The sequence below is a fragment of the Pan paniscus genome, chromosome 2 (assembly GCF_029289425.2).
Source record: "Pan paniscus chromosome 2, NHGRI_mPanPan1-v2.0_pri, whole genome shotgun sequence".
Classification (NCBI taxonomy): domain Eukaryota; kingdom Metazoa; phylum Chordata; class Mammalia; order Primates; family Hominidae; genus Pan; species Pan paniscus.
In genome coordinates this window covers 159,361,808-159,505,986 of record NC_085926.1, presented here as the reverse complement: position 1 = coordinate 159,505,986, position 144,179 = coordinate 159,361,808, and the positions used below count along the sequence as shown (strand labels likewise).

The 144,179-nt window shown below is 36.9% G+C and overlaps 1 protein-coding gene across 1 annotated transcript; it reads right to left on the bottom strand.

The window, feature by feature from the left end:
* Positions 1 to 71,015: 71,015 nt before the first annotated feature.
* Positions 71,016 to 134,389, bottom strand: OTOL1 (otolin 1). The gene is made up of 5 exons (XM_055110636.1): positions 133,613 to 134,389; positions 79,964 to 80,335; positions 77,879 to 77,968; positions 74,754 to 74,816; positions 71,016 to 74,101 (listed from the first exon to the last, which is right to left on the bottom strand). Exons 2-5 carry the CDS (start codon positions 80,325 to 80,327, stop codon positions 73,194 to 73,196), a joined length of 1,425 nt encoding a protein of 474 aa, XP_054966611.1. The 5' UTR covers positions 80,328 to 80,335; positions 133,613 to 134,389; the 3' UTR covers positions 71,016 to 73,193.
* Positions 134,390 to 144,179: the final 9,790 nt, after the last annotated feature.

Here is a 144,179-nt window from a genome sequence, read left to right as displayed (position 1 = left end):
CTCATATTTCAGGTAAATATATTCTAATTTTCAAAAGTTCTGGACTTAGAATTGGTCATTAAAATTTGACTTGTGACTCACACACAACGCAGGATGTCAGGGCTCCTAGACAATAACATATAAACGCAGTGTTTGCTATCAGAAACACGTACAGTGCAGAGAATGATTACACTGCTTCACCAGTTAAACTATACTCTCTGCCTTAGCCCCCCCGTTTCACCCTTTTAGCAGTATTTATCAGAGTAATCCTCATCCAGTTTCATTATGTCCTCGTTAGTATTGTCTGTAATCTCCTTGCTGCCAAATCAAGGGTAGAGATTCTTTTTGTTTTACGATCCCTGTGGGCAAATGTCATTCTTGGCTGAACACATCGAGTGCCCATAAGGTTCTAATAGTTGAAGTACTTAAAACACCTGCTATCCATCAAGGTTTATGATGTGGTTACCATAGCTACCAAAACCCCATGCATTCATGATCACACGGGATCCCTCCTGTAAAAAGAGAGAGAGAAACAGAGAGAGAGAGAAAGAGAGAGATCTGCTAGGAAATTATTCACATGAATTTAGATCTAATTAAACAATTAAAATCCATCAAGAAATTACTTCAAAACATAAGCAAAGCACAACACACCACACCCAGGGCAGTTAAGATGAGCTGAGGCTAAATCAAGGCCATACTTGCCTAAAATAGATGGACAGAAATGAGTCTATATCACTTATCCTTTCTGCTGCATCGTGTCAGCAGTTGGCAAGGTATACAATTTTCAAGACTTCCTTGGAGATTGCCTTTGGAAAAAAAAAGTACTGGAGTACATAACTTTTAATCAAAAGTTACTGTGGAAGCCTTTTTTACTTTCCACAAAGAAAGTTCGCTTTTAAATAACAATACGAGTTGTTATTTATACCAATCCTTTCATCCAAGAGTCACATAATGCTATATAAATGTATTAATCCTCACAACCTTCCTGTAAAGCACAGAGGTAGCAGACTCCCCAGATGCGCATATTGAATTTTTAAAAAGCAGTTTAGTTGAATCAATAGTCTATTCAGAAAGGAAGGTTAAAAAGGCAGGCCTTGCACTGTGTCTTAATAATCAAAAGTCCACTAGGAATTTATTAGACTGTGACCAAAAAAAAAGAAAGAAAAAAACCCCTAAAGCTTTTACACATTGCGTATTTGGCTTATATTAAATCCTATCTTCTGTACTTTCAATGACATTGGAAGATAAAGGGTAATTTAATATTACTAATTTCAGCATGTTGCTATGTGAGTTTACAAATACAAACTGAACATTATCCAACCTTAAAATAACTCTCCTATAGGAAAACTGCAAAGAATCTGTGATTTCACTATGTTATTTTTTTAAAAACAAAAAAATTATAAAAATTTATGTTGACTATTAGAAACATCAGAAAATATTCTGATATGTATTTGGGCAATATGTATCAGGAATCTTTAAAATGTTTATACTATTTATCCCTGTAATTTCACTTCTGAGGATTATTCTTATTTTAAGAAAGAATGTAAAATTCAAATAGAGATGTATTATAAGTTTTATAGAATTAGATATAAACAGTAAATTGGAAATATTTACAATACTTTACTAAACAAAAAGATTAAGTATTATCAATCTGACCCTTTGTACATTTATGACTTACTATATATCAACTATGTTCCAGGCACAAAAAATACAAAGACAAATAAGTCATATTTTTCTAAACATGATTCCTGCTTTATAGTGGGTTGCAGTCTAATGCAGAAAAAAAATACATGTAAATATATATGAGTGTAAGTACCCTGAGAAGGGATGTGCATGGTACAGTAGAGAGTCACAAGGGAAAGAGTGTTCAACTTTACAATGGGGAGATGAAAGTCAGGAAAGTTTTTATAAGGTTAACTTTTCATCTAAGTCTTACAATTTGAATACTGTTAGGCAAACAGATTGAAGATCACTACTATCAGTGAATAGGAGGAACAGAGAAGTGGGAGCCAGTACTCAAGGTAACAATATCATAGGACTGAATTGAGGTAGCAGCTCTGGAGAGGAGAGGAGGCAGCCATGGGTGGTACAAGAGAGGTTGTCTTTCAGGACTTTTTGACATGCTAACCGAGGTGAAGGAGTTAGAATGAAGGAGTGAAGCGGTTTCGCAAAACTCTGATTTTGGAAAGAGGAGAATGAAAGACGGAATCCAATAGAAGCAAAGCAGAGAGAAGAAAGAATAGTGGCATTCAGACATAAAGAGTTGGAACTCTCTGAGCAGCATCTAAGTGATCATAGCCAATGGAGAGCTGGGTCTGAAGGGTGTACTTGTGAGTAATGGACACACGAATTGTGGTAGGAGTCACAGGAGAGGATGAGAGTGCAAAGATTGAAAAGAGGAGCAAGGACTGAGTCCTAGAAGACACCAGCACACTAAGGAGTAGGCAGAGAAAGTGTAGCCCTCCAAAAACTGGTTACACAGAGAGGTCAAGGTAAAACTGCAAAGAGGCCAGTGGATTGAGTGCCCCAGCTGTCAGTGGCACCAATTTCCAGAGCTCATTGTGCTACAGATTGTTGGAGGCAGAAGTCTAAATAGAATGGTTTCAAAAGTGAAAGAATGACCTCTTTCAAGAAGGAGGAGAAAGAGCAAGAATTAGAATGAGACATATGCTTAGAAAATATGTTTAAAATGAGAGATTGAGATTGAAGTGATTGAGAGGAAAAGATTAAGGCTATAAAAGAGAAAGGAGAAAAGAGGATAAATACTAAAATGAGGCAGCAGCCTTTCCTAAGCTTTTGACAAATTAAATATTTTTGTGGGGAAAAATAATCTACATGACATTTTAGAGTGTTTCTTTGTTTGTCTGTGACGGAGTCTCGCTCTGTCGCCCAGGGAGGAGTGCAGTGGCGCGATCTCGGCTCACTGCAACCTCTGCCTCCCGGGTTCAAGCTATTCTCCTGCCTCAGCCTCCCGAGTAGCTGGGACTACAGGTGCCCGCAACCACACCCGGCTATTTGTGTGTGTGTGTATTTTTAGTAAAGACGGGGTTTTAGCGTGTTAGCCAGGATGGTCTCCATCTCCTGACCTGGTGATCTGCCCGCCTCGGCCTCCCAAAGTGCCAGGATTACAGGTGTGAGTCACAGCACGTGGCCCATTTTAGAGTTTTTAATAAGACAATAAGGTACTTAACATAAGTAAAAAAAGAGAAGGATATAAAATTGAATGTATTTTAGTATGTCGGCTTTGTAAAACAAAACTATTTGCTAAAGGAAAGATTGAAGGGAAATATATAAAATGGCTAATGATGGGTAATTTTGAGGAAAGCAATTTTTATCTAACACTTTTCAATTTTGTTTAAATTTCCAAAATAAGCATGAATTAATTCTGTAAAAATGGGTACAAAAATACAGTTAGATGGAAGAAATACTATGTAACTGACCTCTGTAAGTGTAAAAAGGTTCTTTTTAATGCCCAAAAGAAAGATGTTGCATTGTCACAAGTGATGATACTTAAAACTACCTTGGAAATGTTTACCTTTTATTCAGGGTGATATTATACAATGTGAATGAAAAACTCCACACTCTGGGAAATAATAATAAGAACTTCTGTTGTTGGAAAAGAAAAATTTGGACAGTGTAACATTTACAAAATAAAAATGCTATTAACTGTAAACTTTATCTGAAATAAAATGTAATACTCATGAACACGATAAATTAAAAAACTATATTGGTTTTGGGCATTTTTTCTAGAGACTTTTTAAAAATCTGCCAATACATTCATACAGTTGACATTTGGCAAACCAAGAAAATTAGAAGTCATTGATCCAGCCATATCATTACATATTGATCAGCATGTTCTATACCAGAGGTTTCTTTAAAAAAAAAAAAAAGAAAGAAAATAATTCTTTGACAGAAACATAGCCAAACCAAATAGTCATTTCCCAGAAGACTCTCTTGTTGAGCCTATAAATAGAAAAATCGTCCCCAACAAAATGTAGCTGAAACAAGGTTTCTTTATATGTGATAGAGCCAATTGCAGCTCTGTTGCACTACTGAGTTATAAAAATATATTTCATTTTTATTATTTAGCTCTACAGCACAATGGGAACTTGAAACTACAATCAGCATCATTTAATTTTTCTTGAGAACATTTGAAACTGGAATAAGAAAAGCACATTCAACTTAATATTTCACCATTTGTTTGGACTGTTTTCATTTTTCTTTAGGGAAGAAAAAAAGAAAAGTTATATATTTGAATAATTGCAGCAATATCTCTAAAAGTGAAATCATGGAAACAAAGCTGTTTATCATTCTGTTCAATGATTTAAGTTATGAAGCTTTCTTGGTATATAGAGGCATGCCTTTTTCTATTAAGTGCTGGACTTGCATGTATGTTCCTAATCAATTTGACCATGTATTAGGTCCTAAGTGGGAAAAAAATTAAAGAAATATACATATGTTTACTGTATGACTGCTGCAGGTAAAAGAACAGCTGAGGTTGAAACCGAATTAATTAGAATAGATTTAGTTTAAACATAAAGCAAGACTACAGAACATTTGTTTACAACCAGAATACTATTTAAATTTATCTTACTACTTACAGAAATCCTCCACAAAAAAATGCCCCTGACCTATTGCATTTCAATAAATGTTACAGTACAAATTTATTAAGAATTTCAATTCCACGGTGGAGAAGTTCTGAGCTTCTTCAAATTGACATTAAAAAATATGAGAAAATCCTCCTCTTAGGACCTAGAAAGGATTTCAACTCACAGTGGAAAAGCCTGTAAATAAATGAATAATAAAGTCTGTTGTTGAATCCAGTACCCCATGTAATACTGCTTAATATAAAAAGTGGTTTCTCTATGCAATCAATAAGAAACATAAATCTTTTCAAATTGAGTGCCAGAAGTTTGCCCACATCCAAGAAATAAAAGGAAATTTATATCTTAATAACTAAATTGTCTTTTATTCTTCAAAAAATATAGTAGGTTTGTAATATATAGAAAATAATCCTAGATATGATTATTTGGAACATGTATTGGATGGGGAGAAAAGAAAAACTGGTTTAAATAAATGAACAGGCCAATAATTGTTTTTTCTTACTTAAATTAAAACCTGGTATTGTCATCAACTAAATTTTTTTGGAAGCATGATCAAGCTAGGCCTCCAGAGCAAAAATTTTTTCCTGACATACATTTTCTTAGCAAACCAAAACCAATTTTAAAGTTTGCTTTTTCAAGGAAATGTTTAACTTCAAATATCTCTGATGATAGATATTTGAATCAGGCACATTTTAGATAATGGAAGAATACCTTCTCTCTCTGATTCCTCATTATACCTTCAGAAACTAGCTGACACTAATTCTAAATGTCTCTCTACTTCTAAAAGGCTCATGCCTTTATTTGTCCTTAAACACCACATTGATGCTTACCTTAATATAGCATTTTTTGCATGATTTTTCTTTCACCTCACCTTATTCTCTACAGACACCATTAAGAGTGGCGTGTTCTCACTTATAAGTGGGAGCTAAATAATGAGAACACATGGACACAAAGGGAAACAGCAGACACTGGGGCCTACTTGGGAGCGGAGGCTAGGAGGAAAGTGAGCGTCAGAAAAAATACCTATCAGTCAAACACAGGTGACCAAATCATCTGTACACCAAACCCCCATGACACAAGTTTACCTATATAACAGACCTGCACATGTACCCCTGAACCTAAACTAAAAGTTAAAAAAAAAAAAAGAAGCAAACTAAGTTTGCTTTCCTTTATAAAATTTTCAAGGCAACATTCATTCTCACTTCTCCTGACCTCCTCCAGCAATAATTTTTACCACATATAGTGAGCAATATATTATACTGTCTTATACTCTTCTCTAATTGAAAAGTGGGAATTTTGTCTCCTTATAAGAGTTTTAGTCTTTTGAAAGCAAACCTTCTCTTATATGTATCTTTTAGAGGTGTATGTTTTGATGCTGCCTTTTGCAAAATGAAGCATTAAAAAATAAATGATTACAATGTACTTTAAAATACTTGCTTTTTTTATTTTAAAGGAGGCACATACTTATAAGAGATTTAGGAAACTTTTCAAAATTTAAAGGAGGAAAATATCCTGTAATCTTATCACACTGAGTGAACTACATTTTTAAAAAATTGTTTATCTTTTCAAACTCCTTTCCTATATATTTTCAATGTGACAATATTATATTTGCAGCTTGTTTATTTTTCACTAGATAATAGATCACAGACAAGAACACAGATTCATGTGATAGCACTTCGTTGTATAAATATGCTATTTAATGAACTCCTTCTTGGTGGATAGACTGTTTCCTATTTAGAAAAGCAAGATGTTTCCATGGGACTTTTACACATTTGTCCACTTATTTTCTTAGAATGAATCCCAAAAGTAAGCATTAAAAATGACAGTGTATAAATGTCTCATAAAGTACTTGGTATACAGTAAGAGCTCAGTAAAGTTTAGCTGGAGTCATACAGCTGAAATTGTTGAACCCAAGTAATTTTATATTTTATTAATTGTTTTAAATTACCATCTATAAAATTTAACCAATTCATACGTGCCATCAGTGTACAAAGACTATTTCCTCACAACTCTGCCAACCTTCTTAATACTTGATAAGTGTAAATATTACTACGGCTCACCAGTATTTTTCAATTCTCTTTCCCTTTAACATACAGGGAGAATCACGTTTCTCCAATCTCTTGAAGTTAGCTGTAGCCAGATGACCTGCTTTGGCCAATATCTAAAAGCAAATATGACTTTGTCACTTCAGATCAAAGCATTTCAGAGATGATGCACAACTCTACCCCACTCTCCCCTGCCACACCATCTAAGGAAGCCACATCTTCCAGATGATACTTCTACAAGATGATGGATTCATTACGTTTCAGCATAAAGAACAGTTGCCCCAAAGAGTTTTCCAGATCTGCAGAGAACGTCAACCCAAGAAAAAAAATTGTACTGGGCCTGTAAAATTTAGGGATTATTTGTTGCCTCAGTATAATCTAACCTATCGTCAATGATAGCATTGTCTAGAAGGTGAGAAGTTTTACCACCTGACTACTTTAATTACTAACAATGTTGCACATCCTTTTATATCAGTGTAAGGTGGGGACGGGGACTGCCTATATATGTTTTATAGGAAAGTGCATGATTTTTAGCCATTAACTTTTAGCAATTGTATATTAACCCATTTCTCACCTCTTCCAAGACCCTCAGGAATTTTGTGAAACTTGAGAACAGATAAAATATCAGGGATATCTGAGGCATCTATGACTGCTCAAAAATATAAGCACAAAATGCTACATTTTCATCTTGACATAACTATTTGAATGACACATAAGAATGCATGCATCTAGGGTGATGGTTAAGAGCAAAAGGAGAGCTATTACAGCTTTATCATCTGGTCTTCCGCTAAGTCTCCCAGTGAGTCCCTCTGGTTCACTTCCAATCCAATCAGCAGCTAAGGGACACTTTTAAAAACATGTATCTGACTGTCATGTGTCCGCAGAGTATCCAGGAGGCTGGATGGAGATTGTCCTCTTAGGCTACTAGGATTCTTAGTGTTGGGGGACCCAAGTGCAGCAGGTGAGCAGTTGGAAGTCATCACAGAGAGGCAAGGTCCACGAAAAAACTATTTCTCAGAGAAATGAGTGGGCAACCAGAGACAACAGCTCCCCTTGGGACTGAATGTAGCTGGAAGGTAGGACAGGAGACTGAAGAAGCAAGAGTCCAGGAAGTACCTACCTAAAAGGGATTGCCCATAACTTAAGAACTGAATGCAGCCTGGAGCAGCACCTACAGGAAGAGATGCTTTGATGTCAGCCTTGACCTGGGTTTCTAGCTGAGCTCCTCCATTCCCAAGGAAGCCACTTTCCTCATCTGTCAACTCAGGTGATTACATGAGGAGTCAAAGGATGGCATTTGCAAAAAATCCTGATATGATCCATAAATGCTTTTAAACTACAAAAATCATGCATGTATATTCTCTATAGCATTTAGGACATCATGTATTATCTAATGGCTACTCAATAATAGTTAAAACAAATTTTTCATAAGCTGAAAACTAAGAGACCTTACAGATTTTGAACTTCAATTATCTTATTTTACAGGTTAGAACACTGAAATGCCAAAGGAGAATAGCATGATCCCCATAAGAATGGAGCCATCACAAATCACCCACAACACTGCAAAGGAAATGTTCCAACAGCAAGCTCTGATGTTAGTATGAGCGAATTACATAATGAGCTCAAAATGCTGTGTTTGTTAGACCATCCTTGAATACTTAAATACAATTGTACAGTTTACTGTTTTCTGAAATGAAAGCAAGAATAAAAAACTCAAACTTACTTTTGTTCTCTAGCCAGCAAGCCTTCCATGTGATTACAGAATTACTGGGCAGACTACACCGAATCATCTTATTTCAGAAGAGATGATTAATCACAAACAGCAAGAGTTAAGCCAATTACAAGTACTTCCCCCTAAGGTGATTGCCTTACCATAACTACAGATAAAATCCACCAGCTTCAGGCGCATTTTATGAGGCCAGTTCTCATCTAGGTGTGACAGAGTGAATCTTTGAACATCATCATTAAAATCAATGGGAGCTGTAACAGAGGCAGAAGTGTGGAATTGGGTGCACTAGCTCTGAAACTGCTGATGTTCATTTAAGCCCACTGCTCATTTTGCAAGCAAAAAGATTTATCCTATCTGACAGAGCAATCCAAAGAATCTCTCCAGTCCATACTATTCAGCACTAAGCTGAAAATTACAAAAAGCTGATAACTGCATGTTAAATTATGTTTTCCTGCACTTGTCTACTACCTTCTACATGAGAGTCACTTGTCTTAGCCATGTTGGGGAATAGGGATTCATTATCAAGAAATAACCCCAGTGTATCCTGAATACAGGTCCCTACAGAAGTAGAAAGCACTTTCTTGATTACAGAAAGAGCAGATAAACACATAGATTAGATTGTTTCTGAATTGCCCACTCTGAACTGCCCCAGCAGCTAAAGAAGATACCACAGTCAGTCCGAAACAGCAAGCTGCTTGCTGTTCTGTTCCTGTCTATTGGGGAATCACATTGCAGGGTTAAGATTAGCCAAGAGGTGGACAGAGAATGTATTGAAGACCAGAGAAGCAGAGAAATAACAAACCATCTGGAAATAATTTTGTGTCATTTCAAAACAATGCATTTTAAAATTCTAAGGTTTTTTTTTAATTGTGAATACTATGAATAATAGTATTAATGTTTTCAGAGCTTGAGTCCTCTAAAGCAGTGATTCTCAAATGACCAGTGATGAAGAAACAGTTTTGTTGTTATTTTTCCAATCCATCAGGACAGATATCATTGTAAATTCGGTACAAAATACTAAAAAAATTATGTAAAATAGAGACATATAAAATACAAGCCCCAATTTTTGTTTCATTATTAGATTCAAGAAACATAAAATTGCTCAACCAAACTGCTACAAACATTTCCAAACTGATTCTTACTGCACACCAGTGCTGGCTACTGAGGGTCACCCTTTGAATAGGACAGCTCTAAAGGACTTCATTGGGCTTTGGCCCAGAATGATTACAGCAAGGTTTTTTTTTTTAATATTTTATTAGCCTGATTTCCCTACTAGTAGGATTTAAATCCCAAATCATTAACTTTAGTTTTATTTTTCCCAGAATATACTCGAACAGCAAAGTATATTTGCTAAACATGCTTGGTGCCTCATTTATCTAGTAATTCTCTCCTTCATTCTACAAACATTTATAGAACAGTTCTTTGATGGTTCAAAGTTCTATCTTCAAAATTCTAGAAATTGAGCCCAGAAAACACAGGGTTTAGAAAGGCTTCTAACCATACTATCATTTTAAAGTTTGTTTTTGCAAGAGAAGAACCAAGTAAAATCCTAAAAATAGTCTCTATTTTTAAGTCCAATATATTGTCTAAAGTCTAAAATGCAAGCACTAACACACTGGCTTTTTATACCTGATTAACGTAAGAATAAAATATAGAGGAAAAAGCTAAACTGTACCCCTACAAAACCAGATATGCTCCAGATAATTTTATTTCTACCATCAATTTATCTTCAACATAGATCATTTAAATAACTTATTTTTCCTTTAAACTTTTTAATTGTGGCCAGCTTTAACCTCCATTGAAATAGCTACCCTGGCTTCTTTTACCCTACAGATAAATCCAACCATAATCATTCCTACATCAATTGATAATGCATTTTTCCCAAAAATGCTAATGACCTCATTAATGTCCCATTCATGATTTGCATTACTTCATTTAACTTAAAACAAGCTCAGAAATATTTTTCTTTGTTGAAGTTACATATACATAGCATATATTTCATCAAGTTTAGTCACAGTTAAGTCTAATGAGATGCACGAGATTTATAAGAAGTGAAATGTGATGATCAAATCAAGGCAAATTTGCTACTTCTCTAAAGGTCCAGTAAGTCATTCAGCCTTTTGAAATGAATCTAAGCAGAAATCTTGTATGTTAAAATTTTCAGTCATGTAGATCTGGAATTTCAGAGTGTCTGCAACAAATAGGCCTAGAGAATGCTTGTTTCCCTTTCACAGGGAAAGCAGAAACTTTATATGTTCATTTATTTTTTTCTTCACACCAACACTTTATGAAAATATCTTTACCATCTCCAAACCCAAAAACATCCTTTGTATTGCATACTACCACAAACTATATCTGCCAAAATATACACACCCTCTATGTTTTTTTGTTATAAATTAAAAATTAAAAGATAGATGGGGTCACAAATTTCTCTCTGTTTTCTCTTTCGACATTGTAGTTCCATTTTTAATTTTCTTATTATGCATGGGCTAATGAGGAATATTTCCTACTGTTTCTCCAGATCTAATTAATCTACATCATCTTTTTATTTACTGATTTTTATTAATTGGACTTTTCCTGGCATCTTCTGTTGAGAAAACTTGACACAGCTCAGGTCAAAATTAAAATTCAAGATTTAGTACCACTTTTACTGAAACAAACGAATAATACCTGTGGCTGATTATATTAGTTCATCCTCACGTTGCTGCAAAGATACTACCTGACTGGGCAATTTCTAAAGGAAACAGGTTTAATGGACTCACAGTTCCACATGGCTGGGGAGGCCCTGCAATCATGGCAGAAGACAAAGGAAAAATAAAGACACGTCTTACACAGCAGCAGGCATGAGAGCTTGTGCAGGGGAAATCCCGTTTATAAAACCATCAGATCTCGTGAGACTTACTCACTATCACAAGAACAGCACTGGAAAGACCCGCCCCCATGATTAAATTACCTCCTACTGGATCCCTCCCACAACACGTGGGAATTATTACAATCCAAGGTGAGATTTTGATCGGGACACAGAGTCAAACCATATCACTGATATTTATTAGAGAATAACTGAATGCTTCCCAAAAAACCTAAACTGTATTCAGGTAGAGAGCTGCTCCTAGAATAAAATGATATTATTGACAATAATTATGATTGCTTATATGAGACAGATATTCTTTCAAGACAGTTGTGTTTCAAGGGGGATATTTTTTCTCGTGTTTTATGACTCAGAATTTTGTGTCTATTAACACTTATGTTGTAGTCATTTGTCTTTGTCTCCTTGTATTCAGCCATGTGTTAGCAGACATCCTTTTTATTGTATACTATATAGTGAATTTTAGGAAAATAAAAACACATAGTAAACATTTCTTACAGAAAAAAAAAAACTAAATTTGCTCTTATGGTTAGCTTAGAGCAGACAATCTCAAGTGTGTTTATTCCGATAGTGCTATGTGATTCTTAGCCACTTGCACAAACCATCATCATATCTCCAATGGGGAGTTCTCCTTATGCCAAGGTAGTAAAGTTTACAGGAATTCTAGGGCACTCATTTTTTCTTCCCTTCATTGAAAAAATACACCAAATCAGTTTTTTGTCTCATAAGTTAATAGCTATTTGAGATGGCATGGCATGGCATGGCATTGGAAATAATACTGATCTTTCAATGTGACCATAGACACATTGCCTGCTTTGAAAAGTTAGTAAATAAATTTGCTATCCCTCCAGGATCCAACATATACTTTAAAACAGTTACATTTTATATACTTTGTTTATAAATTCAAGGAAGCAACATATACAAATACATTCCTTTATCTATGATAAAGAAATAAATACCCCTATCTGAATATTTAGCATAGCAAAGCCAAAATATCAGGGCTACCAGCAATCAGAGATCTTTTCCTCATTGGCTATTATCTTTTGCAATAAAATGTCTTATTATGATTTTCATATTCCCTTCACATTTTCAGGAAAAAATGTTTGACATCATATTTTCTCCTGTTCTTAATTTTACATATAAAAATGCAAATCCTTCAGAGAAATCAAGAACATTATTCCAGAATGTCAAGAAGTATGTCACCACCATATCTCTGGCCTTATTTTTGTGGTCTCTGTCTGTACCCAATAGGCCACCAGGCACTTTCCACAGCTACTCTTTTAGCTTTTTGAAGGTGTTCATCAGAGCATCATCTATACAGTCCACATGGACCCACAAAACTCTTCCCATGTGCAGAGCAAAATTATATTCCAGGGCCTTAGAAATATATTCAGGAGCCTAGAATTACTTTCTAAGCTTCACCAGTGTGATCACAGACTGAGAAAATACCAATTCTCCCCAGGCAAAATCCTAATCCTCTTTTCGAGGAAATCCTATTCATTTTTATATCAATCCTTAAATTGTCAACTCTAAAACCACTGTCATGTCCTAATGCAACCTAGCAGTCGTTCTGATGTGAAAATTAGCCATGATGCAAATAAACAATTAAGAAGTAAATAAAACTAGAAATAAAAATGGAAAATTAAGCAGAGCATGATTTAATTAGCTTTACGCTTCTTTGGGTCATTGGTGTTCACTATTATTTCATGAACATCTGGAATATTAAAATAAAAGTTATAGTGTACATGAAAGCATTTTATACATTGTAAAATCATCACCTGGGGTTTTGTAAAGTGCCTTGGACTTACTTGAACTAATAAATTTGTGGTTTATAAAAGAAGGGAAAAGTAAAACTAAGATTTCTTTTATCTTTTACATATTACAGTCAAAAGCTGCAATAAAGCATCTATTCCTAGTCATCACAGAGCCTCATTTTTAAGTTAACCACCATTTTGTTTAAACACAAAAATAGGAGTATCTAGAGTACCATTTTGACAATCTACTTTGAGATCAAAGTATGAGGAAGCTCAGACCAGCCTTAGGAGCCAGTCCAAGATTTCACTGTTATATAATAGATCCAATATAAATTTTACTTGCTAAGCTTAATATTAATTTCTGGGCCTATTTCAGATAAAAATTATCAAAGGTATTGAGTGAAAAAGGCATTGTCAAAAGTATTGGGTTAAAAAAGGCCACCAAAATTCAACTGTCATGCAGGTGGGAAGTAATTTTCCTGATAGCAATATAACCATAACAAGGCAACAATTTTTTCTATGGAATATTTACATATTTTTTAACATTGCAGATATTGGTCACATGATTTTTTCCTTCTCAGAGATACTTGTTGCTGTTTTATATAACTCAAGAACCCAAAAATGTATTATTCTAGTGAATGAAGTACAGGTTTACAATGTGAGTTTTAGAAACTAAGATATTTTTTATATCACTGAAGTTTTGTGGAGTAACTTAAAAATTCTTTTTAGGATACTCAACAAATGCACTTTATTTGCCAATCATCAGATTTGTTGTACATCAAAGAACATGACTGGATATATGGAATATTAGAAGCCAAGTATGAATTCGCAAGCCATCGTTAATACAATTTTACTATTCTTGCTCCTCTGTTCTTACATGGTTATCAGATAAAGAGCAGAAGTAAGCAGACCCCATTCAGCCACAGTTTCATTTTAGTTCACTATAATTCTTACAAGGCCCAGTTCTATTTAATTGCTACTTCTAATTATAAAGTAAACCCTGGGTTGACTCTTATTTTCCCTATTACCAAGGCTCTGTCTAAAATTGTTTTTTTTCCCTCTTTTAAGTGCAATTTACCTTTAAACTTTCATTTTTAAATTAAAAAAAATAATGCCCTGGAAACCTCTTTAAGATTGCATATATGACATACTGTAGTCAAGCTCAAATGCTATCTATATAGCTACCTCACTTTTTCTACAATGGGGAGCTTACTCAGAAGATCACTATTTGTCTTCACTGATTAACCAAATGCCAATGGCCCAGCAGCTTTCTTTAACATTTGAAGAACAAGGAAGTTCATGTATCACAAGAATGCTAAGATAACCAAATCTTGAACAAGTGAGACATCCAGGGCTGCTGCTTCTTCTCAAACATGCTGGTGTGTGCAATACTGTGCCCTAGTCTCAGAAAATTAGCAGATTTACAAATGTTAATAAAATGAAGGTGGATGGAGATGTGAAGGAACAGTCTTATTACCTAGTTTGGTATCTCTCCGCTGCTACATTCATAAAATGAATACCAATGCTTCAGTAGATGTGGAGAACAGATCAGCCTACCTCCCACCCATGTACCAAAGGTCCCTGCGGGGATACTTGCATTTGGAGGCTATAGGAAAATCCACTTTAGAATTCCACAGAATTGAATTTAAATCCTGTCTCTGAGATGAAACTTCTCTCATCCTCAGTAAAATGTCACTAGTGTGTCTACTTTACAGTGTTGTGAGGATTAAATGAAATAAAGCATCTACAAGCACTTAACACATGGCAAATGTTTGATTTTATATATATATTTCAAAGTGCAAAAGACTCAGCTTACTTCCAGGAGATAGCTATGATGTAGGTCTACAGGAGCGCACAGCAGGACACTTGAGCCTTATAGGATAACTTGGCTTGTCCTATCTGCAAGAACTCTCACCACAGAAGTGTAGAGAACTTAATTGGAAGAAAGCAAAATCAAGCAATTAATATTTTCTGTAATAGACATTTCATAATCATAGTGTTGCATAAAAATCTGTAGCGAACATTTCAGCGAAAGAGCTACAACACTCCCAGCATCTCTCAAAATTTTACAAAACAATTAGCTGCCTTGCAGAAGCTATCTGCTGGCATTATAGCTCTGGAAAACTGATTCAACCTTCAAGCTCTGAGTTCATGGGTCTTTGAGGCTGCCCAAAAGATACCCATAAAGTCCAGACCTATCACCTAGAAGCCACACATTGCTTCCAGGCACATAGAGAGGAAAGCCTCAGCATCCCTTTTCATGCCACCTGCCATTTCGGCTCTCCTCAGTAATTCCTAATGGCTCTTCCTTCTCCGAGGCAGACATGAAAACAGATTGGAACAGACTCCAAAACTCAGGCTGCCTTTCCTGCTACTCACCTTATGGCTGCATGGGCAATACTGACAGCACACAGAGCCAGGCCCACTGTGGACCCTTAGTAAGTGTTTGTTGAATGAATATGCATCACGGTGGTCATTGGGACCAGACCCAACCAGTTGTGAATCATGGCCTAGCCCTTTACCTTCTTGGAATTCTGTCAAAAAGAGACTCTAATCCAATTAGGGAATCAATACCCAGAAAATATCAGAGCTGTTACAGCCATGCTTTTTTGTTCTTATTATTCTGTGACATTTTAATACCTTCAAATGACATAAAAACAATAGTAATATAATGAAGCAACCTAAAATTAATGAACAGATTGATGTGACTTAATAAATGATACACAGACTCAGAAAGTAACATAAAATAAATTCGGAAAGTTACTCGTGTTTTTTTTTTTTTCAAACCATAAACTAACATAAAGGAGACAGAAAGACCTTTAGAAAGGATAAGTACATTTAATATAATTTTGAAATTCTTCTTTCTGAGACACTTATTTTTAAAATAATAAAGTTTAAATTAAATATAACAACATCAAAACAACTTGCAAAGTTAGTGTCTTAATTGGGGCAAAATCAAATTTAGTTATCTTGGACCCTGATGGGCTCCTCCGTCTCTCCCTGTAGGGAGCACAGAATGAAATGATGCATGCCAAATCAATCTCCCTAATTGCTTTGGTCACTATCACATGCAATTTGGACACATCTTGCTAAATAACATCCAAAGGCCAAAAAAGATAGGACATTGAGAGTAATCCAGCTCCATGGCTTCCCTCATGCTAGTGTGATTTGAAGGACAATGGTCTGTTTCGTCAACTCTGAAGGTGTGGAAGTACCACAATGTAGGAAAATATTCACAAACGTCCAGAATGTCAGAGCTGGGAGTGACCTTGGAATATTACTAATCCTATCTTCATTCTGTAGACAAGGAAAGTATTCAGTTTGACTCCCTTTCTGTGCACCTGTAACAAGAAATTTTTATCTTTGTAGCAGTAATCATTGACCTGCTATGGTATCTATATGTAACATAGATAGTGTAAATTGATGAGATATGCATATATCTATATGCTGCATATTATAGTATCATCGACACATCTTTTCTGTCCTTTTCTCGGCCTCTCCCTGACTCACACACATAATCAACCATTGTTTGAAATTTTTGACCATTTTATTCATGTATGTGGTTCTGAACTTGTCAGGAACTCAATTTGACTTCATTGAATTAAATTACAGAAGAAGGTTCAAATAATCCCCATATTTTGAATTCACAGCAGTCTCAGTGATTCTTTCGAATTCTGCTTGGACTCTTCATTTGGTCTGTGTCCAGGCCCTAATTTTGGGGATGTGGATCTTGTAGCGCTGCCTGGAGAGCATGTATAGGAATTTTCGCTGCCTCCACCGGGCTGGCTCAGTAGCATCTGCAGAGCAACACTGCCATCTGCTGTGAAAACCTTCAAAGCAACTAAGAAAAATCTGCCAAACACTGATTTGTATTTGCGATGCCTTTGTTCTTCAAAACGCAAATCAAACTGCAATTAATCAACGTTTATTAAAATTAATTCTAACACATTCATTAACTTTTAAGGGAATTACAAGGCACGTGGCATCACTGAATGTCTACATGAAGTGTTCTCTCCAGGAGACAGAACAACACTAATAGGATGGGAGGCTCTGAATCGAGGGACCCCAGATGCTAAAGCGCTAGGTTGCTTACACACACAAAAAAAAATTCTTAACGTGCCTTTTAGTGAGGTGTGTAGAAGCCTTAGACTGAAACCACACATTACCTGTCAAATGTGCTTATCCTACCGCAGTCTACAAATCGTGTTGCCCCAACCTTTCCCAGAAAAGACATTCTGACCAAGACTCATAATTTAAGTGATCTGAGATGTCATTGAAGAATGTGTCCTCAGAGAGCAGGAAGTCAGAGTGTTGATGAGTTATGTCTCTATGCCACCTTAATCTTATCTATTGAAAAACTCATAAAGATACGTTTCAACGTCCTCAAGGAGTTAACCTCCATAGTATCCTCAATACCTTATAAAACAAGAACCAAACTTCAGGATTTCTCCCTCCTACATAAGGAAATCTATTTTTGTAGACCTACAGAAAGATTTTTATTTCTCTTTCTTTTAGGAAGTAAAATATTCAAAGATCTGAACTTAAAAGAATAAACTGCTGGAGGTGGACAGAGCAGGAATAGGAAGAACAAGGTGGCTTTTCATTGGTTTGGGTTTTTTGATTTGGCTTTTGCAGGCATCAGAAGTTATACAACAGCGCCACTCTAGGGCTTTATGTGGAATAACAGGCAGCGTTCGCCAGTGTTATTTTCTTCTTGGGCCCTGACTTTTTACAGAATATTATGCAAAAAGTTAACCTGGCACAAAATGTAGCAGCATTTTTGTTTTCACCTGTTTCATTTCGTTTTGAAGGTGCAAAGAGTCTTAAAACTTTATGCTGAGATATCAGAACTTACTATTTTATGAGTCAGAAGATGCTGACTAATCTTTTAGATGGCTTGAGTCAACTACTAATTTTGTGTGTTCTCTTGGGCAAATTCCAGTAGCCTCCCTGGGTCTCACTTTCCCATCTGTAAAATGAATGGGTTGGTCTATAAATCTGCACCATTCAATATGGTGGCCAGTTGTCACAAGTTGCTATTTAAAATTAAATTTAGTTTAATTAAAAGTAAATAAGATTAAAAATTCACTTCCTCAGTTATATTAGCCAAATTTCAAATGCTCAATAGCCCCATGTAGCTAGTGGCTACTGAACTGGAGAGCACAGATGCAGAATGTTTGCATCATAGCAGAAAGTTCTATTAGCACTGACATAGCTAAAATTTATGTTTCTTACCAAACTGAATTTACATGCTTATACCAAAAACATTTTAGGAACCAATTTAATCAAGGTGAACCATACAAACAGCAACCATTTGAAAAGCAAAATAGAAGAGAAAGAAAGGGACAGAGAAAGAAAATGAGGTCCGGATTCCAGGCTTCCTGCCACATTCATTACTGCTATCTGATAAGCCACTCGTGTTTTAATTCCAGTCTTCAAACCAACTCATCTGCAAAATGAGGAGAAATCAAGTGCCTGCATCCATAGTCAGCATTACAAACAAGGGAGGACCTAATGTGCAGCATAAATTTTCAAAGGTGACATCTCAGGAAAGAATTTGCTGACAATTCTGTGTTCGCTTGTGGAGCACAGCCCACACAGCAGGCTGCCTGGTTTTCTTAAGGACATTTAGGTGATTTTCTACCATTATACATAGAAGGTGCTTCTAACACATCAGTTATGGCTTGGATATTACAGTAACTCCAGCACAACCTGACCTGTCGCAGTGGACCTTGGCCACACTCCAGAGAGCAATGTGCTTGGGAACTGGCAGCACGCTGCAGAGGTCTTGCTGATGGTGTGTGCATATCCTGTGATTGGAACCACAGCACGACACCTGGGCTGCACACGGCTGCACCACAAAACCACTCTGCTGGTTCTAAAGCCACAAATGTTTGGCTCCTTCCAGCACATGCCTCTGCCAAGGATCTGGCCAGCAGTCAAATCTGCGGCAGTTAGCTTTCTCCAATGTTCCCTTCTGTAAGAGCAGGAGGTGTGGGAAGGGGGCAATCATGACAGTGACATCATTAAAATCTGGGGCTCATTCCTCAGTATTCGATACTCTGAGGGAAGCCTGATGCAGATGTCTAGATCATTTCTAGTTCCCTGTTGAAAATGTCATAAGGGCTCCCATGGCTTTGAGCATGATGGCCTTAAAAGGGTATGTTGAAGTCAATATTATTTACTTTCTCCATGTCATCAAGCCATCATCTGTAAGGTGATACAGAATGCAGAGGAGATCAACAAGGTGTTGTCCCCCTCGCCCTTTCCCCAGGAAATCCCTCTTAACCTTTCCGGATTACAGCCAGGCTGAGCACAATGTTTCCTGCAACCCAGCAGGGCTGGATTTGGCAAGTGTGACTAATGGGACCTGGCCAGGAGTCAGGTGAGGTGAGTGGAGCAGGGGCAGGTGGGAGGGTAGAAGATGTGCATTAAGGACCCTTGAGGCACAACATCAATAACATCGGGTAGAACAACCCTGTGAGGAAGAACCAAAGGGAGTAGGGGAGAGAGAGCCTTTTTCTGAGCAAAAGGAGCTGGCAAATTGTATTTGCATACACAACGAGAACACAGACATGACCAGACTCCGTGCATAATAGCTGCCTTACACTGGGATCTGCTCTGGGTGGAATGTGCCCGTCAGTCTCCTTAGACACACAAACACAGCAGAGAGTGATTGGGTCTATCTGCATTGTCTCAGACACAAAAGACAACGATAACCATTTAGACCTTTAAAACTCCTTTCCTTCTGACATTTTCTTTTTGGCATAGCTGAAAAAAAACAAACCACGGAATCTGACAGCAAGTTGTTTGGAGATTTGATGCTCATCCCTTGTGTTACCCAGATATTCTAAATTATCCTCATAGCAAAAATGACAAGAGTATCCTGTTCCCTGTAGAAGAGATGGGGAGAGTAGAGAATTGCAAAGGAAAACTACATAAATGAACTCAGCAGACTGTTAGGGTTCACAGGGCCAGGGAAAGGATGAATGCATTCCTTAAGGTTGGAGATCTAGTGGATGGGAACTCCTGTTCCATCCAGAGCTGTGCTTTCTTCACAGCCACAAGCTGATCCGCCTTTTCTTGCCCCACAAAGGAAGGGACATGACCATAGTATAGGATAGATAGAAACACAGCTGTGTCACAGATTCTGAAGCAAAGGCTATCCACAGCATTTTTTCATATCCTGTCATCAAGGACTCAGTGTTTCAGTTTTTAAAAAACAAACAAAATAAAAAGGTGGAGTGTGAGTTAGGAGAATGCATACAGAGACAAACACACACAAAATTATACACACTCTTAATGACAAGAATGATGCCCTGCCTCAGAGGCAATATAAGTATGGGGATTAAAGCAGTGCAAGTCATGGCCAAGGATCAAGAGATAAAGGCCTAATGACCACATTTGTCCAGACCACAAATGAATTTCCCTGCCATGCTTGGGCCTTGACATGGTGGGCAACACAGACATCGCACTGCTGAAAGGTCATAAAAATAGCCTTTGCCCATGGCTCTGTTTTCTAATTCAGTGAGAGGGAGATAATACAGGGATGTTTCAAAAGGCTTCATCACTCACTTCTACAACTACTTTTGACAGAAAATTCTCCTGCAGCCCACCAGATCATTGAACTCGATGAGATTAAAACAGAACAGATAAACATTGATTTTATATAGCCATCAATCACCTGCTTTTCCTGCTCTTTTTTTTTTTTTTTTTTTGGTTGCTATGGCCATCATATTCCTTTCTTCAGCTCTCTTCCTGTTTTCCTTTCAAAAATGCTAAAATTGCATTAGAAAACACCCTTAACACTATTCTCTTCAAGGAAAAAACAAGTCAGTCTTATGCTATTAAAAAGTACCTGCTGGAATTAGAAGATTGGGAGGGAAATAGTCTTTTGTTTCTAACACCATCTCCTTTGTCTCTAGGTCTGCCCCTACTCAGTTGAGTATCCGCCTAGAATAAATACCATTATTAGGGGATGATATTCAGCTACATGTTATCTCCACCAAAAATCATCTAAAGTTGAGTTAAGCGTGAGAAGATGGATAATGTGGGGCAAGACGATTTAGTGCAGGAGGGATTCAAATGCAGTATTCAAGCAGACATCTTTCAACCTCTCTGGTTTAAATTGATTAGCAGTATGAGAAGGGCATTTTAAACAATGGGATTGGGGAAAGTCGGTCCTGATTCCTTAAACACACAGAGAGTCTGGGTTTGGGATGATGTACCAACAGTGAACACCTTATTATTTACCAAAAGTAAACAATAATAAAAGTATTCCTCACCCTGGCTTCTATCAGATTCACTCATAAGGAGAAAACTTTCAAATAAAGATCCCTGGCTTCTCCCCTAGATCACTGAATGAGATGGCTCAAGACCTCCATTACAGAACCCTGTTCTAGATGGTAAAAAGAAAAGGGCATTTATCTTCCTCAAATAAATCTCTAGGCTTGTGACAGTGACAATCTGGAATTGTTACTATTCAAGTAAAGATCATTTTGGCAAAATGCTATGTTTCTCTTCAAAATATATTTAGGTGCTAATCTGACATTTTTCTGCCTGTCCCCTTTTTATACTCTTCTTTATCCAAGTGTAACACACACTCTTTGATGTAGTCCTTTCAAGTCAATCTTCATCTCTCAGCTGTTTATCCCTTCATTTTCCTTAGGCAGATAATCAGAGTACCTGTCAATCCTCCAGGCGGGAAATCATTCTGAAGAAACACTGAAAATAGAGGTGTTGTCTACTCTCCTGAGGAATGTGAAGAACAAAGGTTAAACAATGCCTCCCCCGCCGTCAAAGTGTCCTGTACTCATCTATCTCCAGTACAAGTACTGTGGCTTTGAATGGCATTTGTGGGGACTTAAATTGTGGAGTAGCACTGCCCTTGATATAGCAAATCCAGAGGCCTTTTTTTTTTTTAACCACAGGGAATCTGTGCTTGTTCACATCTTTAAAGCTCTCCTCTTCGATATGCAGGTGAATAATTGGGATTAATGTAATCTTCTTCATCAGAATACGTACCAGCAGAGATTTACACATCTGTTTCATTCTACAAATAATGTTATTTACGTGCACGTCTTTTTATTTCTGCAGCTCGTTTCTTTATGAATAAATGTGGTGGGCAGGACTGGAGTGGGTGGTTGAAAGGGTACAGAAAAGCTGAGAAGTACTTAATGGAACGTATTACTTTCCGATTTGAGATGTCCTTTGTGGGTTTAAAATCTGACTTTACATCTGCAGGGAGGATACAGGTGCATTAACTGTGCCTGTGCAAACCGCTGAACCTTGGCTTTTCTTCCTGCTGGATCTTCCCGAGGAGCTAAAGTAGGGCAGCAGCCCAGTAGGAATAGTGTAAATTCCCCTCCATTGCAAGTGGCTGCTATACCCTTGCCATTTTCCTCTGCTTTTGGGGGCCATGTAAAGACAAAGCATCCTGTCACTGCCAGTTGTTTCATCCCACAATATGGGGCCACGTATTCTATGGGGGCCCAGTCATTTGTCTGGATGCATCCGCAGAGGAGGCAGCTGTGCATTGTCTGCAACTAACTAGAGAATCGGAGTGGGAAAATTCAGCTGGGAGCTCGCTGTGAAACTGCCAAGAACCTTCTTGAGCTCATTATTTGGGTAAGAACCAGAGTGAAGTGAATAAAGACCGAGGAAAACGCAGCCTATGTCTTTATGGTGCCTTGCCTGTACCTTGTCCTCCATAGGTGGCATGCTTTAAAAATTGACACCGCAGTACCATTTCTCTCTTCTTCTTTTAGAATTAGGTTACAAGGGTTTTTATTGTTGTTTTTTTTCCTCCTGAATAGAGGTTGTTCAGAGAACTTACATTAAAGCAATATTCTCCATTCTTTTCTTGAGTTTACTGGTCTTGTTCTAATAAAAATTATTTCGTGTAAATATTATAATAATAGTTGTGTTAATAACACAAAACATAAATCCAGCACTTTCAAATGGTAATCTGTTTCTTCACCCATTTCTTAGCAAAGATAATTTTCCCAATCAGTGTTATGGAACCATATTAGTCTCTTCTCACGCTACTAATGATAATTAAATGAAAATAAAGCTAGATTTCTCTCTTTCCCTTTGACAGACTTGTTTATGTCTCAATGAACATTTGGGTAATCACACAATTATTGATCCCATACTATGAGCCAAGCATGATAGTAGACAACAAAAATTTGCCATATTGATGTTCGTAACTATATAAGACAAGAATAATCACTCCAACTCCATAGATGAAAAAATAGAAGCTCCTAGAATTTTAATTAATTGTTTAAGGTCTCAGAGCTTAAGTGGTGGTTCTGGAAATTGAGCTTAAGTGGTGGTTCTGGAAATTAAGCCCAGGACATCTTATCACAATGTATGTAGTACATCTACTACACAATAAAATATTGCTGAAATAGGAACAAGAAACCCTTAGGAAGTTTTTTCCTAATGTACACCCACCTAGATTTTCTTTTCCTATTCATCTCACAGAGATGGGCAGACTGAAAATAAATGACTAGCTGTCTCAAATATTCTTCACTCAAAAAATTCAGAGAAAAGATAAATAGATCAATATTTCCCAAAAAAAGAATATACTCTCTGCCATCAAGAAAAAGTGTGTGTGTGTATTACATAGTCACATGATGATATGCACTGATTATATTCTTCCCCTCTGTGTCCCTGAGGTGCCCAACCAAGAACCATCCAGGCACTGTTATTTTCCATTCCTTTCCTTAAATTCCAGTGGAAGAGCAAAAACTTATTGCAAAGTGCTAGAAGTGGGTAGATTGCACACAATTCAACCCTAAGAGTCTGTCTAATCAATGTACTGGCCTGCATTTTTCACATTTTATGGGACAGCAGGGAAAATTGTTGAGAAGAGCCAATTTGCAGCTGTGTTCTTAATTACGCCTTCTATGTGAAAGGAGGCGAATTTTTCAGCAAGAGACTGCAGCTGCATTCATAAGGCAGGAAGACCCAGTGTTTATAGCAGATAATTGAATGCCATAGAGGTCCCAGATCCCAAGGTGGACTAAGCAGCCACCTCTCTGTGTGGCCCGGTCAAACTACTTGACTCCTTTGTGCCTCAGTCAAGCCTGCTGCCAACGTGTATTCAAACAGCAGGAACTGACTGCAAAACAGATGCTATCTGTGGGTAAAACTGTCTGCGGTAATTATATTTCCCCAAGTCACTGTCACTTGCAAAATAGTAGAGTTCAAAAGTTTCTTCCTGCATTGAGTATCTTTGAGCTGTTAGCACTGCTGAGTCAGAATTGTCTCTTTCACACATGGGCAGTTTACTCTGGGCCATCTTGGAAGGAAGAGTATAAAATCCTGATGTATCTATATTGATTAGTACCAGGTGTAGTGAGAAAGAATAGCAGTCCACCAACCTAGGTGTGCAAGAAATGTAATTTTATTTTTCTATAACTGAGCTCAATTGCTGTTAAAATTCCTGATTCCCCAAAGAAGAGAGAATAGAGTTCAGAGATCATCCCCATTTTCCTTGTGATTGCATTTAATTAGCAGACTATATATATTGTTTGCAACAAGGCAGTGGAATAGTCATTGTGTCTGAGTCATCATCTATACTCTCTGGCGTCCCCTGAGACATTGTCCTCCCTATCATGTATATGATGGTCACTGTTGAGTTGTCCCTTGTTCCCTTATGCATTGCTCTGTGCGTCAGTTATTGCCATTCCCTCTCTGAAGTAAGATAATAATGTTACTATTATAGGCATTTCAGTGGGGCTGTCTGAGGCTATTCACCTCTCCCGGGCTTCTGTTGGGAACAAGAAAATTATTCCATGCCTCATCATCCTAAGGCACGAGGGAAAACTCTTCTCAGGGCTCCCCAATCCCATCTGAACTTCTGTTCTCTACTCTACCCTGGGTTTAAGGAGGGATGGCAAAGGGCACAGAGCTCATCTTTCATAAACACACTGAATCTAATCTCTTTTTACTTACTCTCCAATTCTCTGACTCTCTCTTTAATTCAGGAAAACTTCATCCGGGCTTAGGAGGAAGAAAACTTTCAACTGGATTTCTTTTTACACTCAGAGCACTTTCAGAGCCTGAGGTCTCTCTGTTTCTGCTATAACGTTTCTAACAGAGGTAATGGGTGGTTCCTAGTTCAGATAAGAAGAAACAAGGAACAACAGAAACCATATGAGTTAATATTTCAAACACTCTCATTTCAGTGTCAAGTTTATTGGTTTTACCCTGAGTGTATTCTTGGAGAGTTTGTGTATTTCTTTCCTTTCTCAATCCCGCCAAGTGAAAAGATTCATGTTGATGTCTGCCTGATTTCCATCCATCCAACCACTGGAAAGGCACACTAATTATGTAAATATTGACATTGTTCCATACTGGTTAGTAAATAGCAGTTGTTCAAGACCACAAGTATTACCACTGCTATTCTGTCAGCCCCTGAACCTCCTAATGACTAAAACCTGGCACATTGCAGGGCTACAGGATTCTTCCCCCACACTATATCCAGCATCCACTCTTATCAGCCCGTCCCTGTGCCTTACTAGTTGTTGAACATTCTGAATGTCACTCCTGGCTATGTTCTTGAGACTTAGAGGGAGAAAAATATAGGTGAGAGCTCCTGAGATACTCCCGGCACTTGAAAGTGCATACCCATCCTTCAGAAAGGGTTGCCTGGGCCCATGAGCTACTGCTGAGCTTCCAGAAAGGAAGCACTAATGATAAAACTCGAGACTCCCATTTAGATATTGTGTTTAATCCTAATTTAAAAGACACTGGAGGTGATATGTAGAACAACCTAAGTTTATCTTGAGCTCCCACTGGCTACTGGTTCTACAGATTTGAGCAAAAGCTTAATCTCCTTGTGTCCTAATCTCTGTAAGGGGTGGTAATAACTCATGTATCTTAGGAATCAAATGTATAAATATCAAAAGGATGTAATAGCTGCCTACCTGCCTTCCTTCCTAACTGCCTTCCTTCCTTCTTTTCTTCCTGAATATTTCAATTAAAAAACAACTAGGTGGGCCACAACAGGGGTGCAGTGGGAGACAAGAGGGGTGGAACAGGGATAGGCACAGCTCTATTCATCTACTCAGAGGGTCAGAGACTAAGTGGTTAGGTAGGCAATCATGTGGCCTGGCAGAGGGTGGATGAATGCTCCAGTAGGTGAATGCAGAGGCCCACTAAGAGGTTTGGAGCCTAAGTGGAGTAAGAAATATATTTATACAGCTGCAGTGAGTCGGGGGAGCAATTATATATATAGGAGGATTGACCAAATAAAAAACACACATTGAGAATAATGAAAGCCAACTTTTTCACTGTTGGAGAAAAGAGTTACGAATGTAGAAAGAGGCAAAGCTAGAACATACGTTGTAAAGATAGATTAGAATTGGAAGTGTTAGTATAATTCAGTTTCCAATTATATTGATAGATACAAAAGTAAATATACTTGTAAATACGTGTATATATATTCTCTCTCACACACAAATACACATTTCATGGCTCCACACATTGAGAAGGTCTGTGAGCAGGGACACTTCAAAAGCAATGAGTATACCTGGCACCGGGTCTTGGTTTCTAAATATCATTCTCCACTAAAAGGAAACAGTAACCCTTGGAGAAATAGCTGAAGCAGTGAAAGTACGAGATAATTCTGAAATCCTATGTCAAAAAATACAAAAGGGCTAAAAATGACAGAGATGTTAAAAGAACAAAGAAGCCAACTTGAAGGAGTTTCACTGGCCAAATCTGGGTCAGTTTGAGTTTGACATCAAAATACATAATGATATAAATAGATTATAACCCATTAAATAACAGGAATCCAGGAGACTCTACTAATGTTAAGTAAATAAATAATTAATTAATAAGGGGAAGCTTTTTATTACAATAGAATATCAACTAATAAACATAGAAGAAATAATAGAATTAGAAAAATCATTATTTAACAACTGTTAAACATCAATGAATGCTAAACTACTTGGTGAAATTTAATAAGGAATGGGATATTTACAAAGTCTCACAGTACCACAAAATATATAGTAATTATAAAGAAAAAAACAGCAACTCTTCAGTGGATAAACTGGACAAACATCACTTCAGTGGTGTTTTGGGAATGATTAAACTTAACATCATTAATATAGGAGCAAACAGAAGTTTTGTCACACTTGACAGGATCCAATGAAAATAACACAGAGGTACTTCTGCAATATTTCTACCAAAAATACATAAACTGAATTTTTTCATAAATATCAGAAAAGTCCAAATGAGGGATAGTCTTAAAAACAGCCTGCATGTAATCTTGCAAAGTATCAAGGTCAGGGACAAACTGAGGATTCCAGATGAAAGGAGGCAAAAAATCATGACAACTAAATGTAATACAGGGTTCTAAACTAGATCCTCTGTCATAAAGGACATTATTAGGACAATTGGCAAAACCGTGAATGGGGTCAGAGGATCAGATGGGAGTAATATATCAATGTCAATTTCCTGACTTTGATGATTGTATCATGGTTGTGTAGTAGAATATCCTTTTTTTAGGGAATACAAACTAAAGTGTATTAGAATGGTGAAGCATTGTGTCAGCAACTTACTCTAAAAAGGTTCAGGGAAAAAAAAAGTTCTTTGATTGTTGCAGATTTTATTATAAGCTTAAAATTGTTTTAAAAGATTTTTAAAGTAAAAGAGAAGAGAAAGGCGAAAATACAATATATGTAGCTTAGAGAAATTCCCTTTGCATAGAAAAAGGATTGGAAGAAACTACAGCTTGCTGAAGCATGTAGGAATGCAGCATGTATGGCCAAACACATGTGTGTGATGAGTCATCTGTCTCATTGCCCTGTCAGGATGAAAGAACCTCTTAAGAATATTGCCTTACCCAAACACACATTTTAAAGAAAAAGATCTGAGGAACAGAGGACCAAAAAATAGTTGTTTATAGTGCTTATAGGATGCACCATTGTATTATTTTAAATGGTTCTAATGGACTTGACCAGCATTGTGTAATAGAAACCAAAAGCATGGAAAAGTATCTTTAGTCCAGGTGTGGTGGCTCCTGCCTGTAATTCCAGCACTTTGGGAGGCCAAGACGGGTAGATCACTGGAGGTCAGGAGTTTGAGACCAGCCTGGCCAACATGGTGAAACCCTGTCTCTACTAAAAATACAAAAATAAAAATAAAAATAATTAACTGGGCATGGTGGTACACACCTGTAATGCCAGCTACTTGGGAGGCTGAGGCAAGAGAATCACTTGAACCTAGGAAGCAGAGGTTGCAGTGAGCCAAGATCACGCCATTGCACTCCAGCCTGGGCAACAGAATGAGATTCTGTTTAAAAAACAAACAACAAAAAGAGTATATTTAATAGAATATTAAAGTGTGCTCTAATAATGGCTCAAAGCATTACCACTGTTAGTTCTTGACCAGAAACAAAATCAGTTAAAATTATTTTAATATCTCTCGTTCTTTTAGCCAAATAAAAGCAGCAAAACTAGTTATAATGGAGTTAATTGTCTTTTCATTGAAGTACTGGCCATGGCAATCTTGACTTCTACTTACTTATAGAACCCTTATATCTGAAAAATTCCTTAATTACACACGTAGCTTATGCAAGGCAAAATCCAGCTGAATCTTCACATCTATTGCCACAGAAAGAACTTCAAATTACTTTCCATGGCTGAATAGGAAAACTGCCTGAAAATGCTGACCAAAAAGTTTCTTTGCTAATGGTAAAGAAATTGAAACAGATCCAGTAACGTTGTCAAGGAGACGAGAAAATAAATTAACAAAACAAAGTATAGTACAGTGGTTAAGAGCACAAAGCCTAGAGCCAGACTCCCTGCCTACAAATCTTAGCTCTACCACTGTAGAGTTGTGTGATCTTCGGGACATTACTTAACCTCTCTGTGCTTCAGGCTTCCCAACTGTAAAATGAGGATAATAACAGTGTCTACTCCATAGAGCTTTTGCAAGATTTAATGGGTTGTTTTATAGCAAGTGATTTAGATAGTAATTAGCTCATGGTAAGTGATCAGTGAGTGCCAGTTATTATTTAAATTTTTATTATTTATCACTTTTGTATACAGTAGAGCTGTTGATCCCAAAACAGAATCCTAAAGCTATTTCTCTAGGGACAGCACATAAACTACCACTCTACCTTCTGATGTATTTTTCTTAGTCTTTTGAAAATGCTAAATCCTGCTAACCCAAAATAATTATTTTCCATACAAATATTAAAAATGAATTCTAATTTGGGAGGAATGCAGGAGAAACTAAAACCAACATATTTTAAATTTTTATGCAGAAAAAGCAGTTAAATAATTAATTCAGAAAACTCAAATAAGATTCTTGTAAATACTTTTTATAAAGAAATCTTGTATTCATTTTCCATTGTATCTTTATACCAACCCTGTAAGACGGGGTAGGCAGATCAAGTAATAGCATTTTTTTTTAAGCTGAAGAAACCGAGGTAAAAAAAAAAAAAAAAAAAACGGTTAAGTGAATTTCCCACAACTACAAGGAACAGATGTAATCCAGTATTATCTGTAATTTGAATCAGAATCTAAATCCAAATCAAAGCACCGTGAATTGGAAAATTTATGTCATAAAGATTTGGTGGTTAACGCACAACTTAGCATGGTTTAAGTTTGTTTCTAGACCACTGTTGGTTCAAGAGACATTTTTTTTCTTAACATAGGCTTTATCCAATCCTAGATATAATACTATCTTTAGAAAGACACCAACCAAAGTTTGCATTAAAGAGTTATTCAGATTCTTCCACGCTTCATAGCCAAGTATCCCAACAGATCCAGTAAAACCAAAGTTTACTCAAAGCAGGTCAATTTCATTGCTCCAAATGATTTGACTAGTTGTATCAAAGCAAGGAAACCAAGTTAGTTTACTGAAAAAGTTATACCAATAGTCAGACCAAACTGATCAACTTATGTTGTGTGTTCCTAGCTAATCTGGCTATCATCTGACTAGTTTGATGAATAAAGCCACTAAAAATGGATGATTCTATTTGTATGTGAAGAAAAATAGCAATAGTCTTAAGTTTCTCAGAATACTTTAACATTGATCTCAGACACTTGGGGGAACAATCATGTAAAATCAGATATGCTCTCCCACAACTATAAAACCTGAATAGAACATTGAGAGAGACTGAAAAGAATGAAAGAAGCTTTACTGTTTATATTAACAAAAGACTTCTCTATTAGCAAGGTTGCCCCTACTTTTTTATAACTAAGAATGATTCTTAATATAAATAAGGTCATATATGGTGGCTCATGCCTATAATTCCAGTGCTTTGGAAGGCTGAGGCAGGAGGATCACTTGAGACCAGGAGTTTGCAACCAGCTTGGACATCATAGTGAGACCCCATTTCTACAAAAAAATTAAAACTTTGCCAAGCATGGTGGTGAGAGCCTATAATCCTAGCTACTTCAGAGACGGAGACAGGAGCATCACTTCAGCCCAAGAGTTAGAGGTTCCAGTGAGTTAGGATCATGCCACTGCACTAACCTGGGCAATAGAGTGAGATCCTCTCTGGGAAAAAAAGAAAATGATAAATGGGTTTCTTCTATGTCAAAGTAGAAACAGAACAGAAGACCAAAAATCATAAAGAAAAAAATGTGTTTTTGATTATATAAAAATTAAAATAATTTCTAGAAAAAACATTAGAAATAGTATTAGGAGAAATATTCAGAAAAAAATACTTGCAACCCATATAATACATTAAGGGTTATCTATGAGGTTCAAGGAATTTCTACCAATTTATAAGAAAAGGATAACTTAGTAAAAAAAATACAATTGGGCGAACATTAGGAATAGTTAAATAGAGGAAATTCACATGACCTTTAAACACTGGAAAAGATGTGCAATTTCACTAGCCATCAAGTACATGCAAATTAAAACTAAGTTGAGGTACTATTTTTCATCTGTCACACCAGAAAAAATTAAGAAAATATTAATATCTAATGCCTGTGTATGACATTTTAGTGGAAGTATGAATTGCGATATCAATTTTGGAAAGTGATTTGGAAATGTTAATTAACATTATAAACATACACTTCCTTTGCTCTGGAAATTTCACCTCTATAAAAATAATAGCACCAATGAGTAGGTAGATCGATAGATAGAGAGATAGAGGATTAGTTTTGTATTGCTGTCACAAATTACCAAAAATTTAGTTGCTTAGAACAATACAAATTTATTAGAACAAGACAAATACAATTCTGCAGGTCAGAAGTCCTAAAATCAAGATGTCAGCAAAAACTGCATTCCTTCTGGAGGTTCCCTTCCAATTTCCAGAGTGTGTTTCTTTACCTTTTCCAGTTCTGGAGACTACCTGCATTCCCCGGCTCATGACCAGTTCCTTCTGTCAATATGACCTCTGCTTCTGTCTTGACAGCTACCTCCTACATTCCTCTTATGAGAACCCCTGTGATTACCCTGAGCCTACTGAATAGTCTCTCCATCTCAAGGCCTTAACTTAGTCATGTCTGCAAAGTTCATTTTGCCATATAAAATATAATAAGGTTTAAAGGTTCCAAGGATTAGGATATGAATATCTTTGTGAGGCCTTTATTCTCCCTACTATATTTATATACCCACGCCCACATACACACACACACATTTACTATTCAAAAAGTGTATTGGGGCATTCAGCTTTCCATTACAAAGATATTAAAGTTAGATCCCCACCATATACCGTCACTTAAATTCTGAAGATATTGAATACTGGAATGAGAAAACAAAACTCTAAATGTGTTAGGGAAAAAAAGGAGAAATATCTTAATAAGCAAAAGAAACCACCATCAGAGTGAACAGGCAACCTACAGAATGGGAGAAAATTTTTTTGCAACCTACTCATCTGACAAAGGGCTAATATCCAGAATCTACAATGAACTCAAACAAATTTACAAGAAAAAAACAAACAACCCCATCAAAAAGTGGGCAAAGGATATGAACAGACACTTCTCAAAAGAAGACATTTATGCAGCCAAAATACACATGAAAAAATGCTCACCATCACTGGCCATCAGAGAAATGCAAATCAAAACCACAATGAGATACCATCTCACACCAGTTAGAATGGCAATCATTAAAAAGTCAGGAAACAACAGGTGCTGGACAGGATGTGGAGAAATAGGAACAATTTTACACTGTTGGTGGGACTGTAAACTAGTTCAACCATTGTGGAAGTCAGTGTGGTGATTCCTCAGGGATCTAGAACTAGAAATACCATTTGACCCAGTCATCCCATTACTGGGTATATACCCAAAGGATTATAAATCATGCTGCTATAAAGACACATGCACACGTATGTTTACTGTGGCACTATTTACAATAGCAAAGACTTGGAACCAACCCAAATGTCCAACAATGATAGACTGGATTAAGAAAATGTGGCACATATACACCATGGAATACTATGCAGCCATAAAAAATGATGAGTTCATGTCCTTTGTAGGGACATGGATGAAGCTGGAAACCATCATTCTCAGCAAACTATCGCAAGTACAAAAAACTAAACACTGCATGTTCTCACTCATAGGTGGGAATAGAACAATGAGAACACATGGACACAGGAAGGGGAACATCACACACGGGGAGCTGTTGTGGGGTGGGGGGAGGGGGGAGGGATAGCATTAGGAGATATATCTAATGTAAATGACGAGATAATGGGTGCAGCACACAAAGATGGCACATGTATACATATGTAACGAACCTGCACGTTGTGCACATGTACCCTAAAACTTAAAGTATAATAATAATAATAATAAAAAGAACTTTAACCCGAGTGTATTGACACATGCCTACAATTCCAGCTACTTGAGGTGAGAGAATTGCTTGAGCCCAAGAGTTCAAGGACAGCCTAGGCAACATAGTGGGATGCTGTCTCTTAAAAATATATATACATATATATATATATATATATATATATATTTTAAAAGTTTAGAAAAGTGATCCTTAAAACAGACACAAAATGACCCAGCATTTGTACTTTTGAGACTACATCCTAGAGGAACTTTGACACATGTATAAGGAGATACCATTATTTTATTAGCAAGATCTGTGGTGGCCAAAAATTAAAAAGTGTAAATATTCATTAGGGCTATGAATCAAATGTGATATATTGTATTATGAAATATTCTGCAGCAATTAAATAGAAAAAAACTCTTTATAACTAATTCTCCAAAACAGTTTTGAATGAAAAAATAATTTTATTCTTCTGTTCAAAACCCAGAAAATCGTGTTTCACTCTAAATGGCTAAAGACCCTGAATGGCCTAGCATCCCTGTGTGAACTGGTATTATTACTTCTCTGACTTTACTCATTATGCAGTGTGCACCAGCCACACTGGCCTCCTGGATGCCCCTAAATACCCCATGTGCACTTCCACCTTACAGCTTTTGCTTTGGCTGTTCCCTATGCCTGAAATGCTCTTCCCAGCTATTTCCTTCATCTTCCTCAAATCTTTACTCAAATTCCTCCTAATCAATGAGGCCTGTCGTAACCACTCAAATTAAAACTGCAACTCAACTTCACTCCAACTTCTGAGAGTCCCAAATTCCGTTGCCCATTTCATTTTTTTTTTTCGTAGTGCTTACTTTCAAACACATTCTATAATCCCATTTTTTGGTTGTGTTTACTGTTTGCTGGCTGTCTCCTCTGGCTACAGCATAAACCCCGTGAGGGCTAGGATTTTGTTTCATCCCCAGAAGTTTCCTAAAACCTAAAATAGTACCTGACACATAGTAGGTCACTGAACATATAGAGCATACAGGAGAGAAACACTGAATATGAACACTAGGGAAGTGATAGAATACATTCCCTATTACAGAATATCATGAAGGTATTTTAAAAGCATGAATAAAATCAGTATCTGGTGATTTCCAGAGGTTCATGATGGAGAAGAGATAAAGTGATATGTACCAGGCTGTTTATACTAGTTACCTTGAAGAAGAGAAGAAAAAGTTGTAAAAATAATAAAATAGAAAAGACAGTGTAATATTAAGTAAAAATATGCACTACACAGATGTATGTAAATATATGTGTACATATGTATTATTACTATGCTATGTAAAGGTTTTAAATGGATATCACTAATGATTAGTAAAACAACTTGAACATAAAAATATTAATTAGGGTTCTGCGGGCAAGTTTTGCCTCAGAATTCTTATTGTTTTAATGGGATTTGTAATAAAGTAACATTTATAAAAGAAAGAAAATAGAGAAATCTTGACCTTTCATATTTTCACAAATAGCTTCTAAAAGGAGTATTTTCATTAATTTTTGAAGTAAAACAGACTTTCTGTTTAATAAATCTTTTTCCACTACAAACATACTCATTTCCAGAATATATCTTATTGTTTTTCCTGAGCATTATTAAAGAAATGAATATTTCCCAAAATAAACTTCTAATGTGCAATATAAATCTGCCACTTGAGCTTATTAAGCATTGGTAACCGTAAAGGTAGATTCACTGAGTTTCCTCTCAATAATATTATTATACTATATTTTATACAAGTAAGATACTTTATAATTAATTTTCAAATTGATTTCTGTAGCTTTTAATTTTTTTATTTCAATAAGTTTTGGGGGAACAGGTAGTGTTTGGCTACCTGAATAAGTTCTTTAGTGGTGATTCTTGAGTGCAGCTTTTTCTTATGATTCTTTTGTAAAACAAAATCTTAAGACACTGGTGGAGCAAGAATTTTTAGCCTCATTTTATAGATGAAAACGAGAGACAAAGTCTGAATGATTACCCAAGGACACTCATGTAGTTAAATAGGAACTATGCCTAGCTACCCTGACTTCTACTTCAGTTCTTCCATTTTTGTCTGTAAAAATCTAGCAGTCACATTCTTATAGCAGCTTTAAAAAGTACTAATGAAATATTTTATGAAGACCCTCCTGTCTTCAGCTGAAGAGATCATTCATCAATTGCTTTTCCTCTGTGTTAGAAGAAAAATTGGACTTTATAAACCACCAGATTATAGTCACCTCCCAACAGTCATTGATGGTACTAAATATCAGTGTTACCGACTATGTTCCTCCAAAATTTGTTTGTTGAAATCCTAACCCCCAATATGATGGAATTAGGAGATGGGGACCTTCGGGAGATGATGAGGTGATGAGAGTGGAGGCTTCATGAATGAGATTAGTGCCCTTCTTAAAAAAAAGGCCCAAGAAAGCATTTTCGCCCCTTTCATTATGTGAGGTTATATTCAAAATACAGCAGTCTATGAACCAGGAAGGGGGTCCCCACCACTGAAAATGTTGGCACCTTGATGGGACTCCCCAAATTCCAGAAGAGTAAAAATTAAATATTTATTGCTTAAGCAACTCTGTGGAATTTTTGTTACAGTAGCATGAACTAAGACAATCAAGTTATTTTAAAATAATCTACATCACTGCTTATAATTCATAACCACCAGTAGAACGAAAGTTGATAGAAAACTAAGTTGACAACACAATACATGTTATCAATAAGTGGACCAAAATTATTCTTATAGTATTAAGTAAAAGTTTTCACCAATATATGTCAAAGATGCCCAATTGCTTTTTCATTTATTTTTCTCTTTCAATGAATAAATATAATCACAAAATTTTCCTATTCTTTTCAGAAGAAACTTACAGAGAGAAAAGGTCACCATGAAAGGTTAGAAATAAAAGAATAAGAAAACACAAAAGGAATGAGAACGTGTGATTAGAAAAGTTGTACTCATAATGTTGTGTTGTTTTTAGTAAGAAACTGATCCACCTAACATAGTCATTTTTGTTACTTTTCCCTTTAGATGTGCTTGACTTGTGCTAATTCTTTATATTCTCATTTTCTACTGGGGAAGAGCAGCCTGCATTGTTAAGACAAATAACTTGTCATAGTCACTGTCATGGCCATGTAAAGAATGAAGAAGCCTCTTCCTTCAGTGATAAATCTGTCACTACCAATTGACTGCATTACTACCACATGCACCTGTGCCCCACAAACTAAGGAGAACAGAGATGGAGAAGCAAGTGGGTTAAAGGTAAGAAGAGAGCCATTGAATGCAATTTTACGGCATAGTCAACAAACAGTACCCAGGATTTCTCTTATAATCTTCTACTAAAACCAAATAGACTTTTGGTTTCCCAATGTATCTAGCTGACTTTTTGTGCTTTTGACAGCTAGATCACATTCCCAGGAGTTACCTACAGCACCACACTCTCACCAAGAAAAAGAAAACTTTTCTTTATGGGAAGTTAGGTTAAGGGAGTTGGTGCTAATCCTGTGAAATAAAAGACATGTGAAAGCAAGAGGCCTGAGGGCTCCTGCAAATCAAGAACGATGAAGTGTCAGATTTTAGTCCCAAGAAAATGTCATATAAAGAACTTCTACCAAACTTAGACTTTTCAAAATGGCTGTAAAATTGCACTTTCTTGCCTACTTAACAACTCCCCTTGTACCACCCCCAGACACACACATACATTCTAAAAAGTTGGCAGCTGCTGTGGGTGGTGGTGGTGATCCTAGTGGTTGTTTCAGTGGAGGTGGTTGGTTCTGCTTTTGCTTTCATTTTATATCAAAAGCCAGACCTTTAAAACACATTGATTTTGCCCCCTACATTTTTATGAACAAGATATGTAAGTGTATATATTATAAAATTATACATTCAGTGGCCATTAAAAGTAAAATTTGTGGATTCCTGAGATGTGTACTGACAACAATAAATAATTTAACATTAACTATTTTATGGTATGGCAAAAATTCTATGAAAAGTAGTTAGTTAAGTAAAATAGGGTGTCCTATAAGGGTAGCCTCCATTAGGAATTTTTCTGACAATTTGTAAAAGTAAAACCAAAATCTAAACTTAATAAGATCAAGGAGATAAAGTTACTTCTTTGGAAAATGGCACATATGGAACCGCATGTGCTGAGGCTGAGGGGTTAGAGGAGCTGTCTCAGCCCAGGGCTGCCCTTGCCTGGCTCCATCCCCATATACACGCAAGACGCTCTCTTATCTGAATGTTGGTTTCTTCATTTATATGCTGAGAGAGTAATGGATATAACTCCTGCAATTGTTGTAAGGCAAAAATAAAATAAAGTTTGGTAAAAGGTGTTTACAAATTTATGAATCACTACATATTATTTAATAAAATTATCAAAGGAAAAATTCCTAAATTATGCAGGTAATTAAACATTGGATGGGAAAATTAAATAAAAGATTAAAGATTATAGTTAGAGGCTGTGTATTATCCTTTCTAAAAATTAAGACAAAGCACTAAACTAAGAGTGTTTCAGGGAACATGATAATAACAATAATAATAATAGTGTGCCTTGCATCTATATGCTAACTTACAACTTAAAACTCATTTAACCTTCCCAATGTAGACATTACTGTTCCTGTTTTATAACTAAGAAAATCATGAAGTGACTTCGCCAGAGTAGCCCAGCTCTATACTGCAGAGCCAAAACTGAAATTCAATCTTTATATGTACTTTTCAAGAAGTGCTATTTATCAAACAAATTAGCTAATGAATCCAGATGCTTCTATTATATGACCAAATTCAAGTAAAATTTCTTAAGAAAAAATAACAAGAGTAGGTAAGGATGTGGAGAAATTGGAACCCTTGTGAACCAGTAGTGGGAATGTAAAATGGCACAGCCATTGTAGAAAAGAGTATGATGATTCCTCAGAAATTACATATAGAACTACTGTATAATCTAGTGATGCCACTTCTGGGTATATACATGGAGAATTAAAAGCACGGACTCAAACAGATATTCATACACACATGTTCACAACAACATCATTCACAATAGTCACAAGGTAAAAGCAACCCAGTGTCCATCGGCAGATGAATGGATAGGCAAAATGTGGTATATACACATAATGGAATATCATTTAGTCTTAAAACAGGAGGAAATTCTGAGGCACGCTATAGTGTGGGCCAACCTAGACATTATCCTAAGTGAAATAAGCTAGTCATAAAATGATAAGTACCTAGAGAAGTGATATTCATGGAGACAGAGTAGAATGGTGGTTGTGAGAGTCTGTTGGGAGGGGGAAATGAGAAATTATTATTTAATGGATACAGAGTTTCAGTTTCACAAGATGTAAAAGTCTAAAGATGGATGATGGCTATGGTTGCACAATAATGTGAATGTACTTAATGCTACTGAACTGTACACTTAAAAAAGATTAAAATCATAAATTTTGTTATGTGTATTTTATCACCAGTTTTTGAAATAAATTAAATTAAATAATTTTAAAAGAAATAACACACATATTTGATGAGAAGTATCTGTGATGGTTAATTTTATCTGTCAAGTTGGCTAAACAACAGTGATCAGTGTTTGGTCAAAAATTAGTCTTGATATTACTGTAAAGATATTTGTTTAGATTTAATAAACAGTTAAAATCAGTTGACTTTAAGTAAAGCAGATCACCCTCCATAATGTGAGTGGGCCTCATCAAATCAGTTGAAGGCCATAAAAGCAAACACAGAGTTCCTGAAGAAGAAATTCTGTGTTCAGACTGCACAAAGAGATTTTGCCTAAGTTTTCAGGGCTTAGAGTTAAGACTGCAACATCAACTCTTACCTCACTCTCCAGCCCACAGTTTGCCCTCTCCCACATTTGCATAAGCCAGATCCTTAAAATAAGGATCTCTCTTTCTCTCTCTCTCTGTGTGTGTGTATGTGTGTGTGTGTGTGTGTGTGAGAGAGAGAGAGACAGCCAGAGAGAGACAGAGAGCGTATATGTAATATGACATTCTATTGGTTCTATTTCTCTGGAAATCCCTTGAATATAATACTTAAAATTTTTGGCAAGGTGTGGTGGCTTAGGCCTGTAATCTCAATACTTTGGGAGGCTGAGGTGGGTGGATTGCTTGAGGTCAAGAGTTCGAGACCAGTCTGGCCAACATGATGAAACCCAGTCTCTACTAAAAATACAAAAAAAAAAAAAAAAATAGCCAGGCGTGGTGGCCTGTGCCTGTAATCCCAGCTACTCAGGAGGCTGAGGCAGGGGAATTGCTTGAACTAGGGAGGTGGTGGTTGCAGTGAGCCGAGATCGTGCCACTGCACTCCAGCTGGGTGACAGAGCGAGACTCAGCGTAAAAAAAAAAAAAAAAAGAAAAGAAAGAAAAAAAATTAAAATTTTTAAAGAAAAGTGAGGTCTAAAAAAAAAAAATCCTAATGCATTCTACAATATTAACCAGTAGAGAAATACAAATTAAAACCACAGTAAGATACTATTGCACATCTATTAGAATAACTAAAATTAAAAATGGTAATAACACCAAATGCTGGCAAAAATGCATTGAAACTGGATCACTCATGCATTGCTGGTAGGAAGTAAGATTTTACAACCACTCTGCATGGTTTCACAGTTGCTTTCAAAACTACAAATGGATTAATTAGATGACCCAGCAATTACACTCTTGAGCATTTATCCCAGAGAAATACTTATTTTCACAGAGATGCTTATACACAAATGTTCATAGCAGATTCATTCATATTAGCCCCAAACTGGAAAGCACACAAATGTCCTTCAAAGGGTGAATGAGTCAACAAAGGTACACTTATACCATGGAATACTATTCAGCCATAAAGGGCAAAGAACTGTTAATACATGAGACAACTTGAACTAACCTTAACAAATTATTCTGCATTACACGTGGACACAGGGAGGGGAACATCACACACTGAGGCCTGTTGGAGGGTAGGGGGCAAGGGGAGGGATAGCATTAGGACGAATACCTAATGCATGTGGGTCTTAAAACCTAGATGAGGTGTTGGTAAATGCAGCAAACCACCATGGCACATGTATAACTATGCAACAAACCTGCATGTCCTGCACATGAATCCCAGAACTTAAAGTAAAATAAAAAAATTATTCTGCATGAAGAAAGCAAATCTGAAATGACTCTTATTGCAAGATTCCATCTCTATAGCAATCATGAAATAACATAATTATAGAAATAGAGAATGGATTAGTGGTTGCCAGTAGTTAGGAATAGGAAGGGAGATGGGTATGACCATAAAGAGGGGACACAAGGGAGTCGTGTAGTGATGGCTCAGTTGAGTATCTTGATTGTGGTGATGGTTACACAAAGCTACACGTGTGACAAAATTGCATAGAGCTACACACACATACCCAGCAATGATGCATGTATAACTGGTGAATTCTGAATAAACTCTGGATTGTGCCAATGTTCTGTTCTTAATGTTGATATTGCCCTGTGGTTTTGTGGAATGTTGACAGGACTTCTTTGTACATTTCTTTGAATCCATAATTATTTCAAATTAAAGTTTTTAAAAACTAATGAAACACCTTTGTTTCTAAATTGTTAATATAAACTTGCTCCCTATGGGAAAGTAGACTACTCAGAATAAATTCTTCATTCTACAGTCTCCTCAATAAACATGTATTTTTCTTGATCCATCTTAAAACCAATTTTTTGTCCATTTAATTTGCCAACAATTCATTTTCCAAACAATAAATACATGTGTAGTGAAATAAAATTATCAGGAGGAAAATTTACATTCATAACGACTGTTTATAGGTTTCCGAAATGTAGCTACACAAAAGTTATCAAGCCTAATGAACATAATAGTCATTCCACTCATACAAATAATGAGATTCTATTATATTAACGGTTTATAGCCCCCTTAAAGGAACTATGCAATGAGATTAGGCATGTCACAGACCATTCCACCACCAGACATTTTTATCGACTATGTTGGTGCCCTTTCAATACCAAATTGATGAGCAATCATGGCAGACAATCTTATTAAGCTAGTTTGCATATTTATGAAGACTCTGTAGCTTAATAAACTGTTACAGGGCAATGAAAGTTTATGGAGATCACTAGAAATGTCAGAATAGTACTCCAAAGACGCAGTAAAACTTAGTAATTTTCTTTTAAATCCCAACCCATCTAAAATAAAAACCAGGGGATTTTTTAGTATCCCTGGCTCATTCATAACAAAATTCAATTTTCTAATGTAGTGTCCTGTTTACCTAATATTGAGTTGATTATATTGAAGTCTTGCCATGGGCAAGGGTATAGGTAACAAATTTAAGGGATTTAAGTTTAATTTCATGAAAGTTGACTTCTACTCTCTTTAACTATACATATAAAAGTTGATGAATAGTTAGGCATAGAGAGAAAGGGGAAATGGTAGCTAAGATTATAAACAATACACCATACCAATAAAACTGTAACGATACTACTCCTAAAGCTAAAATATTATCACACTGTGGTTTGGAACTAGATATAAATCAGATCCTCTTGTTTTAAGCAGATCATTTGTCAGCTTAGAGTTTATCTCTACAGTGGTGACTATTATTGCTCCAACAAAAATTATAGTAAAACTTCTAAGAGTATATCAACTGAAAGTAACTGATACATTTATAATGATAATAGCCTTTAAAAGCAAGATTCTGTAAGCTACTTATGGATCTCCAGTTGTAGCCTAATCTTTTTTCTTCCAGTGATGGCATCCACCAACTTTTCACCATTCCTGATTATGTTAGTCTCCTCCCTCTGTGAAGCACGGAACGCTGGGACAACCTGGATCCATTTTTACGGCTGAGAAAGCATGGAAAAGAAAAATACCTCAAGCTGTACTGTAATTCCAGCTCATCACAGAATAGAGAGTTATTAAAATGATTTCTGCTAAAATCAAATTTTAAAATGTTTCTAAAATGTATTTTTTGTCCTTTTAAGTAACTGACAAACATAGAGGTTGCCCCTGAGAAAATTACAGTGGAATTAAAATCCTTCACTAGCCAACAAGTTTAGGTAAATAAATTTCTATATATATACATATTTTTTGATTTAGCTACTAAGTGTTTTTAAAGGATATTTTCTATATAGACCCAGACAAAACTATTTACACTTAAGATTCAAACTGCCTCAATCATATCTTTTTTTAAATATTCATATCTATCAATCAATGAGCGATGTCTGAGACAGCTAAAGACAGACAGAGAAAAACTCGAGGTCTAAACAAGAGGAAAAATAGGCTGTAGATATTGTGTCCTTTACTTTAGTGCCAAATTAAATAATTTTTGAAAAGACTCGGTTTACAGTTACTATTAGAGAGGAAGCTTTTCTCTTTTATATCAAGCTTGCTTCACCAAATCGTGTCATCATGCCAGACTGATCTTTCAATGTATCAGCTACAGAGGATCTATAATTCACTTTACATTCTTGCTTTTTAACTTCAGCTGAAATATTTCTTCTTTCTTCTTCAATCATTTAAAATCAAGTAAGCAAATGTAACACCTTATAAAGTTAAATGTATTGTAAGAATTATACTTTCCATTTGGAGCCTATTTAAATGACTTAGGCCCTTTTGACTTCATTAAATGCCTTAAAAATAATTGTTATAACACCCTTATAAGCTACACAATCCCAACATCATTATCTCTGTTTTACAGATGAAGAAACAGAGGCTCATAGAAATTAAGCGATTTCCCCAAATTATGTAACTTATTAATGAACAATCACAATAAAATCTTAGTATACAGTTTTTTACACCTTCAGAGTGCATACTGAAATATACAGTTTATAAATGCAATGTTAAAGTTTACCTTAACCTGAAGAAAGCTTTTATATTAAAACATAGAAATCAATGGCATACATTACTTTTTCCCTTTTAAACTCAGTTTGATAACCTCATATGCTGTTATTACTGTCAGTAACTGCAATATACTCTTAAATTTATCTTTAGTTAATTCAAAGTAGGAAATCTTTGAACAGACACCTTTTTAATGACTTTAATTGATTCCAAAGCCAATTATGTCTTATTTTTAATCTCCCACAGAGTCCAATTCTTAATAATCTTTTTGTGCAACTTAGTCATTCGCATGAATCTTCTCTGACTTTTTAGAAACTAGGTGTGTATGCTCTGCGAAGGAAGTTTACACACATAACCTCAGAGGACACATCTACAGAGGTACCATCCATATACAGAAATTGTAGAATTGTATATTTATTAAGAAATATTTCTAAAAGATGGTAGTCAAGTGGCTTTCTCTAACAAAATCATAATGATTTGACAATTTTCTAACATATGGAAATAAAATGTCTCGTGGAAGAGATGGCTTTTTCTGTTTCATACTAAGATGTCTTATGGACTAGCAGCAGTCCTCTAGAAACCAACTCTCTGTGGAATGATTGTATACAAAATTTTAAATATCTCTAAAATGAGAAGTTCCAAAACTAAAAGGAAAAATTGAAACAGGCAATAGATGTGACAAAGAGAGTTAATATCTTTTTAAAGAGCTTTTTTTTTCTAAGTGTAGAAGAACATAACTTAAAAAGAAAAAGAAGGATATAAATGGAAATATTTCAGGAAAAATTATCAAGGAGAATATGGTTAATGTTCAGCCTCATTAGTATTCAAAGAATGTTGTTGAAGGTATGGTAAAGTGTGATAAAGGGCTATTGCTAATGGCATTATGAACTGGAAAAAATCCTTTTGAAAAACAACATGTACCTGGACCTGATCAGCTCACTCTTGGGACTACATCTTACATGTGGCAGACATGTGAGGTCACTGGCTCATCCCCCAGCCCAATCCTTCCTCCAGTGCTATCTTCTGGTGAGGTGTGGTCATATGTCATAGTTCCAGTCAAGAAATGAAAGGGTAAGTCTGCTAGGTTTACTTTTCATGCTTCCTTTTCCCTGCTTTGAATGGAAAAAAATGGTAGTTGTAGCTATAGCATTCATCTCCTGAACATAAGAGAAAGCCCAAAAATATTGTAGAGATATTGGCCTTGAAATCAGCAAATCACTAAATCCATGCCAATGGCCACCACATAACCTCCAAACTTGCTATGTGTGAAAAACAATCTCTGGCAGGTTTCAGCCACTTACTGAAACAAGAAAGAATAAGAGAAAAAAAGTGATGTACTTAGGACTATTTATAGTAGAAATGTTTTATCAAAATGAAAGAAGTAAAGCAACCCTACTAATTGGGAAATGTTTAGGAAATAATAATAGACACAAATCTAGCGGAGTGTGTAGGCTCACGTCTGTAATCCCAGCACTTTGGGAAGCCAAGGTGGGTGGATAGTTTGAGGCCAGGAGTTTAAGACCAGCCTGGCCAACATGGCAAAACCCCGTCTCTATTAAAAATTAGCCACAGGTGGTGGCATGTGCCTATAATCCCAGCTACTCAAGAGGCTGAGGCATGAGAAACACTCGAACCCAGAAGGCAGGAGGCAGAGGTTGCAGTGAGCTGAGGTTGCGCCACTGCACTCCATCCTGGGTGACAGAGCAGGACTCTGTCTCAAAAAAAAAAAAAAAAAATGGCCGGGCACAGTGGCTCACGCCTGTAATCCAAGCACTTTGGGAAGCCAAGGTGGGCAGATCACCTGAGGTCAGGAGTTTGAGACTAGCCTGGCTAACATGTGAAACCTCATCTCTACTAAAAATACAAAAATTAGCCAGGCGTGGTGGCAGGAGCTTGTAATCCCAGCTACTCGGGAGGCTGAGGCAGGGAGAATCACTTGAACCCAGGAGGCAGAAGTTGCAGTGAGCAGAGATCACACCATTGTACTCCAGGCTGGGTGACAGAGTAAGACTGTCTAAAAAATATATTTTAAAAAGGAAATAATAATGGACACAAATCAGATTTAAATGATCAATCTGAAGATCATATGTATAGTAACTTGATTGTATTCATGACCCCAATTTTTTTAATCCTTTACTGTATTCACTTTCTTTGCCATAAGACTTTGCAGTTACTCTCAACAAAGAGGCAAATCTATTTCCCTGCCCCTTGATTCTGCGTTCAGACATCGGCCTCATCTTGGACAATGAGATGTCAGTTAGCATCACACAAGAAGTCCTGAAAAGTATTTTCCAATAGTACTTTTCCTCACATTGACATTTTGGCCACTCCACGAGAATAATTCAAGGCTAGCCTGCTGGAGCTGAGACATGCGGAGTGGAGTGGAGTCAAGTCTTCCCAGTTGTCTGAGCTGAGGCCATTCTAAACACTCGACTACCAGGCAATCCCCAGATGCATGAAGCAGCCCAGGCAAGATCAACAGACCTGCCTAGATGGCCCAAGGCTAACACCAGAGAAAGCCCAGAGGAGACCAGTTGAGCCCACTTGAGAGTAGCTAACTCTATGGACTTGTAAGGTTTACTGTTGCATGTCACAGAGGTTTTGTGGTTTTTTGCTGCACAGTCCTTTGTGGCTATAGATAGCTGATACAATGTGAAAAAATAAATAAATTTTTTAACATATGCATTCATCTATTTAATATTCACTGAGTACTCACAATGTACCAGGCATTACAGTCAGTGAAAAAAAGCAGGATACAGAATCATTTTATTCTATGAGTACAAGTTGTAAACAATACACATGCATATAGGGAAAGGCTTGGAAGGGTGCAAAGGCCATTGGTTATTCTTATTTGTTTGGTTTTTGCTTTCCTTTAAAATGACCTCTCAAATGCATGTTTGTAGGTTGGCGGTATGCAAAAAAAAAAAAAAGGAAAGGTAAATATGAACTGGAGTGAAGGGACTGAGTGACAAGACTGGTGTCAAAGTGGGTAGGGAGATGTGACAATGACTCCTTTTTTGTATGAAGAATACAAGCCATCTTTTTAGGCTCCAGCAAAAACAGTGGAAAACATGGAGCATTCAAAAATTTGAGAGATGGGAAAAGTGAGGTGTGAAGTCAGCAAGGAGAAGCAGGAGGAGACAGAATGCCAAGAACAAGTCAGCTGAAAGGCAAAGAGGCCACCTCTCCCTCTAAAACAGGGAGAAAGGATGGGGACAGTTTATGTGTTTTTAACTATAGAAGGAAAGAAAGGTAATAAAGTGGCTGCCTAAAGGTTTCTATTTTCTTAAGTCCCAGTGCAGCAAAATTATCTACTAAGAGTGAAGAAAACAAAGTGAGGAGGGGACAAAAGAGTTTGAAAGAAAGGATAAAGGGCCCTGAGAGAAAACTGTGGATAACCCAAAAAATTACTGAGTTGTGTTGAAATTTACTTTATCAAAGGAGAAGTTATGTTTTAGAAGAATTTTGAATAGCACTTTGAAGTAACAGCTAGCACAGAAAAACCTATATAAAAGTTATGCCTTTATTATTATCTTGATTACGGCATTTCTAAAAAGCTTCATTTTAAAACTCCTGTTAATTTATTTAGGATTTGGCATAGATTCATCAAGACATGGAAATTTAAGTATCAGGTATAAAGAAATAAGATACAGATCAAAAAATGCCCAGATGAGAAAAAATTTAAGTTATCTTTATGCACTCAATTTACAATTATAACTTTAATTAGAACATCTTAACTGCTCCATTACTTGATGTGGGTTTTTTTTTTCCTAATTCTATTTTTGCCGCCTTAATAGTTTCTGCTCTAAACTGCATTTAAAAGATTCTATAGTTGTAAATTCTTTAGCAGCACTTTGGGAACAAAATAACCAAAAGAAGAGAGCTAATCAGTAACATATATAGAAGAGATCATGGCGTTTTGGGTCAAAAATATGATTTAACTTCCCTACCATGCCACTGCCATCTTGTTTGTGGAACTACACAATGATTTTTTTTAAGTGTACCGAGAATGAGGCATATATAAATGATTTAAGAACTAGTTTAACTTTGACAATCAGAGAATTAAGTCTTAAGTTTTGAGGAAAACAATGGAATAAGATCCAAATTTATTGACATCCACAGTTTCCTTGACTTTTTCAAGGCAAAGCATAACTTGACTTGCTTTCACACTCATGCATGGCTGTATCCTCAACATTTTAGAGATTGCAAACTCTTGGCATGCATGTCTGATAGGGCTAGGAGATGAGTTTATTTAGCTGCCAAATAGTTTTTGTTTATTTAATTTGAATACTTTTAGGCAAAATACTCACCCTCTAGTTCAACCTCTACATGACTTATATTCTCTGCCACCTAACTCACAAAGTCATGCATTGACATTCCTGCCTAGTTGTGAAGGTATTTGAGGCTGAGGGGGGAAGGCCTCCACCTCACAGTAACAGAAATGGATTCTATTGTATTCAAGAAACTCTAAGACAAAATTCTGGCTCCCACATATACCTGTTTAATGCCCATGGACAAGATACATGATATTTCTGAACCTCAGAAAGATATTATCTCTAAATTATATTAAATGTCTATCTCACCAGGTTAGTTAGAAGTTAAATAAGATTCTGTGTGCAAGACACCACAGAGTGATGGTCCTCCCCTTTATTTTTTTTTATCTTATTTTTTTTTCTTTTTTTTTTTATTATACTTTAAGTTTTAGGGTACATGTGCACATTGTGCAGGTTAGTTACATATGTATACATGTGCCATGCTGGTGCGCTGCACCCACTAACTCGTCATCTAGCATTAGGTATATCTCCCAATGCTATCCCTCCCCCCTCCCCCCTCCCCACCACAGCCCCCAGAGTATGATATTCCCCTTCCTGTGTCCATGTGATCTCATTGTTCAATTCCCACCTATGAGTGAGAATATGCGGTGTTTGGTTTTTTGTTCTTGCGATAGTTTACTGAGAATGATGGTTTCCAATTTCATCCATGTCCCGACAAAGGATATGAACTCATCATTTTTTATGGCTGCATAGTATTCCATGGTGTATATGTGCCACATTTTCTTAATCCAGTCTATCATTGTTGGACATTTGGGTTGGTTCCAAGTCTTTGCTATTGTGAATAATGCCGCAATAAACATACGTGTGCATGTGTCTTTATAGCAGCATGATTTATAGTCATTTGGGTATATACCCAGTAATGGGATGACTGGGTCAAATGGTATTTCTAGTTCTAGATCCCTGAGGAATCGCCACACTGACTTCCACAATGGTTGAACTAGACAACAGACAAACAGAGAGCCAAATCATGAGTGAACTCCCATTCACAATTGCTTCAAAGAGAATAAAATACCTAGGAATCCAACTTACAAGGGATGTGAAGCACCTCTTCAAGGAGAACTACAAAGCACTGCTCAAGGAAATAAAAGAGGATACAAACAAATGGAAGAACATTCCTTGCTCATGGGTAGGAAGAATCAATATCGTGAAAATGGCCATACTGCCCAAGGTAATTTACAGATTCAATGCCATCCCCATCAAGCTACCAATGACTTTCTTCACAGAATTGGAAAAAACTACTTTAAAGTTCATATGGAACCAAAAGAGAGCCCGCATCGCCAAGTCAATCCTAAGCCAAAAGAACAAAGCTGGAGGCATCACACTACCTGACTTCAAACTATACTACAAGGCTACAGTAACCAAAACAGCATGGTACTGGTACCAAAACAGAAATGTAGATCAATGGAACAGAACAGAGCCCTCAGAAATAACGCCGCTTACCTACAACTATCTGATCTTTGACAAACCTGAGAAAAACAAGCAATGGGGAAAGGATTCCCTATTTAATAAATGGTGCTGGGAAAACTGGCTAGCCATATGTAGAAAGCTGAAACTGGATCCCTTCCTTACACCTTATACAAAAATCAATTCAAGATGGATTAAAGATTTAAACGTTAGACCTAAAACCATAAAAACCCTAGAAGAAAACCTAGGCATTACCATTCAGGACATAGGCGTGGGCAAGGACTTCATGTCCAAAACACCAAAAGCAATGGCAACAAAAGCCAAAATTGACAAATGGGATCTAATTAAACTAAAGAGCTTCTGCACAGCTAAAGAAACTACCATCTTATTTTTTTTTTAACTGTTTTGCTCAGTTTTGCTCTTTGTTGCCCAGGCTGGAGTGCAGTGGCACAACCTTGGCTCATTGCAACCTCTGCCTCCCGGGTTCAAGTGATTCTCCTGTCTCAGCCTCCCAACTAGCTGGGATTATAGGCACCCACCACACATCTGGCTAATTTTTGTATTTTTAGTAGAGACGGGTTTCATCATATTGGCCAAGCTGGTCTCGAACTCCTGACTTCAGGTGATCTGCCCGCTTCAGCCTTCCAAAGTGTCCCGTTTATTTTTTATTGCTAAGCTCATTAGATGAGAAAATAGAGCTGTATAAATAACTGTTAATTGCATATACTGCTAGCTTTTCTTTTGGGTGTTTTGAAGGCTCTAGCAAAATTACATTAAGGGAACATTCTACCTAATTATAAATAATAACCAAAAAGTGAATTGGCCTCAATTAAAACAATTTCATCCAAGACTCTTCAAAACATTAAAGTTAAAATATGTGGCAACAGTATAATTAGAAAGTCAGAAATCTTGCAATTGCCTTGTTTTTGCATTGAGTAAAAGTAAATGCATGGATTTTTAAAATTATTTCCAAAGGACTGTGTTTACTTTTCACTTAGCCTCATCAATTTTCATTTTTATTATTATTTTTTTACTGTGATACTAAGGTTCTTTTCAACGACTTCTTCAATAACTGTAGTTTGAGAGCAATTAAGCTTTGTCCTTGAATGAGTAGTTCTAATGACTGGCCTTTCCAAGGAATGACACATTCTGACCAGCATTGAAAATTCACCAAGTGAAGAGTTACAATGATTATTACGGTTTATTAATAGATCAAATACCAAATGAAGGTCCTGTTTATGTTGACAAGAATAGGAGTTAAAGACATAGTCAGAGCATCTCAGAAGTAGACGTAAGACAAGCAGTTACTTAGTCCAACCATGCATTCCATGTGTGAGTCTCTCAATCATATCCTTGATAAATGATTGTGCATCTTCTACTTGTAAACCTCCAATGAAATAGAACTCAACACGACTATGAGCATCTAATTAAGTTTTCAGACAGGTGTAATTTTTAGAGAGTGTTTCCTTATATTGAACTGAAATCAACTGGCTCATCAACAAATCTCCCTCCAGTCACCGCCATCTAATGCCTGTAGAGAAAGTCATTGCTATTTCATCTTCTCAGAAACCTTGGCTAAAATGTCATTTAGATGCATGCTGCCCAGCTGGTGGCATGCTGCAGTTAAACCATAATCACCTGAGAATTGATCCCTTCTAAAGGAGGGTGTGTGTGTGTGTGTGTGTGTGCACACTTGTGTCCACACGCTCACATATATGTGTGTTTAACTTCTTTATACATGGAATCTGGGACAAGGAAAGTTTCCAGTCAATGTCACTGAGGGCTGGTATCTAGGAAAAATGGGATCCCCAACAAATTCTATCTTTTTCTATGTCACCTGAATGGTCTTCAAATTGAAGAAACTGCTGGAAAAGAAGCTGTTGAAGAAGTCGTTGTAAAGAACCTTAGTATGATAGTAAAAAAGTCCATGTGACCCGTATGGACTTTTGTGACAATAGCTTTCCTATGTAACAAGTGCTAAATGCCTTACGTGTATTCTCATTCAAAGCCCCCTCACCCACAAGGTAGGTATCACCATAGCTTTTTTAACAATAAGAAAACTGAGGCATAGGAAAATAAAATAATCATTCAAATTCAAACAATCAGTAAGGAGAGTAAGCAGAATTATGACACCATCAGTTGGATCCTAGAGCTCACTATCTTTACCTCTGTGAAAGTAGTGGCTTGAAACAATTTAATGCAAAGTTCCTAGTCTTTTTTTGTGTTTTCTTCTTCTCCAGAAATTTCCTATGCAGTCAACAGTCTACTTAAGTTGTTGAGCCTTGTCTTTCATGAGCTATGAAAATGTTAAAGTCTTGGTCAGGTAAATATGACACTCAGGACAGTTGATCAAGATGGCTTTCAATAGTATAGACGGCGCAGACACCAGGTAAAATTGCAAAATACATCCCTCCTTCTCTCCATCTAGATAATACCCTTCTCCATCTTATCCTCAAGCAGAAGCATTAGTTAAGGGTGCTAGGCTGGGTGCAATGGCTCAATCTCAGCACTTTGGGAGGCCGAGGTCGTCAGATCGCCTGAGGTCAGGAGTTTGAGACCACCCTAGCTAACATGGCAAAACCTCATCTCTACTAAAAGTACAAAAATTAGCCAGGGGTGGTGGCAGGCGCCTGTAATCCCAGCTACTCAGGAGGCTAAGGCAGGAGAAACTTGAACCTGGGCAGTGGAGGTTGAAGTGAGCCAAGATCATGCCACTGCATGCCAGCCTGGGCAACAAGAGTGAAACTCCTTCTAAAAAAAAACAGTGCTAGTGGATAGTCAAGCAGTTCTTGGGCTCTTGAACTATTTAGACTGTCATTAGACTAATAATCTAATAGAGGTGACTTGTTTTATGTTCCTGAATCCTGTTGAAAACAGTTATACTAATCTTTAGCTAATAGCCAAGCAAGGCTTTCTGAAGTGGCAAGACATAGAGAAAATAAAACCTTGCCTACCCTACACACAGCAATATGGATCAATCCCTCAACACCCATATGCAAATATATGTTCACTCATACATATTAACAAATGAAAACAAAACATCCTAAATCTGAAATAACACACACCATTTAGTCTATACCCTCCAGCAATCTGAGAAGCAAAGTTGACTGAATTCATTAACTTTTATTTTCTCAGCCCTCAGTTTGTCAGATACTCTGAAGAGAGACATGCTTCTAACGAACTTTTTGGATTAACCACTTATCATTTCCTCCAAATAGAACCTTCAACATGACCCAACCCTTGCTGACTCCAGTGGGTCCCTGTTCTAGGAGTGGGTCCTGGTTAATCTTAACCAATCATTGTATTGTCAGTGATTGATTCAGAAACTCTCTTGCCAGTGATTGGTCCAAGAATCTAGGCTTGAGCCAATCAACACTCTGGAGAGCTCATCCTTAGAGTCTATTTCTGACCCAAGAATGAGCACATGACCTAAAGTGATATAGAAAGCCTGAAAGCTGGAGACCCCAGTTGAGCAGTCTTACTTCAGGCCAGTATCCTTGATGAACAAAAATCCTCAACAAAATACTGGTAAGCCGAATCCAGCAGCACATCAAAAAGTTTATCCACCACGATGGAGTAGGCTTTAGGCCCAAGATGCAAGGTTGGTTCAATATATGCAAATAAATAAATGTGATTCATCACATAAATAAAACTAAAGATGAAAACCACATGATTATGTCAATCAATGCAGAAAAGACTTTCAATAAAATTCAACATCACTTCATGTTAAAAAAATTCTCAATAAACTAAGTATTAAAGGAACGTATCTCAAAATAATAAGAGCCATTTATGATGACAAACCCGTAGCCAATATCATACTGAATGGACAAAAGCTGGAAGCATTGCCCTTGAAAACTGGCACAAGACAAGGATACCCTCTCTCGCCACGCCCATTCAACATAGCATTGGAAGTTCTGGCCAGGGCAATCCAGCAAGAGAAAGAAATAAAAAGTATTCAAATAGGAAGAGAGTAAGTCAGTCTATCCCTGTTATCAGATGATGACATGATCCTATATCTGGAAAACCCCATTATCTCAGCCCCAAACCTTCTTAAGCTGATAAGCAACTTCAGCAAAGTCTCACGATACAATATCAATGTGCAAAAACTACTAACATTCCTACACATCAACAGTAGTCAAGCCAAGAGCCAAATCATGAACGAACTCCCATTCATAATTGCCACAAAAAGAATAAAATACCTAGGAATACAGCTAACAAGGGAAGTGAAGGATCTCTACAAGGAGAACTACAAACCACTGCTCAAAGAAATCAGATTTGACACAAACAAATGGAAAAACTTCCATGCTCAAGGATAGGAAGAATCGATATCATGAAAATGGCCATAATTCCCAAAACAATTTACAGATTCAGTGCTATTCCCATTAAACTACCAGTGATGTTCTTCACACAGCTAGAGAAAATTTTTTAAAAATTCATATAGAACAAAAAAAGAACACAAATAGCCAAGACAGTCGTAAGCAAAAAGAACAAATCTGGAGGCATTACACTACCTGACTTCAAACTACACTACAGGACTGCAGTAACCAAAACAGCATAGTACTAGTACAAGAACAGATACATAGATTAATGGAACAGAATAGAGAACCCAGAAATAAAACCACCTACAGCTATCTTATCTTTGACAAACCTGACAAAAACAATCGGGAAAGAATCCCCTATTTAATAAATGGTGCTGGAATAATGGGCTAGCCATATGCAGAAGTCTGAAACTGGACCACTTCCTTACACTATATGTGTGGAAGGGATTCTCCTTCCATTCAGAATGTAACCAAAAGTTGACCCCATTGCTTTCATCACCTTCCATTAGCAAGAATTCGAATCTCCTGACTATATCCAAATAGAACAGAGGCTGGAAAAATGTCATCTCCAGTGGGAAAGCCTTGCTTCCAGCAAAATCTTCTATCAGTACATAACAAGGAAGAATGAATATTGGGTAACAACTTACATTTCTGAAACACTGGGGGAGAATTATCTTCTTCTGGATAGGATCAAGGAAGCATATTTCCTTGGCCGTTGCTAGCAGCCATCTTAATACAATGAGAGAAGTCAGCCTAAGAATAAACACAAAACAGAGATAAGCAAAGAACCTAGAGAATAGCAGAGAAATAGAGCTCTACCCTTCCTATCCTCATGACAGGGCCCTCCATCCCACCTCTTGACCAGCTGTTATGGAAGATAATAAATTTTCTTACTGGCTGAATTTGGTTTCTCATTAATTGCAGCTGAAAGGACCCTAACTACTACAAAAGCCAAAACCCAAAAAAGGAGGATGGAAAAAGAGATGCAGCTGGGCCCCAAAGACCTTGTAATAATTTCTTAATGAGGGCTTTAATTTCACTCATTAGATAGAAGATCAAACTTATTTTCTCTTTTTTATTCTATCCCCTCACCAACTTCATAGTTGCTCCAAGAATACTGAAAAGCACTTTTCTCCAGGAATGTTTTATATCATCTGTATTTAAAAACAGAATTAATCTAACCCCGTAACAGGATAAAGTGCCGTGTGCTGAATTGCAGGTCTGTCTCAGCATGGTACACAGTAATACTTCTTAATTAGAGAAGTACATTGTGATCTCGAAGTCTATTGAAATTACTCAATGGCTTGGTTTTAAGTAGTGTTCACTGGAGCTGCAGAAGTGTGAATAATAATATGAAATAATCATCATTGCACACTAAGAGCAACACCTAATTTGACATAAAGCATAAAAGTACAAGAAAGAAGAGAAAATGTGATGTTTTCATCATGCCATGTAATGTCCTACAGCCACTCAAATATCCACACAAAATACACTGCCTTTAAATGTTCTAAATTTAACTCATAATTCTATAACCAAGTTTAACTTAGATGTTCACATATCAGACAGTCCCATTGCAAGGACTGATTTATGCTTTTCACACACACAGGTAAAATGACTACTTCTGTCATTTGTTGGAGTACAAATCACAGCAATATGTCACCTGAATTTGTAGGGGGAAAGCACTTGTAAGAAACACAAACAGTTCAGTCAAACAAAACATAAAGATTGTGTCAGTAACATAGCAATTAGATGTATCTACATTATAAAACGTTCACCATCTCCCCCACCCTATCCCAGCTCCCCACCAAAAACATGTATTTCCATGTGTAAAGTTGCATGGGTCACTATAATACCTGAGTGACTAATATTGTCACATCAATTCTAAATTAACGAATAACTGCAAAAATAGTTCTCACAAATAGATATTCCTAAATTTTCAGAGCCTGAATTTGACTTTCATCCTGTAGCAGTCTTACCCCAAGTCAAGTATTTCAGATCATTATTAAGTATCAAATTCTGCTATCAACTCTCCTAATGTAACATGAAAGAAAATCTTAGAAAGAACATTTCCTTTGAAATGTAGTGTTCTCTAATAGCTTTTGATGACAACACTTCTGAGAGATATACTAGTTTATTTGAAGAAGTTATTTTACAAACAAGTGCATAAATATATACTTCATGGTAGATTGTACTGATTGGCAAAGATTTATGCTACTTTCTCTTGCCCTTGCCCCATGAAAAGAGGTATACCTTTCAGCTCAGTTATGATTTGGTTGTAAGACTTGCTTTGGAAATGGAATATGGGTGAACATGATTTATATCATGTCCAAGCAGAAACTCTTAGAGGCTTTGCAAGTTTCTGCCATTTGCTTAAGCTTCAGCCCCCTGCCATGAAGAAAATCTTTCTAGATAATGTCTGTTCTTCCACCTAGGTCCCAGAATTAAAGGATACACGAAACAGACCTGACCCCACTTCACATCCCAGAGCCCAGTTCAGGAGAGCCAAGCAGAGCTGAGCAAAACTATAACCAACTTGTAAACAAATAAGTGAGAAAGAATGTCTCTCATTGTCAGCCATTGAAATTTAAAGGTTGTTTGTTACTACAGAAAGAGCTAATGTATACCCAATGCTTCTGAAAGGCATTTAAGAGGGTATAATAAATGTAACCCTATATTGGCCCTTTTGAACCTAACGCATAAAGGTTATTTGAGAAGAAAACAGTCCATTGGAAACCCAAAGAGCCATTTTGTACTTGACACATTAACAGGCTTGTCTTTTTTCTGCTCTGACACTTTTTGGTAGAGCTGAACAGCCCAAAACTTTTATTGAACAACTGAGGGTAAGGGAAGGAAAATCTCTATTAAACGTTCAAAATCTTATTTTCATAATGTCATACAGCCAAATTGAACCCTGAACCTAGCTCCTTCCATTTTAATCCATCTCCCAGCTTCTTTCACCCTAATAATACCACTTGGATATGAGGTTTCTACATTCTATTATATGCACCTTTAAGGATGGAGGCCCTGTCACATTCCTCTCTCTATGAATTCCCCCAGTGTTTATCACATCATGCACAGAATAGGTGAGATAGATGGTAGATAGATATAGATAGATGATAGATAGATGATAGATAGATAGATAGATAGATAGATAGATAGATAGATAGATAGACAGGTAGACAGACAGATAGACAGATGGACAGTTAGCTTAGCTAGCCTAGCCAGTGGTAGATTTTTAGATGCAACATTTTTGGAAGAATCTACTCTACTTGCTCTTTATCAGAATTCCAGCTATATCTCACTATTTGTAGTTTTCCAAATGTATCAACCTGTTTCTATACTCTATAATTCTACCTATAGGAATCTCTGCTAGCAATGACACTTCTTGCTTTTTCGCATAAGGACTTAATGGATCCTTCAAGACCTCCTTTAATGTCATCTCCTCTCTTTCTCACTGGAATTGCAGCTCCATTAAGGCAAAGGCATATCTGTCTTGTTCAAAGCAGTATCTTCAGCATCTAGCATGATTGGCATGAGGTAGGCGCTCAATAAATATTTAATATATGGATAAATAAATGATAACAAAAGCTCCCCTAATACTCCTAGACTGTTTTCAACCTCTCTTCTGTTCTCATAATTCATAAATATCTCAATTGATGATTTTACAAAATTGTATGATCTGTCACAATACCTGACAGAAATTGACCAACAAATATTGGACAAGTAAAATATTTGTGGCAGAAACAGACTGAGATTCACAAACCTGAGAGCTGGTTTTAGAGTTGTGGACTAAATACCCCATTTACTAAGGCTGGACTCAGAACCATGTTTTATTTTCAAGCATAGTCTCAGCTTTAAGATGAGTAGAAACTCCTTGGATTTGGCCAATCTATATGAGCAATTAGATGTTCAACATGTTAAGTACTGCTGATCTCCACAACAATATCGACATTCTCTTAAACAGAATGTTGAGGAAAGAGGCTAGACATGAAAGAGACTGCGTGATTCCATTTATAAAACTTCAGGAACATGGAAAATTAATCTATGGTAATAGAAATCAGAGTGGTGGCTGTGTTTGTGGAGCGAGGTAATTTAAATGGAAGTGAGCACAAGAAGCCTTCCAGGTACTTGTGGAAGCACCTGGAAGGTACTGGAAATTTTCCCTTTTTTTCCCCACTAATTTAACTCCCTCTTATCACATAAATTGCCTTCACTGATGTTTTTTCTTATTCTTTATGTGGTTTCTTAACCTCATTTTCAAGGGCATCTTAAATAATTCTCCTGCCCAAAAGATGCTAGGCTCCACTTCCCAATTTAATATTATTCACTAACTTCTTAGATATGCTTTGTAATTTTCTAGCGAATCATTATTGCAATATTAGCACCTGTTTCTACGGTAATAAGTCTCCATAGAATATTGCACCGTGAGATTCCCAGACTGGCGATAAGACACTAATGGTCAGTCATTTGAAATAGTCCTGAAACCAGTGATGTGTGATATGGTTCTTAATATCCAGAGGGGGAGAGGGTGATATTACTCCTCATATCGTAGGGGGTGTACGCCCCCTTCTGATATGGTTCATAATATCCAGGGGGGAGAGGGTGATATTACCCCCCATATCGCAGGGGGTGTACACCCCCCTGTGACATGGTTCATAATATCCAGGAGGTGAGAGGTGATATTACTCCCTGTATCTCAGGGGGTGTACAACCGTCTGGATATGGTTCGTAATATCTGCGGGTGAGAGGGTGATATTATTCCCCATATCGCGGGGATTGTACAATCCTTTGTAATATCTACTTTGGAATTAGGAGTAACATTTTTCCTATAATATTTTGAATAATTTCACATGGTGTACCCCCACTGTGACATTAGGTGTAACACCTCAGTAGAATATTACCAATAATATAACTGGGAATACACCCTCTGTGATATTAGAAGTAACATCTCCCTAGGATACTATGAATTATATCATATTAAGTATATGATATTATTCATTAATATGAATAATGATATGATATTATATCATTAATATAATATAATTAATATATTATATTAGTTATATGATATATGAATATGATAATGTGAATGGTATATGAATTAATATGATAATAATTATTAATATGATATTATTCATAATATCCTAGGGAGAAGTTACTCCTAATGTCACAGTGTGTGTACAACATGTGTGTACACCCTGTGGTATTATTCGTAGTATCCTAGAAAAATGTTATTCCCAATATCCCTAAGGGTGTACACCCCATCTGTTATATGGTTCCTAATATCCAGAATGCAAGAGGATGATATTACTCCCAATGTCGAGGAGATGTGGACCCCCCCGTGCGATATTTTTCCTAATATTCAGGGAGAAAGAGGATGATATTAGTCTCAATATTGCAGGAGGTGTACACACCTCCGTGATATTGTTCCAAATATCCAGAGGGGGAGAGAATGATATTACTCCCAATATTACAGGGAGGTACACCCCCTCCATGATATCGTTCCTAATATTCAGGGATGAGAGAATGATATTACTCCCCATATAGGAGGGGGTGTATAACCCCCCTGTGATACGGTTTCTAATGTTCACGGCACAAAAGGATGATATTACTTTCAATATCGCAGAGGGTGTACACCTTCCTGTAATATTGTTTTCAATATTTAGAAGGAAGAGAGGATAATATGACTCCCAATATTTCAGGGGGTGTACACCCCTTCCATGATACCGTTCTTAATTTTCAGGAGGGGAGAGGGTGACATTACTCCCAGTATCGTAGGGGGTGTACAGCCTTCTGTAATATTTTTCTTAATATTCAGAGTGGAGAGGATGATATTACTCCCAATATCGCCGGGGGTGTACACATCCCTGTGATATTTTTCTAATATTCAAGGACGGAGAGAATGAAATTACTCCCAATATTGCAGGGGTAGGTACAACCCCTGTTATTTCTAATATCCAAGTGGAGAGAGAATAATGCTAATACTCAAAATATCACAGGATGTGTACACCCCTCCTGAAATATTGTTCCTAATATCCAACTTGAGAGATGGTATTGTTCCCAATATCGCACTGGGTAGACACACACCACCCCGCCCCCCGTAATATTGTTCCTAATATCCAGGGGAGGAGAAGATTATATTACTCCCAATATATCAGGGAGTGTACACAACCCCTTTGATATTGTTCCTAATATCCTGGGGGAAAGAAAATGATATTACTCCCAGTGTCGCCTGGGGGGTACACCTCCCCTGTGATATTGTTCCTAACATGCAGGAGGGGAGAAGATGAAATTACACCAAATTTCATACGAAGTGTACAATCCCGCAGTGATATTGTTCCTAATCATCAGGGGGGAGAGGATGATATTACTCCCAATATCACAGGGGGTGTAGCCCCACGCTGTGATATTGTTATTAATATTCACTGGGAAAGATAATATGACTCCCAATATCGCATGGGGTGTACACCCACAATTTGATATTGCTCTTAATGTCCAGGGGTAAGGAGGATAATATCACACCCCATATCCCCGGTTGTTTACACCCCCCTGTGATATTGTTCCTAATATCAAGGTGGGCGCAGGATGATATTACTCCCAATATTGCAGGGGGTGTACACCCCCCCAGTGATATAGTTCCTAATATCCAGGGGGTCAGAAAATGGTATTACTCCCAATATTGCAGCAAATGTACAACCCCCTGTGATTTTTTCCGAATATCCAAGGAGGGAGAGGGTGATATTACTCCCAATATCCCTACAAGTGTACACACCGTCTGTGATATTGTTTCTAATATCCAGAGCCTGAGAGGATGATATTATCCCCAATATCGCATGGGGTGTACACCCCCTGTGATATTGTTCCTAAGGGAAGAGAAGATAATCTCACTCCCAATATCACAGGGAGTGTACACTGTCCCAGAGATATTGTTCCTAATATGCAGGGAGGGGAAGGATTTTGTTACATTCAATATCGTAGGGGGTGGATACCCCCCGTGCGATATTGTTCCTAACATCCAGAGGGGTCAGGATGACATTACTCCCAATATCGCAGGGACTGTTCAGCCCACCTGCGATATTGTTCCTAATATCCAAGGGGAGAGGGGATGATATTACTCCCAATATCACAGTGGGTGTAGACCTCCCTTATGACATTGTTTCTAATCCAAGGGGGGAGAGGATGATATTACTCCTAATATCCCAGGGGGTGTACAACCCCCCCGTAATATTGTTTTTAATATTCAGGAGAAGAGAGGATATTACGCCAAATATCTCATGGGTTGTACACCCCCCTCCCCCATATATTGTTCCTAATATCCAGCGGGGAGAGGATGATATTAATTCCAATGTCACAGGGGGTGTACACCACCTCTGTGATATTGTTTCTAATTTTCAGGAAGGGAAAGGATGATATTACTTGCAATATCGCAGGGGTGTACATCCCCCTGTGAGATTGTTCCTAATATTCAGTGGGGAAGAGGATGATTACGCCCAGTATCGCAGGGGATGTACACCCCTGCTGTGATGTTGTTCCTAATATCCGGGGGGGAGAGGTGATATTACTCCCCCTATCACGGAAAGTGTTCACCCCCGTTATCTGATTCGTAATATGCAGGAGGAGTGGGAGTGACATTACTCCTCATATCGCCCATATCGTGAGGTGTGTACACCCCTGATATGGTTCATAATATCCAGGTGGGGAGAGGATGATATTACACCCGATATCGCAGGGCGTGCACACCTTTTTTGTAATATTGTTCGTAACATCCAGGAAGGGAGAGGATTATATTATTCCCAATATCGCAGGAAGGATACATCCCCCCATGACATTGTTCCTAATATCAAGGTGGGGGATATGATATTATTCCCAATATCTCAGGGGTGTACAACCCCCTGATATATTATTCCTAATATCCACGTGGGGAGAAGATGATATTACTTTCAATATCGCAGTGGGTTTACACCTCCCCTGTGATACTGTTCTTAATACCCAAGAAGAAAGAGAATGATATTACTCCAAATATCTCAGGTGCTGTACAACACCCATGTGATATTGTACCTAACATCCATGGGAAAGAGCATGATATTACTCTCAATATCACAGAAAGTGTATACCCCCTTTGCGATATTGTTCGTAATATTTAGCGGGGGAGAGTATAATATAATTCCCATTATCGCAGGGGGTGTTCACCTCCCATGTGATATTGTTCCTAATATCCAGGGAAGAAGAGGATGACATTACTCCTGATATCGGAGGGGGTCTGCACCCCTTCTATGACACTGTTTTTAATATCCAGGGGGAGAGGATGATACTACAGCCACTATCGCAGGGGGTGAACACCTCCCCTGAGATATTGTTCCTAATATCAAGGGGGGAGAGGATATTATTCCCAATATCGCAGAAAGTATTCACCCACCTTGTGATATTGCTCCTAATATCCAAGGAGGGAGAGGATAACATTATTCCAAATATCGCAGGGGGTGTACAACCCCCCTATGATATTGCTTTTCAATATCCAGATGGGGAGAAGATAATATTACTTTTAATATTGCAGGGGGTGTACACCTCCCTTATGATTATTGTTCCTAATATTCAGGGAGGGAGAGGATGATATCACCCCCAATACCTCAGCGGGTGTACACTCCTTCTGTGATATTGTTTCTAATATCCAAGCGGGGGAAGGTGATATTATTCCCAATATCGCAGGGGGTGTACAACACCCCTGTGTTAATATTCCTAATATCCAAGGGGGTAGAGGATAATACTACTCTGAATAACCCGGGGGGGTGCTCACCCCCCCATTGTTCCCAATATCCAGGGGTGAGGGGATGATATTGTTCCTAACATCCAGGGGTGAGGGGACGATATTACTCCCAATATAGCAGTTGGTGTAACCCCCCCCCGTGATATTGTTCCTAATATCCAGGGTGAAAAAGATGATATTACTCCCAATATCGTAGGGACTGTACACCCCTCCTGTGATATTGTTCCTTATATCCAGTGGGGGAAATGATGGTATTACTCCTAATATTGCAAGTGATGTACACCCCCGCTGTGATATTTTTTCTAATATCTGTTGTGAGAGAGGATAATATTACTCCCAATATTGCTGGGGGTGTACACCTTCCCTGTGATATTGTTCCTGATATCCAGAGGGGAAGAGGATAATATTACTCACAATATGGTAGCAGCTGTACAACCTCCTGTGATATTATTTCAAAATCCAGGGGGTGAGAAGATCATATTTTTCCCAATATCCCAATAATATGTTCCTAATATTTAGTGAGGGAAAATATGATATTACTCCCAGTATTGCGGGGGATGTACACCCCTTCTGTGATATTGTTTCTAATATTCAGGGGGGAGAAGATGATTTTACTCACAATATCACAGGGTGTTTACACCTCCACTGTCATATTGTTCCTAATATCAAGGGGGGAGAGGATGATATTTTTCCCAATATCCCAGCAGGTGTACACCCCCCATGTAATATTGTTTCTAAATCCAGGGGGGTGAGAAGATGATATTACTCCCAATATCGCACAGGGTGTACACCCCACCTGTGATATGTTTCTAATATTTAGTGAGGGAATGGATGATGTTACTCCCAATATCGCACGAGGCATACAGATCCACTGTGGCATTGTTCCTAATATCCTGGGGGGCAGAGGATTATATTACTCCCATATTGCAGGGGTTGTACACCTCCCTGGATATTAGGAACAATATCACAGGGTGTACAGCCTCCCCACCCCGTGATAATGTTTTCAATATCCAGAAGAGTAGAGGTTGATATTACTCCCAACATCGCAATGGGTGTATACCCACCCTGTGATATTGTTCCTAATATCCAGAGGGGGAGAGGATGATATTACTCTCAATATCGCAGGAGTTCTAATACCCTCTGTTATATTGTTTCTAATATCCAGGGTGAGATTACTATATTACTCCTAATATTCCAGGGGGTGTACACCTCCCCTGTGATACTGTTCCTAATATCCAGTAGGGAAGAGGATATTATTCCAAGTATTGCATGAAGTGTACACGCCTCTGGTGATATTGTTCCTAATATCCAGGTGCGATGATGATATTACTCCCAATATCGCAAGGGGTGTACACACCCCCCGTGATGTTGTTCCTGATAGTTAGGTGGGGAGAGGATAATATTACTTCCATTATTGCAGGGTGTGTACACACCCCTTGTGATATTGTTTCTAATATCCAGGGGAAAGAGTTTGATATTAATCACAATACCGCTGGAGGTGTATACTCACGCTGTGATATTGTTCCTAATATCCAGGAAGGAAAAGGATAATATTACTTCCAGTATCACAGGGCATGGACATGCCCTCTGTGATAGTGTTCCTAATATCAAGGAGGGGGGGAAGGATGATGTTACTCCCAATATCGCAGGGAATGTACACCTCACCTGTGATATTGTTTCTAATATCCAGTGGGGGAGAGGAAGATATTACTCACAATATCACAGGAATAGCCATAGAATCCTTAATCTTTTCTTTTTTAATGAAGCATCATTTATTGATGAATAAATTTTTTCTTCCTTTGTTCAACATCCCATCCCTTAAAGCTAATTATCCCAAATTTAAAAAAAAATTTAAGACATTACAGCATAGTTGGACTTCAGAGGTATAAAAATGTAGCTTTCATTGGCCATTCTTGTTCCCAATCTCTGTAAAAAATAATAAAAAAAAATTCCATCAGTTTTCTAATTCCTGAAATTCTACCATCAGATATTCTATCTATTGCCTTTATTTTCTTTCCAAAGATAAATATTTATATCCTTTGCCCACTTTTTGATGGGGTTGTTTGTTTTTTTTTCTTGTTAATTTGTTTAAGTTCTTTGTAGATTCTGGATATTAGCCCTTTGTCGGATGGATAGATTGCAAAAATTTTCTCCCATTCTGTAGGTTGCCTGTTTACTCTGATGATGGTTTCTTCTGCTGTGCAAAAGCTCTTTTGTTTAATTAGATCCCATTTGTCTATTTTGGCTTTTGCTGCCATTGCTTTTGGTGTTTTAGTCATGCAGTCTTTGCCCATGCCTATGTCCTGAATGGTATTGCCTAGGTTTTCTTCTAGGGTTTTTATGGTTTTAGGTCTTATATTTAAGTCTTTAATTTATCATCTTGAGTTAATTTTTGTGTAAGGTGTAAAGAAGGGATTCAGTTTCAGCTTTCTACATAAGGCTAGCCAGTTTTCCCAGCACCATTGTATTTAAATAGGGAATCCTTTCCCCATTGCTTCTTTTTGTCTGGTTTGCCAAAGATCAGATGGCTGTAGATGTGTGGTGTTATTTCTGAGGCCTCTGTTCTGTTTCATTGGTCTATATATCTCAAAAGAAGACATTTATGCAGCCAACAGGCATATGAAAAAATGCTCATCATCACTGGTCATTAGAGAAATGCAAGTCAAAACCACAATGAGATACCATCTCACATCACAATGGTGGTCATTAAAAAGTCAGGAAACAAAGATGCTGGAGAGGATGTGGAGAAATAGGAACGCTTTTACACTGTTGGTGGGAGTGTAAATTAGTTCAACCATTGTGGAAGACAGTGTGGCAATTCCTCAAGGATCTAGAACTAGTAATACCATTTGACCCAGCAATCCCATTAATGGGTATATACCCAAAGGATTATAAATCATGCTACTATAAAGACGCATGCACACGTATGTTTATTGCAGCACTATTCACAATAGCAAAGACTTGGAACCAACCCAAATGTCCATCAATAATAGACTGGATAAAGAAAATGTGGCACATATACACCATGGAATACTATGCAGCCACAAAAAAGGATGAGTTAATGTCCTTTGCAGGGACGTGGATGAAGTTGGAAACCATCATTCTCAGCAAAATATCACAAGGACAGAAAACCAAACAACAATGGGAACACATGGGCACAGGGAGGGGAACATCAAACAACAATGGGAACACATGGGCACAGGGAGGGGAACATCACACACCAGGGACTGTTGGAAGGTGGGGTCTGGGGGAGGGATAGTGTTAGGAGAAATACCTAATGTAAATGACGAGTTGATGGGTGCAGCAAACCAACATGGCACATGCATACCTATGTAACAAACCTGCACATTATGCACGTGTACCTTAGAACTTAAAGTATAATAATAAAAAAATTAAAAAACTAAAAAAGATGAATATTAGAGGATAAAATTTTAAAAGGATTTTCAGTCAATTACATCTAACTCAGTTTTTTGGATCCAAACTTGGGGTCTACAAAGGTAGAAAGCCAGCAGAGAAGCTTAAGTTCAAAAGTTTTGGAAACTTAAGGGTAATGAATGAAAGGGAGAAGATGATTCAGGGAACAAACTTAAGCTACTTGGAGAAAACAAGAGAAGTAAATTAAAATACAGGAGTCTTGTATGGAGACAATCTAAAGAACTCCTATATGTCAATAAGAAAGGGACTGATGATCCAATAAAATTGGGCCAAAATATTGAGCTGCCACTTCATAAAAGAAGATACACAAATGGCCAGTCAGCATGACCAATTAGATGTTCAACATCTTAAGTACTACTGATCTCCACAACAACATGGATGATCTCCCAGACAGAATGTTGAAGAAAGAAAGCAGATGTGCAAGAGCATGAATTCATTTATAAAAAGTTCAGAAACATGCAAGATTAACCTATGGTAATAGAAATTAGAGTAGTGGCTATGTTTGTGGGGTGGGAAATTTAACTGGAAATGGGCACAAGAAGACTTCCAGGTACTGGAAAATTGCCATATAATGATATGGTCTTGGTTTAATGGGCATAGTCATATGTTTAGAGTCATCAAGCTGCACATTTAATACTTGTGTTTTTTCTGTTGATATGTGATATCCCCAAAATTTATTTCGCTTTTAAAATCGGGAGTCTTTATTGGAAATGTGAATGATATATCTGTGGGTTCTTGGGCCACACATTTTGAGTTACAGCATACAAGCTTTGGATTCTCTTCCCTCAAAAGGAGCTGGTGAGATGATTATTGAGATCTTTCCAGGCTCAGGTGAGAGTGACAATAATGCCTTTGCCTACTTTGGTCCTTGACTCTGCCAGGTTTCAACTTCTAATTTCCCCATACAGTTCTTTAGTCTTCTCTCTCCTTATCAATCCAAGGTCTTAGAAACAAGATTTAGAGTCCCACATGGTAACACCCCATTGTGAAAATGTTGTTCTTAGAATTTTTATTTAACATTTTTCTTCTGCTGAGGCAGAACATTTTGAAATAAATTCTTGCCTAATACTCCTTGGAGCAGTTAAAATTAGAACATTAATCAACCAACTTGCTAGATCAAGTGTTTTCTCAATTTCTCCTATAATTGCCATGGCATTTAGGTCCTCATCCATCCCTGAGACAAAAAAGATGGAACAACCGTTGCTGTTACTTAGATGCCTCTTTCATTCAACTGTGACTTCCTTGAAGCCAAGAAATTATCTCATTTATCTTTGTATCCCTGGCATTGAGCCTAGTGCCTGGTACATAGTAGGTGCTCATTAATTTTTCTTGAATTAAAATGAATGAGGAAGGCCTTCACAAAACCTTTTGCCAGAGGCAATTTTAACTTGCATTCAATATCCGAGGAGAGTGGGCGTGCTGCTTTGGCAATAGCTCTGACATTGAATAATCTGGATGTTCCAAATTTCTTGTTGCTCATTTATTTTCAAAAAAAAAAAAAGAAGAAAGAAAGAAAGTTGGGGGAAGCAGGGGAATATTGTGTTTGCAGACCAGGCAGACACATCTCAGACTCATCACCCTGTGAGACAGATCAGATGAGACAGCAGCAAGACCAAGGCCACCTGCCCTGCTGCTGTCTTCTGACTGCTGATGTTGCCTTAATCACTGAGCCGATGCAATTTCCTGCTGCTAATCCTCACTATGGTCCACTGGGAGGTCTCATTTGTCACTGTCATTACCTTTCAGATCAGCAGAATATCCATCTTTGGGTGGGCCCTATCTCAGTGTCTTGTTCAGATGTCTAAAAAGCATGTGATCAGCGTGACAATTCAAGACAGTGACCCTGGGTGCCTAAATATGAAGACAAATCTATGCACTTTGGTATATAAACTTTATTAATAGTGATTTTGAAGAGCAAGTAAATTTTAATCTCATTTCAAAGAAGTAACACTTTATTTTAATGTATCCTTCATAAACCACACTAGTTTTATGTCTATATAATGTAGATGTTCCATGGGAAGACCTTGATTAAATGAAAAGCTACAATTCAATCAACCCTATCACCTCTGATCCTACGCTGAGCCCAGACCAGTCCTGATTTTACCTCCTTCAACAGTCCTACGTCCATCAGCTAAAAAACTCACACATACTTGACTATGAAAAGGAGTTTGACCCATATACAAAATGCCTCCTTTCTGACATTTCACTTGAATAAAGCTAGCTTTCTTATTTGTTAAACAAGCACCTATCTTGCACTTACTATGTGCCAGACACAATTCTAAGAGCTTTGTAATCATAAACTCCTTTATTACAGTAAAATCTCATTTTATAGATGAAGAAACTGAGGTGCAGACAGACTCAGTGTCTTGTTCAAGTCGTATCACCAGTAAATGAAATTCTAACTAAGTACATCTTGTTCTTGAGCCTGTGCTGTCAACCACTACGGTCAGACAACAGAGGTTCTCTGGACCTAAATGTCAGGCCAAAATCTTCCAATAATGTATTCATTTTTTCTTTCAGCTCTGGCCCAGAGCAAAGGAGAGGTCAGGGAGAAGGGAACAAACAAGTAGTCCACAAAATTGTACACTCTACCACTTTCTCTCACATTTTACACCTCATTGTCACCAGTTGGATCTCCAAAAGCAGATGTGGAGATAGCGTTTGAAGTGCAAGATGTTCACAGATTCCCTGTGAAAGGAAAGAAGAGGAGGCAGAATTGGGTAGAATGGGGCAGGGAAGAAGTTGAGCTGCAGTAAGTCCTGGCAGAGACTTGGCCAACCAGCAGAGAGCTCTGGAGCAAATATGGCCTGTCAAAGTGGCCTTGGAGAACTGAAATGGCGAGACCTTATGTACCCAACTTGCTGAGTTACCAGATTTGGACTGTCCTGGGAAGGGCATAACTTCAAATGAGGCACCTCTGCAGCTGAGGCAGTTCCTGAAGGCACTAACACCTGGAATATATTCTATCCCAGGACTCAGGATGACCCATTTTATACTGAAGAGGGAGATAAAAATGGATTGGGACTCCATTCAAGAGCATCTCATCCAGATGACAGGAGACATGGTCTCCTTCCACAGTTATAAGTTTTTCATAGCAACCCTATAGAACTGCCCAATAGTCCTATGTCCCAACAAGAAAAAAAAAATGTGTAGCTCTCTGACACTGAAACATAAAACATGGTATTTTATGAAATCAGGTTCTTAATTTTGAAATCTAAATCAATATTTTATTTACTTTGTAACAGACTAGGGCTTTGGGGCTTGTTTGTTTTTATTATTAATTAAAATGGAAACCAAAAGCAAAAATAATCTGTGAGCACCACCTTGTGGAGGTATCTATAACTATCACATCTGTTTGGACCCTATCAATCTGGATTCATTGAACACATATTTAATATGCTGACCCTGGGGATGGAACAATAAACAGGCAAAACTCCCTGGCGTGGTGGAACTTACTTTCTAGTGAGAAGACAGAAAAGTAACAAGAACAATACATGAAATACATAACGCATTAGACAGTGATGAGTGCTATAGAGCAAAAATAAAGCAGGGACAAGGATCAGGGAAGGGGAATCGCAATTTAAAATCAAGTGGTCCAAGAAGGCCTCACCTGAAAAAAATTTGAATAAAGGTTTGAAAGAGGCAAAACCAGATAGGCCATTGCCTGGAGTCAGAGCCATCTACATAGAATGGCACGTACAAAGTACTGAGTAGAAAAATGCCTGGTGAATTTGAAAAGGGTTGAGGCCAATGTCCAGAGCAAGGGTGGAGGAGAAGGCAGGAGACGAAGACAGAGGGGACACATGGGGCCAGATCACACGGAGCCTTTCTGGTCACAGTGAGGATTTAACATCTACTTCAGATAAGATGGGAGCTTCAAGAGACTCTGCACAGAGGGGTAAGATGAGCCACTTTTTTTTTTAACAGGATTGCTTTGATCAAAGGGGTCAAAAGCAGAAATAAACTGGGAGTGGTGGGAGGAATATGTAGTCCCAGCTACTCAGGAGGCTGAAGCAGAAGGATCACTTGAGCCTGGGAGGTGAGGCTGCAGTGAGCCATGTTAGCGCCACTGCACTCCAGCCTGGTTGACAGAGCAGGACCCCACCTCAAAATAAAAATGAATAATTTTATTTTTCCAAGGTGGAAATAGGCAATACTGCCTTTAGATGTATGCAACAGGGGCCCTGCCCTAGACCCATGCTTTAAAGAGTTCTTCATAAAACAAGCACAACAATGTATAAATTTATTATAGTACTCAGAGCACCTTGATTAGAGATCAGGGTTCATTTCTGGTTCAGTACAATCTGTAATCTTAAACATGTGCTCCTTTGACTAACACCCTTCAGGAACCCTGAGAAACTCACCTCCATGCTTCTTACCCTCTGCACATCAAACAAAAGATGACCGTCTCCAAACACCATCAGGTTTACTGGGTTGTACTGCTGCTATCATGGGTTTGGCATGGGAAGAGTTGAGCAACAGGTGGGCTTGATAAAGAGAAATGCAACTTAACTTATCAAGTCTTTCCTTTTGGGGAGCACAAATACCATAGATAGCAGTGTGTTATATATCAGTTGTCCTGGGCATTCATTTTCTTGCTTTCTCTTTGTGTTTCATTTTACCATTCTTGAGATACTCATGAATTGCATGGCATTTGGAAAAGTTGCACATTTAATGGCTAAAGGATAAGAACTCATATCACCCAAATTTGTATTAATGCAGGTCTAGACTGAAAATTCATAATGAATGTAGATTCTAAAATAGTATTTTAAGAGATGATGAAATGGCAATATAACTGATCATTGGTTTATATATACAATTTCAATATCTTCCAATATTGTCTGCAATAGTAATAATGCATCTTATGCAAATGCCCTTACAATTTGAACCAAAACTTAATCATAAAATTACTACTGCATTTTCAAGTCTTATTGCCAGTTCAGCTGAGAAAACTTTCTCTAAATAGAAATTAATTTTTTAAAATTAGTAAGAAATAAAATGACTCAACAAAGGTGGTCAAATTTGACAAAACTGTCAACAGAACATGTATTGTATGGAAAGCTTGATTACAAAATATATCATATTTGTCTGAAATTCAGTTTTAAAAATAACATTTATGGGATAAATATAGAGTAATTTATGAATTAATGTCTTTGTCTTATTACTCATCCAAATATCACCTGCCTATTACTAGGACACCTAGACATACACCATAGTAATGAAGTCACTTTTGATATTTTGTTTACTGTGAGTCATGTAAAAAGCCATACGTTATTTTCTATTTGTTTCAACAAAAATGCTTATATTTCAAAGTAGAAGGATAGAAGATATTTTAAATAAACATTTGTTAGCTTCATTTTTAAGCTTTAAATATTTCAACATGTGGTATGTTGAGATTTATTTGCATTAGGGCCTTGGATCTCTTATATGTAAGAGAGTTACATTTATTGCAATACTTGGCTATAGTTTGACCCAGGGTTGTGGCAGTGAAGAGGCACTATTCCTCACACTCTGTACACATTCTGAAGGAAGCACCAAAAGGATTATCTGACGGATTAAATTTAAGTATAAAAGAGAAAAATCAAGTGACACAAGGTTTTAGCCTGAGAAGCTGGATAGAACTTGTCACTATGTGAGTTAAGGTAGGATGTGGGAGGAGCAACTTGATTTTGTCATGTTAAGCTTGGGATGTACATTTCACTCAAGCAGTTTAGTACTCAGGGCTGGCAGTCAGGTGTGTATATTTGGTAATCATCAGGGTAGGAATAAGCTAGGGGTTGTGTTCAAATCCTTGGGATGGGATTTTAATTTTCTATTTTTTTTTCTGCTTTCCTTGATTTTTCTCCTTTTGACAAGATGGGAGACATGATGTTGTTGAAAGATGGTGATAGTCGGTTGTCCAATTCTCCACCTTCATAGCAGAAAATGGAGTGAAGAACCTAGAACCTCCCTCCAAAGCCACTACCAGAGAATAGCAACTTCCTTGGTTTGGATGCCCCGGAGAGAACTCATAATCAACTACTACTCCTGGATCCTAACCCTGAGCTCGTAACTCCAGACTTCCTATGAAATGTCAGCCACAAACACTGGTGTAAGATGCTGACAGATACCCCAAATCTTACACATGAATTGTTGTACCCCTACGGGTGCTCTGCCTGGTTCTCTTTTGTATCAAATCCTGTGGCGTGGTTTTTTTCTTCTATCTTCTGGGCTGCTTGTCTCTCAGCCTCCCCAGATTGTTCCAATCCACATCCACTCATAGAGATGACATAAAGGAAAAAAAATAAACATAAGAACATAGGAATAAGAGACAAAACTCTAAGTTCCTGAATTTCTTTATTATTCAATTCTAATTGGAAAAAGAAAAATTTTTAAGTGTAAGCATCACTTTTTAAATCACTTGCAAATTATCTTATTCTCCCTCTGACAAATAACAAGCACAGCTACAACTAAAGCAATATTACATTCTCAACAGGGAAGAACTGCTGAAGAAAGGGAGAAACATCAGGAGTTAACTTTACCCCACTTGGATCCTTACATGAGAAACAAATGCAACATTTCCAAAATGGATATACTACAGAATGCTCTTTCACAGTATGTTACTTGATCAATTCTATACCCAAAATAAACATGATCATTGGATAAAATAAAATTAAACAAACTTATTTTCTGCGGGAACATCCGAGACTACACTAATGTGCTTTATAGATCTGCAACAGGAAGACAGAATATAGTACTTCCAATATTTGTTTGAGGCAGAACCCACTTTTTTCCAGTAGTTCATAATACCAACTTCCAGAAATGGTATTCCTCTGAACACAGTTTGAGAAACACATGTATATAAACATCGTTCACTTTTGAGGCTCTCACTCATATATAAATATATACATATGTGTGTATATATATGTGTGTATATACATATGTATATGTGTGTGCATATACATACGTGTGTATATATATGTGTGTATATACATATGTGTGTGTACATATATATATATATATGAGTGACAGCCTCAAAAGTGAATGGTGTTTGCCAAAGTAGGCAGTGCAACAAAGTAGGCAGAGCAGACCAGAAAGTTTTCTATCACCCACTCCCTGTCTTGATGCACCAAGATTTCCAAATCTGCATAACTATACCTTCATAGAACCAAATTCAATTTGGATTCAATAAATTTTCTTTCTTAAAAGATGAAGCCAGCCAGGCGCAGTGGCTCACACCCATAATCCCAACACTTTGGGAGACCAAGGCAGGAGGATCACTTGAGCCCAGGAGTTTACGACCAGCCTGGGTAACATAGGGAGATTCCATCTATACAAAAATAAAGAATAAATAAATAAATTAGCCAAGCATGGTGACAAAGGCCTGTGTTCCCAAGTACTTGGGAGGCTAAGGTGGGAGGAACACTTGGGCATAGGAAGTTGAGGATGCAGTGAGCCAGAATCACTCCACTGCACTCCAGCTTGGGCTACAGAGCAAAATCCTGTCTCAAAACAACAACAACAACAACAACAACAAAAAATGAAACCACTGAATTATCAAATATTCACAATTATTATACATTTGCATTGCAAATGAACTCCCAAATCCCCACCTGCTCCAGCAATGTTATCTCTGAATAACTGGAATTAATTATTATAGAAATGATGATAATGATGCCAAAGAATTTATCCTAATTAAATGTTCTATCATGAAGAAAAGGCAAAAATTCAGATCAATAATGATTTCATTTTATTCTTGATTCTTTTGGGGACATTCAGTTCTTCTAAGCACAATAATTTGATGAAAGATTTCATCTTCACTATGATCATCAACTTTTTCTTACATTTTACCCAACACACAAGTCCATATAATACAAGTTTTCTAAGCAAACCTTTACACATTGATAAATTTTAAATATCCTTTAGCTAGTCTTTGCCACCCTTTCTGTGTCGTCTCCATGAATTAAACTAACATGAGAATAGTTCCATTTTGTCAGAAGGCAACCCACCCAAGAGAGTCAAAAACTTGCTGTCATACTCTGCAATTCACACAGAAGGAAGTGACACACATTGATCTGAGATACAGAAGATATTTAGCAAGAATATATTTATTAATTATAAATCCCATTCATACTTTGTATACAAATATTAATTATTATGCTTAAATGGAATGACTAATGCTAATATTATAATGCTAAATTTTAAAGGCTAGCTACAAAGTTAATAGACATATGCTCTGAAATACATATAAATATTTTTAAAGGAGGTGCCTTAAAATAGGAATAATAATTGACTAGGTGACTTTTTTTAATTTTTCTGTATTATTTTTATAATCTTGAAAAAATGGAAGTTATTTTTTAATAGCACTACTCTGTGTTAACTGACTTATTCCACTGAATCTAAACTACAGGATTCAGGACACAAATTTATGGTGAAATTCCAGAAGTTTCCTCTGGGTACAAAAGGAACCCAGTAAAAATGCTGTCATCCTCAGCACTGACATACACCCCATTCCAATCTTTTGACACCTCAAGCCAGACTTGGTCTCCTGCACTTAATTTCAAGATGACGAGGAGAGAGGCCTGGTCTATTTCCTGACCATAGAGAGTTTCTCTGGACTTGAACTGCTTCTTATTCTGGGCCACCAGACTGATTCGAGCAGGTCGCCCCCTCACCGTAATATGGTAGGAAAAAACATATGTCCCAGGAATAGAGCAGTTAAACTTCCCAGTGACAGGACTGTAATTCCCTTGGTCATTATAGAGAATCTTTTCAAATTTGATGGGGATGTTAGGAGGAGGAAATGGCTTTGACAAACCAGCGCTGAAAGCCGACCGGGGCACTCTAGCCAACTCACCCTTGGAGCCTTTAAAGCCCCGAGAGCCCTTCTTCCCAGTGGGGCCTCGGACCCCTTTGTTGCCAATGTCACCCTTTGGCCCAGTAGGTCCCGGGAGACCAGGAGGACCTAACTCTCCTTTTTCTCCTTTAATCCCTGGATCACCTTTGGCCCCAGGCAGACCATTACGGCCGCTTTTGCCTTCCATTCCACCGTCTCCTTTGCTACCTTTTTCCCCTTTCATACCCCCCTCACCTTTCTGTCCTTTTCCTCCCCTCTCCCCAGAATCTCCACAGCAGCCCTTATCCCCCATCTCCCCCTTCTCCCCCTTCTCTCCCTCGGCGCCAGGCCCTCCGTGCAGGCCCGGTGAGCCCATAGCCCCTTGGTCTCCTTTTTCTCCTTTGGTACAATTCCCACATGTGTCTCCCTTGGAGCCTTTTTGTCCTTTCACTCCTCCCAAACCAATGTTTCCTTTATCTCCCTTAGGGCCAGGTTCACCTGAAATGGAAAATTAAAATAATGTTTAAGGATCACATAGGCCATAAACAGCATGCTATTACCACAGAGCTCAAAAAAGTAGAAACAAACCTACTAATTAGGAAACCTGATTCTTGCCTCAGTAAAAACTGTGCTTAGGAGGCTCTGACAATGAATAATTTATATTATGCCTTGCTCTTAGAAGGGGAATAGTTAATGTTTCCAAGAAACATTGGCTTATATTCAGATGCCATATATCTAATTCTTTTTGTTTTTTTACTTTTAAGATAATAAAGAATATTAGGACTGTAGTTGTTCGTTGTATTCCATTACCCTTTGCATTTTGGCCTAACCCAGGTATTCCCCTAAATCCCCATATTGTCCATTCAAGCCTAAATTATTATTGGCAAGGAAACTGAGACCCAGAACGAGTCAGGGTTTTTTATTTTCCATTGACAGCTAGAGAGAGAAGCAGAGCACAGATACTATTACCTGGTCTCCAAATTCCTAGACTGGTTCTCCTTCACTGAGTCAGTACACTGAATTATTAGAAGAATAACAGTAATTTGTATTTTCAGCTTACCTTTCTGATAATTTTAAATACAAGCAGGAAGAGAATGAAGGGCTATACTGCGCACCTGACTGTACACAGTAGATACATTTCATGCTCTACCTTGTGCTCCCGGTTTTCCTGGGTATCCTGGAACTCCTTGGTCCCCACGTTCTCCTTTGAGTCCTAAGATGATACCAAGATTAACTTTTTACCAACTACATCATTTATGATATATTTAATATTCCTCTCACAACCATGTCACATTCTAGTGTTTTCTTTAACCAAAATGGGCTAAAGTTAAATCGTGTGGAAAAAGAATGTACGCCAGGCACGGCGGCTCACTCCTATAATCCCAACACTGTGGGAGGCCGAGGCGGGTGGATCACCTGAGGTCAGGAGTTCCAGGCCAGCCTGGCCAACATGGTGAAACCCCATCTCTACAAAAAATACAAAAAATTAGCCGGGTTTGGTGGTGCACACCTGTAGTCCCGGCTACTTGGGAGGCTGAGGCACAAGAATTGCTTGAACTCAGGAGGTGGAGATTGCAGTAAGCTGAGATCACACCGCTGCACTTTAGCCTGGGTGACAGAGTGAGACTTGGTCAAAAAAAAATGTATTGAGGGTCATTAGGAATAATTAATTTCAACTGGTAAACTATTTTAGCGATCTGGAGGCAGTGATCCCTTCAAACAGAACTCATCTTTGCCCTCAGCATTTCCATGGCCCTTCAAACCTCTCATAAAATTCATGACATTCTGCTTGTATTATATATGTATGTATTCATGTTTTTCACAATATGAATTTTGAATAAAGTTAAAATGCCTTCTTTATATGGCCACAACACCTGAGAAATAATGCCATGTTCCCTACAAGTTTAAACACAGTGCACAACATCCTGTAGTTGGCTAAAACCAATGATAAGAAAAAAAAGTCCAGGAAAAAAAACTGTTCTTTATATAGAGTATCTATGTAAGTATAGAACTGTAGGAATTCATAGTTGAAAAAAATGAAAACATCTGGATTTTCAGATATTTGTCATATTACCATAAAATATATTTTTATATTGGGCCTGACTAACAGCCCATACTATTATAGTTCAGTCACACTGAATTGATTTCAACTATAAATTACCATAACAATAATAATGGTATTAATAATATCTCACTCTTATTACACATTTACTTTGCACAGATACTGTTCAAAGCTCTTACCTTTTTTTTTACTTAATCCAGCCTTTTTATTTAATATAATTTTTACTTGACATTAACACAGCCTCTTCTATAGCACACAGGTTCATATAACAGAACACATTTAATCAGTTGGAAAATTTTAAATTCACAAAAGTTTATAGCACCTGCCCTTCAAGAAAAGTAGGGAAGATATTTTTGTCATCATTTTATCAACAAAAGAAGCTGAGATATGAAAAAATTTAAAGCACTGGACACAGTCAAATACAACTACATATAACATTGGTTGGCATCAATTTGCTACCTATATTGTTTATGATATAACTAACATCTTTTGTTTTATTTTTGTGACGGAAAAAATAAATCCTAAGCCAAATTAAAAGTGGTGAGAATCGACTCCCTCCAGTTTCACAAGACCAACTAGAGAAATCCCACCATAGGTCATTTAGCAGAGTTTTCTAAGTTGCTAGCTACCCCAACACCACTCCGCATGAAATGCAAAATTTGGAAATTAAACCATAGGCCATCAGGAAAATAACTGGACGCATTTTGAGAAACCCAGCCCTAAATGGAAGGGAAGAGCCGATTGTATTCCTAGCCTTTGCCAATACTCAAATACCAACCTTCACCACACAGAGTTATACTGCTTCTTGAATTCCTTGAAAGAGTTTAATTGCTTCCCCTAATTTACTCAACCAGGTAATGATTAACTAGAATTGAATCATTCAACTCATTTTTTTTTCTAACTTTCTATCTTAACCAAGAGTCCAAGCTAAGTCTGGAAGTGAAAGGAAAGTAGAGTTGCTACTTTATAAAGAATGGCTGAATGAATTTCTACTTTTGATCCTTCATCAAAGTGTATTCTTAAGAACCTTATTTTATTACACTTCCCTATTTTTTTCTTCTATTTCCAGAAGTCTAGCTTCCAAAATGTATGAATCACTGGGGAGGTTCAACACTCATCTTTATTTCACAAGGTTTTCTGCTAACATAATTCAGGCACAAAAGGATTAAATGTTTCCAAGAATGAAAATCACATAACTGACAAGTGTGAAGTAGCTCTCTCTTCCTTTAGCATTTTTTTGAGTAATTACTTCACTGAATGTTCTACCAGAAATGAGTTAGGCAGTTCCTGAGCCATGTGGAGGGTGATATATAGATGGTATTAGGCCTTTTGACATGTGACACTGAGGCTAAAACATTTAACTTGATGGATAGATGGTATTTCTACAGGCTACTGGTATTCACTGAGGAATTTCTAAATATCCTAGTGAATCTGTAGCCTTCCTTCAGTACCTTTAAGCACTTACAGAACCAGGGATTTCCTGGGGCAGAAAGCCTTCTTTACTGATACACCTATGGAATTACAGAATTTCTGAGCTTGAAAAGAGCTATAAAGGCACTCATAACTACAAATCTTCTTTGATAGTAAACAAGACATAAATAAATATCTAGTTCATTTCCTTCAATTTCCAGGTGAAAGAAAATGACTTGCCCAATGTCATTATTACAAGCTTGATTACTTCTGTTTTAATTAAGTTGTCTTCCCACCACTGACACTGCCTCTGATTTCAGAGTGAGCCAAGGGATATATTAAATTCTTCTTAGCAGGCATACTATCCACCTAAACTGAATATTCAGAGAATTGCCTGCTCTAGTTAGTTCCATCTAATACAAAATTATTTGCATCCAAAGGAAGTAGGCTAACATGAGCATGTACAGGAAGGGTATTTCTGGGTATTTCTATACCCTTCCCCAGAGACTATACTCTGTTGCTGCTAGTCACTAGGTCACCCAGGTGACCAATGAGAGATGGAAAAGCTGTGTGACAATCTGTGTGCCTTCATGCAGGTGTGCAATGTTCCCAGGTAAGTTTAAAATTTCTCAATTGGCTGTTTATAAAGTTAACATATTTATATCAAATATAATGTGCTTTATCAAGTATTTACATTTTTAAAATTGACTCATCTGCAAGAGTCTAGTCTTTAAGTAGCAAATTGCTCTCCTGAAAAATGATGCAGAATGTCCCTTGAGTTTTGACATGAATGAATTACCTACCTTTCTCTCCTTTGTAGCCTCTAGGGCCTTGGGGCCCAACAACTCCTGGTGGCCCTGGGATCCCCAAATTTCCAGCCTCTCCTTTAGGACCTAGAAATGGGATTTTAAATAGATCAGAATATAAAATTTCTCTTTTGAAGTTCATTAGTTCAGGAAAGAAAAAAAGCATTTTACTGCAATCAATAAGTATCAATGACCTAATGATAAAATCTGAGTGAGAATAAACCACACAGAGTCCTAAGGGCAATATTTTTGTCTGATTTGCAATTTTGTACTACCTGAATAGATAAATTGAGACCATTAGTACTTGTCACTGTATTCATGGCAGTGATCAAATGATTCAGGGAAGCAGCAAACAAACAAGAACAAAATGATAATCTGACACTTAACCTCATATGGACCACACTTTCACATTGGAAGTAAAAACAACACCTAGCACCTTTGGATTTCCCTTTTATTCACTTACTCATTCATTCATTAACTATTTCTGAGGCATCCTATACACCAAGCACCCTGCAAGATGTTAGGAATGCAGCCATCAACATTCCAGCAGTCCCTACTCTCATGAAGCTGAGAGTCTATGAAAGATAAACATTGAACAAATAGCCACACAAATATGTAGAAATTGTCACATTGTAGTAAATGATATAAAGAAAAATACGAAGGTCTTATTGAGGACTTAACTGATGAGATCAGAGGCTTCCTTGAGAAAATGGTATTAAGCTAAGACCCAAAGAATAGATTAAGATTTCCCAAAGCAGAGTAGCTTCCCTAAGTAGGACCAAGATAGTCTCAGCATTCTAAGCTCTCAAGCACTATGCTCTGTGGCAGAACCAGTCAGACTAAGACATATGAGCTCCCCAGGCAGGGTAATAACTTGGCACACCTTGGAATTATTTGTCATATATATTTAGAGGAGAGAATGAACCCTGAGAACAGCACAGCTAAATCCACCACTGGGTAAAACAAAAGCCCTGATGTTACAGAACTCACAGCCTTAGCAAATAGTTTAGCAATCAGCTGTGTCTACTTGACCATGCCCTTGGGATTTTCACCGCCAAGCAGCTTACCAGCCAGATAGGATACTAAGACTTCTGATAAATATAATTTTCTCAGTCTCATTAAATTTTCAGTAATGTTTTAGCAATCCTGACATCTTGGTACCCAAGCTATGGCCCATCTCCTTTACTTCTTAATGTAGCTCTGCATAAATACTAACTGCATTTCCCAAAAGGTCCCTACAATGGGATGAAATGAATGAAAAGCTTGGTGAAGATGTATAATTGCTTAGTTTATAACATTAAATTCCTCAGGCAATGGTGAATTTTAAGTTGACATTCTGATCTTAACTTTACCTTGAATTCTCTTCTAGATGACATGTAAAAGCTGAAATGTATTAGAATAAAGCCAAGAGTATATTCATTATGTATATATTATAGACATCTGAAATCTTGAAATACATAACCATGGTGTTCAATGGAGAAAATCATTGGGCAATGACACAGTATTGCCTCAGAAATTCAATGAGAAGCAAATTGAATCCTAAGCTTTATTCTCCACCTCAGAGCCATTCCATTTCTAATCCTAACTACAAATAGCACTCAGAAAATCCATCAGTCAGCACACATTCTTGCAAGGCAACAGAAGTTTCATTTACCCCTTTTAAATCAGCCACTAATTTAAAAAATTGTACTGGTAATAAACCTGTGCATCTTGAAGAACCACAGCACCATGCTGGGGTTGGTAATTCCTGACTTTGCTCTCACCAGCACTGTCCAGTAGAATTGTCTACAATGATGGAAATGCTATCTGTGCTGCCCAATACAGTGGCTGTTGAGCACTTGAACTGTGGCTAATGTGACTGATGAACTGAATTTTTTACCTTATTCAATTTTAATTTTAATATTTATTAATTACCACATTGGGCAACACAGCACCCATTTGCATTTGTAACAATGTGACACCTAGACCTGTTACCATTTGTATAACAACGTAGAAACTCCTGGGGCAATTTCACCCCACAACCTACCTCTCAACTGTACCAATGTACTAGTGAGAAACATGACTTCTTATATTTTCTAATACCTGGCTGTCCAGTCTCTCCAGGTTCTCCTTTCTGCCCGGGTACAGGTGAACAACAATCACAACAATTCAAAAAGAAATCAGCTGGGTCAAGAGTGAAGTTTTCAAAGGGAGAGAGAGTGGCAGTGCCAAAGACAGAATCCAAGGCCGAGAGTTTGGTAATTGGTTCTGCCATTTCAGCCATTTCTGTGAAGAGGGTTTCTTCTTCTTCTGGAGGTGGGCCACTGGATGGCTTTAGACCCTTTGGCATCTCTCTTTCCTCAGATTTCTTCGTAAATTTGGTATGTGGTGTGGTCTTTGCTATTGTGTTCATACCAGCAATAGCCAAAATAATTAAAATAGCACAAAGCCAAGAAAACATCCACATATTTGAAGCTGGAAGAAAGATATAATAGGAAAATATATACATATTATGTGAGGTCCAAATGAAAAGACTAAGTCATATAAACATATACTCATATAAAAGAAATATATATGTATATGAATCATAAGAATGAATGATATGCATAATATAGAATGATACATTTTCAATATATTTTACATGTAAATGTGTACTTGAATCACTACAGAATATTTTATGTACTTATTTATTATAAAGAACACTTTACTTCCATTCATCTTTCTGGTTATTTTCTTAGTATTATATATTGTTCCCAACCATTCAAACTATCTGGCCAAATAGCAAACATGATCTATAATAAATACAACATGACTCAATAGCTCATATACCCTGTGGAAGATAAATGTGTATAATTTCCTGACTGATTTCACTCAGATTTATAGAAATCAAATACACTTGTATTAGAGTGAGATGAAAAATATTGAACTGAGTAGTTTATTCCAGCAAACTCAATTATTTCAAGAAAAAATATGGTGAAATAGTCCTTAAATCTACTAAGGATAATGGTCCTGTTGTGAGAGCAATTTTTTAAAATCTATTTTAATAAGTGAAGAGAGATACAATTAAAAATAATAAATTTGAATATATGCTACATTCTTAGATTCTTCACATGGCATTTAACTCTCCACCTCTTTGCTTTGTAATTTGGGGAGTTTTTCTAGAAATTCATGTTTATTCTTGTATTAGTTTAATGTGGCAAAATGTGGTTATTCTTAAAAGAGCTTTGGCAATGTCCAAAGTGATATGATGTAAGGTTTCTAATGAGGTGAAATTTTGATAGTTCAGAGTATTCCATTCCAAATCAACTCCCAGTGGTCTAAGGGGTGCTAACAGATAGCCAGGGTTATAAATCCACATTTCTTGATAGGAGAAGGCAGCCATAATTAAGATAAATAGTAAGAGAGTAAATGGAATGGAAACAAAGAGATTAAAAAGGTCTACTGTTTATACAGCCCCTACTCTGAGTAGATGCCGTACATTAATCAATCTAATCAGGTCTCACAACAGCTCTGCATTCCCCCTTGAGAACTGGAACATGACAATGATGCTCTCTCTCACCACTCCTATTCAACATAGTACTGAAAGTGCTAGCCAGAGCAATCAGACAAGAGAAAGAAATAAATGGCATTCAAATAGGAAAAGAAGAAGTCAATCTCTCTCTCTTTGCAGAAAATATTATTCTATACCTAGAAAACCCTAAAGACTGCCAAAATTCTCCTGGGACTGATAAATGATTTCAGCAAAGTTTCAGGAAAGAAGGTCAATGTACAAAAATCAGTAGAATTTCTGTACCCCAATAACATTCAAGCTGGGAGTCAAATCAAGATTGTAATTCCATTTACAATGGCCACGAAAAAAAATACCTAAGAGTACATCTAAGGAAGGAAGTAAGAGATCTGGAGAACTACAAGAAGAACTACAAAACACTGCTGAAAGAAGTCAGACATGACACAAATAAATGAAAAAACATTCCATGCTCATGGATTAGAAGAATCAATATTGTTAAAGTGGTCATACTGCCCAAAGCAATTGATAGATGCAACACTATTCCTTTCAATCTATCAATGTCACTTTTCACATGACTAGAAAAAACTACTCTAAAATTCATGTGGGTCCAGGAAAAGAGCCCTAATAGCCAAAGCAATCCTAAGCAAAAAGAACAAAGCCAAAGGCATCACATTACCTGATTTCAAACTATACTGTAAGGCCACGATAACCAAAACAGCAAGGTACTGGTACAAAAACAGACACATAGACCAGTGGAACAGGATAGAGTATCCAGAAATAAAGCCACACAACTATGACCATCTGATCTTTGATAAAGTCAACAAAAATAAGCGATGCAGAAAGGACTCCCTATTCAGTAAATTGTCCTGTGATAGCTGGCTAGCCATATGAAGAAGAATGAAACTGGACCCCTACCTTTCACTCTATGCAAAAATTAACTCAAGATGGATTACAGATTTAAATGTAAGACCTCAAACTATAAGAATCCAAGAAAAAAAAAAGCCTAGAAAATACCATTCTGGACATCAGCCTTGGCAAAAAAAAATTATGACTAAGCCCTCAAAAGCAATTGCAACAAAAAGAAAAATTGACAAGTGGGACCTAATTAAACCAAGGAGCTTCAGCAGAGCAAAAGAAACAATCAATAGAGTAAAGAGACAACCTACCGAATGGAAAAAAATATTCTCAAATTATCATCTGAAAAGATCTAATAGTCAATCTATAAGGAACTTAAACAGTTCAACAAGCAAAAAAACAAATTATCACGTTAAAAAATGGGCACATGACATTAGCTGACACTTCTCAAAAGAAGACACGCAAGCTGCCAACAAACATGAAAAAATGCTCAGCATCACTAATCAAAAGAAAAATGCAAATCAAAATCACAATGAGATACCATCTCACACTAGTCAAAATGACTACTATTAAAAAGTCAAAAACTAACAGATTTCAGTGAAGATGAGAAGAAAAGGGAATGCTTGTACACGGTTGATGGGAGTGTAAATTAATTCAACTACTATGGAAAGCAGTTTGAAGATTCCTCAAGGAACTTAAGACAGAATTACTATTTGACCCAGCAATCCTATTACTGGATATATATCCAAAAGAAAACAAATTTTTCTCCCAAAAAGACACATGCACTAGCATGTTCATTGCACCATTTTTTGCAATAACAAAGACATGAAATCAATCTAGGTACCTATCAACAGTGGACTGGATGAAGAAAATGTGGTACATATACACCATGGAATACTATGCAGCCATAAAAAAGAAGGGGATCATGTACTTTGAAGCAACATAGATGCAGCTAGAGGCCATTATCATAACCAAATTAATGCAAGAACAGACAACCAAATACCACACGTTCTCATAAGTGGAAGCTAAACATTGGGTAGTCATGGACATAAAGATGGCAACAATAAAAACTGAAGACTACTAGAGGGCATAGGGAGGGATGGAGGCAAGTTTTGAACAACTAACTATAGGGTACTATGCTCAGTACCTGAGGATGGGATCATTTGTACCTCAAACCTCAGCATCATACAACATACCCAGGTAACAAACCTGCACACATACCCCCTGAACCTGAAATAAAAGTTGGAAAAGATTCTTAACTTAAGGGGAAACAAAGCCAGCTCCAGCAGGTAGGTGACACTATTATTCACCTTCACAGATGAGGTAACAAGCACCAAGAGGTTACGTACCTTCCCCAGGGTCACATAACCTGTAAGTTATAGATCAAGTTCTCTTTAATTTCAGAGTCTAAACCCTTTTCCACAAATCATGTGGCATTTATAAAGATGAGATTAAAGAACAATAAATCCAAAGGTAATGAGATTAAAGAACAATAAAGCCAAAGGTAGCTCCATGGAACAGAGCTATGGATGAAACAAATATAAATCAGTGCAGATAAAAAAAGGAGAAAGATAGGATGCTTTGTTTCCAAAATCATATAAAAATAAAAAATGCTAACTTTCCTTTGAGTTGTCTTTGCTACCATGTTCATCCATTCAACCAATATTTAACAAGCCCTAAAATATTATATACGGTAACAACAAACATGAGGCATGGTCATTGTCCTCAGAGAGTTTATAGTCTAGTAATGAGAGATGAAACACAACAAAGGAAATGGAGGAAAATGTGAAAAGCAGCTGATCACATTGCATCTTCCCAAATATAGGCCCTTCTGTCCCCAAATGCAGATTCCCACACACACATATATACTCTTCATTCCACAAGAATGAGGACATCAAACACAGATACAATGCATCAGCCAGCTAAATCCAGTCCCAGCAAAAACTAGAACACAGAAATATTCTGTCTGGATATAAAATAATTAAACTTTCATTGCTTCACACAATTGCATTCAATAAAATATTCGTTTGTTCAACAAACATTTATTTGAGCATCTAAGAAGTCTATGTGGGGTCCCAGAATACAAGGAAAAGTAAAACCTGGCCCCATCCCTAAGGATCCTTTTTGCCGTAAACATTCAAAAATAACCAGGCCCACATATTTGGGCAAAAGAAAAATCAGAGATTTGGCAGAAGGCTCGAAGGGAAATATTGGTGGCTTTTAATTCTCTCACCATTTTAAGAAGAATTAGGGTTTGCAGAATGCTCAGTGTTAATACTCTAAGATATTTCTTACGTTCCTTAGACAATTGAGGTCATGTGAGAAAATAGCCTTTCTTTTTCCCGACTAAATGTATCTATGTTAGTCTTCCATACATACAAAGTATTTTTGACCCTGCAAAGACGTTATGACAGCATCTTGGTAAGCCAGTCCTGAGGGTTCAAGCAAGAGATAGCCAGTGGGACAGGGAGGAAAAGGGAGAGCATGGGAGACATTGTCCTAGTTATTTATAATCGTTATTCAATTACACCACACAGGAACCATGCAAGATAAGATTTACTATGCCCATATAATGGATTCTAAAACTGAGGCACAGAGAGATTAAGTAGCCTGCACAAAATCACATTATTAGCAAGTAGTGGGGCTGGGATTAAAATCTAGGTTTTGACCCCAAAGTCATCCCATGCACTTCCCACTGTGCCATGCTTCCTGGGGATTAATGAGTGATCAGAGATGTTGCAAAAGTGAACTGAGTTGGCCCCTTCATGAAGCTCAACTCTGGGTCTTTCAGTAGAAGAAAGTGACTTTCTGCAGAAAGGAAATGGGAACTTAATGAGAGCAATGAGAAAGGAGAGAGATGAGAAGTCTGCAGTAGAACTTATTGGTGTGAGGCAAACAAAGTTACAGACAGCATATCTGACAAGAGGTCAAAGAGTTACAGAAAGTAATGAACAGAGCTAATCAGTATGAGGAAGGTGTTCAGCCTCCCTATTGAAGGGCATGGATTGTCCTCATATATGTTTCCTTTGCATTGTGGTTTCCTGCTTCCCAATTTAAACACAGATGTTAAAGGATAATGTTGGCAGCACTTTGATTGTGATAAGGCTCCCCAAGAATTTGGAGATGAGGAAAACATGAAGTTCTTCGAAAGACAGTGGAACAGGAGTTGGTAGTAACTTGACTGATGATGCAAATACGTCATTTCTTGTAACCAGAATTTTTCATGATTGTGTAAAAACATAAAATTCCAGCCAAACAAAATTTCCACAATGAGTGAAGCAAGTAAGGGCCCCTGACCAAATTTTAAGTCGCTAAAACAATAAAACATAACTTAAATGCTAAGCCTAAAGTAGGCGTAAATCTTAACAGAAGGGCTAGAAGTAAAAATCAAAATAGGAGTTTGGGATCCTTAATTAGAGAACCTAAGTACAGGAAACCCTTTTACTTATCCTGAAGATTGCCTAGACTGCAAACATTTCCAGTGCAAAAAGTTAAGTCTCTTGTTTCTGTGTTCCCAAAGACTAGTATAATGTTTGGCAAATAATAGGTGTTCCATAGATGTTTTGCTGAACTGAAATGAAGTAAACGTAGTAGATTGCATTATTGTCCCCAATTTTTTATCCCTCCTTGTACTCACACCCTTTGCTAAATGGATTTTGCACTGCCACACACAAAAGAAATGGGTTCTTTACTCCAATCCCTTGACTCTGAGTTCAGCCATGTGACTTCAGACCATAGAATGAGGTAGAAGTGACAAGGTATTAGGTCTCAAGGGCTCTTGGGTGTTTCCACTTGCTCTCCTGCAGTTTTGCCATTGTCGTCAAAAGGATGTGAATTACTCAGCTTGCTGGTCACTGGAGGAGGAAGAGAAACACATAGAGTGGAGCTGTCCCAGATAAGCTGTCCTAGCCAAATATGACCTAGATCACAGTCCCCAACTGACCTGAAGACACATGAGTGACGCCAGGTAAGACCAGCTGAGGCCAATCAATATTAAACAACCCTCACCAATCCCACAGATATGTTCCAGTTATCTACTGTTGTGTTGCAAACTACTTCAAACTCGGTGGTCCAAAAACAACCATTTTATTCTAGCTAATAATTTTGTGGGTCAGAAATTCAGGTCTGGATCAACTAGGTGATTCCTCTGCTCCATGGGGAATGAACTAAGGTCACTCAGAGTGTTCAGCTAGTGGATGAGCTGGTGTAGAGAGGCTTAATTACAAGTCTGATACCTTGATAGCAATGGAAAATACTTGGGCAGTTAGGACTTTCAATCACATAATCTCTCTGGCATGCCAGTCTCAAGATTTTTAAACTTCCACCTGGCTCAGGGCTCCTAAAGACATTTTTTCAGGAACATGGAAGCTGCTAATCTATTAAGGTGGCATAGTGACACTTCCACTAAATTTTTAGCCAAAGCAGTCTCAGAAGTCAGCCATACTCAAATGAAAGGGGCATGGACCTCATTTCTTAATGTGAGGCATGTCAATTTCTGATCATCTTGAATCTACCATAGATACACAAGCTATACTTTGTAAGCAATGGAGTTTTAGCAAGATTTGGCCACAAAAGCTAACTGACACCACGGTTCCAGCCTCTAGCCTAACATTATTTTTACCATTGAAGCAAAACTGACTAAGCAGCCTCCAGACAATGTCATCTTACCTTTCCCTGACAGAAGACACCCTTTGAGCTCCTCTCCCTCATCAATTAGCCCCCATAACCCTGGAAATCTCTCCTATTGAAAGTGTTCAAGCAGAATTTGGGCCACCCCTTGTTGAGATGCTTGCTATTAGAAAGGTTCTTGAAGATGCTATGATCTTGAATGTACCTTCCCTGAGATTCTGTGATGAGGTTTTATAACAGTGGGCATGCTATTAATACATAAAATTTAGCTCATTCTATAAAATTTTATTCTAAATATAGGAGGCATTATGTTTCTTCTAATAGTGTATTCTTTGCTCCCATTAAAAAGAAAGTGCCCAAGATTGGGAGAACATTATTTGAAGATTTATTAGTTTTTTTCCCGGTAGAAATAAGATGTTCACACTGACCTAATAGTGCACATTTGGAAGATGATCAACAAGTTTTATGTTGAGGCTAAAGCCATGGATTATAAATAAATTTTAGTAAGTGACTATCAAATAGTGTAGTGTAAGGATTATTGTCCTGAGTTTAAGTTTCAAATCTTCCCCTTTTTAATTGTTTGATTTGGAGCAAGACACTGTGCCTCTCTAAGTCTTGGTTCTTCATTTCTAAAATGGAGATAATAATAGTAGCTTCATCTTGTATGGTTGTGAAACTAAGTGAGGTAATACATGAAAAGCTCTTAGCATAGTGCCCTCAGTAACTGTTGCCTATTTTTTAATGAGAATTAGATCTAATGAAATTAGCCAGAAATATTTTGAAGCAGTGACAAGTTTTTCCTGTTCTCATATTGTGCCAAACTGAGATTGCATTTGGGCATTTGGCATTATTCTCATACTGTTTTATCTGCTCCCCCAAATCTCAGGGACCCAAATGTGGGAACTAAATTTCCCAGAATCTCTTGACATCAGGGTTCCAGTTTAGTATCTTCCAATGAGAGTATCTGATGGAATGGGAGATACAGAAAGAAAATAGAAGCTCTCTGTAGTCCCAGCTACTACTTGGGAGGCTGAGGCAGGAGAATCGCTTGAACCCCAGAAGTGGAGGTTGCAGTGAGCCATGATCGTGCCACTGCACTCCAGCCTGGGTGACAGAGCGATACTCTGTCTCAAAAAAAAAAAAAAGAAAAAAGGAAGAAGAAGAAGGAGAAGGAGAAGGGGAGGAAGACGATAGCAGCAGTAGCAATTTTCTGATTCTCTGAAGGCTAGAGGCAAACCTGACAGCTAGTGACAGCCATCCCTGCCTTTTGCTTCTTCCTCCTTCAATGATTAAATAAGCACCTAGTTACCCGAATTAAATCCCTTTCTGCCTAACATGCCTGTAGTGCCTTGAGAGCAAATTTTGTTATCATATCTTCTCCTCCATTTAATTTTATCTCTATTTCTTTTATTATAAAATCCCAGCCTGCCTCCCTTGTTTTGTTCTATAGTCAATTCTACATTCTCTTTCTTTATACCACAATCACTCCTCATCCATCCACAACGTCTTTGTCTATTAGAAGCTAGGTGGATCAAATTATGTCCCAAAAAGTTTTTCAAAAGATTATTCCCATTTTAGTCCATTTTGTGTTGCTGTAATAGAATTTTACAAACTGGATAATTTATAAAGAAAAGAAATCTATTTCTCACAGTTTTGGAGGCCGGGAAGTCCAACATCAGGGAATCAGAATCTGGTCCAGGCCTTCTTCCCATGAAGAAAGACAGAAAGGCAAGACAGTTCAAGAGAGGGTTGAATTCACTTTTATAAGAACCAACTCCAAACATAGTGACATTAGTGTTGACAGGTGATTAGGTAATCACCTAATTAGGTCATATTTGGCTAGGACAGCTTATCTGGGACAGCTCCACTCTATGTGTTTCTCTTCCTCCTCCAGTGACCAGCAAGCTGAATCATTCATATCCTTTTGATGGCAATGGCAAAACTGCAGGAGAGCAAGTGGAAACACCCAAGAGCCCTTGAGACCTAATACCCTGTCACTTCTACCTCATTCTATGGTCTGAAGTCACATGGCTGAACTCAGAGTCAAGGGATTGGAGTATAGAACCCATTTCTTTTGTGTGTGGCAGTGCAAAATCCATTTAGCAAAGGGTGTGAGTACAAGGAGGGATAAAAAATTGGGGACAATAATGCAATCTACTACGTTTATTTCATTTCGGTTCAGCAAAACATCTATGGAACACCTATTATTTGCCAAACATCATACTAGTCTTTGGGAACACAGAAACGAGAGACTTAACTTTTTGCACTGGATTAGGTAATCACCTCTCAACACTGTTGCATTGAGAATTAGGTTTTTATCACATGAACCTTGGGGGGATATATTCAAACCATAGCACTCCCACAATGTTCTGAGCCTTCAAATATATTTCCCATACGAATATTGGATTCCAGTTGTACTCTTGAATGCTAATTCTAATATAAATACTGTTGAAATAGTTTTAGGCACATGGATATGTGTGCATATATTGTTTGGGCTGCAAAACTGGTGACCTTTTCTTCTTAACCTTATATAAAGCATTCTTCTCCTCTGACCCTGTACAGTTCTATAGAATTATAAAATGAACCATTATGTCTATAGCATTCCTTTGCTATTTGAATAGCTACTTTTAATGTCTCACATCATTTTATTTAGAGCAATATTTCATGCTGTGTTTCTTCTCATACTCATGTTTCTCTTTCTTCTTTTCACTCTTCCTTATATTCAGTCAACAAATGTTTATTAAAACCTACTCTGTGTCAGGCACCAAATTATATTCAGGAGTTATAGAATAAAATATATGCTCTCATAAAGCTTACATTCCAATGAGAGTAATAAATAACATGTGGTAAAGAAATAAACATTTCAGACTGTAATTAGGTGCTATAGAGAAAATAAATAGAAGTATTTGATAAAGAGTGACAAGGAAAGTTTATTTCAGACAAGAGAATATTACACAAGAATATCAGGAGAAGGAGAATGGGTAGAGGCAGTTGCTGCCACTACTTACATCGCCTTCCTCAGAGCTACATCCATCAAACAATCCTATTTTCCTTTTTAAGGTGCCTAGCATTGCACCTTCAATGCTATGCAACCGTGAAGATAAATTAGGGGAGAATTTCTGATAAGTTATTTCCTCTTGCCCCACTTCTTCTAGTAAACTCAGACAGAGAGTCATTTAGAGCTCAAATCTTGAGTTCATTCACAAATTGCCACATCAAAAGGAAGAAAGAGAAACTTTGTAACTACAGATTTCTATTTCCCACTTTACTTTTTAAGAGCAATTCCAGAGTGATTGTAATCAGCTCTGATAGACGTGCCCATCTCTTTGTGTTGATAGATGCAGCAAAAGCATCATTATTTCTATTGTCTAGTGAAAGGCTATTTCTTCCAGAGTGTCTAAATAAGTGAATCCATTACAATTTTATTAAGGACATTGAATATAACATTACATTCTACCAAGTTAAATGCTTCTTGTATTTAAGAAGTATGAAGAAAATTAAAACATTCTCAGCATTTTTCTCTCAGATGGAAAGGGATTGGCTTTGGTTCAGAATATACCATAAAAACAGTCCAGCTGCAAATGTGGAGGCTTTTTGCCTCTATGGATGCCATCACTTTTTCAATTTCTCCTCTTCTCCTCTCATCCTGCCTTAAATCAAAGCTGTAGAACAGGAAGCAGAATGTTACAAGTGACAGTCGGGACCCATGGCATAGGAGAAGGAACTGCACTTATCAGAGCAATCAAGCTAGGGCAGGACCAAGTAATAACTCGGCAATTAGTGGGTAGAAAAGTTAAGTCACCTGCATGGGTGAGTAGACAGGTAAAAATGTAGCCTAAATTTGGTCACAACAATAAGCCCTAGCTCCATGTCTCCACAACCTTTAAAAAAACTTTTAAGGATCAGATTAGGCAAAGGCAAGAAGAAAATTATTACTCCTTAGTTTCACCATTTTTATTTCCCTCACAGTGATTCTGAGTATATCCGCTATAGTAGTTTTCTTATTTTAGGAAAAAAGAGGACTAAAGGAGGTGAGGGAAAGGGACAGCGTGCATCTGTGGGTGTGTGGCTGGATAACGAGCCTGAATTAAATTTTGCAGGCTGATATATTCCACTGATTAAAAAAGCAATGGGAAGCTGGGTGTGAAGAGTGAGGGAAGGTGGTATATGGGAACTCTCTGTTCTTTCTGCTTAATTTTTTAGTAAACCTAAAACTGCTTTAAAAAATAAAGTTCGTTAATTGTTTAAAAGATAAAGCAATGGGGTCCAAACATGTTGATTGATTTGTTCACTTACCAGTTAATAAACTGGTCCTGGCAGCAGTTAATAATCTATCAAAGTTGTTATTGCACTCCTGAATTTAAAACTTATATATGTCCATAATACATTTTTGTTAAATTTTGGCATGTTAACAAAAACCCATGATGGAGTCAAACCAGTTCCATGTTAGAAACTCTCCATGAAGTAAAATTTCACTGAGACTTTTCTGCTTCTTTGATATGAAGAATTTATATATCCATTAAAATAAGTAAGCAAACCTCTTCACCTTTTTGGAGACCAAGCCGAATGCCTGTTGTAGGGTATTTCTCAGGAGGGAATTATTGTGTAAAATAAATGGGAGCTAGCTCATTCCTGCTCCATCCAGTCTATCCAAAATTAACCAGAGCTGTCCTAAAAGGGAGGTTCTGAGGAAGCATCAGGATACAGAATCTAACAGATGAGCGGGCTTTAAAGAAAAGGAATTTGTCTTTGAAGCGAAAGATGTTTTTCAGATAAGGTGATAGATACGGAACTTTCATTACTAACAGCTTACTTTCGGTTGATAACCTGGCTTCTCAGTGTTGAAAGCCTGTGTTGATTCTTTTATCAGCTTACTTGAATGCTCTCATGAAAGGCACTCGAATATGAAATATAACTACTAAAGATATGGCATTAAATAAATGCTTTATTATTAAACTATTTTCATTTACCCAACTCCCATATGTCTTTCATTTCTACAATGTTTCAGATCTTTTTTTTTCAATCCAGAGAGTTCTAAACCTATTCCAGGGCTCAGAAATTCTTATAAACAAACATCAGAAGAATCAGAAGTTTGAAGATGTCAACAGACATTACATATCCCAAAAGATATCCATTTTTATGTTGTCCATTGGAATATGAACTAGTTTCAGAGCCATTTAGCATCATGGATCAAGGGAAGAGCAGGCCCCGTTACATTTTAATCAGAAGTTTCCAAGAAAAGTCAATTTAGGGTCAATCTATATAATAGGTACAAGAGTTGGTTCTTACTCTGTCTCTAGTTCTCAAAAAGTCCTCGAGAACCCCCTAATTACCCTTCACTATTCACAAAGCCATTGTCACTGACCTATGGTAGAAAACATGAGAGGATTATCAGCTACATGGCAGTTTTTTGGGGTGTGTTGGCATGGTGACCCTAACACTTTCCTGCTTTGCTCAAACTCCACAATTTGGCATCAGACTTCAAGACATAATCTTGGATCTGGGCTCATAAAAGGGAGCCCTGATCCTGGGTCACTAACAGCTGCCTGAGGCTAGGGTAAGTCCCTTTATCAGGAGAAAAGTAGTGTCCTTCCATTAAAAACAATGAATTCAGACTAGAAGAGCCAGCTCTAAACCCTTTTCTACTTCTAATGTATTAAGATTCTTTTCCTAACAAATCCTGCCTAATCATAGTCAGTGCTGAAGATTTAAATATCATTACATTCTCATTTTGTCACTTGGTCCAGAGCCCATTCCATGGCTTCAGAGTCAGCTCATGGAAAACTCTGCCTGTGGTGGTGGCTCTGGAAGACCCTTTAGAAGTCAAGGGCTCCCCTAGAAAGTTGAGAATAAGATAGCTCTGATAAGCATCAGGTTTGGGATCAGCCCAGAGAAGAACAGAAGGGAGTCTGTCCCTGACAAAGCTACCAAGAGGTTAATGCATCACATGAAAAAACAGCAGTAACTTCCTCTTTCAGGACAGCCTTGCTATTTAATACCCCAAAAGACCAAGGACAAAGAATGGCATTGTATAAGCACTGTAACTCAAGCAATTAGCCAGGTAATGGTGTGTGTGGTTCATCATAGCAGAATGTCAATTAAAACACTTGGAAGGAGGTTATGCAAAGCACTGAGATTTCAAATCTTATAAGCTACCAGTAGGACTAAATTATAGTAAATGTCATATTACTACAGCAGGTATCACATAAATGAAAATAAAGTTTCTTTTCTAATATGGACTCTTGCTTAATATCTCATAAATCCCAGAAATTGAAAAAAGCAGCCAAGTGTCTAGTCTTTACTCAAAAATAAAGGAAATGGGACAAAGGATGTCATGTTTTAATTAAATATCTTCTTTGATACCTTGTATATCTCTAGTTAATTGTTTTAAAGATTCAAAATTATACCTTAGTTTTATTTTGGGTTTTTGCCAATGAATTTAAGGGGAAAGAAGAGAATAGGAATTGATAAAATGTGAATTTCAGGAGAAACATTGTTTCTTAGAAGGATCTTTAGATGAAATTCTCCTGTTTAATGACTTGTCTGACTTCATTATCACAGAAGCATAGCATTTTCTTCTTTTTTCTTTTAGTGCAGGTATATTACTAGAAAAACTGGCTTTTCAAAATGAAAAATAAATGACAGAGTTCTTTATGAAATTTCAAAATGCAAATAGCATTTAGCATCTAAATAGATAGCAATACAGATTTTCCCTGAATACTGATAGAAAGAACATAATATATAAACATCAGTTTCTTTCCTAAAAACCCACAAGTCAAGTTTAAGCCAGCAGTTAATTTTTATTCATGAATTATAAATCCTTTACAGGAGGGAGTGAAGATAAAATGAAAATAAAATATATGTAAAAATGTAATGTTCCACTAATTCTATCACACAAAACTAAATGCATATTAAATTTTTATTATTATTCATAATTGTTCCATAAAATAGCACAGGCATAATATATTTTTAAAAGCAAAATATCTTTTTCTCTTATCAGATCATTGTTATGAGAGGAACCATATTTTTATGCACCTGTATTGTCTTAACTGAAGATATACCACACTGTTATAATCTGAACAAAATCTGATTTTTAAGAAGTTTGTTGCACATCATCTTGAAAGATATTAATTACTGCATAATACTAAAAATGTGTAGTTCTACCTCAGTAATGCCAATATGTTATATTCTCTCTTTAGAATTTATTTCACTTATCTCACAGATATTCACAAATTTAGTAACTTTAAAATGAAGAATGATTCTATGCTCCATGCCACAAACTTCCATACTCCAAAAATCAATACAAAAACAGATTTAATACCAGAGAGGAAAAACTACCTTTTATCAATTGCATAGTTTTATCATTTCTATTCATATTCTTATTTCCTAGAGGCAAATTATGTCAACAGGACCTTTTTCAGCCTGGGATCTTATTGCAAAAGCTGGGTTGGAAGATAAAATAAATCAGTGTTTGTAATCATCTCCTACCTTATGGATCTTTCCTTGTCAGCAATTCCTCTCCCAGGTGGCACATTGGAAAATTCAATCTCATTTACCATCACACAGTAGTCTGTTTTATTTCTTTCAAGGTTTGCCCCTACCCAATAAGAAGTGAGTGCCTTGTGATAAGGGGAGTGGTAACCTTTTCAAACTCTAAAGAAAAGCTCTGAAATCTGATGAAATGCAAATGTCTTGGGAATATTGAAGCCTTAGCTCTTCAATGGCCTGACTTTGTCCACCATTGCCATTGGTTTATAGGACTATCTTTCATTTTAATACATTAAGTTCATGGCACCATAACAACAAACAACTCTCCTGTTTAGTAAATACTATAGTTTTCTGAAGTGTGTCCACTGTAATCCGTGATCTGGACAGCATGTAGGCATTCAGGAGCATCTGCTTCCATTGTTGAGTAAGCCCTCACTGCAGCAGAATAGACACTTAGGTGGCATTTCTGAACCACACACTCCTCTCCTCCACTCACAGCCTCCCTTTTACTGAATTAGCTGCCACCCATTGAAAATTGACAAAGATATATAGATTCTTGGCCAGATTTACTTCTAAAAAGATATCTTTGTCTTCATTGGGGGCTACAATGTAAAAACTTGTAAATTACAAAAGTGCTATGGGCTTCTTGATTGATTCATTCAACAGTTTTCATGAGAACCTGCAAAGTGCCACATTCTGTTCTAGGTACTGAGCAAAGAGCAGAGGAGAAAGATTGACAAGGATCTGCTTTCATGAAGGTTATATCCTGGTGGGAAATACAACCAAAAATTAAAACACACACATATAAGCAGTAAATATCAGATATTAAAAGCTAATAAGTATCACGTACAAACTAAAATAAAGTAATAGAGAATGAATGAGTGGCTTTTTTAGATTGGGTGCTGAGGAAGGCTGTTCTAACAAGCTGACCTTTAAACTGCTACAATCTGAATTACAAAGGAATCATCTAGGTAGAGGAAATCAGAGGGATAAAAGCACCCCAATTGTGGAGACCCAGAGATGGCAACGGGCATTGAACTGTAAGAGTAACACAAAGAGGATCAGAGCAGAGATACAAAGATAACCAAATTAAATCCTGGAGCAGAAAAATGGTGATATGATTTAATATATTAACATATATAATATACAACTATCAAAACATAGAGAAAGGAGGGTGTATGGCATAAACAGAATTACCATCCAGTCAGACAGTCCCAAGGAACATAAGCCAATGACCTGACTTAAATATTTCACTCCCATTAGTAAGTTGATTTCCATGATGAGCTGGATGCAGCTAATTAATTTAGCCAGATGCCATTAAATATTTTGATTAATGTAAATCCTCTCCTTCAGATTCCACACTCACCAAGTGCTCTCTGATTCTTCCCTCTGAGAGAAGGTGTTGATCATAAGACTTTAAATAATTTGATATAGTGATTGGCCATGTAAGTTACAAAGTAGATTTCTATTTACCACTTGGCTTTCTCCTTAGCTGTTCACTTCGATAGAATGTTGTGGTCAGGCTGATGTAACGACAGCAGCCCATGCAGTTATATTTCTCACTGCAAATTGATGGGCATTCTGGAAGCTATCTATCTCCTGCTCATTTTAGTTCTCCTCTGGGGAACTGACCACTGTTGGACACTGACAAGTTCAAGTTTAATCAAGCCACTACCTAGCATATCCCTGTCCAGCCCCAGCTGGCCCTTTCTTAACAGTCACTGCCTCCTCCTGATGCTGAGGATATGGCTATGGGTACTGCCACCTCATCTAAAATGCCTAATTAGCTCAACTGAGCATGATGAAGAAAGCTACTGCACTGGCTACAAGCAGTTATAAGCAATCGAGCACACGAGGTGTATCTATGAGTTTACCAAACTGTCTGAGACCCTTGGCAGACAAATATCAGTTTCCTTATTTTAACAAAATGAAGGAGTTGAGCTAGGTCTTTATTCATAGATTTTTTTAATTACACAAGTAATATATAAAAACATTTTTCCTGTAAACATATAGAACATTACAGAGAACAACACCTCAATTGCTATCTCCTGCTTCTGCTGTCTTAAGATGAACACAGTTATTGTGTATCAACCCTTTCAAACCCTTTTAAGCATTTATATCATATGTCCATATGTGTGTATATATACATACCCATTAAAATAGGTAGTATTGTTCACTCTGTGTTTAATAAATAGCTCCACATTGTACATCTTGTTCTGTAACTTGCTTTAGCGAAGCAATATGTCTTAGAGACTTTTCCACATCAGAAAATACACATCTCCCTTAGTCTCTTTTAATTGTTGCATAGCATTGCATTATAAGAATGTACTACACTTTTGTTAGCTGTCTATCAATTGAGGGCTAGTTAAACTGTTTCCAATTTTTAACCTCTAAAAATGTTGGAGTAACTATCCTTGTATATTCCTTATTGTGCGTGCAAAAGAGAGTTAGTTTCTCTAGAATAGCTCCAGAAAGGGGGACTAACAAATAGAAACATCTGAATCTAGGCTCAAGCTATAGTTCATAGACCACCTGAATCAGAATCATAGGAGTGTTTATTAAGAATCAGGCAAGAAACAAATAAAAATAAAGAAAGTGGCAGCTTCTATCTCACCTCAGACTAGAACCAGAATCCATGGATATGGGAGCCAGAAGCCATGATTTATACAAGCACCTTCAGTGGTTTTCACAGTTAAAGCTGGAGAACCACTGGACTAGGTGGCTCTAAGATGCCTACTGTCTCTAAAAATGTACTCAAATGCTTAGCTCCCAACCACTTCCATGTGCAAGACACTGTATTAAGAGCTGTACGCATGTTTCCTGTTGAACTATAACTTTCATAGTCCAGAACCTGGGGTGGTTTGCAACTAAACCCAGATTCCAATCCAAACCTATATCTACTAAAATATATGAGGGCTCATGGACACAGTGCTTCCCTCCCAAGTAAGCTGTGCCCCAGAAGAGTCTTCTTTCACCCCCCAGTTACATCCCACCCCTGTGATCATTCTCCCAATGAGTTCTGTCCCCCTAATTAATGTTGCCTCCTGCAGGGGTGTGATCAGCAGCATGCTGCTCTGACTCTGGTTTTTCTCTTATTTTTTCGTCTGTTATTATCGAATCAGCCTGAAAAGCCTCTGTCTTTTAGAGACGGGGAAAGGAAGACAAGCTAAATGAGCAAAGGCACATGTCTATTGTGGAGCAGGAAGGTTACAGAGGATGCTGTAAATATGAACACATAAATAATTGTATTTGATTAATAATTTGCTAGTCAATGAAACCCACTGAGGTAGACATTATTATTCCCATTTTATAGATGAGAAAACCAAGCACAGAGAAGTTTAAAAATTTGCCTATCGCTGGGCGTAGTGGCTCAAGCCTGTAATCCCAGCACTTTGGGAGGCCGAGGTGGGTGGGTCGCCTGAGGTCAGGAGTTCGAGACCAGCCTGGCTAACATGTTGAAACCCCATTTCTACTAAAAATACAGAAAATTAGCTGGGCATGGTGGTGTGTGCCTGTAATCCCAGCTACTCAGGAGGCTGAGGCAGGGGAATCTCTTGAACCCGGGAGGCAGAGGTTGCAGTAAGCCGAGATCTCGCCTTACTGTTGATGGGCAACAAGAGCAAAATTCTGTCTAAAAAAAAAAAAAAAAAAAAAAAAAAGTTGCCCAAGATAACTAGGAAACGAAGGATAGACCTAGCATAAAAACCCAGGTCTTTCTGATGCCAAAGTCTAGCTCAGAAGTCCCTTTTACACTATTTTACCTCTTTAAACCACACCTGTTTGTGATTTTTTTTCCTTCCTCCTTTCTGGGTATTTATTCACGTCTTTATTGCTAACGTAGAAGAAACAACCTTGAGCATGAAGTTTAAAGGAGTGTGGCCCATGGAAATCTTCATCAATTCATTCGAAAGTGTTCAGCAGGCAACACACATTATGTTGAGTCACATTAGGAATTCACGCCAGCCTATAATTCTCTACACTCCCTAGCATGTTGGCACTGGATGGATTTATGCACCACTAAACTTAGATAGCTTAAAACACTTCATTGCCTGAGCCCTCAGTAATGCTGATAAAATATATGTAGCTGCACTTATAAATCATTATCTTTACTTACATTTAATAAAATTGAAAATAATGTTTTCCAAGAAGTTGTTGGACAGTTTCAACTCACTATGGGTCGGCTGTGGTTGCTTTTTATACACCATGTCCCTACACTATTATCACTTTTTCTATGGTATTAGATTACATTGTTTAGATCATTTTTGTGCATTTCTTTTGAGATAAAGTTAAGATAATTTTTAATCATGTATACGCTATTTCAAATTAAGTTGAACTAATGGAAATGAAAGAATGTTATGCTGTGGACTGGACGTTTGTGTCCTCCCAAAATTCTTACGTTAAAACCCTAATTCCCAAGGTAATGGTATTAGGCTAGTGCCTTTGAGGGGTAATTAGGTCCCTTATAAGGGCATTAGTGCCCTTATAAGAAAAGATACAAGAGAGATGATCTCTCTGTCTCCACCATGTGAGGAAGAGGGTCCTTGCCCAGAACCAAATTGGCCATTACCTTGATCTTAGACTTCTCAGCCTTCGGAACTGTAAAAAATAAATTTCTGTTGTTTAAACAACCACTGTATGGTATTTTTATTATAGCAGCCTGTACTGTCTAAGACAGTTCTTAGTCTTAGACATTCTATAAACTAAAGTATTTATGAAAGTATCAGATGCCTAAAATTTTTCAATGGTCTCCCAAAAATAAAAGAAAGACAGATGGAATAAAAATGACACAATGTTAACAATGGATGAATTTAAGTGAAGATCATATAGATATTCATTCTACTCTTCTTTCATGGTTTTATAGATTTCTGATTTTGAAGAATTAAAAGTTGAGGATGTATAAGTTAGATTCTGCTCTGATATTGCTGCATAACAAACATGTCTAAAAATCTCGTGGCTTGTAACAAAAAGCATTCCTTTATTTTCCAAAAGTTTATAAGTTGGCCAGGTAGTTCTACTTCAAGTTGTAAATCAGGTTTATTTCTGTGCTATATGTCTGTCGTATTGGAACTAGAAGCTTCCAGTGCCTATTCAACTTGTAGCAGATGGCAGAATGCAAGAGGGTGAGAGAATATACAATGTCTCTTCAGATTAGAATTTGTATAGTCATTTTTTTCCATATTCCATTAGCCCAAGCAAGACACGTGGTCAATTCCAAGATCAATATTATACCCACAGTGAACCACAGCAAGTGTGGGAGAAAAAGAATGATTGACAAATAATACAATCTGTGTCAGGGAAAACATTTCTTAAATATCAAAAGGATGAAAGAGGACATATCCCAGAGTAAGACAAAGAGTATTGGCCAGGTGCGGTGGCTCACGCCTGTAATCCCCAGCACCTTGGGAGGCCAAGGTGGGCAGATCACGAGGTCAGGAGATCGAGACCATCCTGGCTAATAAGGTGAAACCCCGTCTCTACTAAAAATACAAAAAATTAGCTGGGCATGGTGGTGGGCACCTGTAGTCCCAGCTGCTCCAGAGGCTGAGGCAGGAGAATGGCATGAACCCGGGAGGCGGAGCTTGCAGTGAGCCCAGATCGGGCCACTGCATTCCAGCCTGGGCGAGAGCGAGACTCCGTCTCAAAATATATATATAAAATAAATTTAGAAAGAAAGAGAGTATTTATACTAAATACAACACAAAGTTTTTTTGAAAAACGTTCAGTTTTTAAAAATCAAGGGAAGCCACACTGAAGAAATCATGTTACAAGGCACAATCTAATGGAGGCATAAAGGTGTGAAACACTCTTACTCACTTTGCTTGATGAAAGGGTGTGTGTAGTCAGGTAAGTGATTTAAACAAAGAGATGCTTCTGGCCAGGCGCGGTGGCTCACACCTGTAATCCCAACACTTTGGGAGGCCGAGGAGGGTGGATCACCTGAGGTCGGAAGTTCAAGACCAGACTGACCAACATGGAGAAACTCTGTCTCTACTAAAACTACAAAAATTAGCCGGGCATGATGGTGCATTCCTGTAATCCCAGCTACTCGAGAAGGCTGAGGCAGGAGAATCGCTTGAACCCAGGAGGCGGAGGTTGCGGTGAGCAGAGATCACGCCATTGTACTCCACCCTGGGCAACAAGAGCGAAACTCCATCCCCAAAAATATTAAAAAATAAAAAACAGATGCTTCTTTGAATACCACCAGGTTCCCAGTCATTCAAGATCCCAGAAAACATGGAACCAGTTGCAGCTGCCCTAATTTATCATCCCTGCTGGGCGATATAGATCAGGAACTCTGGAATAAAATTCAACCCTGAGCTGTGCCTCTGACTTCTGATTTATTTTGCAGTAAACTGCACTATCCATATAGCTGGGCATCTTAACCTGAAAATTGGTATTCTTGCACTAATACAGCCTCTAAATACTACCTTTTCTTCAATGGCCATCACATTGATCTATAAAGAAGTCATTTCATGTATTAAAATTGAGAAAATGAAGTGTGTCAAGGTTACATTCAAATTATTAGTACTAGAATATCATTCATATATATATACATATGTATAATATACATATCCTCCAAAATTACTTCATAAAATGTTTTGTGCTCTTCAAGAAAGCATTTGTACTCAAAATAATTTATCAGGAGGATAACAATGAAGGCCCAGAATAAAGCTCCTTTCATAAAACAGCTGCATCACCAACTAGATCATGTTCCTGACCCTGAATTGAAGGAGCTTGTCAGCTTACATTCTTTCCAAGTAAATCAGTCCTGTTGGGCTTCAGTCCAGAAAGCCTCTGCTTAACTCACTTTATCTCTCACTGACGTTTACTCCCCAAATGTGTATCTCATGTAACAGGTCTGCACACTTGACCCTGACTACTTTGATCAAACACAATAAATAAAGGAATTAAAGGACAAAGCTTCCCTTAAAACAGAAAATCTTGCTCTTTCAGAGCCTTTTGTTTTTAAGAATATAATTTTTTCCTTAAACTTACCTATTTAAAAATTAAAGTATCATTGGTAACATGGAGTTCTGAAAGTTCCAAGCAGTTTGAAATTAATTTTATTCTTTATAAGATTTTAATTGCTGTGAAGTTTTTGTTTCATCCTCACTCTTATTGAAAATCTTATTGCAAAAATATTCATTTGTTTTCAGCTCTGGTGAAGTTATAAACCTCACATTGCAAAATTTAAATGGCACAGAGCTTCCTTCTATTTTTGTAATTTAATGTGTAAATAAAGTCAAAATTTAACAACTAGGCATTTCACTATACTTGTTCATCATTTAAGTTGACTTCCAGAAGAAAAGAAAGATTATCTTTTTGGTTGCTTCAAACCTTTTTCAAAAATCATTTAGCTTTTTCCCCATTGATTCAAGCAATAAGAGACCTAATGTTCCTTGAACAACTTATATTTGAAAATGCTTTTTGCTTCCTGAAAATAGTCAAGTTTTATAACATTGAGGAGTTTTTTTTCAATAAAGTAAAGTTCCAGAATATAAGCAAATCTCCCACCAGGGACTTTTGAAATATTGCAATATGCCAGCAATTCAATTTAATCACTAAAAATAGTTCTTTGTATATCATATATTCGCTTTAAGTCTTACATATGTATACTTCTCCTCTATAAAACCAATTAATATTTGCTAATATGCATCCATCACTAATATACATTAATATCTAAGTGTTTACTTTAAATACATGGTAAGGTGCCATTTAAAATAAAAACTTTTTGTAGTTATCGGAATTCAATCTGAGTAGTGACTTCATGTATCTGGAAATAGTCCTATTTAGCAGCAAACCAATCCCAAGAATATAATGATAGCTCAAAAATAAAATACATGTATAAACTGCTTTTTCTCCCAGGTTCTAGGACACCTTGCAAGCAATTTTTTAAATTTTTCCTTGCTTTTATATCCATATTCTAAGATCCACCCTCAATTATGTCTAGGATTCCTGGTGGCTTCTTGCCAGGTGACCACATGGGCCCTGCATGCTACTGCATCTCAGCCTTCCCTGAATCTTTCCTGACACCATCTGTGCTCTTTCAGCGGTAGAGGATGATGGTGCATTGTGAAGCTGGAAATGTACTTTTCCGCCTTGTTTTAGGCCTTCTTGGAGGAGCCTGAGTGTAAACTTCTTATTCACTTGATGTCTTCAAGAGATTTAAGTTGTTAAATTAAGTTTGACCTAAAGCTGCCTCCTTACATATTTAAGTTCAGCCTAAAGGTTATTCCATACATAATGAACTATAACCTAACTTGATGTGTAAACAGACTGTAACCTACTCCTTAGAAATTTACATATTTATTTAAGTTCATATTTACATATTTAAGTTCAGTCTAAAGGTTTACATATTTAGGTTCAGCCTAAAGGTTTCCCCGTAATGAACTGTAATGTAATTTGATGTGTAAACAGACTGTAACCGACTCCTGTAACAAGTAGCTGAGTCTCAGCCAATCACAGCAGGTTCTAGTAAGGCAAAGACCCAGCTGTAACCAATCCAGCTGTTTCTGTATCTCACTTCTGTTTTCTGTTTGTCACTTCCTTTTTTCTATCCATAAATGTTATCTGGTCACATGGCAGCCTTGGAATTGCTCTGAACCTATTCTGGTTCTGGAAGCTGCCTGATTGATGAATCAGTCTTTGCTCAAATTCTGTTAAATTTAATGTTTCTAAAGTTCTTCTTTTAACAAAGTAAAAAACATTTTCCATTTCTGTCTTGCACCACATAAGAGTCCAAGGAGGGCTAGCCTGGGAGATGAATTTAAATAACATGAACATATTAAAATTACCCTTTCTAAGGGGCAACTTAAAACCTAAGAATGAATTCCTCTCTCGTGAGGGTTCTTAGTGCTTATGCTTGTCAGCTTCACTTTCCTCAATGTTAATCCACCATTTTCTACATAAGGGGGACATGCCATCCCAAAATATGACTATAGGAGATCAGAATATGCCATCCCAAAATATGCCTTTCTGGCATAAGGATTATTTTGAGTTGGTTACTTTGAGGAAGTGCAGACACAGGAACAGCTCTGAAAAGTTGCCCTTTTGTAAGAGAAATTTACATTTAATAGAAATCTCCATTTGTAAAGTTATCTCCCTCTCTGTAGCAGAAGAAAATGATGACTAAATCAGTAGAACTCTTAATCAATGGAGAAAGCATTGACTCAAATCTGCATAGCAACCCTTAGATTTGTTTAAGGTCCTTTCCCAGCCTTCTCATCTTAACCAGACCTTTCCATCCTTCTTTCTTTGTTTCAGAGAATGATGGTATTTAAGCCTGAAGTTTAAACCACCCCTTTGAGATCTACTTTAGATATTCACTCCTTTCTCTGAGTCATGTCTCATGCATATAGGATGTGTGCATGTGCTATGGTCTGAATGTTTATGTTCCTACCAAACTCATCTTGAAACCTAATCTGCATTGTGATGGGCATTAAGCAGTGGGCCCTGATGAATGACATTAGTTTCCTTGCAAAAGAGATTGAAAGGAGGACACAGTATTCACCCCTTCCACCATGTGAGTACACAGAAAAAGGACCATCTACAAGAAACAGGCCTTCACCAAATCTGCTGAGGCCTTGATCTTGGGATTCCCAGCCTCCAGAATTGCGAGAAATAAATTTCTGTTGTTTATAAATTGCTCAGTCTAAGGTATTTTTGTTGTATTAGCCCAAACAGAATAAGACAACATGTTTTTAAATTTTGCTTGTTTTTCTCTTGTTAATTTATTTTTTATTGCAGGGATCTGTCTCAACTAAGAACTATGGAGGATAGAGGGAAAATTATTTTTCCACCCCTACACAGTAACACTAGAAATATCTGGATCCTGCTTAGATTTAAGACCCCTGTTCTAGGTGATTACCCACAATAAAAGTAACAGGTAGATATAGCTAAGACATTTTCAAAACTATTTATATTTTCATATTAAAATAGGAACTTCTGAGGAGAGAAATGATCACCTGGTGACCATCAAGCAGGCCATCCAGAAGCAAAACTCCTTACCTGGGGAATTTAGAAGTAATTAGACTTCCTTATTATCTAAAGCCAGCATCTGGTACCAGGCTTCTTTCCCCAAAACAACTAGAATTTCTATTTATCTCCAGAATGCATGCATGTTGAAACTCATTGTGCAGTCCTTGCTGACATTAAGGCACAAAAATGTCTACAAATGTAATCATTTATCATGACCTATGTGGCTAATATGGTCCAAATGACCCTTAAGCTCCTATTTTAAGGTCCATAAATGTTCCTAAGAAAAATCCACTCCATTGTGTTCAGTCCTCTCTTGCTGAGACACCCCGCTGCACTCTTCAGCAATGTTTTTTCTATCTAATAAAACTTTCCTTTTCAAACTTATACTGGTGTTGGTAAATTCTTACTACCCTATGACCCACAAGCCAACCACTTCCAATGCTAGCGCTCCGATTCCTTGCCCTACAATTTCAAATACTTGCTGCTTAACTTCAGAGGTACACGTTGTTGTAGACATTTGTAGATGTCCTGACTGACAAGATTTCTCTTTCTGTTTGGCAGATTTTTAAGCTTATGAGTCCCTCATCCTCAAGGTAGAACTCAGGAAACAGCCTCCCTTGCAACTAGGACTTAGGCAAATGACCCAGGCTCTACCAATAAGATGTACTCAATGAGACTTCAATTTGGAAGTGAGCATCTTGAGGAAGGAAGCTCTGCACTCAATTTATCATGTTGGTGATGCTTACAGTAGAACTGTCTGGCTTTCTCAGAGACTTAACCTATGCAAGGGTCTATGGCAAAGCAAAAGATATATGTCGCTTCTTATTGTTTGCTTTTGTTTGCAGGATTCCAAAGTATTCCTGGGGGGTCCTCAATGTTTTACAAACTTTCCCTGAAACAGTTCTTCCTGTTTTCTATAGCTTTCCTGAATGATGTGGGACTCAAACAGAAGTCCAATAACAACTACACTCTATTGTGAGTATGCCATCCTTACTGATGACTAAGTCTTTTTCACTAAAGACTGCTTGTTTTCAGCAAACCTGGCCCATTCTCCCCATATATTCCTCAAGCCTCCCCTGCAAATAGACATCTGTTAGCCCAACCCACACTTTTACTCTAGCCATGTCCAAATCCTACTTAGATTCAAGCTGGAGTCCCGACTTTATCAATGTCTTAAATGGTTAAATTACTAAAGGATGAGAATGTTTAAACAAATCTAAACATGCTTAAACAAATAATCATAATGTTCAATTTTAACACTGTAGAGTACCAAAAAAGTTTATCGCTATCACTGTAATTCCAAGCCCCTTTCTACAGTTGCAAAAAGATGCCGTCTTTTTCTCATGGCTCTTCCCCGGAGATATTCCCAAGGACCTCCAGCATAGTTTAATTAATCTAAAATGTTAATTTCTAATGACTACTGTCTGAGCCTCCTCAGACAGCCAACCACCCCTTTGGTTTCTGCCAATGGCCATCAGAGCCATCCAGACCAATTTGCTATGGCAGTTCTTCTCCTGGTGCTGGGCCAGGGAACTCAAGCAAGAGACACATTCTGTGCCCCAAACCAGCCTTCCTTATGAATTGCTCTAAACCTGGCTGAACTATACCCCTTTGACTTCCGAAAGGCACAACTACAAGCAAGCACTATAGCCCTGACAAGACCATCTCAAATTCTTAATCATTCAATCTTAAACAAACCCAGTACAGGGCACTAATAGTCCCTATTGAATATCTTTGAGGAAAACTACCTCTGTCTCCTCTTTTAGAAGTAAAATATGTATACCTAATTGACATTATTAAACAGAACACAATGCATCCATTTTGATTCAAAGTAACCTCATACTTTTATCCAAGGGCTTTGGGTGGGTATTTACTTATCTTACATACCTGGAATGAAAGAGCCTATTCTGGAGAATTTTTTTAACAAAAGTAGTCAGTTTCAGAGGTAAAGATGTCTTTACCTCCATAAAACCAAACTGCCAGCAACCCTGGAAAGAAACGTCCTTAGTAAATCTTTTAAACAGTTATATCCTTGTTATATAAGTTTTTTAATCTAAAAAAATTAGTGTTTTTTTACTTTAAAAGTCATTTAAAGGTTTTTAAAATTATATATATATGTATATGTTTTTAAAATAAATCTAGCTGCAGATGGTACAAAATTTAAAATACTCAAAGTAGCGCTCTGTCTCCCACCCGATTCTCCTTCTCAGAAACAACCACTCTCTGTAGTATTTTGTGAATCCTTCCAGAGATTGATGAAGAAGCAATACCAGCATAATGGCACAATATTTCTTTGAAATCTTCCTGAATCAACTTCTCCTTAAGATTATGTTTAACTTCTCATATGTGTGGATTCTATTGTCTTCCAATGTTTATGTTTTCTTCTCATTTCTGCAATTGCTTTGGCCTTTTACCTCACCATCAATTAGGCTTTTTCACTTCTCTTATTCTTCCCAACTGCAAGATGGTTTCTATTTTTCCTCAGAAAGAGGTAAGATAGTAACTTTGTTCTGCACAGTTGGGGAAGTCGTACTTTTGGTTAGATTTTGTTCATCTAATATATTTTGCTACTTATTCTGATTTTTAAGCTTTCCTGAGATTATGCACTCTAGTGCATAGCATGTATAGAGAATCATGTATAGAAAATCAAAAGCATGTATAGAGAATCAAAAACTGTGCAGTATCTGAGATTTTAACCTACTTACAAATTAACACATTAGCCTCTCATAGTCTAATGGATCCAGGTAGAAAAAAATGAGACTTCTGGATCAGAGACAGAGAGTTGACTGCTCAGAGCAATGCCTATAGCCAGAACATCAACATTCATGCCTGTTCCCCAAGGCTCAATTTCTATAATGTAAAACAAAGAGGGCCAAATGATACCTGCTGTGTAGTATAGTATATTACAGAGGAGGAATCCTCAGCATAACATCCCAAATCTTCTATAATAGGAGGGAAACTTTTCTGACTTTTGCTCCTAAAGAAGATATACTTATCATATTGGATAGTAAGCAAGCCTTGCCACTGTTCTGGAGGAGACACTATCTCTATCTTCCAAGTCAGTTTACTACACAAACATCTTTGAAGAGACAGTTCATAACAAGGGAATCAATTTCTCTGCTCACCAGATATGCAGAAATGTAAGAAACAAATGGATAATTGTCTCCAAACACAGAGTGCCTACCATGTGCTAGACACTGGTAAGAATTCTAATTCCTCCATTCAGCAAGCTTTTATTGCATACCTAATTTGTTTCAGGGACTGTAACAAGTATCCTTTAAAGGAGATAATGTATGTGAAGAAATTTTTTAAACTCCGGAAAAACAAGTGTTAGCTATTTTTTCTATTACCATAGTTCATTTATCTTTTTGGTATTTTCCTATTTTGGTAGTTATTCCATCCATTTCCGATGCTGGTTATCTTCCAGTATTGATCTTGTACATCTACAATTAAAATTTAGTTGAAGAGGCAGAATACTAAAGCCTCAGCAACTGGTTTCCTTTGCACAAAACAGGCTGACTTCACTTTGCCCATAACCAGCCATCCTGGGCCTTCAATCCTCTCCTTTCAGGAAGGGATGAAGGCTGGAACTTAAAAATGCAAAATTCTCAGTTGTGAAATCAAACAATATTCAAGCACATTAAAAAACATTTCCCACGTAAATCAGTAGTGGGATCATGCCTGTGAATAGTCACTGCACTTTAGCCTGGGAGCCATAGTGAGACCCTCATCTCTAAAAAAAAAAAAAAAAAGGGACAGAAAAAATGTTTCAGCTGGGCATGGTAGTTACACCTATAATGCCAACACTTTAGGAGGCCAAGGAGAGAGGACTGCTTGAGCCCAAGAAGTTTGAAGCCAGCCTGGACAACATTTATAGGGACTCTGCCTCTACAAAAAAAAATAGTTTAAAACTTAAGCAGGCATGGTGGTGCACACCTGTAGTCCCAGCTGCTTGGGAGATTGAGGTGGGAAAATCACTGGAGACTAAGAGGTCGAGGCTGCAGTAAGCTCTGATCACACCACTTCACTCTAGCCTGGGTGACCGAGTGCGACCCTGCCTCATAAAAAAAAAGTTTCATCAAGAATTTTTGGGTTGGATTGCTTTCTAATTTGAACTGGTCCGTTTTGCTTACATAGATTTTCATACGGTGTATATTTAATTATGATGTTGTATAACGAATAAGAAATTACTGAATAAGAAATTGTGATGTTGTATAATGAATAAGAAAAACTCTAGTTTTAACCATTCGTGTAAAAATATTTTCAAGATGAAAAAATCAACTATTATGCAAATTCATATATAATATATAAATTGTTTTAATAATACCAAGTAAAAAAAGTACTTTAGGCAAAAAAGTGTAAATTATTTAGGGTTTTGTCCTTGTTATTGTTTATTATTTTTTCTTTACAGTTTATTGAAATATATTTGACATGCAATAAGCTGTACATATATAAATGTACAATTTGAGAAGCTTTAACATGTAGATATAGACATAAAACCATTACCACAATCAAAATAATGAACATTCACCCTCAAAAGTTTCCATGTGTCCATTTGTAATCCCTTCCTCCCTTTGTCCCCATCCTTAGGCAATGACCTTTTGCATTACATCAGTATAAATATGTTTTCATTTTCTAGAATTATACTTAAATGGAATATACAGTTCATAATGTACTTTTTTGGTCCAGCTTCTTTCACTAGCATAATATCTTTTGAAATTTACTCATGTTAATATCTTTATCAATAGTTCATTACTTTTTTTGCTGAGTAGTATTCCAATGTATGTATATATCACAATTTATTTTTTCTTTCACCTATTGATGGACATAGGGTTGGTTGCAGTTTGCAGCTTTAACAAACAAAGCTATTCTAAATATTCATATACAAGATTTTATGTGAACATATACTATCAATTCTCTTGGGCAATTAATAATAGTAGATTGGTTGAGGCATACAGCAGTTATGCCCACTTAACTTTTTAATAAACTACAAATATGTTTTCCAAAGTATTTGTACCATTTTACATTCTTATAGCAGAGTATGAGCATTCTAGTTACTTCACATCCTTATCAATACTTAATATAGTTGTACATTTTAATTTTAATCATCTATTTGGTGTGTAGTGGTATATCATTATAGTTTCAACTCACTTTCCTTTAATGACTAAGGATACTAAACATCTTTTCACAGGCTTATTGATCATTTATGTATCTTCTTTGGTGAGGTGTCTATTCAAATATTTTGCTCATTTTTTCATTGTGAACTCAGTTGATTGTAAACATTTTAGATATATATATTCTAGACACAACGTATTTGTCACATATGTTTTACAAGTAGTTCTCCAAGTCTGCCGTTTGCATTTAAATTATCTTAACAGTGTTATTTGAAGAACAAATTATTTAATTTTAAAGAAGTCAAATTTTATTGATTATTTCTTTTACAGGTTATACTTTTTGTGTCTTATTTAAGAAAGCTTTGCCAAACTCATGATCACTAATGTTTTAGCCTGTGTTTTCTTCTAGAAATTTTATTGGTTTAGGTCTATAATTCATTCAGGTTATATGTAGGTCTGATTCATGTCAAATTAATGGGTACATGTAGTATAAGTTAAGGTCTTGTGTTTGTTTATTTGTTTGCATGTGGCTGTCTAATAGTTCTAGCACCATTTGTTGAAAAATTTAACCTTTTTCCATTGAAATACTTTGGCAACTTTGTTAAAAGTCAGCTGTGCATATAAATAGGAAAACTCAAAGTGTTTTCCCCATTCTTTCACACATCAACACTGAACACTTCTGCAACCACAGATATGTGGGTGTTTTCCCCCTCACACCAAGCAATTCAGTGAACACCAGCTAGGTATCCTCTAATTCAGTTCAATTCTGACACTACTTACCCGGAGATAGCATCAGATCCCACAGGTTGAGCACTCAGTCCCAGAATACTGCCTCCAACTTCAGATGCCAATCAAATCCCAGGTTGTGGCCTGTGAATCTCATTGGCAGACTATTCATCAGGGTCCCCAAGACCCCCTTCTTGGGTTCAATTAATTTGTTATAGAAACTCACAGAACCCAGGGAAATGCTTTAGTTACATTTATCAGTTTATGGTAAAGTGTATTTACAAAGGATACAGATGAACAGCCAAATGGAAGACATGCATAGAACAAGGCATATGGAAAGTAGTGCAGAGCTCCCATGCACTCTCCAGGCTTGCCACCCTCCAGGAGGCTCCACATGTTCAGGTATCCAGGAGCACTCCAAATCCAGTCCTGTAGGGGTTTTATCAAATTTTTATTATGTAAACATGATTAATTAAATCATTGACCACTGTTGATCAATTTAACCTTCAGCTCCCCTGTTTTGTATTGTTATAAAGGAATACTTGAGACTGCGTGATTTATAAAGAGAAAAGGTTTATTTTGATTACGGTTCTGCAGGCTGTGCAAGAATCATCATGGCTTCACATCTGCTTTGGAGGGGGCCTCAGGAAGCTTCTACTCATGGCAGAGGTGAATGGAGACAAGCATCACATGACAAAAGAGGAAGGAAGAAATAGGGGAGGTCCCAGACTCTTTTTAACAACAGATCTCACAGGAACTAAGAGTGAGAACTTACTCACTACTGGGAGAATAGCACCAAGCCAGTCCTAAGGGATCTGCCCACATGACCCAAAAACCTCACACCAGGCCCCACCTTCAACATTGGGGATTATATAGCAACATGAGATTTGAAGGAGACAAATATCTAAACTCTATTAAGGGGTGAGAGTAAAAGTCCCAGTCCTCTAATCCTGCCTTAGTTTTTCTGGTAACTAGCCCCAATCCTAAAGCTATCTAAGGGCCCCCAGTCAATAGTTGTCTCATTCACCTAAAAAAGACACTCATCACTCTAGAGATTTCAAGTATTATAGGAACTAAATATCTTTAAATGAGGAGGAAGACCAAATATATGTACATATGTGTGTGTATATATATATATATACACACACACACACTCACACACACACACACATATACATATGTGTGTATATATATATTCTATTATAAATCACAATATTACAAATATGAAAAATCTTTTTTCTTTCTCAAAATTGTTTTGGTATCTTGATTCATTACCTTTCCACATAAATTTTAGAATCAGTTTATCAATTTCTACTAAAAAATTCTGCAGGAATTTCTATTGGAATTGCTTTAATATAGATCAGTAACATTTTAACAATATTGACTATTCCAGTCTATAAGCCTGGTATTTCCTTCTATTTATTTGTCTTGAAATTATCTTAGCAATGCTTTGCACTATTTAATGCACAGATCTTAACCAACTTTTGTCAACTTTATCCCTAAGTATTTCATATTTTGGTGATACTGTAAAGAGTATTATTTAGTTAATTTAAACTTCTAATTCCTTTTTAGCATTTTATTATCTTAACCTTTATTGCCATTCAAGCTAATAAAATTATTTCAAAACATGTAGGATGACAGAGTCCACAATTTTTAGAACTCTTCCAAGCACAAATTTCATAGTGAAGTAATATAATAATTACTAATTAATTGAACCAGTACTAAAGACTACCAATTAATTTTTAAGGATTAAAAAGACCACTTTTTTTTTAGTGTATAAGTGGGGAAAATGTCTTCCCTTAACTCTTGTAGTTTCCCTGGCTGGGCTACAAATTAACTTGACATAAGATCAAAATGACTGCCCGTAGGCACTCAGCAGTCACCTCCTCCACAAAGAAGGTCCCAAAGAACAAATAAATAGCCACATATTGAATAGGTGTTCCCCTAAGGAACAACACTGGAATTCAGCCAATAAGTGATAAAGGCCCTCTGAGGTATAGAAACTCAGAAAGGCATTATAAAGAGGTAAGCAAAGCACCCAGATGATATCAATTCAAAGCCAATAGGGTCTCCCCATTTTAAGAAAAAAGTAAGTCTAAAAGTCCACACTTTCATCATGGATGCCTGCAATCCAGGCTACAGGAGAGCCTCATAGTCCTCACAAGCACTGAACTGAGTATAAAGAACTACCTGGAGTCCACAATACTGCATTATTCTACAGAAGAATTCCCTCTGAAAATCCTCTATTCCCCGGGATTCAGAGTGCTGTAACACAGGACAATTTTGAAAGCAGGGCCACCACCGGAGTGCATCCTGCTCTGGAGACCAATAGCCCCTGCATCTCCACGTCCCTGGAACCCCACTGATATCCACCAATATCCACCCAGATGGCTGCAGGGTTGCAACACCAGCTGAACCCAGTGGTACAGCCATGACCATGCCAGATGAGCCCATGTATCTCCCCACACCCCAAGGAACAGGTGGTCTAGCCCATCAGGAAGGCTGCCCCCAATACAGAGAAAACTAATGTGTGGACTCCCCATAGCCTGAGAGCCATCTGCCTGGGCCCCACTGCTACTGCCTCTGACCCTGCCCTCTCCAGCAATGGAAGCAGCCACATGCCATGCAAGCCCCGCTAAGAACCCAAGGATCTGGGTTAACAGCTGCCACCAGCATTCCCACCCCATCCAGCCACAGAACAGCTGTGTGCCCATGAGCAATTTCCCAGGGGCCTGAGGACAGGAATACCTGGAACACACTGAAACTGGCAACCCCACCTCCTCCAGCAGCAAAGCCACCATAAACATGCAAACTCCCCCATAGGTTTTGAGGACCTGCCTGCCCAGTGTCCTCACCCCCAATAAAGCTACATCACAGCTTTTACAAACAACCACAGCCTAGGCCACTGAGAAACTCACAGACACTGTTGACATTGATTACAGTTGAAGAAATAATATGGAGAATACACTATTTTGCCCAGCCAGAACCAATGTCAAAGCACTCTACTCAAATGACACTGTAGGAAACATCTACAAGAAAAAAATCTTTCCCTATGAAAGCTATTCCATAAAATCGGTAGAAGTGATTGTTTCAACCAGATACATAGATATCAACAAAAGGACACAAGAAACATTTAAAAATCAAAGAAACATATTATCTCTAAAGTAACACAATAATTATCTAATAACAGACCCCAAAGAAAAGAAAATTTATGAAATGCCTGAAAAGGAATTCAAAATAATAAACTTAAGGAAACTCAGCAAGATACAAGAGAATGCAGGCAATGCAACAAAATCAGAAAAACACTTTATAGCCTGAACTAGAAATTCAGCAGACGTAGACATCATTTAAAAAAAAAAGAACCAAACAGAAAGTGTGTAGCTGAAAAATTCAGTGAATGAAATTTAAAAATACAATTGAGAGCTTTGACAATAAACTAGATCAAGCAGAAAAAAGAACTTCTGAACATAAAAACAGGTCTTTTGAAATAACCCAGTCAGACAAAAGAAAAAAGAGAATGAAAAGAAAGCCTTCAGGACGTATGGAATACCATTAAGTGAACAAATATTCACATTATGAGAATTACAAAAGGAAAGGTTATTAAAAAGCAAAAAAAAAAAACCTGTTTAATAAAACAATAGCTGAAAAATTCCCAAATCTTGGGAGAAATATGGACATCCAGATGCAAGAAACTCAAAGATTCCCAAGTAGGTTGGGAGAGATACAGACATCCAGATACAAGAAACTCAAAGACTCTCTTGTGGATTCAACTTAGAAAACTTGTACATTACAGTCAAATTGTCAAAAGACAAAGAGAGAACTCTAAAAACAGCAATAGCAAAGTGTAAAGTCATACATAAGTTATCCTATCAGACTAATAGCAGTTATATTAGCAGAAACCTTACAGGGAAGTCGAGAATGAAATCATATATTCAAAACAGCTGAAAGAAAAAAAAAGCTGTCAGACAAAAATACTATACCCACCATAGTTATCCTTCAGAAATAAAGAAGAAATAAAGTCCTTCCCAGACAAGCAAATACTAAGAAAATTCATCACCACTAGACCAGCCCTAGAAGAAATGCTAAAAGAGTAACATTTAGAAATGAAGAGACAATATCTACCACCATGAAACACACAAAACTAAAAACTCACTGGTAGGTGTAATGCACAAATGACAAAGGGAAAGGAGTCAAACTGTCACTACAGAAAACCACCAAACCTCAAAGATAAGCAATAAGAGAGGAATAAAGAAATGACTATACACACAAAACAACCAGAAAACAACAAAATTACAGGAGTAAGTCCTCACCTATCAATAATAACCTTGAATGTAAACGACTTAAATTCCCCAATCAAAAGATATAGACTGGCTGAATGAATAAAAAAAATAACAAGACCCAACTATATGTTGCCTACAAGAAACTCACTTCACCTGTGAAGACACAGAAATAGAAAGTAAAGAAATACAAACAGATATTCCACGCAAATGAAGAGCAAAGGTAAGCAGAAGTAGTGTTACTCATGGTAAACAAAATATATCTTATGTCAAATAACATAAAAATAGGCTAGGCATGGTAACTTATGCCTGTAATCTAGCATTTTGGGTGGCTGAGGTGGATAGATCTCTTAAGCCCAGGAGTTCAAGGCCACCCTGGGCAACAGAGTGAGACCCCCTCTCTATTTTTCATAAAAATAAAAACTTTAAAAAATAAATTTAAAAAAGACAAAAAGTGGCAAAAATATTATCATAAAATGATTTAATTAAAAAAACACAAAAAATGACAAAAATATTATTATATAATGATTTAAAAATCAATTCAGCAAGAGGATATAATTATAAAGATATATGCACCCAACACCAGAGCAGCCAGATATGCAAAGCAAATATTATCAGAGCTAGAGAGAGTGATAAGGCCTAATAAAATAAAATTTGGGAACTTCAACATCCTACTCCCAGCAGTGAACAAGTCATATAGACAAAAAATCAACATAGAGACATCAATTTAAACTGCACTATACTCCATTATGACCTAATAGACATTTACAGGACATTTCATCAAACAGCTGCAGAATACACATTCTTCTAATCAGCACATGGAACATTGGAAAGGCCCTACATTAGAGCTAAAAATGAGTCTCAAAAAAATTTTAATCAAAATCATAGCAATTATTTTCTCAGACCAAAATGGAAAAAATCTGGAAATTAATAAAAAGAGAAACTTTGGGAATATATAAATACATATACATTTAAAAACAGACTCCTGAATGACTAGTAAGTTGATGAATAAGAAGGAAATTTAAGAATTTCTTGAAACAAATGAAAATTAAAACACAACATGCCAAAACCTATGGGATACAGCAAAAGCAGTGCCAAGAGGGAAGTTTATAGCAATAAACGCCTATATTAAAGAAGTAGATAGATTTCAAAAAAATAACCTAATCATGTAGCTCAGAGAACCAGAAAAGCAAGAACAAACCAAATCCAAAATTAGTAGAAAAAAAAGAAATAAAAATTAGAGCAGAATTTTTAAATTGAAACTAAAAAATACAAAACATCAATGAAAAAATTGTTTTTTGTGAAAATAAACAAAATTGACAAATAATGAGCTACACTAACTAAGAAAATAAGAGAGAAGACCCAAATAGATAAAATAAAAAATTAAAAAGAGGAGGAAAGAACAACTTATACCACAGAAATACGAAGGATAATTAGAGATGTTTATGAAAAAACTCTCAACAAGTTGAAAAACATAGGGGAAATAGATAAATTTCTGGACATATATAACCTACAAAGATTGAACCAGGAAGATATAGAAAATCTGAGTTTACTAATAATGAGTAACAAGATTAAATTAGTGATAAAAAGTCTCCCAATTTAAAAAACAAAAAAAAGCCCACAATCAAATAAATTTACTACTGATTCTACCAAACTCTGAAAGAACTAAAACAAATTCCTCTCAAACTATTCCAAAAAGTTGAAGAGGGAATTCTTTCTAACTCATTCTATGAGGCCAGCATTATCCTAATACCAAAAACAGACAAGGACACACAAAAAAGAAAACTGCAGACCAATAGCCCTAATGAAAACAGACTCAAAAATTCTCAAAAAAATGTTAGCAAACTGACTCTAGCAGCACAACAGAAAGATAATACATTATGGTCAAATGGGGTTTATCCCAGGGATACAAAGATGACTTAACATATACAAATCAATAAATGCAATCTATCATATCAACAAAATGAAGAACAAAAACTATGTGATCATCTCAATAGATGCAGAAAAAAATCATTTTATAAAATTCAACATCCCTTCATAATAAAAATTCTAAACAGAGTAGTTATAGAAGGAACATACCTCAACACAATAAAGGTTATATATGACAAACTCAAAGCTAACATCATACTGAATGGAACTGGAATGGGAAAAAGACAAGGATGTCCACTTTCACCAATCTTATTCAACATAGTACTGAAAGTTCTAGCCAATTCAACAAGACAAAAGAAAAGAAAAGAAATAACATCTAAATTGCAAAAAAAGGAAGTCAAATTGTCTCTCTTTGTGGATGACATAATCTCATACATAAAAAGGCCTAAAGCCCTCATCAGGAAAAAATGCTTAGAATGAATAAATGAATTCAGCAAAGTTGAAGGATAAAAAATCAACATACAAAAATTTCTACTGTTTTTATACACCAATAACAAACTACCTGAAAAAGAAATCAAGAATACAATTCCATTACAATACAAAAAGAGGCTTAATTGACTCATGGTTTCACAGACTGTACAGGAAGCATGGCTAGGAAGGCCTCAGGAAACTTAGAATCATGGCAGAAGGCAAAGAGGAAGGAGGCACATTTTACATAACTGGAGCAGGAGGAAAAGAGAGAAGGGAGAGGTGTTACACACTTTTAAACAACCAGATCTCATGAGAACTCACTATTATGAGAATAGCAAGGGAGAAGTTTACATCCATGACCTAATTACCTTCCACCAGACCCCTCCTCCAACATTGGAGATTACAATTTGACATGATATTTGGGCAGGGACACAAATCTAAACCATATTATTCTTCCCCTGGTCCCTCCCAAATTTCATGTCCTTCTCACATTGCAAAATGCAATTATTTCTCCTCAACATTCCCCCAAGTCTCATTCATATGTGGGAGCTAAAAAAGTTGAGCTCTGAATTAGAAAAGAGAATTGTGGTTATTAGAGAATGTGAAGGGTAGACAGGAAGGGAGAACAAGGAGAGTCTGATTAATGGATATAAAGTTATGGATAAATAGGAGGAATAAGTTATAGTGTTCTATAGCACTGTAGGGTGACTACAGTTAATAATAACTGATTATATATTCTCAAATAGCTAGAAGAGAGGATTTTCAATGGTCCTAATAGAAAGAAATAATAAAACTTTGAGGTGATGTATATGGTAATTAATTTGATTATAATCACATTGTATACATGTAACAAAATATTACTCTATATCCCATAAATATGTACAATTATTACACGATAATTGAAAATAAATTTTTAAAAATAAATACAATAAAGATAAATCAACATAAGACAGGTTGATAGGAGATAAACCATTTTAATTACACGCATACACATGGAAATCCCACAAAATATGAAACCCAAAGAAGCTCAGATAATTAAAGCTTATATAGCATCCTGAATTTCAGCAAAGAATAAAGGCCTGGGGTCTATGGAGAATGGAAGAAACAAGTTATGGGAAGTTGAGGGGAGAAAATGTATGGTGAATAAAAACTGTCTTATTATACAGATAAAAAGTCTCTCAGATAAGAAAAGTTGTCTTGGAGCAGCCCTCTTCCTGATGCAGATATCTTTACTAACGCAGATATCTTTACTAATGCAGATTTACTTTATAGATGCAAATTTTCTTTATAAAAGGGAAGCTTTTAGGAGTTACTCCTGTATCTCCAGTTTCTCAAAATAACCTGTGCAAAATATGCTAAAGATGTGTATTTTGGGGTGGCATGTTCTGGTTACTCACATTCATATTTTGGGGTGGTATGTCCTGAGCCCCAACAAGTACAAATAGTTTATTGTACTCAATAGGACCAAAGGAGGAGTGGGAAGTGAGACAGGGCAGGGAAGGAAACATATATATGGTGAGTTATCAGGGAGATTATTCCTATGGACAAAAACGTCTCAATACCATTTGAGAACTCAGGGACAGTGTGGAACACACTTCAGAATTATTCCACCTGATGGGTTAGGATGCTGGGGTTTTTATTCACCCACTGGCCATCTGTCATTTTTTTTTGGATTTTTGTTTCATTTGGTTTGGGTTGAAGTTTTTTTTAGTGTTCCCCAGACATGCTTTTATAATTTTCTATGGTAAGAACACTTAACATGAGATCTACCCTCTTAATAGATTTTTAAGTGCACCATACAATATTATTATCTATATAATATTGTATTGATGGGCATAATGTTGCCCATCAGATCTTTAGAACTCATTCATCTTGTGTCACCAAAATTTTGGGCCTATTGATTAATGACTCACTATTTCTCCCTTCCTGTAACCCCTGGCAATCACCATTTTATTCCTTACTTCTATGAATTTGACTATTTTAGATAGTTCATACAAGTGAAATCATGAACTATTTGTCCTTCTGTGACTGATTTATTTCACATGACATTGGTCTATCAATTATTTTATGAATATTACACCAAAAGCAAAAATAAACAAACTACATCAAACTAAAAAGCTTCTGCACAGCAAAAGAAACAATCAAAAGAGCAAAAAGGGGCTGGGGGTGATGGCTCATGCCTGTAATCTCAGCAATTTGGGAGGCCAAGGCGGGTAGATGCCTTGACCCCAGGAGTTCAAGACCAGCCTTGGAAACATGGTGAAACCTCATCGCTGTTAAAAATGCAAAACTTAGCAAGTCTCATAACTCAGTATCAAAATAAATAATTAAATAAAAATTTTAAAACAGAGAGCAAAAGGAAGCCAACAGATGTGAGAAATTATTTACAAACAATATGTATAATAAGGGTTTCATTTCTAAAACATATAAGGACCTCCTACAACTCAATAGCAAAAAATAAACGAATGGCCCAATTAAATAAATGAGCTAAGGACTTGAAGAGACATTTCTCCAAAGAAGGCATACAAATAGCCAACAGCTACGTGAAAAGATACTCAACAAAAGCTAAATCCAAATCAAAACTACTATGAGATATCATCTCACACTTTTTGGGATGACTGTTATCAAGAAACAAAAGACAGCAATTGTTGGCAAGGATGTGGAGAAATTGGTGCATTGTAGGTGGAAATGAAAACTGGTGCAGCCATTGGGGAAAACAGTATGAAGGCTTCTTTAAGCCTTAAAAATAGAGCTACCATAATATCCAGCTATCTCATTTCTTGGTATTTACCCAAAAGAATTGAAATCAAGATCTCAGAGAGATATTAGTATTCTCATATTCATTGCAGCACTATTCACAAAGCCAATATGAAGAAACAACCTAAATATCCACCAACAGTTGAATGGATTTTTAAAACGTAACATATATATATATATATATATATATATACACACACACACAGTAATGCCATTCAGCCTTAAAAGAGAAGGAAATCCTGCAATATGCAACATGGATGAGCCTTAGGAAATTACGCTAAGTGAAATAAGTCAACCGATTTTGTTTACCTAGTATCCTAAAACTTTGCCAAACTTACATATTACTTCTAGTAACCTTTTACAGATTCCTCAGGATTTTCTACATAGATTATCATGCTGTCTATGTATAAAGATGGTCTTATTTCTTCCTTTCCAATCTGTATGACTTCTATTTCTCTTCCTTGTCTATTTCACTGACTATGACCTCTACTACAACGTTAAGGAGAAGTAGTGAGAGTAGACACCTTTGCCATGTTACCAATATTGAGAGGAAATCATTCAGCCTTTTATCAAGTATGACGTTAGCTGGAAGTTTTTAATAGATGCTTTTTATCAAGTTGAGAAAATTCTCTTGTATTCCTAGATTTTAATAATTTTTATTTGAAAAGAATGTTGATTTTTGTCAAATGTTTTTCCACATCTTTTTAAGACGTTCATACTTTTTTTCTTTTTGTCTGTTAATATTGTAAATTACATTGACTGTGAAACCAACCTTGCATTCCTGAGATAATCACCACTTGGACATAATGTATTATCCTTTTATAACCTTGCTCAATTCAAATTACTAGTTTTTAAATTAATTCTTGCATTTATGTCCATGAGGAATATTGATCTCTAGCTTTCTTACAATGTTTTTGGTTTAATGGTATTCGGATTATGCTGGTCTCATAAAATGAGTGTCCTCTCCTATTTTCTGGAAAAAAAAAATTGCATAGAATTGTTATGATTTCTTTCCCAATTATGTGGTAGAATTCACCATGTGATCTGGGCTACTCAAGTCATCTATTCTGAGCTTTAGAAGTTTTTATCTATTAAAGAATTTTCTGTTCATCTAAGCTGTTGAATTGATTAGCATAAAATTGTTCATTATGTATTCATAATATATTCTTTTCAATATTTATAAGGTTTGCTGGCCCTTGCTCTAGGATTATAATATATATATTTAAGCTAGTGTACTCTACCTTAAATTAATACTATACTACTTTATACATAGCATAAGAACTCTATATAACACTCTTATTTTCATTTCTCCCAATCCTGAACTTTCTACTGCTATTGTCATACAGTTTTCTTCTACATGTGTTATAAACCATACATTGTTGCCATTTTTGTTTAAAACAAGTATTCTTTAAGGAGATTTTTAAAATAAGAAAGAATACTCTTTTATATTTATCCAAATATTTATTCTTCTAGTTCTTGTCATTCGTTTAAGTAGAAATAAATTTTTATCTGTCATCATTTTCTTTTTCCTTCAAGGATTACTATGACATTTCCTGTAGTGCTGCTCTGCTGGTGATAAATTCTGTCAGCTTGTTAATGTCTGACAAACCCTTTATTTCACCTTCATCTTTTAAACATATTTTAGCTAAGCATAGATTTCTACAATGATGGAGGTTTTTTTCTTTCAATACTTTAAATTTGTTGCTCCATTATTTTCTGGCTATATTCTTTCTTTGTCATTCTTAGTTTCTCTGTATGTAATATGTCTCTTTTTTTTTTCTTTGACTTATGTAATTATTTTCTCTTTATTCCTGGTTTTAAGCAATTCAATTATCTGGTTTATGAGTGTGTGTGTGTGTGTGTGTGTGTGTGTGTGTGTGTGTGTGTGTGTGTGTTTCATGTGTTTTCTGATTGAATTCTGTTGATCTAAAATCTATGGGACTCATGGTTTTATCAAATTTGGTAATATTTCAGCCATTATTTCATAAAATATTTTTTCTGCCCCCTTCTCATCTCTCTCCTCTCTCTGTGTAACTCTTATGACACATGTATGACTTCATTGACAAGTGAAACTGAAGCACAGTTTACTAGTGCTCTGCTCATCTTCTTCAGTCTTCTATCTCTCAGTGTTTCAATTAGGATAGTTTTGGTTACTATATCTTCAAGGTCACTACATTTCCTTCTGTAGTGCCTAATTTCTTGTTAATCCCATTCAGTGTACTTTTTATTTCATACATTCTATTTTTTTTCATTTCTAGAAAGTCAGTTTAGGTTTTATTTGTTTCTTATATTTCTCTCTTCACTATGCTTCTACCTTCCTCAACACAGAAGTACATTTATTATAACTGATTTAATGTCCTTTTCTACTAATTATGTCATCAATGTCATTTCTCTTTCTAGTAGTTAACTTTTTCCCTCATTTTAAGTCATATTTTACTGCCTCTTTGGATGCCTTGGTAATTTTTTATTAGATGCCAGACAGTGTGATTTTCACATTGTTGGATACTGGACGCTTTGTATTTTTTTAAGTATTTTTGGACATCGTTCAGGGATGCAGTTTATTTTCTTGGAAATGTACACTAGATTTTTTCCTTTAAATATTTTTAGGCTTTGTTCTAAAAAGTGGTTAATTTGCTTGGAAATAGTTTTATACTTTTGAAATTTGCTTTTCAGCTTTATTAGGCAGGTTTAGAACAGCTTTTAGTCTAGGGTAGAGCTCAGCAATTAGTATAGCATGGGGCTCAGCAAACATTTTTGAAACACAAACTATTCCTGGCGTTGTGTGAGCTCCACGTGCTATTTGAGAGCCAGATCTTCAGAATTCCTTTATGGGCAGCTCTCTCTTCTGTATTCTGTCCCTTCCATTATAAATGCATTGGCCTTTGTGAACTCTGCATTCCGTCTCCTTAGTTAAGAGAGACTCCAGGCTCTGTTTGAGCTCCCTTTCCCTGTGCTGAAGCCTGGAAACTCTCTTTATCCTGTAATCTAATGCAATCATACAGCTTACCCTATTTGTTCTGTTTACTCAGAAATCACTTTCCTGTACTTCCTGTTCTCCAATGTCTAAAAACTATGGCTTTATATATTTTGTCTGGTTACTTAATTTTTTTATTATAATTATTCTCTCTATTAATCCATCATGGACAGAAATGAAAGTCAAGAATATAATTTTTTTGTATTTATTTACATAAAAGTAAATATAGATTTAAACTCAAGCAAAAGCATAATAGTTTGTCTTCCCATAACTTTTGTAAATCAAATTATGCTCATAAGTACATGAAGCAAAAAAAAGAAAATATATCCTTAGGACATTTTTTAAAATTAATTTTATGTGTAAGTGTAAATAAGGAAATATCTATTATTGAGGTGACAAATTTTTATTTAATTATAATGTTTCCTGAGAATGAGAAAATTAGCATTACCAGGTAGGAGAGCAGGGGAGATAGGAAAAGGTTGGTCGATTTGCACAAAGTTGCAATTAGAAAGGAAGAATAAGTTCTGGTGTTCTATTGCACAGTAGGGTGACTATAGTCAATGACAAGGTATTGTGTATCTCCAAATAGCTAGAAGAGGGGATTTTGAATGTTTCCACCATAAAAAAATAAATACTTGCAGTGACAGGCATACTAATTACCCTGATTTGATCACTACGCATTGTTTACATGAATCAAAACATCACACCATCCCCCATAAATATGTACAATTGTATGTAAATTAAAAATAAAAATAATGTTTTAAAAATGTAAACTTATGCACAATAAAATTTTAAAGAGTTTTTAAAAATTAGCATTAACTATAAAGAAAAAGCTATAGGATACACCTCACCTAGATATTATAACTAGAATATATTAATATTTGATTTAAAACTTTTTAATGTGGGTCTGGCATCAAATTTGGTAACTAAATAAGCATTATATTTAGAACACCAATAGATATTTTAGTGTTCTAGGCAATTTGATTTTTAGAAAAAATAGAAGAATTTCAGTTACTTATTTAAAAATTAGAACAGAAACTTTAGTATTATATATTTAAAGCCATTAAATGTATAAAGTAAATAAATTCAACTTGTATGGGTCTTTTAAAAACCATCAGCTAATTGCTTTAAATACCTGTAATGACTTCTTTCAGACTTTGTTTAGAATGCCAATTATTCCAAATGACAGGTTCACTATAATTTTAAGTCTTCCTGCATTATAAAATGATTTCAGCTTGTGATATTGCTTTCCAGTAATTAAGCTAAAAATATGCCTTAGTCAACATTAGAGCCTAAATTACATGCACAATAACATTTCATCCATGAACTTCCAAGGAAAACTTTCTTTAAAATTTAATGATATTTCTTCTACTAAATGTAAAAGTAATAATAATACTTCTGGGCCGGGTACGGTGGCTCACACCTGTAATCCCAGCACTTTGGGAGGCCAAGATGGGTGGATCACAAAGTCAAGAGATCAAGACCATCCTGGCTAACACAGTGAAACCCCGTCTCTACTAAAAACACAAAAAATTAGCCAGGTATGTTGGCACACGGCTGTAGTCCCAGCTACTGGTGAGGCTGAGGCAGGAGAATCGCTTGAACCAGGAGGCGGAGGTTGCAGTGAGCCGATATTGCACCACTGTACTCCAGCCTGGGCAACAGAGCAAGACTCTATCTCAAAAAGAAATAATAATAAATAACAATAATAATACTTCTGAAAAAACTCTTCAATTAAAATGTCACTTCTAACTTGTGATAAATTCACAGAAAACAAGTCTACTTTCATCAGAAGATATTACAGGTCATTCTGCTGCTAATCAAATAATACAACTTCATATTTCTTATATGTTAATACAGAGTATCTTTTTCACAGAATTTAATTTAGCTTACATTAAATACTGTGGAAAGCAAGGAAGGGTAGAATGTGTTTCCCGCCTATGTGGAGCTGGCAGTCTACTTGTAAAACCAGGCACATAAACAATAGAGATAGAGTAAACAATTTGTGATTTAATACACAATGATGCCAGGAATTTCACACATATTATGTTTAATCTCAGAATTATTTAGGAGTGAAAAATTAAATAGAACTCTTTAGTTGCAAATAACACGTCTCCCCCCTTGTCATTCTCTCTCTCTCTCTCTGTCTCTCTGTCTCTGCCTTTCTCTGCCTCTGTCTCTCTCTGTCTCTCTGTCTCTCTGTCTCTCTCTCTCTCTCTGTCTGTCTCTGCCTTTCTCTGCCTCTCTCTGTCTCTTTCTCTGTCTCTCTGTCTCTCTGTCTCTCTCTCTCTCTCTCTCTCTTTCACTCTCTGTCTCACACACACACACACAAACATACACATACACAAAAACACATACACCTCTCTCCTTCTCTTTTCAGGTTAGCTTCATTTTCTCAAGATTAGTGGCCACTCAAACCTGAAACTCTAATAAGAGTCATCTTGGGCCTTGTATACTCTCACATGCTCTCACAACCAGAGCACTTCACTTGAAAAAAAAAAAAAAAAAGTGCTAGGGGAAAAATTGATTGGTCTACCTTAGAGCAGATGTTCACATCTGTGAGTGATTGCTGTAGCAACAGGGATGGAGAACTATAATTGGTCCAGATAGAGGAACCCTTTATCACCAGGAGAAGGGGCAGCACAATAAGACTGCTGAAAAATACATTGTAAGCCAGTATTTAAGAAGTGGAATGTAAGCCTTTTTCATGCCGTTGACCTTTTTTTTGGAGGAACCAAGTCACCAGTTTCCTGCAAATCGTTGTGAGATCTCAAATCTGTTGGCACACCACGGTCCGTGGGCCAAATCTGACCTTCTGTGGGCTTTGTAAATAAAGTTTTACTGGGGCAAAGCCAACCATGCATTTATTTACATATTGTCTATAACTTGTTTCGTGCTACACTACCTGAGTTGAGAAGATGCAACAGAGATGGTATGGTTTACAAAACCTAAAGCTTGCAGATTCCTGATCGAGATGCTTTATTATATTCAGTTCAATTGTTTAGGCCGGAATAATTTGTATGTATGCTGTGTAATTTTTTGCATCTCATTCTGATGCGCACAATACTGGATTTTCCCACTGTGAGCTTAGCAGTGGTCCAGGCTTGACACCAGTGATTCCACCTTGGGCTACTGACTCCACACTGAATTGCTGATGAACTTTGAAGTGGACAAAGAAACTGTAAAAACATTTCCTTCACAAACATCTATGCTCTCAACAATACACAACACAATGAAATTGATCCTCAGTCTTTAAGGACATACTGTTTATAGCTTTCCTTGACTAACTAATGCAAATGCACTATTCCACTAATGATAAAAGACTTCTTTGTTTAATCAACTGGTGAAATAATCTGACACACAGTTTAGGTAATCTAAAAGCCCTGTTGACTCTCACTGGTGCTGCAGTCTGTGACTGCTACCTGGGTTACAACCCCCATTTCCGACTATGTGCTTATTTGCCTCCTTTTTAGGGTTAATACCACTTTTAGTAATACTAAGATGAAACTACATTTTAAAGTTAAACATAAGCTATCATATGACCCAGCAATTCCACCCCTAGGTATAGAACCAAGAGAACAGAAAACATATGTCCACACAAAAAAATATGTACATAAATGCTCTTAGAAGTATTTTTCACAAGAGCCAAAAATGGAAGCAACCCAAATGTCCGTCAGCTAATGAATGGGTAAACAAAATGTGTTACATCCATACAATGGAATGCTATCTAACCATTAAAAGGAATGAAGTACAGATACATGCTACAATATGGACAAACATAAAAACATTATAGTAAGTAAAAGAAGACATATTTCAAGATTCTGTTTATATGGATTTTCAGAATAAACAAATCCACAGAGAGAAAAAGTAGATTAGTGGTTGCCAAAAACTGGTAGGAGGGAGGAATGGTGAATTACTGCTAATAACTACGGAGCTTCTTTTTGGAGTGATGAAAAATGTTTTGAAATTAAGTAGTTGTTAAATAAAATTTATACAGGACCATTGGTTTGGACTGAGCTCCTGCACTAGGCCCAACAGACCTAACCAAAATGGACTCACTTGTATTGAAGTTTCCTGTTACTGTGCTGAAGCTAAGTTGTTCATCTGACCTTCAAGAAATCAGAAGACAGGGATAACAGTCAAATCCCCACACAGGCCACTTTCAGCTTGGATGGTAAGAAAGTCCTCTCTGCTTTAACCTTTACAGGGAAAGTGACTTTGAAATGACCAATCTGTCTTTAGATCCCTGGTCTTACTTTCTTCAGCCCTTTCTGTCTATGAAGCCAACTTTCTCTACTCAGCTCATCAGAATGAGGTGTTGTTTTATTCTAAAATTGCAAATAAAAGCCAATTAATTAATATCTTTCAACTAAATTTGTTGTAGTTCTGTCTTTTGACAGAGAGGTGATGGTTGCACAGCTCGTGACCACACTAAAAACCACTGCATTGTATACTTTAAGGGGTGAATTTTATTGTATGTGAATTATTTCTCAATAAAGCTATCTTTTCAAATATGAAATCAGAGGGTTTATGCTGCATCAGCCTGACTTCTCCATTATAAAATTATTACATCCACATTTTACCTCATGCTTTTGTCATTTATACATGAATGTTGCCTGGAAGCATTATTTCATTAGGACTTGCAAATAAGTAAATTTCTAATACTGCTATTCTATCTGTATCTATTAGCTATAATTCTTCTATAAAGAATGATTTTCACTCACAAGCTTTTTGATTACATACATATACTATTCATACAGGTAAGGCAGATAAGCTTGATTATTTTTCTTGCTCAGATTTTCCAGAGAAATAATTGGTGCTCTGGCAACCTCCAGTGGTGAATAGTGAGATATTTTGTTAGTTTTGATTTGGTATCATTACAAACTCACTGATTTTTATATATGTGTTGTGTTTCAGTTTGATGCAGTCATTCCTTTTGATGCTCACATTGTCCCATCCACGAGGGAGCTCCCTTCTAGTTGGCTCCAATGCCAACGTAATCTAGAGAAAATAAAATGTCACTAAGAAAATCATAAGGTAGAGAAAATACATGTACAGTACTGTACTGTATTTATTGATACCATAATTTGTGTTGTCTGTTTACAAGATGAATCACCTGTCTGAAATGGTGAGCAAAAGCAGTTGCAGACTTCAATCAATAGTACTATCAAGCAATTCAACTTTTTCTTGTAATGTCATGATTTTTCTCTGCTTCTCAGGAGCACATACAGCTTCACTAGTGGCACTTCATATAGGTCTCGTGGTGCTATTCAAGGTGTATGGTATTGCACTAAACATGATGAAAAATATAAAATAACCATGAGAGATCACATTGCACTGCAATCAGAAGTTTATCAGAGAGGTGACCTGTTCACATGGAGTTGATTAGCATCATATGGTATTTTAAGGAGATATACACAACACTTGAGCTCACCACAGGAGCAACAGTGGCTCCAAAATTATTACAGTAGCACAGTATGATCACAGTTAATTTTATGCAACTATGACTTAACACTGCATATTTTTATTTGTTTACATTTCTCTTGACTGCTAATAGCACCATGTATGGTCTGTAATTGTTTGTATGCATAAATTTTAATCAATTTTAACTTTTTATAATAGATTTGTATATATTTTATGGTAGTAAATGACAGTCTCCACATATATTTTATGCATTCATGCCATACCTAACTTTTTCTTAATTGTTTTATATTTCTAGGCTAAGCAGCTCATCTATGAGTTTTTTTTCAAATTGTCACAAATCTCCAAAAAATTTTCCAATATATTTATTGAAAGATATCTACATATAAGGGGGCCCACACAATTTAAACACATGTTGTTCAAAGTTCAACTGTATATACATATTGTTTTATACAATTGCTGTTAAACTGTACCTAAGAAAAGAAATAAAAAGAAATATTTTATTTATACTTATTTTATATTACACAATTACCTTTACCAGTACTCTTTGTTTTAGGGGGTGCATTTGAATGAAGATCTGGACTCACTTGCTTTCAGTGTGAAAAACTTCCTTTAGTATTTCAGGTAAGGTGGGTTTCCTAGCCACTAATTGTCTCATTTTTTGTTGCTCTGGGAATGTCTTTATTTCATCTTTTTTGCAGAATAAAAGATTCTTAGTTGACAATTTTTTTCTTCCAGCTCTTTGAATATGTCATCCCACTATCTCTGGCTTCCATTGTTTCTGATGAGAAATCATTTATTAATTTTATTGGGGTTTGTGCGTATATGAAGAAATTACTCAATTTGTTTCTCACTCCTTTGAAGATTTTCTCTCTGTCTGTTTTTCAGCGTTTTGTATAATGCACCTGGTTGTGGACTTCTTTGTGTTTGTCCTACTTGAAGTCAATTAGTGGTTGCCTAGGCCATATATATAAATCTGTCCTTAGATACATCCCACTAAGCAGAAACAGTCAAAATACTGTGCTTTAAAGTCACTTTAAATAATAAATTTATCTGTGTAATTTTGCTACCAAATTGATACGCAGCTAGGTTTGTTTATTTCCATTTTTAATGTTTAGGGATTTCTTTTTATTAATTTTAGCTTTCATTATGTAAACATTTTACATAGTACCAAAGTCAAAAACATAACAAGGCATATTTACAAAATTCTCTTGTCAATCCTGTTTTCTTCTCTTCGGTCCCTGACTCCTCTTCTAAGTAACCATTTTTTATTTAATTTGGTTTATCATCCTACTATTTCTTATTGAAAATATAAGCATTGGTGTGTATGTATTCATAGTCCCCTTTTCTTATACAAAAGTTAGCATATAAAAACACCTCACACAGATATTCTTTATTCCTATTAAAATTAATATTACTCCATTGTGTGAATGTATCATCATTTACTTAATCTGTCCCTATTGAAGAACATTTTGGTAATATTTTGTTTGTCACTGTATTAGTTTTCTATTGCTGCATAACAAATTGCCGTAAATTTAGCAACTTTATACAACACAAATCTAATATCTGAGTTTCTGTAAGTAAGGAGTCCAGAGCAGGATAACTTGGTCCTCTAATCAACATCTCACGAGGCTGAAATCAAGATGTCAGTCAATGCTATGATCTCATCAAAAACTTGAAGTCTTCTTCCAAGTTCACTGGCGGTTGGAAAAATTAAGATTCTTGTAGTTGTCAAGTAAAGTCCCTGTTTTCTTGACAACTATCAATCAGGACTACTCTAAGAGGCCCTCCTCAGGTTCTTACCACAGAACCCCCTCCAGGGGCCATCTCAAAAATGATTTGTATGTACATATGGACCTGCTCTCACCTCCCAAAGAAGTCTTAAAATACCCATGTTAATTTTAATACACTACTCATAACATTGCTTTGGATATTTATTGCTTTCGCATAGGCAGCATAGAAGAAAAACTGCTTTTTATAAAATATCATTTCTCTCAATATTGTAGATGACTGTAATTTCTTTTTTTTAACTTCCTGTTATATTATCCCTCTATTAACTCCATTCACTGCTCATGCCCACTTCCCAGCATGGGAACCCCAAAACCTGATGCTTGTTCCCCAGCACCCCTGGCAGTTTAAGTCATGGGTGACTGAAACAGACCTGGTCAATTAAATGCAGCAGGCTGGCACTGTGAATTTGGACAAAGAAACAGGCAAAGTGGAGAATCCATTACAGTGGTGAAGGCAGCAGCAGCCAAGTCCAGTGTTCAGTGGCATTGGTGGTACTGATTGAAACTGAGATGTCTGAGTCCCTGTAGAGGCATCAGTGTGCTTCCCTGAGGTTGATCTGTGGTGCAGTCTTGGCCATGGCTCTGCCTGCCTGGCCTGCCATTGTTCCTGCTGGCTTCTCAAGGCTTGTTCATCAGCCCTCCTGGAAACTCTGGGAGCAATCCTATGTTCTTTCAATAAAATCCTTTTCTGCTTTAACAACTCTGACTGGTACACTTTCATTTTTTTCTTGCAGAAATTAATGGCAACTTCCTAAAAAAGTTGAAATGAATAAAAATTGTTTATATGAAATGAAAATGAACTTGATGACTGCTCAGAAATAAGAAATCCAAAGTTAATGAGAAAAAGAAGTTAAAATTGTAGTGATCTTTGACATAACACACTTTATTTATATCTGTTTCTAATAAGTGCTTAATCACAAAGATGTGCATTGTTATAACTCTCTAGACAGCTGGAGGCTGCATTACCTCCTTGATCTTTAAGTAAAATCCCTTATACTAGGTAACTTCATAGCCAATGGAAAGCCAAAACTCTACCTCAACGTTTCTGCTAGGTCAGCAGCAACTGACATCTGCCTGCCTCCTCCACCTCTAAGCTCTGATATCCCTACATTCTGCCCCATTCCAGTCAGCACTGACCCCATCTTAGCCCCTTTCCACATATCAAGCTTTTGTAATAGTAATAGATTTGATTGTATCTTTGGGAGGATTCCCATGGAGAGGTCACATCAAATAATGTGACCATCAACAAAACCTCTACCATTTTGCTGGCTCTTAATTTTTCCCTTTTTACTAAACAAAGCAGTTATGACCAATCTTTGAAGCTTTAGGACCCACTGATACCCTAACACCTTTAGGCAGCCTGTTTACCCGATAGTAATTGTTGTACCTTGTTTTTGGTGTTCTTGTGCCACTTCTTTGTACTGACCCTCCCCAGTACACCAGAGGCATCTACATTGCCTTGAAAAGAATTAGAAAGGGAGTTATGCGAAAAGAAAAAACATGACTCAGGGTTTTCGTTTTTTGTTCACCTCTTGATTTCTGTTTTATATGTAAAATAGATTACTAGGTGTCAAAGCAGGAAAGCCTTAAGGGAAACAGGACATGGAGTTTGATCCATAAAAATTTATTTGAAAAAAAATTGAAGGAGGCACAGAAAATTTATCCTTGAATCTCCATGGTGACTAAATGAAAGTTCCTGGGATAAGGAGGTGGCAGGAAGCGGAGAGTGTTCTGGAGCATCACCTGAGGGGAGGTAGGAAGAAGGGCTGAATCGTGGTGGGGGAGGAAAGGATAGGGAGTGAAAGAACAGAGTCACCATCAAGGAAAGCCAAGCTTCCAAAGCCTCTTCCACAGGGAGCCTGATAGAAGCTGAGCCAATGCCATCACCCACAGCCATTCCAGTAGAAGTCACAGGAAACACAATGACCACACTGAGGAACTATGTCAGTTTTCTTCCCATTGCTGATGGAAGACAACTTGTCATCCATGGATCAGCAGGACATTTATCTGGCACATACCATCCAAAATGTGCTGAATAGACATTGCTTTTTTTTTTTTTTTTTTCTGAAAGTCCAGACTTTTCCGAAGTTTTCCAGAAAGAGGGGTCCTTAACACCAGGAAGCAGTTAGAAGTCTTGGAGGGGCAAGTGACCAAATCTCATATTTGAGAGAAACTGAGTAGCGACAAAATCTATCCCAGTTACACATTTATCAGTGTATGATTCTAGACAGAGTTTTCTCTAAAAGGGATTTGGGGGCCAGCTTTTAATATTACAGCATTTTGCCCACAGCAAATGGAATCAGAGCTACTCATCACTCATTTTGCCAGGTTAGAATAATTTTGTGCATAACAACACCAGAATTCCCCAGGACTTTGAACTGAATATGAGTCAAGTCTTCTCTTTTGTCCTCACATCAATGAGGGTATCTTTAGCAAGTCTGAATTACTGGTGTTATTTTTGTTAGCAAGGAAAAAAATTGCAAATCCAGATTCCTATTTTAAGGTTGTTTAAATAAAATAACTTTCAAAAGAACTCTGCCACATTGCCAGGAATCTATATATCACTATCTCCTTGGCTTTCCCATTTCCAGAGTACAAAAGTATATCTTCATCCAGTATCAAAAAGTTCACATACTTGCCCACCTCTAGCAACAGCTTGGTCAAAGAGCTTGTAATTTTTCAGTAGCACCCATTGTCACTGCAGAACCCGGAATCGAAAGATTTACCTTAAGTATGTAACCAAAAATATTTGTTATGTAAGTCAAGCCACAAGTGAGCTATTCTCATGCCAAAATTATTTTAAAAGTAGATTTACTTTCTTTTTCTCTCAAGAAAAGGAAAGTTCCATGTGACATTCAATCACTTATTACCAGATTTGCTCTTGGGAAAGCCAGTAAATGGTGGAATAGAGAAGAACTTTGTATCTTGCTCCCATCTCTTGACAAAACATCTTGAAATGATGCCGTTATAAATTTAACACTTTTCATAGCAGTAAGCAAAGCTTCCTTCAAAAATTTTGAAAAGGCTTTTGATGCCAATGCATGCCCATGTCAACAACAGTGAATCACCCTGACATGTTACCAAGCAGTAAAGCGCAGGGTGGTGCCAAGCATCACAGGGGTCCTGTCTGCACACAAGAAATTGAGATTTTTCTTTCAGGCAAATTTTGCTTGGCTAAGAAACACTGCATCATTTTGAAACTGTTGACAACCTTTACAGTTTCCAAAAGAGGTTCACAAAATGGGACTTCTTGGATAGCATCAGAATGCACACAATAGACAATCAATAGGAGCTGGCTACACTGAAAAACACTGTGGAAGAAACTAGTGTTGACTTTATGATCAGTCATGAAACATTAGGAGAAATGTCAACAGCTACATAGAGAATTGTGTAATTTAGGAAAGACACTGCTTCAATTATCTTCCCTGCCTCATGCTACTCCTAGCTTGACTATTCCCAGGGCACACGGTTTCATCAAGATCTCTCGATGTGAGTAGTTTCTTTCTTTCCTGGTGCCCAATTAGCATTCTAACAGGCATCAAGTCAAGGCTTTTATTTAGGGTCAAATATGAGTGTGTACAAAATCCTGGCTGTTTCAAATCAAGTCTTTGTTTCAAGAAAAAGATTCACACTTTCCAATGAGTTTCAGAATGGTCAGACATGAAGTATCTCCTTGGTTTTGTTTGGGATTTGGGATACCATTGGCAAGAACTCAGCCACACAGGAATCATGCCAGCTTTTGTGTTGGTGATAAAAGAGAAACCCAATGAAATATACATTTCATCATTTTAACCATGTGAGTATCTCAATTACAAAATATAAGCCTCTTCTCATTCCTACTAGGCTGATAGAATGAGTTCAGTTTTCTGTTATAAGCAGAAACAGCTTCTCCCACCTCCTCAGGTTTCCAACACAGCTCAGAGCAGGCAGATGTTTCCAGCTCTCCCCATCCATGTTGGGTACTTCCACACATTCCCCCTTACTCTTCTTCCTATAAGAAGAAGATTATCAATGGATAGGTCATTGGCCTGCATTTTATGAGCCGCTGAGGCTGCTTTTTCTTAAAAGGCTAGCAGCCATGTTCTGGTGTTTCTCTTCTATTCTGTTTTTTAGTCTAATTAGCACGTGTATGTGGCTCTGGTTCTTTGGAGAAAGTTCATAACGTTTTCTGCATTCCAGCAGCTCCTCCCTTGACTGGGAAGATAAGTCTGCTCAAAATCTTCTCTTCAGATCCAGCCATCTTAGTTCTGAAAAAGCCTGTTCAAGCCTCGGGCCTTAGTAGCTCTCCTGTCCTCTAACTTAGCTTACCAGAACAGCCATATTATAGAGGGATATTAGTCAAGGATTCAATCAGGAAAATAGAAAGCACTCTAATTATTTAAAACAGAAAATAACCTAATCCAGAGAATTAAGCTACTATACTATTGGAAGGCCTAGAGGAAGACAAGAGGGGAAAGTAATGTCTCTCAGAGACCAGGACCTGCAGGAGGCCACACTGGTCTGCCCTAAACAGTGGGCAGCCATCACAGAGCACACATGCACTGCTGCTGCTGCCACTACTCCTGCCACTGGCACCTTGCAAGCATTCACAGGTGCATGTCAGCAATGCAGCTGGAACCAGAAGTCTAGGGCCTTCAAGTGACTTCTACCCGCTCCCTCTCATCACACAGGAGTCCATCCCATTAGAAGAACCAAACTGGAAACCAGCTGTCAAGGGGGTCTGGGAAAGGTGGTTCTCAGGAGTTCTGCCCCAGTGGTACAAGACAGGTATAGGCCTGAGTACTCCCAGACAATAATGGGTACATTGGTAATTATAATCATTTAATAAATAGTCATGTTGTTTTCTTTCTAGCTCCCAATCTTTGTGTATTGCCTTCTGCCAGAACTCTACAATAAAGGAGGAACGGAAGTGAAATTTGGGCAACAAACTCTATCTGAACCCTAATATTTTTTCTGCATTTGCCAAAAGCACGTATAGCAATTTCAATGACTTATCATTCAAATCAGAGTAGTTTATTAATTTTGTAACAAAACCATACATACAGACACAAATTTTATATGAAGCAGTAAAAGAATATCCTATAACCCACACGCAAGAAAGTAATTTTGTGAACCTCTAATAATGGGGTGATTTCTGAGTTTCTACTGAGTCCCGTGCTAAAGGTAGGCCAGAATGTGTGTTTGAAGAGAATGACAATTGAGAGAAAGGGGTGAAGGTTTGGGGGATGAGTTGGGGGGAAATTGTTTTATTTTCTACTGAAAGGACTGGATGGAGGAGAAAGAGAGAAAGAGTAGAAGAAGTAGGAGAGAGTGGCCAAAACAATTTTAAGAGCAAGGATGCCTAATACTCACTTTTACTTTGTTTGAAATGTTGTGATAATGAGTTTCCTTTTATATCCATACACATTGAGTGGGGTTTTAAAAGAAAACAAAGAGCTGATTTCACACTCAGATTGATGCCAGAGAGGAGGTAAAGAAAAAGTCACAAAGCACAGAATGGAGAACCAGAACTCAAGAAAGAAGAAATCAGACTCAGAGATGCCCCAAGAGTGTGTCCCTAGAGAGTCCACAAAAATCTTGGGAACAGCACTGGACTTTCCCACAGAGTGTGGAATAGAGACTAAGTCAAACCTTTCTAGATCTTAGGGAGAATGATACTTATGTTATACTTTTGTACACTTGACTCATAGGAAATTTAGTACAATAGGAGTTCCATTGCTATGAGCCTCAAGTGTCTGCTATGGTACCATTGGTAGACTGGGCTATCCTGAGCCAGCCCTTTTTTGTCACCATTGCACTATATCCATGGGCCTGGCATCTAGCTACAGATCACAGTAAGGAAAGAGAACACAGAAGCTTGAGCCAATTGTTCCTTTATAAAAGTCAGTTTTGCAGTTTTATATAGATCTAACATTCAAAATGGCCTATGGTCACTTAATAGGAATTCCACGGCTGGTTAGCAGTGGCTGGATTGGGGCATTAAAGTTAGCCTGGTATTTTTTCATTGTCTTCAAATATTATTGTGGCATAGACAGGCATGGGAAGTTAAAGTAAACTAAAATTACAAATGCCATCCAAAGGTGGGGAAAGGGAGATAAAAAGAGTATTATGTCCTGATTTCTTATCTTCTTTTGAGATACCTTCCTATTAATTCTTTGCCTGAAATCACAAGCATTTATTAGATTCGAAAGATGTGCTTACTTAAGGGAAGAAAAATAGAGGTAACCTAGGCATTCAGAAGGAATCATCTAAGTTTGTATGTTTGTGCATCTTTGTGGTGAGTGTGTATATATTTAATTTGAAGAGTTTAGGAGTGTTAGGTTTTCCAAGCTACTATATTTATAGTCACATTTTATTTTCTTCAACATTTTCTAATTTTATGTTAGACCCAATATCAACAAACAAACAAAAATATTAATAATCATAATGGCAGAGCACATTTGCTTTAATTCTAATCAATAAATCTTAGATTATATGACATGATAACAATCCATTTTTAGCTCGTAAACAGTTGTAGTACAAGATATTTGAGCTGAAACAAGCCACAATAATGTAATTTTATATATTAACATAAAACATTTTTTCACAATACCATTTTCTGAAAAACAGGAAGAAAATTTGAAAAAAAATTTTAAGTCTAAGTATTTGTATACCTGGTTTTTAAACTCCTGATATGTCCCCTAGAAGGTAACTCATTGGCCATGGCTTTAAAACTCCTGGCATAGTGTGTGCTTGGCGACAATGGATTGCTGTCTGTCAAAAGCAGAAGGCTTGCATAGTGGAGAAAGGTTAAGAAAAGGCTGCAGTCAGATGGAGCTAGCACTAAAGACCCACTCAAGGAAGATGGACTTAATCCTACAAGTCAGCAAGAGCCACCTGCTACAGAGGAGCTTTTTGACAATGCAGTTTCTTGGGCACTACCCCAGATCTAATAAATCAGATCATCAGGGGCAGGGCCTGGGGATCTGTATTTTTCATGGCCCTCCAGGTGATTCTTACTCATGCTAATATTTGAGAACAACTTCTTTAGGTGGCGATGGACTTTTGCAGGCTTGGGGCTTTTATTTGCTATTTTTTTATTTGTTTAAAGCAGAGGGGTATAATAAAAACACAAATTTTAGTGTTTAGTGGTAGGCTGGGCACAAGGAGTCCTAGTAGGGCATTACTTTAATTGCCTAAGTAATGTGATGAGAATCTGAATGGTAAGGGAAACTGTAAAAACGGTTTGGATTTACTGTAAAAATGTAAAAATGGAATGGATGTGGCTTAATTAACAGCTATTAAAAATATTTTAAAATATATAATATATATAATAAATAGGCAAGAAGATTTAGTAAATTATTGGCTATGGAGAGAGAAAGAAATCAAAGTTAGACAATGACTTTCAGCCTTAATCAATTGATCAAGAATGGTACCATTAAAAGAAACAACTAAGATTCATTGCATTAGAGATCAGAGTAAAACAGTATTCACTTGGCAATTATAAATATTCATTGAAACTTCAGAGAGGTTAAAATAAAATTATATATTCTAGATACTAGGCCCTTAGCAAATATATAATATGCAAATATTTTTCCCATTGTGGGTTGTATCTTATTTTTAAATTTTATTAATTTTTTTTTTATTTTTCAGAGATGCGTCTTGCTATTTTGTCCAGGGTAGTGTCTCAAACCCCTGGGCCTCAAGCAATTCTGCCACCTAGGCCTCCCAAAGTGCTGGGATTATAGGTATCAGTCACAGCACCCAGCCTCATCTTTCTTGTGGGTTGTTTTTTCTTTCAACTTTTATTTTAGATTCAGCGGGTACATGTGGAGGTTTATGTGGATAAATTGTGTGTTGCTGAGATTTGGTGTACAAATGATCACATCACCCACATAGTGAGCATAGTCTCTGAAGGGTAGTTTTTCAATCCTGGCTTCCCCTACATCCTACCCCCTTGAGTAGTGCCCTGTTTCCATCTTTAAGTCCATGTGTACTCATGTGTACTCAATGTTTATCTCCCACTTATAAGTGAGAACATGCGGTGTTTGGTTCTCTGTTATAGGATAAATTCATTTAGGATAATGGTCTGCAGCTGCATCCATGTTGCTGCAAAACACATGATTTTGTTCTATGTAATGGTTTCATAGTATTCCATCATGCATATGTACCACATTTTCTTTATCCAGTCCACCACTGATGAGCATCTAGGTTGATATTTGCTATTGTGAATAGTGCTTCAATGAACATACAAGTGCATGTGTCCTTTTGGTAGAACAATTTATACACCCAATAATGGGATTGTTGGGTCAAACGGTAGTTCTGTTTTCAGTTCTTTGAGAAATCTCCAAACTGCTTTCCACAGTGGCTGAACTATTTTACATTTCCACCAACAATGTATAAGCATTCTCTTTTCTCCCCATCCTTGCCAGCACCTGTTTTTTTTGTTGTTGTTGTTGCTGTTGTTTTTAATAATAGCCATTCTGACTGGTGTGAGGTGGTATCTCATTGCAGTTTTGATTTGCATTTCTCTAATGATTAGTGGTGTTGAGAATTTTTTCATGTACTTGTTGGCCACTTGTACGTCTTCTTTTGAGAAGTGTCTGTTCATGTCCTTTGCCTATTTTTAAGTGGTTTATTTGTTTTAGCTTGATGGACTGTTTCAGTTCTTTATAGATTCTATAGACTATAGAATCTATAAAGATTAGACTTCTGTTGGATGCATAGTTTGTGGACATTTTCTTCCATTTTGTGGGTTTTCTGTTTACTCTGTTGATAGTTTCTTTTGCTGTGTAGAAGCTCCTTGGTTTAATTGGTCCCACTTGTCAATTTTTGTTTTTGTTACAAGGACTTAGTCATAAATTTTTTCCCAAGGCTGATGTCCACAATGGTGTTTAGTAGGTTTTCTTCTAGGACTTTTGTAGTTTAAGGCCTTACATTTAAATCTTTGGTCTATCTTGAGTTACTTTTTGCATATGGTGCAAGACCAGAGTCTAGTTTCATTTTGGGTATGGCTAATCAGCTATTTCAGCACCATTTATTGAATAGGGAGTCCTTTCCCCATTGCTTACTTTTTTTCTTTTTTTATACTACCTTTAAGGGGTAGCAGCCGCAGGGAAAAAGGGGGCGAGCCCCCACACACACCTGCACATGCATGTGTGTTGTTTTTGTTGATTTTGTCAACAAAACATTGTTGATTTTGCTTATTTTTGTTGATTTTGTCAAATATTAGATGGCTGTAGGTGTGTGACTTTATTTCTGGATAAATCCTCTTCCATTGGTCTATGTGTCTGTTTTTGCACCAGTTCCATGCTATTTTGGTTACTGTAGTCTTATAGTATAGTTTGAAGTCAAGTAAGGTGATGCTTCTGCTTAGGATTACTTTGGCTACTCAGGTTCTTCTTTCATTCCATATGAATTTGAACTTTAGTTTTTTCTAAATTTGTAAAAAATGACTTTGGTAGTTTGATAGGATAGCATTGAATCTGTAGATTGTTTGGGGCAGTATAGCCATTTTAACAACATTGACTCTTTTAATCCATGAGCATGGGATGTTCTTCCATTTGTTTGTATCATCTATGATTTCTTTCAGCTGTGTTTTGCGGTTCTGCTTGTACATATCTTTCACTTCTTAGGTTAGATATATTCTTAGGTATTTTATTTTGTGTGTGTGGCTTTTGTAAATGAGATTTCATTATTTATTTGGCTGTTGGCTTGACTATTATTGGTGTAAGGAATGATACTGATTTTTGTTCAATGATTTTGTATCTTAAAACTTTGCTGAAGTTGTTTATCAGCTCTAGGAATCTTTTGGTGAAGTCTTTAGGGTTTTCTAGGTATAGAATCATATCATCAACAAAGAGAGATAATTTAACTTCTTTTCCTATTTGGATGCTTTTTCTTTTTTTCTCTTGTCTGATTGCTCTGGCTAAGATTTCTAGCACTATATTGAATAGGGGTGGTGAGAGTGGGCATCTTTGTCTTGTTCCAGTTCATAAGGGGAATGCTTCTAGCTATTGCCCATTCAGTATAATGTTAGCTGTGAGTTTGTCATAGATGACTCTTATTATTTGAAGATATGTTCCTTTGATGCCTAGTTTCTTGAGGGTTTTCATCATGAAGGGATGTTGGATTTTATCGAAAGCTTTTTCTGCATCTATTGTTTTTAATTATGTTTATGTGGTATCACATTTATTGATTTATGTATGTTGAACCATCCCTGCATCCCAGGAATAAAGTCTACTTGATCATGGTGAATTAACTTTTTGATGTGCTTCTGGATTCAGTTTGCTAGTATTTTGTTTAGGATGTTTGCATCTATATTCATCAAGGATATTGGCCGGCAGTTTTCTTGCTTTTTTCTTCTGTGTGTGTGTGTGTGTGTGTGTGTGTGTGTGTGTGTGTGTGTGTGCCAGATTTTGATATCAGAATTATGCTGGCATCATAGAATTAGTTAGGGAGGGGTCCCTTCTCAATTTTTTGTAATAGATTCAGTAGCATTGGTACATGCTCTTCTTTTTACATTTGGTATAATTTGGCTGTGAATCAATCTGGTCCAGGGCTCTTTTTGGTTAGTAGGTTTTTTGTTACTGATTCAATTTCAGAACTCAATATTAGTCTGTTCAGGGTTTTTATTTCTTCCTGACTCAGTCTTGGAAGGTTGTGTGTTTCCAGGAATGTATCCATTCTTTCCACTAGATTTTCTAGTGTTTGTGCATATAGGTGTTCATATAGTCTCTGAGGATCTTTTGTATTTCTGTGGGATTAGTTGTAAGTCACATTTGCCACTTCTGTTTGCATTTATTTGGTTCTTCTCTCTTTTCTCCTTGTTCATCTAGTTAGCAGTCTATAGATCTTGTTTATCCTTTCAAAGAACCAGCTTTTTGTTTCATTGATCCTTTGTATGGATTTGGGGTCTCAATTTCATTCAGTTCTGCTCTAATTTCAGTTATTTCTTTTCTTCCTTTAGCTTTGGGTTTTGTTTGTTCTTGTTTTTCTAGTTCCTCTAAATGCAATATTAGATTGCTAATTAGATATCTTTCCAACTTCTTGATGTAAGCATTTGGTGCTATAAACTTTCCTCTTAACACTGCTTTAGCTGCATCCCAGAGATTCTGGTACATTGTGCCTCTGTTTTCATTTATTTCAAAGAAATTTTTAATGTCTGCCTAATTTCATTATTTACCCAAAAGTCATTCAGGAGCAAGTTGTTTAATTTCCAGGTAATTGTGTGGTTTTGAGAGCTCTTCTTGGTATTGATCCTCACTTTCTTAATAGTATCTTTTAAAGACAATGCTTTTCATTTTGCTGAAGTCTAATTTGTTTTTCAGTTGCTTGTATTTAGGTATCTAAAAAATCCATGGCTTAATCCAAGGTCACAAAGATTTACATATATGTTTTATTTTAAGAGACTTATAGTTTTAGCACTTCCATTTTGGTTTATGATCCATTTGGAGTTCATTTTTCTATATACTATAAGGTAGGGATCCAATTTTCTTCTTATAGAAAAAACAATTAAATTATGGATATGAGAAACATCCACAGGAAATTGATAGTCGCAGCAATGAGAATGAGTGAGTTCTTCGAAGGAACAAGTGTAATGAAGACAAATGAACTGAGTCTTGAGAGTCACACATATTAATATGGAAGTGGAAGAAGAGACATTAGGGAAGAAGTCAGAAGAGAAATGTCTTTGAAGACAAAATGTCACATTTTAAGGAAAAATATTACCCACAATTGGTGAAAATGAGATTACCCTATGCTGTCTACCTGCTCCTCAGTTGTTCTTTGCTAATTTTGAAAGGATATAGCCCCACCTGAAAGGAATCCAGGGGTTCAGAGAGGAATATAAGCTGGAAGTACTACTCCCAGAAGGCCAATAATTCCTCAATATTAATACCATGCTCTATAAAAGAGAAAGCTGCATTTCATCCATTTCTTAATTTGTAGTGTGTATTTTTTCCCTAGTAGGGTTTTAAACTTTTAATTTCCTACTACTCTTCCAGCCTCAGGCTCTATCCTCTGACATTTCAAGCCAGGACGCATCTCATAGAAATAAACTCGTGTTCACAATGCAGCTCTGTCTTTGAAGGGTCTGTTCCTCTGGGGTCTCTGTCTGCTTTTTCACTGGGTCCCTGAGGTCTCTGTACGTACAGACTTTAATGATGAGAAGAGGTGTGGGCAGCGTGTATGCTCAGATTTCTGAGTCTCATCCTTTCTACAGTTCATTCTCTGCCAGAGTCTCCCTCTTAAATTTCCAACAGGTTTTTAAGCCATGAACACTGTTTAGCCTGGTAAAGATACATTTTCTCCTACCTGCAGGGATTAGGGAGCACTATCAGGTAACAGGCCACAAACTTGCAATTCTTACCACTTTCAGTTGCAGTTTCTCAGGAGTAAACTTACCTTATTTCTGTTTGTTTTTGGATACTTTCCCATTCCTCTACATAGTTGGTGTTTTTTTTTAATATTTTGTTCAGATTTTATCAGTGTTATCTGTGGGAAGTTTCATATGATCACTTCACTCTGCTATAATTATGTCTTTCTCTCAGTTTGGGAGTAGGATGTTTGGGGCTCTTTGTGGGCACATGTGAAGAAATGGATAGTGGATAAATAAAAATATCTCTTCCCTAAAGAGCTGCAGAAGGAAACATTGTCAACACAGGAAACCTTTCTTGAATTAATATTAAATGCTTCTTTTTATATACAGTGGCCAGATTATTATTCTGACACTCTCCTTTTTCTCTATTTTACCAAAAATCGATCATACTAGCTGGGTGCTTGTCAGAACTCACTAGAAGTGAGAGAAAGGGAATCTTTGGGATAAATGCCCTCCTGCCAAACAAGGATACAGGCAAATAAATAAATAAATAAATAAAACAAAGCTACACATAGAAAAAATAACAATAATCACAGCATAGGTTTTCCTTGAAATTAAGTCTCAAGAGCTGAAAAGCATCTAAGACATAGTTTTATGGATGCTGGCAAAAAAAAAAAAAAAACTCAGGAGTCAGAGAAGAAGGACTTTATTACTCAAGGCACAGCAGATAGCATGAGCCTCGTGTTCACCTCAGTTCCCTTTCCCATCTCTGAATGCACACAAGTTCTACAGGGATATGTCCAGTGGCCAGCACAGATGCTACTCACACTATGCTTTTGTATCCCAACTGATGACCCCTGATCTTAGGAAGCCCTCAGTCTTACAAAAAGGCTGCTAGCACACTTGCCCAACCTTTGTTCCAGAAGAAGACAATATCCTTTTATTCCAGACAGCAAACAAATCTGTCCTTGTCAGAGATAGACACTATAGCATCTTCCAAAACTATTTACCATACAAACTTCCTTGGAAAAATAATTGGGAACAAAAACTGATACAAAACATGCAGAAACACAAGAAACCCATGAAGAATTGTTTCCCAACAAAGTCGTCCACTAAATTTTTGAACCAGAAGTAGGGAAAGTATCAGGAAACCAGTACCTGTAACCAAAGAAAGGCTTTTTTCCACCTGCGAAACTTGCTGTGGTGCTAAATGTGTGGTTCCCCTCCCATGCAGCCAAACCAAGAGATCAATACTAATAATAATCACTGGGGTAGCAGACATGAAAACAGACTACCTTCTCTTTCAGTGCAATTACCACACAGTGCAACAACTTTAAAACAAATTATTAGCAAATAATTAAGAAGGAAGAGCAATTTTTAAAATGTTTGAACATAAATGAGATTTCTTTTGTTTATTAACTCATTCAGAAAGGAACTACAACCTGTCAGAATGACTTTAGAATCTCTCTAACAATTTTGTATTAAGGGTTGGGTTTCTTGAAACCACTGAGACAAAGGTTTCAGAGCCTTTTTGAGAACTTGCTGCTAACGTTTATAAGGCAAATATATAAATATACCACATTTATATTTGATCATCAGTTACCAAAAAAAAATAATTTAGCACTTTCCAATTGCCAAACACTGTGCCAGGTACTAAGACAAAAGGTAACTACGATAGACAAAATCCTTGCCCTCATGAAAATTATATTTCAGTGGGATAAGCCAACAGGAAGCAAGAAAAGGAATACATAAATGAAATAATTACAGGTTTTGAGATATTCTGGAAAGGAGATAAACAGGGACTTCAACAGAGGCAAAGGTTTAAGCAGATAAACAGGTCAAGATTCACTCTCTGAAGTTACAACATTAAAATCCTCATAATGGGTAAAAAGGAACCAGTTCTGCAAAAAGCTGAAGTAGGAGTGTTCCCAGCAGAGCAAATGGCCTGAGCAAGACTTCAGGTCAGGAAAGTTCTAGGAATTGACAGAAAGCCTACATGACTGCAGCCTGGTGTGTGAGAAGAGACTGATGTTACATTCAAGTCAAAATGCACTTGACACCATTTCCTTTAAAGAATCATTTGTTTCCATTTAGAAAATATTAACAGATATTGATCATGAGTAGCAGATGAAATTTCGATATATCTAAAATTTGTAGGAAAACT

What these genes read in the sequence shown, in the direction of transcription:
- OTOL1 (XM_055110636.1), bottom strand. Translation starts at nt 80,327, where the DNA reads ATGTGGATGTTTTCTTGGCTTTGTGCTATTTTAATTATTTTGGCTATT. An exon ending in AGGCTACAAAGGAGAGAAAG is followed by an intron (nt 74,817 to 77,878) that starts GTAGGTAATTCA and finishes GTATCATCTTAG; the next exon opens with GACTCAAAGGAGAACGTGGG. An exon ending in AGGAAAACCGGGAGCACAAG is followed by an intron (nt 74,102 to 74,753) that starts GTAGAGCATGAA and finishes TTTCCATTTCAG; the next exon opens with GTGAACCTGGCCCTAAGGGA.